Here is a 144,179-nt window from a genome sequence, read left to right on the forward strand (position 1 = left end):
TTCCCTATATCTAAGTGTTCTGTGTCTAGCTTTTACACACATTCACACTCCCACAATGGGAGAGATACTCTACCAGTTCTCAGATTAAAAGAAATGAAGCAGCACGACTGTTGGCTTCTTTTCATCGGTTCCCTGTTAAATCCAGTTAAATTTAAAATCCCTCTCTTTACATACAAGGTCTTGAAAAATCAGCCTCATCTTATCTTGAAGAACTCATATTACCATATCAAAGAGCACTTTACTCTCATACTGCTGACTTACTTGTGGTTCCTAGCATATTTAAGGTAGAATGGGAGCTTTCAGCTTTCAGGCCCTTCCTCTGTGGAACCAGCTCCCAGTTTGGATTTGGGAGAGAGACACCCTCTCTACTTTTAAGATTAAGCTGAAAACTTTCCTTTTTGATAAAGAATAGATTTAGGACTCTGTCAGGTGACCCTGAATCCTCCCTTAGTTACACTGCAATAAGCTTAGGCTGCTGGGGGCTTCACATGTACTGAGCGGTTCTCCTTGTCTCACATGTTTTCACTCATCGTGTGTTAGACCATTTAATTATAAGTTATTACTAACTACTGGATCTCTTCCACAGTGTGTATTTTGTCTAGTCTTCCTCCCCTCAGCCCCAACTGGCCATGGTAGTCTGGTTCTGCTGGTTCTTCCTGTTAAAAGGGAGCTTTTCCTTCCCACTGTCTCCAAGTGCTTGCTCACTGGGTGGATCGTCTGATTGTTCGGGCTGTCTCTGTATAATTGTAGGGTCTTTACCTTACAAAATAAAGCATGCTGAGGCAAATGTTGTTTTGATTTGGCACTATATAAATACCACTGAATTTAATTGAACTGATTTCATTTGGTTTGAATTTAATTAATTTGAATTAGTTTTCCTTTTTATTTTTTCCCCACTGATATTTATGATTAAGCACTTGAATGTATTTTGTAAAACTCAGACTACTATTGGTTGAATAAATATTGTACATATGAACACTCATGGTTATGACATATGCTTTCTGGAAGTTGGTTTCTAATTCAGTGTCATTCTACCTCAATAGAAAAAAAAAGTGAGGGAGAGAGAAGGACTCAGAGATAGAGTGGGGACATAGATAGAGAGGACACACCTACTGGAAGCAGCAGAAACATCATTGTTGTGCTTCAGTAGTTAAAGAAATAGCAGTGCCTTTGTTTTTCAGTGATTTTCTGAACATCAGTAGTTGTACTATTGTATTAAGAGTCTGGTGCTGTTAGATCCCTTGAGGGTGTCAGTTCGTATATAGATAACCACAATACCCAGCAAAGTATTTTGCAAAATGTGCAACATGACACTGATAAACGTGCTGATAAACTACTACAGAAAGTAATTTTCTCTTTGTTAGGTAAGATAACTGTCAGGTTTTGATCAGTGCAGGAACCGTGTCAGACAGAAATCTGTAGAGTGTGTTCAAAATATAAATTTTACAATTTAAGGACATTTTACAAAATGTAGTCATAATATTTCAGAATGTTTATGATTACTCTAAATCCATGAGAAAATCTATGTTTGAGTGTTTTTTGTCAAGTGGGAATTAAGTGGCTATATTTTCACTGACTAATGTTGTGATATATAGTTCAAACTAAGGGAAAGTACTGTTTCCTCATTCTTAACCCTCATAATCTTTTACAAACTGATTTAGGCGGGATGTATCTTGTCTCTTTTTTATTTAGCTGACAAGTGAGAGAGGTGAACAGCTTCTAAATATTACAAAAAAAAAGCAGAATAAAGATTCATGCAGCTGCTTAAAACTGTAACCAGTAAGCAGAGAGACATGATAATGTGTATTTGTGCCTCTTTGAAAACAATAGAGTAAGATCATCTCTATTCACTCACAAGCTGAAGCCACACTTATAACCTAAACATGACTGTGTAAACATCCTGGAGATTTTTATAAAAAGACAAAGGCTTTTTCACATGGAACTGGGGCACACCTGCACACAACTGCAGACACATTCACATGCTCACATGCACCTCTAATATTGTTATATGGCTGTCAGGTTTTCAGTGGCTTGGGTTAATCGGAAAAGCAACTGGAAGGGTGCTATCTACTCACCAAACTGCCACATTTATCGATTCCATTTACACACACACACAAACTGACAACCAGTTTCACCAGAAGAACAGGCGCCCATAACACCCCTTTAACTATTCTATTGGCCCCAAATAGATTTTCCCATTTTACGCTGTAGAGGCAGGGGAAACACTGGAGCAGAACTGAAAGTGATATAAATGTATCAAAAAACAGATGAACAAACATTGTGGGAAGATTTATTACTGGAGATTTTAATAAAAATTGGAGGTGGATGAATTGATTTTGGTTTAAGGGAGGGTGTTATAAAGAACAATTTATCGGGATGGCCCAGGTAAGATGCATTATTTTCCGATTGTTATCTGGCTTTGCTGTTTAAGGGGCTGATTTGTGTTGTGTATTGCATTTTATGGGTAAGAAGGAAAGGGGAACTTTCAATGATTTAGGTGGGATGTATTAATCAAAGGCAGTCGGTGTGAACCATAGATCGCCAAGCAAAAGAGGCACAGGTGACAGCTCATTCTGCAAAAGAATGTTTTGGAGCTGCACATCATCGCTTCTCAATCCCCTTTCTTCACCACACTATTCCCCACCTCCCTCTTCCTTTCGCTCTCCATCTAACTATCTTTCTCACCTCATCATCTAAGCCTTTTCTCTCCCCTTTCTCTCTTGGTATCCTTCCCTATCCATGCCTCTTCTCCACAGTTCGGTGCACACTTGGTTTTAATTTTATGAGGCTGAGAGTAGCTTTTAACCATCCATGCGGCAAATAAACTGGGGATTAGGAGTATTTAGTGTTTTCCTCCTTCTTAAAAGCTTCCTTAGCGCTCAGTGACCTTTGCTGCTGCCTCTGACATGCAAAGAGACAAGCCCATCATCATCAAGTTTATGCATTCAGTCTACTATCACTTGGTAAATGATGTACTGTTTGCCTTTGTACTAGCTGCTTTTGTCTGCTCAGTCTAGTTCATATATACATACACACACACACACACACACACACACACACACACACACACACACACACACACACACACAAATATATTCATTTGTTTCTAGTATTGAGACAAATGGTTCAGGGGGTTGGAAGCTCATCTTGTAACCGGAACGTTGTTGGTTCGATCCCCAGCTCTGTCTGTCCTGGTCGTTGTGTCCTTGGGCAAGACACTTCACCTACCGCCTACTGGTGTTGACCAGGGGGACTGATGGAGCGATATGGCAGCCTCGCTTCTGTCAGTCTGCCCAAGGGCAGCTGTGGCTACAACTGTGGTTTGCCTCCACCAGTGTGTGAATGTGAGAGTGAATGAATTGTAAAACGCTTTGAGGGTCTCAGAAAGCACTATATAAATGCTATATATATATATATATATATATATATATATATATATATATATATATATATATATATATATATATAAAATATAATACACTGGTAAAAAATCTCAGTCTTAAATGTTGAGTAATTACAGACATACCATGTAACAAATTCAGCAAAGAGTCTAAAAATGAACCAAAAAGTAAGTAAGGATTCTGTTTGTTTTTGCAATGTTCTATAGTTTTTCATGTAGAATATAATAAATGAATTTCCCTTATTTTTATATAACATAAAAAAAACATGTTTTAAAGTTCCAGCCCAGCCATGGCAGTCAGCTAGTGAATGTGAAAACAAATCAATCAATGGGCATTATGGCCAAAAGGCCAAAGCTGGTTAAAGTTTCTTGGACACACTCACTAACCACAAATGCAAGTGTGCTGATGCATGTTCTAGGGTGGTCACTAGCTACCATGAACAGCTACATATTCCAAAGTGCCTACTGTGCAAAAGCAGTGAAGTCCACTATGCATTGCTTTATAAGATAAATACACTGAAAGACTTGCAAGGCATGCCTAACAATTAAGACTTAAAACTGTATCAGTCATAAAACACAACCAAGAGTAAAAGGTTGCATCACTTATTTTTATTTGCTTCTTTTCTGCAAGCGATATGTTTCTTTCCCCTTACATGTTTCCTTTCATAGTGTTTCTTGTTCATAAAAAATTATGTACACGAGGTAAGAGTTATTTTAAGTCAGCACAAACAAAACTCCCGAATCAGGCACAGAGGCCCTAAAGGGGCAAAGGTCAAGGTATTTGAGGTGCTAAAAACACTGACCCCTGCTTTTCTCATATATGTCTTTCTTTGCAGTTAGATAAGAGCCAAGCAATTACAAAGTAATGAAAATGTCTGCATGTGTGTAATAATTTAGCAACGGTGTTTATGTGGATGATGTTATCATTGAGAAAGACAACTGGGAGCACCATCTGCAGATGGTGGCTGTGGCTCTGAAATCCCCAAAGGCAGGACTCATGGCCAGCCCCTAAAAAGTGTGTAATTGGGCAGGGGGAGAGTCACTGTCTAGGGAATCTTCTGACCCAAAGGCAGGTGTGCCTCTAGCTAGTCTACTGCCATTACTGCCTTCCAGAAGCCCAGACTTAAAAAATGATGTAAGGTAGTTCACGAGGGTGGATAGCAGGCTACTGGGTGTCTGAGCTACATTCTCAGCCTTTTTTGTGTTGACTGATCTGGCCTGGATAGGTGAGCCCAGCAGGCTTGAACCAGATTACTTTTACGTTTCCATATTAGAGACAAATGAATCATAGCCTTTAATTTCCAGGTCACATGATTTCCCGTAAAAGCTCCCTAATGCTCTAAATGAAGAGGACTGTCATAGGGAAAGGAAGAGTAATTTTCTGGGTTAGTCTGAGCAGAAGGCAAAAGTTGGAGATAGAGAAAAGTGTCATTAATTGTAATTATCATGCTTGCCTGCACTGATGTTGAAGTACCCCTTTACCTATTCACATGGTGGCAGGGTGGTGCCACCACTGCAGCTCTTTCTGACTCATGATGACCTTACAGGTTTTATTGAATCAACCACTCACATTGTTGGTTCTAAGAGAATTATCACGGTCAGCACCGGACTTCTCATTATTATTGTAACTCTTATTAATTCACCAATAACCAGTCTGCTCCAAGCTTTCAGTAAGTATCTTGTCTTTCTTGCATTCCAAACATTTCATATATATTACAATAAAGGTTACTGTGGAAAAAATAGACACAAATACACCCTGCTTTTTAATCTCATCAGAAATTCCACAACAGTGCACCTAGTCAGCATTTTACAGTATAATGTAGAGACAATAACCAAAGCAGTTCCTTTATAGTATAATGTGTATTAGTTTTAAAAAAGAAAGGGAGAAAACTTTTCCAGAGGGGCTGAGCACAAGTTAAGCAAGCAGTCAAAAAGGAACTTTGATAATAGCAACATATGTAGGTACAGATGTTCACACAAGAAGAGATTCAATTAATCATTAAGTCACTCCACATGTCACTGCCTCAGCTAAATAAGGTCCAGTGTATCTGAGCCAGAACCACTATATGTTCCTGTGCGTGTGCATATACAAAAGTGAGTGTGCGTGTCTGTATTCATGTGTGTGTGTGCGTGTCCCTGTTTGTGTGTCGGGGCTGATTGCTCTTGACTTCATTAATCTCTGCAGTGTGGTTATGATTAGCTCTCTGAGGCATGCCAGAGGACATCTGACACACAAGCTCACACACTCACTGTCAGGTCTGGCCACCTCTCCAGCCTGTTTCTCTCACGGTCCAACCAATTAGCTGCAGTAAAGAGAAATAGACTAGCTCCTGTGGTCACTGGGCATACGCACATACACATACTTGAAAAAGGTCTGTGATATTTCAGACAGAAGAGACGAAGTCTCTGTGTGTCATATCTACAGCGAAAAACCAACTCTACAGTTTGGAAATGTGTGCAAAGTTGGAGCGGAACAAGGTGTTGCAATGCCCAGTTGGTTCTAGTAGCTTGAAAAATTAATTGGCTTAGTATATGAGGAACAAGTGATTCTAAGGTCTGCAGTGATCACATGACTTTAATAAAACCCTGAAATTAACACTCATATTTGGTCCTCTTATAAGCCCAGGTACAAAAACTGCTACATTCATTCTCTACATTACTATTATTTTGTGTGTCAAAATCAGCTTGGAGGTTAAAAAAAGATGAATAAGTAGATGCAAGAAGGGAGAACACAAAAACCAACAAAGAAACAGAACGAAGGTTAACGTAAATGAAAAATTTGACAGGAGAAAAGCAGAGAAAGACTGTAATGTTCGACAAATGGAAAAGCCAGTGGCAAAGCTAGTAAGCAATGCCAATCTGATAAAGCAAGCAAAGCAAAGCTAGAACAAGAGAACAAGGGATGAACGCGACAGCAGATGGGTAGGGGCAGATGAAAAGAACAAGTGAAGTGTAAGGACTGAAGTGCCTTAGATTGGCAGATGTCTAAGATGCAACACTACACCCTACCATGATCAGAGTGTAGACTGGATGATTTATTTTCCTTCTCCAATATTGAGTTCATGAAAAAAAAAAAAGATCTACATTCAATTAAACTACTGAGGGTTTTATTTTGAAAGGAGAATGTGATTGTGGGCGTGGATGTGTGGAAGTAAAGGAATGGTCATCAGATGTGGCAATCATGCAACAAAAAAGTCTTACTCATCTTACTCTATTCTTCTGGTCTTTGATTGCCATTCTGTCCATTCTCCTTTCTTCTATTTCTAATGCATACTGAACCTAGACTTGTAGATGTTATGCACAAACATGCAAATAGAAAGTGTTTGATCTGAACCATGGTTTTACTCTTTGGGGACTAAGACGGGCTTTTCTTTATTAGGCTTTTCTTAAAATACAGATTGTGCACAAAACAAAGATATTAAAACTTGCTGGAGCTAAGGGTCACACAGTTTGTAAGGGTACATTGTAAAGTGTTGGAAACTCCTGGAAAAAATCAGGTCGCGGTGGGAGAATACTGGATGTAATAACAAAAACTTTTACTTAATTCGTTTTTTAAATGAAATTAAACTGTATTTAAAATTTTAACTCAGCATTTAGTTGCAAACTGAAAACAATTAAAGTTTTTAAAATATGTGATTTAATTGTATCATTTTTTCTAGTCTGACAACAACACATTTACATTTGTCTTCTGCTGTGTGTGTGTGTGTGTGTGTGTGTGTGTGTGTGTGTGTCAAGAGAGAGAGCAAAATGACATATTGTTGAAAAGAAGAATGAGAGGCGTAATGATGGAACAATAATACCATATGTGTATGGTAGCCTGTGTGTATGTGCTTGTATTCGTGCGCGTGCGTGCATGTGTATGTGTGTGTGTGTGTGTGTGTGTGTGTGTGGTGATGAATCTCTCATTGTGACAGTGGGGCCGGCAGCAGCGAATGTCCTTCTGGGTGGGACATACACTCACACATGAACACGCAGACACACACACATACAGAGATACAGGCATACACAGATGGAAACGACCACACTAATGGATCACCCCTGTCTGCACGCAATCCGCCACAAATAATGATGAACCACCCCTGCATTAAACTATTTTACACAATGCTCAATTCATTACTTTGCGCGCTCTCTCTCTTGCTCTCTTTCTCTCTGCTCTCCCTCTCGCTCTCTCTCCGGGTATAGGTGAGCTAATAACAGTATGATATTTCTCCTTTACCAGCAGAATTGTAGTTTTTATCCATTAGTAGGATATTAGGAATGAGGAAAGGTGGAAGGGAGGGGATGGGATGGAGAGGGAAAAATAGATGACTTTAAAAATGGTTTAAAAGCATTGCCACTATAAAAAGTAACAGCAGCCCCGGGTGGAAAATATGAAGGAACAATTTGCATAGTTTTGCAAAGAAGAACAGGAACAACTTCCCACATTGTAGCATGGCTCAAACTGAAAATGTTTAAACCATGTTTTAAAGTCTGAGCTTGTGTGTGATGAGTAATTCCATTACTTTTTTATGGAACATAATGGGAAAATCACCACTGATGAAAATGATACCAGTGGTTTATTCATCACAAAACTCATCTTGGAAATTATGCGCAGTTTACTTGGATGCTACTAAGTTTACAGTACTTGATATGAAATATGAAATCAAACCCTGAATTTTCTCTTCAAATATGGTGCCATTTGGAATTTTTTTTAGCATTTGTGTTTATTTAAAACCTAAATTAACTACTCTTTAAGTGTTTAATGCAGGTCTAAAAAAATATTTGAAACGTGAGTTAATGTGAATGAATTCAAAATTAATAATAAATTGCTGATTGTAACTTCATTAAAAATCTTTTTCCTTAGTAGAACATAATTTTGATTTTTCTTAAAGTTTTCCAGTATTTAAACTTTCAAGGAATACCTTATAATTCTTTTATTAAAAAAAAAAAAAAAAGCATACCAGTGGGTTAATGATTAGATAACAGCTGATACAAATATCTTTTTGTCTAAAAGATATTTCCCTGCTTCACTTTGCTCAGTGTGGGATAGAAGAGAAGAAAGAGTCATTATGGATTTCAATTAAGTGATCCCTGGGCAGAGAGGGATGCGTCAGAGTGGGGGAATTAATGTGCTGCGGACAGATGTTTAATAATAATGGCCGAACTGGCCCTGCCGAGAAACACACATTCCATCCGCCGCACCCTACTGTGGTGGAAGGAACACACATGCATCGAAAGACACACAGACGGCCTTGCATACACAGACGCTCACGTATAATCAGTCACACACTGACACATACAATAATGATTCATACACATGCACTGTGTGAAGACATGTGCGGCAGTCACATAGCTACAGACACTGGTATCTGTGTGTGTGTGTGTGTGTGTGTGTGTGTGTGTGTGTGTGTGTGTATATCTTTATGACCAGTGCTGGCCACAGTGCATATGGCCCTCATTTAGCAACAATGGGCATGGACAATGACTGGCGGGAAGAGCTTCCTAACTGTGAGAGGTGACTCTAGGCGTGTTAAATGACATGCCCCATATGGAGAGATGGAGAAAGAGATGGAGAGAGTATATACATGGGTAATCCTGGATAAGAACTTATCGCCTCAGTGAGCAAGGGAAATGTTTTGATTGAGAACAGACAGGAGATGAGGAAAGTAGAAAGAAAATGGAAAAGTAGAGACAGAAGACAGAACTGCTCAGAACAATACCTGGAGGATGAAAGTACACCTAAGTTGTTGGAAGGGTGTGTTGTATAGAGGAATGTGGAAAAGATGTTAGGCTGAGTCTGTAAGTGTGTCATTAGAAAGAGTGTAAACAGGATGTCTTTTTATGAAGTGGTCTCACTCTCCTTTTTGTGCTGTTCTCTCACAGATACACTCCTGGTGACACCTAATCAGTGCTGTGGCAGGACGAATAGCCTGCAGCATTTTTACAGTCTTGTCAAAAACAAAGCTTGCCCCCCCCAAAAATCTCTCTTTTCTCTCTCGCTCATTCACTCGCTCTCTTTTTCCTCACATGCGCTGTTCATACCCTCTTGTCACAACAACATTTCTCCAGTAATTACTAGGGTGGTCGCCCTCCTATCGCCCTTCGATGGATGAGCTGAGCCACCATGGGTTCAACCCTCCAGCCATAACTCTACCTAGGACGTCTGCCTACTGCTCTTCACTACTGTGGTGGCCCTCAGACAGCAAATTGGCCTCAGAGAAAGACAGAGAGACTGAAAGGGATTCTCAAACAAGCACACTGCCTAGTTCACAGAGAAACAAGCCGAGGCATGCCAGTACAAAAACACATGTAAGAGCAATGAGACAGACATATACTCATTCACTTTCACTATTTGTGGTTTCCCTGTCTCCAAGGAGTAATCTATAATACAGACAGTCTTTTGCTCTGACCACTGGCCAGACAGATATATTTCCTTGCACAAGTACAGAAATACACACACAGACACACATATACACCCTGCTTAGGTGATCATTTTGACAGGGCAATATGACTGAAGGAGAGTGGAGTGAAGATGGGGGAAAATGTGGAAGGAAGAGTGGGGAGAAATAAACTGATAACTGTATGATGAAGGGTGATAACGTCAGGAGAGGAGGGAAGTAGATGAAGGGATGGATGGAAGAAGTGAGGCAGCTGGCAGATCAATACACAGATCCACAATCTGCATCTATGAAACGGGCGCTTTTTAAAATCTCTTTTAGTTTTTTTTAATGCCTACTATTCTTATTACTTACAAAATGTTTTTGCTTTGGTATAGTAAGTGGGAAGTGGTTTGCAGGACGAAAAAGAACATTTTTTCGTGAAGTTTTTATTTCTATCATGGATTACTTTTGGAATTTATGGTTAAATTATAATGTAAACTTGTTTGCATACAGCGCATGATATTAACCCAATTCGGTTACTGGAATCTGTTTAAACGCTTTACAATAGTCGAAATGAAAGGAAATAGACACGTTAGGAGGAACTTTCCCTTTTCCTGTGAGTTTTGAACGCATCTGCAGCACCCTGGGAAACACCTGTGTTGTCAAGACAACATGTAAACTCTCGCTTGAGTACACCGACATGGCGGAGCTGTTGAAAATAAAACGCGAATTTGAAGAGTTCCAAAAGGAATACTACTATACAAACAGGTATGGATTAATGATTTACATAACTATATATGGATACGTTTAATTGCTTTATGAGTTCTTGTTAGCAGTTTAGCAGTCAGCATTTAGCTAACATCACCCAGAACTAAGGCTAGCGTCATGCGTCTACTGTGTATGCTAATAAGCTTTTGCGGTCCTGTTTTGGCGTTACAATGCAAGTTTTTGGTTCCCTAAGAATGACAGTAATGCTCAGAAGCACCCTATGAGTAAGCCACACAAATGGGGCAAAGTTTAGCTGTGTAACTTGCCAGTAAAAATGTGTTGTTGTTGTTTTTTGTTTGTTTGTTTACGTATGAAGGACTTATTATCGCTTCTCCAAAAGGGTTTAGCTAAAGTCAAAGGAAAGTGGCGTTTAGTCTCCAAATGTTGAAAGATTTTTCAGCCAGTTTTAATAATTGGTGTTATAATGAAGCTTAATATGCACTTTTCAGAAAATTCTTAAGTCAGCTATGATAACAATGTATTCTCTTTACTGTATATCGTGCATGCTGCCATGCGTAGTAAACTCCAATGGCTCGTTTTGAGCCAGGCGAAGAGTGATATATTTTTGTGTTTATGTATTTCAGAGAAGCTGATGAGAACAGAGAGAAGGAGAACCAGGCCGTCACCCAGATCCAGAGCTGGTTCAGAGGCTGCAAGGTGCGGGCTTACCTCAGGTATGGTATATCTCTGTGATCCGATTTGTATCTGTAATCCATAAAAAAAGACTTTTGGTGCTCATGCAAAAACAAAGCAGACATTCATTTTATTTATCAATGTAAGTGTAGTTCCTTTGGAGTTGTAAAACACTCAGACAGGCTGTAAGAGTTCATATCAAGGGAAACCCTGATATTAGCTCACTACCATAATTATCCCACTTCCAGAAGTTTGCAAATGGCCTGGAGGAATAAATGTCGCTTGCACTCTATGCTCTTTTCTCACACAGAGAAATAAATGTCTCTATCTCTGTGCTTGTTCCCATACTGTGACCCTAGCACCATTCTGCAGGGTCAGCAGACAAACTTCCAGACAGTAGGTTAATTCAGATTACTTTAGTTAATTGATCAATGCGTTAAGTGGATAATTAGCAACAGTTTTAGCTGCCTAAGTGCAACTCCGGGGTTGTGCTAGCCCCACTATAAGCATTGATTTTCTGGGCATATAAATGGCCTTTTGGAAATTGATGGCCTCATTGGAGGCAGAGAATCGCAGTGGACTTGCATTTAGAGTATGTTTGAAGATGAATACAAATGTGTACCGCTGACTATAGGAGGTGGAAGGCTCATCGGACATGATCGAAAAGCCTGGGAGAGCACGAATGGTCTATATGTGTGTGCATGTGTGTTTGTGACAGCTTGTATTTATAAGCATAATGTTTCCCTGACCTTTCATTTGAGCCTTTTCACAACCTTAAATTTGTATGCAGAAAATCACTTTCTTTTTATTGTTTTCCCTAAAAAAGAGTTTATGTTAGGAAGTTAAATTAATTGAATAATTAATAAATTAATTCTAGATAAAGGTATTTTTTAGCTTATTCATAACTATGGAAACTTTCCATTTCATGCTTTGTTAGGATTGAGCTTTCTGGGGGAGGGTTGCAGAATTGCTTAATTTCTCAGCTTAAACAACCTTGTTAATGACCAGTGAAATTTGCCTTTTACTTCCCTTACGTGTTTCTGAATAACTTTTTCCAGGGTTTCCTTCAGTTTAACTACTAAAAAAACATCCACCCAATCCTCTCCTCAATTTGATTTTATTACAGCCATCTGCACAAGAAGGCAATCATTATACAGAAGATATGGCGGGGCTTCACAGCAAGGGCACGTGTCAGACAAATGGTGAAGGTAAGCCAGTGCCTGGAACGACTATAGATATATTGATTATGCTATGATAGCACGCATTAGAATTCAATTGCTATATTCCTAAAGTCCCTGCGTCTGACCTTAAGAAATATAATTCACCCATTACACATTAGGAAATTAGCACTTTGGAAAAATGATGCATTATGATAAGGAATTCCATCTATTTCACAATTCTTGGGATGCATATAGAAAAAAGAAAAGAGTTGTGTATCTATGTGTGTATGTGTATGCTTTAGTAAAACAAGGCCCCATTTTCAGCATATTGCCTCCAACTGCTTCTTAATTGAACAGATTGTTGATACCGGATCCAATACCCAGCGCTCTCACGTATAATTTTCCCCTGGATTGAGTTTTGTAAACGTATCACAACAAGCTATTTATCATGCCTGTAAATTGACTGTTTGCTAAAGCATAACTGCCAGCCGCCGTTTGGGAGGCGTTCAAGAAATGGAAGGGTGGTGGTGGCGGGGGGGTGTTGAAATAAACAATGAAGGATGTGTCACAACACACATATGGGCTAAAAAGAAGCTGTTTGGTCTCATTTGGAAACAGACAAGCGCTAATTTGAATCACTCAAAATTGCCACAGTGCACTGTTTTGAAATTAGCCCTGAGAGATTCTACTCTTCACCTCCTTTATCTCTCTCTGTCTTTTTCTCTCTTGCGGACCTTATCGTGTATAATGTGATGTGCACAAAGCCTCTTCTCAAAACATCAAGCTGAATTTACAACCTCCTTTCAAGTCTTTGTCTTCCATCTCCTTCCTCTTTTTCCTCTCTTCCTTGTCGTTATTAAAAAAGACGTGTTGAGATATGAATCCCTTTTATGGCCCACACTCCAGTTTGCTCCTGAAATGTGCTCCCAGTGGTTGCCTGGCATGTTTGGAGTGCGATGGCTCGTTGAGTATGTTGCTGAATATTCTCTGGCCTTTTGTTAGTCTGTTCTGTGGCAGTCCTGTCATTGATTATGAAATCCAGAGGAGAGCGTTTGGCCGTCATACATCTCCATTAGCGCGCTGCTTGACTACCATAGATTTTCTTGGCCCTTGTCTGTGTTAGTGTATTAAGAGAGTACTGTCCTCCCCTTGATAGAAAGTCCCACTAACCACTCTCTCTCTCTCCTTTTTTCTCTCTTTGTCTCTGTCTCTCTTCTGCTCTCTCTCCATCTCTCTGACTTTTTCTCGTTCCTCTTGTCTCTCTTGCTTTCCCACTCTCCTTTTCTGCCCCCTTCCCTCCTCCCTCCACTCTACAGTGGCCCTATCTATGCTGCCTGTGCAATGTATTATGTATAAAGAGCTCTTTATCTTTGACGCCTGCTGTGGACAGATCAGAGGGTTGGGAGACAAGATGTAACACCATCGTTTCCTTTGTGTTCACAGGCGGCATATTTTATCATGAAGATGAATTTCTACGAGGAGATGGCGGTCAGGGTAAATATCACTACACTGTCTTGTTTTAGCAAATGGAGTGTCGTGGTGGGAGCCCCTGTGAGTAGCAGCCCATAAGCATCATATCTCTAAATTTCTTTAATCTTTTGTTGGCCATTTTTCTCCCTTTTTAAGTGCAGCATCATGTTGGTAATCCAGTATAATTTATTATTATTAAAAACCCTATAAAAATGGACAGATTTCTATATCAGAATGACCTATCATATTTATATGTCAAACCACAGCAAATATTTTATATATAACGTTAAAAACTTTTTTTTCACTTTGCTTAAATGCTCAAGGCCCTGAAATACTGTCTTTATCCCTGAACACCTACTACTGTTCAACTCATAAATCATAGCTCTGTGGCTGTGAGTGATGCTTTGGCACTTTTACACAAGGATATTGCCTAGAAATCTTATATTTTAACAATTCCATATAGGCCTTCTCTTTTGGTGAATAGTTTCATGCCTAAACCGTTAAAGGGTTTTATAGACCAACAAAAGAATTTGCCAGTGTTTATTGAAGAGAGAGATTCACTATCCAGCTGGAAAGAGATGTTTATAATATTTTCGTATTGGTGGAAAAGCTGGGGAACTGAGGGCTTTACGTTTTACACATAATAGGAACCCAAACAAATAAAGCTCACCCCCTGCTTTTACAATAAATTTCACATTATAGGAGAGACATAGATTCACAAATAATGTTTGACCCAGCTGTTTAGGTCACAGGGTGAAAGTTCAGAGGTGATGTCGACATGTAGTCCAAAAGAGAAGCTACTGAAATAAGAGACCTATGTTATCTATGAAAATAGCCACAATTTCCTATAGGAGACAATAGGAATTTTAATGGAGAACTGTGTTAAAATGACTGGTGCTTAGAGGTTACCAATGCGAGAAAGTACTGGGTTTAAACCCCAGAAGGGCCAAGTGAGCCTTTTCTGCGCTGAGTGTATCCTCTGTGTCTGTCTGGGGTTTTTCCGGGTGCTCCAGTTTTCTCCCACTGCCCTTGACCAAGGCTTTAGCCTCATATGTGAAATTGGTCCCTTGGTGTTGGACTGTGTACTGCCCACAGCGCCTAAAGAGAAGTCATGGGGCAAATCCAAAGACAAAAATTCTCAAAACAGATTGATTACATGTGACTTTAGACTTTAGAAATAATAAATTAAAGGACAATAAGGGAAATACATGCAGTATCTGGCCTTTTTTATGATGCCACCTGTTGAAACTTTTCTACTATTTACACCAGACATACAGATATAGTACTTAATACCTGCAATATAAATCTTGATCCCACGTCTTCTGACACATACTCTGTACTTTCTCGACTTCAGTGTTTGTGCTGTTTCAATATGACCTGACATTTGTACTTTTTTGCCAAATAAGTATATATTGTATAAATGAAAAAAAAGAAACCCACAAAGCACACCCAACACATACAATCATCTGAGAATCCCCTTGTGACATTTTCTTTAAATCAATTTTAACTCTATTTCTTTTTCTCTCCCCTCCTGATGTCTTTATCTTGGTGTGGTAGCTAACAGAGGATAATGTATTAAGGCCGTAATAGAAACCAGTGTTTACATGCCGCACCTCGTATTTGTATTAGATTCAACAGCATCGATTTCACTAGTCAACAAAGGTCAGCAAGAACTCGGGAGGCGGCAATTACTTTATTTAAAATTATCTATTGACTGGCAGATCAATGCTAATTCTCATTTTGCTCTTTGTTGTTTTTCCCTATCCTTTACTTCTCCTCTTCTTTCTTCTTCCCTCTTCTCATACCGTGATTATTCTTTTACCTGCCATTGTTTTAATCTCCTAATTAGTCTGAAGGACATCCGCCCCTATGCTTTAAAATGGTCAACTGTTGTGTGTGGGTGTGTTCTGGCTAATCTGCAGCCTCCTCAATCAGTGTGGATGATGCCGTTAAATACATGGTTATGTGACAGTTTGACAGTCTGTCTCTCTCGTGCTGGATTGTCCCTCTGAAAGTAGGGTTTGTATAGTTTATTAACAATGGTTTAAAAAGTGTCCTACTTAAATGTTACATTTAAACTTCATAAAAACTTCTGTAATCCCACACAGATCCAGCGGACATGGAGAGGATTCTTTGTGAGGAAGTATATCCATAACTTCTATGCACGAAAAAAGTATATGGAAGGACTTGTCATGAAAAATGAACTAGTCAGGTGAGAAAAAATAGTTTCATTTATGAGACCTTAAGAGACCTGAATTAATTTTTATCTTTTTATTTCGTTTTATTTTCCTGAAACTCACTTGAAGTTGTGTTGCTTTTGTCTTTCTCACATGGCCAGTACATGTGTCAGCATTCTTCTAGATAGATTATAACCGATATAATACAATATCTTCAATTAAAGGAAGCAAATATGGGGTACCTTTTTTGCACAAAGGAATGCAAACTGGAAAGGATAAAAAACTTAGCCTTAATATGTTCTGTTAGAACATGGTGTATCTTTGCCCACTGACTATGGCCTACTATATAGCCTATCAATCAAAATGAATTGATTTGATTAATGTAAAGACAGTTGTCTGAAAGGTGTATTGTGTATGCTTAACCAAAACATATGACTGGAGTAACGCGAAAGGAAAAGTGAGGATATGAAAGAGACTGAGAGACAAAGAGAAGAGAAAGACAGAAGAGAGAGAGAGAAGTCCTCTAAAGCGCTTGAGGCTAAGAGAGAAGTGAACGATGTGAAGAAATTAAAAATTAGCCTCTGATTTGAACCGCAGCTCGTGCATTAATAAAACATCCTGCGCTTCAGGGCTTACTGCTAGAGATACACCATCTTTTATTTTTGACAAAAAAAACCATCACGTTTAGCTAATAGTCACATTTTTAATGTTGCTAATATATTTTACAGGAAAATATCTTTAGGCTTCCTGCTAAAATTAAATGTAAATTTGTTAAAGTGCTCCTTGGATCACCGACTCTCCCCCCCTCACTTCCCCAGCAGCGTTTTACCTTTCCTCCACGCTCTTTGCCCCTTTTAGAAATAGGAGTGACTAGGCTGTTAAAGTCCATCATGGAAGAGTTGCTGCTATAATATAACACAAAAATGAGCACACACAAAGACATGTCAACTATGTTAAGTATTCTGACCAGTCACTGGGATTATTTTGCTTGTAATGTCTTAATGAAATTTAAGACATTACAAAAGTACAAAAAATGATTCATAGTAAAAAGTATTCATAATCAGGCCAAATTTTAACCACACTGTAATAAAGCTACAATAAGGAAACAATCAGACCATTGATCTGAACTGAACCTCACTTCATAGGACTAGATTAGATTAATTCAGAAGTATGCAAGCTATAGCTTTTAGTTTGCAAGGACCTTGCCTAAACAGTATATGCATATACTGTGGCTCCTGTCTCTTTGCACCTTTTGCACAACTTACAACAGTTAACAAAAATCATAGGAATTGAAATTTAGAAACAAGGAGCTATAAGGATAAAGTGACCAGCTATGTGATGCTATTTCATTTTAGGATTCTGGTCTTATGCTTTTGTTATCAGCCGTGGTACATTCACACTCTTACTCATACACACATTTATGCAAAAACACACATACACACATGCACATGCAGCCCCTCCTCCACAGTGGTTTGGGGTACGAGGTCACTTTCACTTCACTTAATCACATGTTTATTTAGTGCTACTGGGGTCACGATCAATTAACGCCGTGCCGGCATTTATTTAAAATATCCTTTCTCTGTTAGCTGCTAAGCCCTCGGATTGCACACTGCCTGATCACTAACCCTGCAAAGGTCTGCTTTTTAATCCATCACCATGCTCCCTGCCTCCGCAAGTGTGTCCATCCGTCTGTCCAACCACTGCATAAATTAATAAATTCAAAGTCAGATGAATGATCTCCATTTATTGAAGGCTGATCAGCTGTGCATGGTAATGATGTAGGAGTATTGCATATTTTCCCTTCACTGTCTTTGTCCTTTTTCATTCTGATTCTCCATTCCAATCTCTTTCTCATGACAGAGCTCCCCAGTTCAAAACCATCTGTATCATTTCATTAGGTACAACTAATCCACGCCACTTACACCATCCTCTTTTATCCACCGCCCTCTCTCCGCCTCCCTTTCTTAATCTCTGCCTCTCGCCTCTCTCTTTCTCAATCTATTTTGTTCGATATCTTTCTCTCTTGCTCTCCTTGCCACAGGTTCACTATGCTTTAGTGTCCATCCTCATTCATCCTTCCTCTCCTTCTGCATAGCCTAATGAAGTCAGGACCCCAGTGCAGTCCCCACTCTGCCACAGTTTTCCTTGATACCCCAACAATTTATCACTTTGTCAGGGAGACACTTAAAGTTCCTGGGCTTTAATAAGGGCATGCTGTGGGACGATGGGGGCAATTAGGAAAGCGGAGCAAGTCCGCTTTGCATATTTACTAAATGTGCTGGTGTCATCGTTGCTGCCACTAGCACGGCCTGTTGACTGCATGAATTATTCCTCTATCTGCAATAAACAGCGGGGTAATTATTACTGCCATAATCAGATAAATAATTCTCCCTGTGATGTTGCAACAACATAGTGAAATCTTTTAACTTATCCTAAAGAGTGCTAAAAAAGGAGGCTCAGAGAGAATTTATGGACTGTCACTAGGCTGAAAAGCACAAGTGTTTTCTTCTCTTCTTTTCTTTTGTGCTGTGCTGTGTCTCTTCGTCTGTCTACTTTTTTCCTGTCTCCCTTCATTCCAGCCTTCTTCATTCCTCCATCTCTTGTGTCCCTCTCAAGGACATTCATGAAAGGAGAGCTGCTATGTCGGAGAGAGTGTGGGTCTGCCCTGCGATCACTCTCCCCTTCTATGCGTCAGTCTTTCTTTTACTGCTCTTCCCTTCTGATCCAGTTTGGATGCAGACAAGTTCTCTCTTCAGTCTGATTGGATTTATATATTCGCTATGTGTGTGTCTGTTGAAGTTTAATGTGGATGCACTGCTACTTGTCTCTTAAGAAAATTACTTTGAGAGTGAACAGTGGACAAAAGTCTGTAATATATTTGAAATTATTTGTTTTTTTCCTCTCAGTTTATTGAATGTGGATTAGCAATATTATCAAAGCTGGGGTTAATTGTTTTCTTAAACACCTTTGGGTGGCATTAGTTTTACTACTTTAGTGAATTAGTTAATCAATCGGTCAGTCACTTAAATGGAAAGGCTATGTTATGAGGGTGTTCAAGGCTCAATACATTGAGCTGGCCACTGTCTAAATTGACTGGCTGACTACCCTCTCATTGCCAGCTATTGAATCATTCAATTGGAGCAATTAAAACAGCCAATCAGGTCAAGCCTCCATTAAATATTTAGAACCTGGCCAATTAGCTGCTCTGGTGCTGGCCTGGATGACCGAAGGTGTGGCCTGCTGTCCCACAATGCCTCACTCTCTGATGTTCCATTACTCCTTGATCCCCTGTTTTGAACCAGAGCTTAAATTATTGAGGAAGAAGTGAGAAATGTGGCTTTATTATATTAGACATTTAAATAAGTTAGAAATCCAGGGTGAAAATGTCAGTAAGGGTTTCAGTCATTTAAAAGTACTTCAGGTATGTTTGATTAACTTGTCCAGCGGTTCAGCAGCCATTAAACATAATCTCTAGCCACAGTGCTTCAGGAATACAACATGACAGGCTTAGCGCATTATATGTGCCTAATGTTAATAATTGTTATTCAGTTTTTATTTTATGTCATATATCTATTTTATTATCACATAATCTAAATGGCAGAATATCATGATTCATGAATCATAAATATATGTATTAATATATTTATATAATTGGTGTTTCAACTCCAATTAAGGAATGAAAGTTGTGACATTATTTATTATTTAATTGCACATCATCGCATTTCAAAATTGTTCATGCATGATTATGTTTAGCCCTTTGTTGCACCTCCAGCAGTGGTACAGTATAGTTTAATGTTACTGGGATTAATGCAGTGATTTTTATCCGGCTCACTGCTAATTGTGTGGCACGAAGAAGAGCGTAGATGCAGCTTTGCACAAACAGCTGGAGAGAGACAGAGAGGCACCAGGGAGTTTATTTAATTTCTTCAATATGAAAAGATGGTTTTATAGGGGACAAATCAAGGTTCACATAGAGAAATTAATGATTTATCCTGTTGTAATTAGGTATCAGCTGTAAAGGTAAAATAATTTAACACTTGCCTGCTTTTTTATCTCCTTATTATAGGTAAAAGTGTTCTTTTTGACTTTTACCTTTTTTTGTGTGTGTAAAATATTTAATATGCATAATACATTACATCACATACTGTTAACATGAACTGTTAACTGATAATAATCAATACATTAGCTCAATTTTTGTTTCTGTTGTTATAAAAATAAATGCACAAAAAATTCCCCATAGTTGGACCTGGCTTGGGATCAGTTTAAGGCCTGAAAATGCCCTGTAATCCTCTGAGGAACTAAGGAGATCGATTGCTGTGACTTTAAAAGTGAAATGTTTTCTCTTTATTGCCTTTTTAAATTTTCATAATGTGACTTTTCTTTAAGAAACTAAAGCAAGAACTTCTCTAAAAAAAAAGACAGTGTAAATGGGAACATATTTGACTTCAAAATCTATGTATGTAATTTCAGCATTCTTATGCCTTTTCAGATATACAAGTTACTCATTTTGCACACTAATGCACTCCTGTACCATCAGTATTGCTGGCCTTTGACTGTATGTTGAAAACAAGCATACAGTCAAAAGCAAGCGTGTCTCTCTGATTTAGCCTGGAGGATGTGCATTTCTTTTTTTAAATAGCTCCAAATTACATTTTTTTACTTGAATTTTTGGATGCTTGAAAGAATAATGTTCAGTGACCACAATTTATGGAAGAGTTACTGACCTCTGTACCGTGTCAGCAAAATTGTCACTATTTTAAAGCAGTGTTGCCTTAGATCCAGAAAACTGAACTGGCCTTGTCCTTCGGACACAGAGGTTACTCTATATATTGCCCAACCGTTTTTCTGAAAGTTTTGGGACCTATGTTTTGTTTTTGTTTTTTTTGTTTTTTGTTTTTTTTTGTTTTTTGCTTTGTTTTGGGGTTTTTTTTGGGGGGGGGGGGTAAGGGAGCAGCTGAAAGTGCCTTTGAGTGGCTCTTTAATGTTTTCTTAAAAATTTAATGTGATAGCTGAGAAAAACTTGGTTTTGTGGTGACCCTTCTCTCATACTTCCTTTACTATGCTGGTTCAGATTGTTCAGATTTTTCCTATAATCTGTCACCTATAACTTTATTTATTTTTAATGTATTATAGTAAATCTATACATATGTGTAGAATTTTAGTTAAAACTAGCAATAATTTTTTTTTCTTTACAAGAAATTAGTTTAGGCTGATAAACCAGACGTAGCACATGTTCCAGAGCTGTTCCAGAGTTAAACATAGTGTTTCTTTCTTTTCAATTTTACTCAGTCAGTCGCACACACATTTATAAACACAGACACACACGCGCGCACACACAGGCGCGAGGGCATGTGCTGCTTGCTGAACAGGGCTAACGAGGGTTGTATGTTGTGGCGGCTGGTTGGGTCGACACAGATCGAGGTGCCTTCAGCCGTTACAAATCTGTTTGGCTTTTGTCCACTACAGAGCAATTAATAACACTGGGGCTGGGGGTAGGGAAGCAAAGGTCACTCATTGAGCACCCCCACCCCCCCAACACACACATATATAGATACATATACACATACAAGCAAAGTGTACATACATTTAGTATAAAAACAGATACACATTTGCATATTTATGATAAATGCACAAACTGCTACATTCTCAGTTAAACTGTTTCAGCCCAGAGACATATGTATGAAAATATGAACATATGAACAAAGGTCCTGATCCCCTGAAACATTACTACAAGCTTTTTAAGGTGCTATTAAGAATTGAGCAAACAGAAATGACGACATATATACAGACATGCACATATCGTGGAGAACACCGTCCCTAAACCAGGACTTTAAATGTTACATTAATAAGTAATATCCCTGTTAGCTAGGTGGACAAATAGAGGCCAAGCAACCTCAATATTTACTCCCCACACACCTACACTATATTAAATTACTGTATTTAATATTACACAAATGCACATATTTAGATTCACTCTTCTTCTTTACACACCCGCAAGCATTTTTCATTTATTTTGTAATTGAGTCTGGTGCTGAAGAATGAATGAGAATGCACAGGCAATGGGAATTTGTTGTGATTTGTTTTTAAATGTCAGTAGCCACAGAATGTGTTAACCTCAGATTACTGACACACTTTGAATACCCTGATTCTTCTATGGAGGATTGTAATTGAAAACAGAAGTTGGGTAAAGGGGGGAAAAAACAGCGGAGAAGAAGTAAGGAAAAAAGGAGGGAAACAGACACGGGATTCTTGATGAGCTATGGTTAAACTCTTATTGGTATTGTGCTCTTGGAATTAAATTGGTTTTACTCCTGCTTTGTGTGTGTGTGTTTATATTATGACGACATGTGTGTATTTAGTAATTGTTTCCAATTCCCCTTTTAAGTTATCACCACTTTGTAACAACATTGCTGTGTGGTTGTGGAATTAAATTGCTGTGTGTATGGGGTTTTAATGCATCCCATTTAGCCAGCTTCGCTTAACAGATGTCATAGACAGACCTGTCCTGGCTGCCATGATGAAATATATCAATCATCCTCCCACTTACAGCCTCTTACGCTCTTATTTTGCCTTTTTTTCTTCTATGCAGTGTCATTCTGTTGTTTTTGCCCCAGAGCTCCTCTGTCTTTCCATGTATGCCTCAGTGTGATTAGGTAGTTTTTTTTCCTTCATCTGAAGGACACTTTAGGGAATTGTCAGCTTTACGACCAACAACTGTTTCCCAAATACATAATAACACATGCACAGATGTACTTGTCTGAAGTTTACACCGTTAACAAGTTATTGATTTATTTGGTGTTAAGATATAGTACTTCGTAAGGTGAATCCTCAGAAAATGTGTAATATAACACATTAATGTAGTATTAAAAAAAACATTAGGCTTACTTGTTAAACCAAGTGGTATAGAGTTAAATGTAATCAAAATACAGAGTAATGTGCATTTAGTCATTGTCATTCACAAAACATACTGTACATGAGTATATAAATATGATGAGTTATTTCTACTATATGAATTATAATGATTGACAACTTAGGAATTGGAGAAATTATGTCTTAACTGTTATATTTAAAAAAAAAAAAATTATGCTATTGTTCACGTGTTATTGTAAGGTGACCTTGAGGGTCTGAAAGGTGCCTATAAATAAAATGTATTATTATTATTATTATTATTATTGTGTAAAATGATTTACATTTATTATACATGTCTAACTAATGCATACCTATTGTAAAGCCTAATGAATCCGAAGTGCAAGAATCTTTGTGTGTCGTTTATGTTCCCTGCAGGAGGGAGCTTGATCAGCTGGAAGATCTCCAGAAAAGGGAGAGAGACTGTCTGGATATGGTGAAAGAGCACACTGCCAAAGTCTATCAAGCTCATCGGTTACATCATCTCCTTAGTACAAAGCAGGTGGGCTTATGGAAACACAAACACATTCAATTTTGCACACATTTTACAACAATGTTATAATGATTAGACTAATATTTAACCAGAGGGAAATGTACATATTAATTTTATGTTAACCAGAGCTACATGAAAATAGCGCAGTTTAATAAAAATACTGTAATGAATAAAAAATTGTTGGACTAGTGACAGTAACACGTATTGACTTTGTAATTCCAAAGTGACCTTAACTGCGGTTATGTATGGATGCAAAGTCACTTCAGATGACACGAGAAACGCATCCCTGTGGATTGACTTCACATTTGTGTAGCACTCACCCATACAGCTATGCACAATTATGTGCATGCTCAGATACATATGCAGGCACACACATGGGCATTGAGCTCAACATTACAAAGAGGTGGATTCCTACAGAAACGGGCTACACAGAGAAATACCACAGACCTTTTCCTTTCTATTAGTCAACAGAAGTGGGCCGTGTGGAGTTCAGTTGCGCATGTGCAAACATAAGTGTGAGTCCTCACGGTTGTTCTGATGTGCTCAGTCTGATGCTTCCCATGGCAAAAGTGTGCACATTTGTAAATGGTAAATGGACTAGTACTTATGTAGTGCTTTTATACTCTATTTGAGCGCTCAGAGCACTTTTTTTTTTTACCGTATGCATCATTCAACTATTCACACACACACATCATGCTTTTCTCTATGCCTAAGCATTTTTAGCGTGGCAGCCACACACTCTTAGTCCAGTGGATGCATTGGAAATAACTCATTGTTTAGTATCATGCCCGAGGATACAGCAACAGACTAGAGAATCTGGGGATCAAACCACCAGTTAGCGGGCGAGCCACAGCTATCCTTGTGTTCATATGTGTGTGGCATCTACGCATCTTTGTGACTCCTCACTGTGATAATAATGAAGACAAAGCACAGTGGTCACTGTTGATTCAGCACTAGCATTCTGCTTGCTCTCTCTCTCTCTCTCTCTCTCTCTCTCTCTCTCTCTCTCTCTCTCTCTCTCTCTCTCTCTCTCTCTCTCTCTCTCTCTCGTGTCTTTACAACTAGCATCATCATTGCCTGTCTTGCTGTCTACTGTCCTCAGACATCCCATGTTCACCGAAGACGCATACATACACAAAATTTTCACACAATTGCATGAAGTTGATGTAAGCTGGAATGAGGTTAATGTTGGGTCTAAACTCAGACCCCGCTGTATCCAAGACTTATTCCCATGAAAGAAAAACAAGGCAACAGTGTTCGATCGATTTCTTGCGCAAGGGAGGCCCCCTCATCTGTGTCCAGCACGACAATGAACCCCGATGATGGCCTCCTCTCGCTGCCTTTTATTGACAAACTTCAAACAATTGTTTACAAAACACCTCCCCCTGCAACCCCCTTTGGTTACAAAGACAAGGCACTGTATGTAAGTGTGTGTGTGTGTGGGTGTTATGTGAGAATGTGTGTGTGTGTGTGTGTGTGTTGATCAAAGGGTCATAAAACCTAAAAGCAGGAACAACATCCTTGGTCATAAAGAGGGTAGTCTTCCCCCACACCCAATGTATGGTTTACCAAAGATAACACAGTGAAACCATACAAAGGGTAGGAAGCTCTACCAAACATCAAACAGATCTTCAAAAGGACGTTCCTGTGATAAAACACTTCAACCTCCCACCCAGAACCTCGAGAATCTGGGGATGGGAGGAAAGAAAGAATTCCTTTCACAGAGTTAAAACAATGGACAAATGGTAAATATAAAAATGACAAAAGTTTAAACTATTTAATCTAACATTTCCCTCCTGTTTTGTTATTTTTATGTTACAAATTATTCCTATGTAGTATATCCTCAGCCATGCACCTCTTGCTTAACATTTTCAGTGCAGGCATCATTCATACACAGGCTTCTGTTACGTCAGTAATTTCAGTCATTTCATATTGTTGTAAGAGTACATAATTAACAAATGTATCAGAAATCATTTTAGTTAGCAATGATCTTATACACGGTAAAATGCATCCTATACATAAGCAAATCAGTATCAATAGTCCAAAAACAGGAGTTAGTACTTTTAAAAGGAGATGCCACCAAGGACCAGACAGTAACCACGCCATCCAGCCTTGTGGTGCATCTGCTCCTGGCGTGCTATTCATCACGTATTTCTGCAATGTGGTTAAATTCTGCAGTGCTTCATAAATGTCTCCTCCACTTGTATATCCATCTGGTATGAACGTACAACATGTTTCTCCTATCAATTTGCATACTCCTCCTTGCGATGCAGTTATCAAGTCCAAAGCCAGTCTGTTTTGCAAAACCATTGTTCGTATGGCCTTTTGCTCCTCTGCTAAGGCTGTTCCAAGGGTCTGGGTCCAATTTATGTGTCTCAGTAGTGCATACCTGTTAATTTCTACATGAGTTCCAACTTTCCCGACCCCGATCCACGGGAACAACCCTTGTAAGAATTTGGCTCCAGGTCCCCAGATTCGAAACTCCCAGGGGACCTCACTTAAATCTGTGAGCTTTGTGCTTGCACTCTGTACGTCTCTCTTTGTCTTTGATCCTGGATGATGTTCTATCCTCTCCATGAAGAAAACATGATCAGATAATTTCACGAGTGCACATAGACCTCCCCATTTTGCTGGTAAAGATGGGTAAGCCTTATGTCCACATAAGAAATACCAATCTGCTAACACCCTCGTACCCTTAGGTGTCGGTGCGATTGTCGAGCATTTGGCCACATCCTGTCTTCCTTCAGTAAGTGTCATTTGGTACGAAGTGTCAAATGCACAGTCTGCTGCTCGTTGAATCTCATCATTTGCACATCTGGCATTCTTCAAACACGCCAGACAGCTAATTCTGTTCAAACGAGGGCAAAAAGAATAGGTGACGTTGCATAGATGCCATGGCAAATCTCCAACTTGGGCTGACCCATTGCCCTTGAAACACATAGGTAACTGGCCTGCTTCCAGTTTATTTAACAGTATGATGTCCGGAAGTGGATCAGGAACTTGGGGCCAAGTCAGCAGATCTGTCTTACCAGAGCAGTTCACCTTCCCAGCTACAGGTGAATCAATCTTCCCATTCAGGTTCAGGGAAATTGAAAAGTTGGCAGTGTTCCAAGTACGTTTTACTCCTGGATGTGTTGCTAAAGCAAGCAAACAAACTGTCTCGCTCTCAGTGATGCTATATGGCCACAGTCCAGAAGAATGTGTAGACAGTGGCATGTGTGCACAAGCATAACAATTGGTCTTGTTGTTTATGTGAGCGGTTGTGTTCATAAACTGCCACCAGTAGTTGGTTGAAAACCCATGCGGGTACTGGGTGTGATTTGCTCTGTCCCAATGCGCTCCTGTCATCCCACTCAGGGTCCACAGGCACAAGAAGGCGAACAGCACATTCCCAGCCATTCTAAGTTGGGTTCAGGATCCGTTGGTTTCTTCACCAGGATTGAGACGAGAGGTCCTAGAGATATACTCCCCCCTTTGTACCGCTGGCCTTTTCACCATCACCCAGAGTCGGCCAGGAAGTGTGTTACCTTCTTGCAGTGCGCTTGATGTATCCAAGTGTTCCTTTCAGCGATCTTCACTGCTGTGGGCGTCGTCAGCAGCACCTGATAAGGACCTTCCCACCGTGGACTGGACCAGCACTTCCTCTTTATGGCCTTTATCAGCACCCAATCTCCAGGCTTCAGGCTCTGTTCCTGCGGAGAAACAGAAACATCTGGCAGATCATTTGCTCTCATGACTTCTTTACTTTTAAACATTTTAAGCATCCAATCTGCTAATGTGTTCTCCTCTTCTGCTTTTCTGTCATCACTACAGAAAACTGGAACTCTAAATGGTCTGCCATATATAATCTCAAAGGGTGTCAGACCATTCTCTGTTGGAGTAATCCTCATGTACACTTTAACTAATTCTACACAGTCTAACCATGTCCTGCCTGTCTCTTCCATTGACTTCCTAAGTCTTAACTTTACTGTTCCATTAGTTCTCTCTACCAACCCTGCACTTTGTGGGTGATATGAACAATGATGTTTTAATGTTATCCCTAGATGTTGTGCCATTAATCCAATCACTTCATTTACAAAATGTGGACCATTATCACTATAAATGGTCTCTGGAATCCCATGTTCTGGGATAATATTCTTACATATTGCTTTGGCAACCGAAATGGCATCTGCTTTTCTAGTTGGTACAATTTCTACCCACTTTGAAAAAGGACACACTATCACTAAACAGTATTTATAGTTGTTACAGTTGGACAGTTCTATAAAGTCCATGTGAATAACTTGAAATGGGTGACTGGGTCTAGGGAATTTCCCTCTCTTAGGTCTCAAATTACCCTGGGAATTGTGCTTGCAACATATCATACACGACCTGCAAAAATTTTTTGAAAAGGTATTAAATCCTAGAGTATAAAAATGTTGCTCTACTGCTGCCATCATCCCCCCTGTGGAGACATGGCAAAGCCCATGACTCAAAATAGCAGCAGTCTTATACAAATTCTTAGGCAGTATTGGTTTATTACACAGATAATAAACACCATCCTGCAAGCTCGCTCCTTTAGTGAGCCACAACTGTTTTTCTGCAGTAGGTGAGTGTGCCTGCATGTCTGCTAATACATCTGGTGTAATAGGCAACGTCTGCTGGTGTTGCACCGCTAAAACATGAACACCATGTTCTCCTAAAGCTGCCTCTTTTGCGATCTTATCTGCGAAAGCATTCCCTAATGCAACTGGATCTTTCCCTCGGGTATGTGCTGCACATTTACAAACGGCAATTCTACTGGGTAACAACACTGCGTCCAGCAGATTTTGCAAGAGTTTGGCGTGTTCTACAGGTTTCCCTGTTGAGGTTGTCATACCTCGTCTTGCCCACTGTGCTGCAAAGAAATGTAATGTAGCGAATGCATACTGACTATCAGTGTATATTGTCACATCTTGTTTCTCTGCAGCTTTACACGCTTCCGTTAAAGCTACTATCTCTGCTGCTTGAGCAGACATAGAACATGTTAGTTGTCCTGCACAAACAACTTTCTCACTATCTACTACAGCAAAACCTGTTTTAGCCTGTCCCTCTGCTGTTTTAAAACTTGAACCATCAACAAACCAAACCTTTCCCTCACTTAGCGGCACATCCGTTAAGTCATCCCTCGGCTTACACTCCTTCTCAACGTGTTCTCTACACTCATGAGGAGTGCCCTCGTCTTCTGTTGGCAAAAGGGTTGACGGATTTAGAATTGTGCACCGCTTTATGGTAATGTGTGGTTGTGATAGTAAGAGTGACATCAAAGACAAATGTCTTGCAGGTGACAGAAATGTCATTTTAGTCTGCAGTAGTAAAACATCCACCTCGTGTGGAACTAACAGTGTCAAAGGGTGAAATAAAACTATTTCCCCAGAACATTGAACAGCCTGAGCTGCTGCACACACTGATCTCACACATGGAGGCAAAGCACAAGCAACTGGATCTAACCTTTTAGAATAGTAAGCTACTGGCTTCATTTTCCCCCCGCTGTCTTGTGCTAACATTGAAGTCATAAAATGTCCTTTGCAGTCAACTGTTTGGACAAATGGCTTTTTATAATCAGGCAATCCTAACACAGTCGCGCTCGTCAACAGTTGTTTCAACGTGCAGAATGCCTGCACTCCCTCTGGAGTCCAAGTTAGACTATCTGACATAGCTAAGGACTCACTGTACATCATGTCTAACAGTGGTTGACTTACTTCAGCAAAATTTGGTACCCATGAACGACAATAATTAGTCAGTCCTAGAAATTGCATCATATGTTTCTTTGTCACTGGCCTAGGAGCTGCTAAAATAGCTGCTTTCCTTTCTGGGTGTATGCTTTTTCCTGCTGAACTAAGCTGGTGACCTAGGAATTTCACCTCTTCCTGTACCCACTGTAACTTTGAAAGCGATGCTTTATTCCCTGTTTTTGCCAAATGTGTCAACAGTGCTATAGACGTAGTTTTACAATTTTGTTCTGAATCAGACGCTATCAAAATATCATCCACATAAACTAGGATCTGTGAATGGGATGGTATCATGAAATCAGACAGACAATTAGTTATTGCTTGCATGAAAAGGGTCGGACTGTCACAAAAACCCTGTGGTAATCTAGTGTAGGTATATTTTTTACCTTGGTATGTAAATCCAAACCAACCTTGTGAATTCTCATGCACTGGTATGGAAAAGAAAGCATTACTCAGATCTACCACTGTGAAATATGTCATCTCTGGTCTTATCTGATTTAACAAGGTATGAGGGTCTGGGACACATGGTGCAATACTTTCTACAGCTTGATTTACAGCCCTCAAGTCTTGAACCATGCGCCACGATTGAGAATCAGCTTTTTTTACTGGAAAAATGGGCGTGTTACATGCTGCATTTGGGGCTTCTACCAGTATCCCTGCTTCAATCATGTCTTCTATCACAGGCTTAATCCCTACTTCTGCATCTGGTTTAAGTGGATACTGTTTCACTCTAGGTCTATATGAGGTTTTAGGCTTTATTACTACTGGGTTTGCTGTTTTCATTAACCCTACATCAGTCTTTCCTTTTGACCACAAAATGTCTGGAATCTGTTTAAGCTCAGGGTGATCATTTAGATCTACCATATGTCATTCTGCTGTTTCATTCTCACTTCCCTTTAAGTGTGTCTGAGGTGTTGCATGTGTCACCCACCCCAGCTTCTTACGGAAGATACTGCTATGCATGTTTGTTTCCCATCCCCCTCCACATGGCTGCCATACATTTGTGTGCTCTCCCTGCTCCACTAAAAATGCTAAATCTTCCCACTCAGCTGTGCTACACTTAGTTAGTGGAACATGTGGCACCTTCCCTTTGAAGAGTTGTCGAGCTGCTCCAGAAATTATCACACTGCATCCTGCCATTTGTTTACCATCAGTATATACAGCTTTTACAGTAATTCTTTGAGGACCCAGTTTCATTACTTTGTCAGTGTAGGCATCATCAGGTCCTGGTGTTGTTTTAAACCTAAGTGTGATGTGCATCTCATCTGGCTCCTGTCTATCATAGCCCTCAGCTAATCTCTCCTCAGCTGTGGTCAACATTTTACAGGTTATCTGATCTGGCCTGGAAGTTGACAGGTCAAGCGTCCAATAGTAATGTACATCGCTACTGCCCTGGTGAACCATTGCTTCTGCAGTTTCTCCTTTTCCTGCAGTTATCATTCCAACAGCCGTGGGAATGATTGAGATTCCAAGTTTTACCATCATGTCTCTACCCAAAAGGTTCACAGGGCATGTTGGACACATCACTACTGAGCCCTGAGCTGTCTCTCCAGTGGATGGATCTCTGATCCATACTGGCTTAGAGATCCTATGTTGATCTAACTGTCCGTTTGCAGATTTTACATAAATGACACCATTTGAGGGGTTTATTCCTGACACATGGTCCCTCAGGACGGTTTTATCTGCTCCTGAGTCACATAAAAACTGTACAGTTTTTCCCTGCACTGTTAATGTGCGAAAGGGTTTCACTTCTTTCCCTGATAAATTCAACAAAACCTCAGTCAAATCTATGGTTTGGGGCACTGATTGTTGTTTGTGGCAGTCTGATGGGGTGTCTAAACATGCATGTGTATTGACAGTGGCAGCGGATACTAGTCATTTATTATATGAGGGGTTACGTGGACCTGGTCGTCTATACTCCTCACGTAGGTCCTCAAGGCAGTCTCTAATGAAATGACCTATTTTCCCACAGTTGTAACACCTTTCATCCCTTCTCCTCCGTTCTCCTCTAGCCCTCCAATTACCTCTATCTCCTCTACCTTTACTTTGTCTAGTCTGCCCCTGAAAAAGTACCTGAGGCTCTTCATCAACATAAAATGTGGCAGCATTCACTGTATTCTGCAATTTTTTCTTTTTACTTTTAATCACATCCTGTGCATGCTTTGCCCAATTCATACATTGAGTAACTCCATCTGTGGTGTGATTTACATTTTGCTTCCTAATAAAATCTGCAATGGATGGATGGAACCCACTCATTAAGGCATGTTTCAGCTGCTGTTGATAGGGGCCTGCTACGTCTGCATCTTCTTCAAGTCCACTATGCCTCTTAAACACTTCCTCCAATCTACCTCTATACTCATGAACGTCTTCTCCTTCCTTCTGTATGCATTGTGAAATTTTTGTGTAGTCTGCAGTTGTTCTAAAAGTATTTCTGAGACGATCATACACTCCATTAATTTGGACAGCGAGACCTGCATCTCCATAGGGCAGGGTGTTATCACCTGGCCCTCTGCCCGTGTACCGTCCTCTGACACGGGTCCAGTTATAAGTGAGACATCTCCTAAAGGTAGTCTCAGTTTCCTGTCCATTTAAACGGTACGAGGAACAAAGCTGTCTATGTCGAGCTATAAACTCATCAACATTAGTCAATGGGTCTCCAAGGCTCTTACAAGCATCAGCACATTCAGACTCGGTCCATGGCCGGTAAACATGAATAGTGCGGCTATTATCTGCATCCACTCCAAAATGTGGGTTTGCAACCTCTACCATAGGGTAAGTGCTCACCTCATGGATTGGATCAGGAGAAAAACTTTCTTCATCTTCACACTCTGGGGCTGAAACACCATGTGTTTTTTTGTGTTGTGTCAGGGATGGATATGTGGTTGTAACATTCGTGTTCACTTTCTTTCCTTTCTGTCTCCTCTCTTGCCTAGTCTGTCTTGGACTCAATGCTGCTCCTAATGCCTCTCCATATTCATCCTTTAATCTGTCCTCCACTTCTGCCTCTGCTCTCTCACGTTCATCTCTGGCTCTTCTTTCTGCTAACATTCTTGCTCTTTCTAATGCTTTTCTACGGTGTTGTTCTAAAGTAGTTGCAGTGGATTGAGCTGTAGTTTCATCCTCTGGTTTCACAACTACTGCTTGCAATATTGCTCTTTTAACATTCTGTGCTTCTCTCCTCCTCTGAGCCTGCTCCAGCCACAACTTAGCAACTGCTAACTGCAATTCCTTCCTCCGCTTCGCTTTCCCTGTTTTACCTGCTACACTTACAGCTATTCTTTCTACCAGCATTTTACACTGAACTTCCACTAATGTCCCTTCAAATCCATATTTCTTACGCCAACAACCTACATACTGCGTGCTGCCTGGTGAAAATTTCTCCATAAATTTTACATCCCCTTCTAAGGCAGACTTACACATTTTATTCCCCATTATGACAATTTTCTCAAGTTTGCGGTAGGCAACGCCTTACTCCAAAACCCAGGCTATGTGTACACAACAGGTCACAGAATTACGTTAACACCACTTTAGGTTTCCTTCTGTGTTGCTGCGTTCACTTTACTGGCACTCATACACACGTACGTTCATTCACACTGTTTATAGGCCTGTAACTTCTGTTGAAAGCTCTCAAACGCCCCAAATGGCGGAGAATTCAACCTTCGGACACTCTCCAACGCCCCAAATGGCGGAGATTCCGGACTCCGAACCTAGGTTCTCTCCACGCCCCCAAACGGCGGAGAACTCTCTACGCCCCAAACGGCGGAGAAGCCTGCGTCTCTCTCACGCGGCTAGCGCGCTCCCGGACTCACGTTTAACGCACAGCCCGTAGCCGCTCTCTATTGTTTTGGGTCACGTGCGCTCTCGTGACCAGCGCTCCCCCGGACTCAAACGTTTCACGCAGAATCACGGTGACGCGTATCTAGGATCCCACATTCATTCACACGGTTATAGAGACGCTCTCTGATTGCTTACCGTTGTGTTGCGTTTCGTTCACAGGAGAGTCCTAGAATCCCGTCAGTCGCCGTCCACGAGGGGAGTTCAGACGCTATTCCACCGGCCTGGTCGCGAATTTAACACTCCAGGGCTTTGTCAGGCGTCCTAACGGCCTGGTTGTCGACAGTCTGCGGCGTGTCCTCTCTCTCCTCAGTGTGCGGCGAAATTCTCGGAATCCGGCTTCGAAGGACCAAAAAATGTTGGGTCTAAACTCAGACCCCGCTGTATCCAAGACTTATTCCCATGAAAGAAAAACAAGGCAACAGTGTTCGATCGATTTCTTGCGCAAGGGAGGCCCCCTCATCTGTGTCCAGCACGACAATGAACCCCGATGATGGCCTCCTCTCGCTGCCTTTTATTGACAAACTTCAAACAATTGTTTACAAAACACCTCCCCCTGCAACCCCCTTTGGTTACAAAGACAAGGCACTGTATGTAAGTGTGTGTGTGTGGGTGTTATGTGAGAATGTGTGTGTGTGTGTGTGTGTGTGTCAAAGGGTCATAAAACCTAAAAGCAGGAACAACATCCTTGGTCATAAAGAGGGTAGTCTTCCCCCACACCCAATGTATGGTTTACCAAAGATAACACAGTGAAACCATACAAAGGGTAGGAAGCTCTACCAAACATCAAACAGATCTTCAAAAGGACGTTCCTGTGATAAAACACTTCAACCTCCCACCCAGAACCTCGAGAATCTGGGGATGGGAGGAAAGAAAGAATTCCTTTCACAGAGTTAAAACAATGGACAAATGGTATATATAAAAATGACAAATGTTTAACTATTTAATCTAACAGTTAAGTTCGCAGTTTTTACACATCAGGCTTGATTCTTAAAATACTTTAACTCGTGGGTATCCACATAATTTGTGTTACGTTTCTGTAACTCTGTTATCGTTATTTTTAAGTACACGCTAGAAAGAATGAAAGTTTATGTGCTCTTCTCCGCCCTCTGTCCATCTTTCTCTATATACTTCCCTCTCTTTCCCTGCATATGGCAGGGGACTCTTTCCCTTCGTAGCTCTGACCTTGTCAGCAGTGAATAGATGGCTCTCCCACACAGTTCATCCTTTCTCACTTCTCAGACCCCAGCCCACACACACACACACACACCAAAATACACAGACTCACATCCAGCTTACCAAAAGGCCCCAAGTCCCTCTGACAGAGACAGAGATGCTGTGTTCCTGGGGTCAACATCATTGCTCTTCCCGTAGCTAGGTTGGTACTTGGTACTTTTTGGGCTTATGTGTTGTGTTTGTGTATTCGTGTGTGTCTTTAGGGGTGGTGAGATTTACTTTTGTTTATGCGTTGTGTGTATCTGTGTATTTTGCTGGCTTTCTGTCACTTCCTATTTGACTTGTGTACTGTCATCCCTAAAGCAGAACATTTCTCCTGTAGTTTCAAGCAATTTCCAAGATACTGATTGGTGTTGATCATATAAACTATTCTTATGACTACTCAGTCCATACTTTTAATTAGTTTACTACTCTATTGGGGTGAGGCATAACATTTACTAATTTAGTTTTTTATCTATAAGTAAGAACCATTTAATATAACTTATTATTGGTTGTAGAAATATATTTGACAACTGCTTCAAGATATTTTTGTTCTCAAGAGGGACCCTATGCATGATTGATTACTGATTTTGATTATTAGTGAAAAGTTGCCCCACTGTCACTTTGAAATTTTAGTCACTGCTTAGCAGCTAGCCTGGGACCTGTTTATCGGTCACCACTGTTTTTAACTGCAACTGGCAGTCTAACAGTGGTACTTCCTTTGCTTTGAATGTCCCCTGCAATCTAGAGGAGGTCTCTAATGAGAAGAATGAGCAAGTACTGCTCTTAACAACTAAAATCCATGATGGTGTAGTTGTCCTGGGATGAGATTCACTAGAGGTGCATGTAATTATATTGCTTCATTATTTTTTTCTCATAGTGTACTTGACAAGTAAAATATTTGCAGAACACAACCTTTTAAATGTTACATTAAAGTGTAAGATTAATCTAAGAAAGCACACGTGTATGCATATATACATGATTACATATATGCGCATGCACATATTCTGCCGTTACATATAGGATCTAAACCTATGGGAAACTATGACGTTGTATAATAACTACTTTCAACTACTCCCTTAGTCACAAGGAGTTTTGATTTGGTAGATTTTCACATTGGATGTCCTTCCTGACACAATCCCCCAAGTTATTTGTATCAACACCACTATTTTTTAAATAGGTACGTATTGTGCTATTATCAAGCTGTACCTACAACCCAGGGTCAAAAAAATTGCAGTGAATAAAGTGGAATTTCTTTATTTTTTCTTATAACGCAATGGATGATATTTAGACCAAAAGTGCTTATGATCTAATAGTGACACATTTGCTATTTTACTAATTTGTTAATATGTTATTTTAGAAAGAGCGAGGTTTGGGAGGATGTAGTTAAAGCTGTATGTGTTTCTCTCTCTCCCTTTCCTTCTTGTTGCAGTCTTTTAGAGTGGAAAGCAGTGTTATTAGCATATAGAACAACTCAAAGCTTTGGTCTGGTAATTAAGACACAGGCAAAAGAATAACTGTGGTTTGAATAATTATCATCAAGGCTGTCTGTGGCAAATCTGTACCCCAGTTCAGAATCGGAGAGGCACAGTTTTAAGTATGTGTACTTGTGTGTGTGTTTAGGATTTTCATCTATCCATTCTTCTATTCTGTATTCATTTAAGATAACACCTTTTTAAAGTGGGGATATTTGGGGGAGGTTAATATGGATTACATGACCATTGATAGGGAAGAAGGCTGATGGAAAATTTTAACACAATTGATGTTTAGTAGCTAACAATTGTTAGTTTAGTCCCTGTCCCAGTAGGTGCCCATTCTGAGATTTGATGTTCCTCTTCATAAACTGAATTCTTTTTTTCTCCAAAATCTAAATTAAGTTATATATATATTTATTTAGTACTGAAGCATCCATGTGGACAGCCAGGTGCTTAAAAATCAGTGCCCCAAAATCATTTTCGCTTTATGTCTATGTCACTCCATAGAGCCTGTTTTTTTTATTTCATATTTTTAGGTCTAGTACATTCTTATTAAATGCTGCTGCATGTCTTTTAACAGGTGCTAGAATGTATGAACATATCACTCCAGTTTTAGGAAATTTACACTGGCTCCCTGTTGATTATCGTATTCATTTTGAGATTCTTTTGCTTACTAGTTTTAAATGGTATGGCGCCCAATTATTTAAGCAAACTCTTCAACATGTGTAACCCCAAAAGAGCACTGAGATCGTCCAGCCAGATGCTCTTAGTACAACCGAGGTCTCGATTGAAGCATAGAGGAGATCGGGCCTACGCAGTCGCAGCACCTAGACTCTGGAATAACTTAGCCACTTCAGAGTCTATTCAGTCTTTCAAATCACATCTTAAAACGCACTGTTTATGTTGGCTTTTAGTTCAGTTTGAGTACCATCAGGCTTGTTTTACGTTTGTTATGGGGGTTTTTTGTTTTCATGTTATACATTGTCATTGCCTCATCTCGTTTATCTGTATTTGTTTTTCTATTGTTTTCTCATGTTCTGAACTAATTGTGAAGCACTTTGGTCAACTAAATTGCTTTTAAATGTGCTATAGAAATAAATTTGATTTGATTTTGATTCATTAATTTAAAAAAATTTAATTACTAGTAAGAAATACATTTTAATCTAATGACTTTAAAATCCTAATTTAATGTTTTCACGCTTTTACCCTCTCTCTCTTTTTTTCTGTTTCCTCAGTGCCCAGGGGTCTTCAACTCTCCATTCAGGCCAGCTCCTCATGAGATGGAGCTGCTGCTGAGGCAGCAGGTCAAGTACCAGGCCCCCACCAGGCTGGCCTCCAGGGGCAAGGCTTGTCTCTTGGGCATCCCAAGCTCAACAAGCTCTAGTTTCCCTGTGACTCTTGGATCCCCATTGATCAAAACCTCTAGAACTTACAGCTCCAGGCCCATACTGCCTCCCATTGCCAACAAGACACAGCAGGTGACGGTGGTCAAAACGTTGCCTATAAAAGACATAAACAAGTAGAAAACAGATAAATACAGTAGTATAAAAGCAGATATACAAGAGATGAGATGTGATGGTGTGAAAAACTGGATTTAAGCATGTTCAAGAGGTGAAACAGACTGTTAGTTTAACAAAGTATCATACTAATTATTAAAGCCTTCAACATCACCTTCCTTCCTCATGGGGGATGGTTCTTGATGAAAGCAGAGATCCTTTAAAACTCCTTTTAAAGAAGAATGACATCATTAGCATGGCAGACAGCTCTCCTGGGGGCTACTGCATAGAGTCGTTTAGTGCCTTTATTTCAATGAGTACTCTGTGGGACTATGTAGTTATGTGTTACTATATTTGTGCACCACAGTGTGTGCGTGTGTGTGTGTGTGTGTGTGTGTGTGTGTGTGTGTGTGTGTGTGTGTGTGTGTGTTTTAAAATTGCATGCACAGCTCTGACTAGTGGACCACAACAACATGATATGTGCTGTGTCAGGTAACGATTTAACTGTACAATTATCCACAATTTTGTTGTCCAGGTACAATGACAATAAAGGGCTCTTCTGTTCTAAATGTAAACTAATACACATTCACATACACATTCCACTTGAATTTGAAGTTTAGATGTATGTATTTGTTTCTGTATATTACAGATATATATGGATAATTTTGTTAAATTCCATGGAAACATGCATTATATTTCCATTAAGCAAATAAGCGACATATATACATTCAACAGAAATTAAAATTTAATTTGATAAATAATAAATTTAATAAATTAGTATTTTTCTGATCTTATATGTTGTGAACACATTTTCTTCTTTTTTTTTTACAGAAATTGTTTTAACAATATATTGCTTTGTCCAAAATGATCAAGAATAAGTGTTCATTTTAAAGAGTAAATTTTCATCAAAGACCTTTGGACATATCATAGAGAGAAAAGAACAGATTTGCCACTGTTTCATATTGAACTATCACATAATTATGACAGTTACCAGTCAAAATGTGTACTATATTAATCCAGTGGCTGATAAAAATAGACGAACCCTGAGTTGCCACTATTTGAATATTTACTTTGGTTGTTCTCAACTGAGAATTTGTCTTGGTTCAGTAAAGGATAATCCAGTTTGTGACTGTATGTGTCATGTGTCTGTGTTTGCATTTGTGTGTATGATGATGATTTGAGTGCTATTGAAGAGCAATATTTTCCACTCTGTGGCTCTTTATGGCAAATTGCTTTCCCTAGTATTAGTTTCTAGTAATGTAAAACATAAGTGAGCAGAAATGAGGCGTACATTTGTCTCCTTTTATTAGCTGCAGTTCATACACTTACATACACATGCAGGCATGTCTCCAGCTGGCCGAAATGGGAATAGGTTTATTAATGGTGTCCTAGGAAAGTCTCTATGGTTGATATGAAGAATAATTGTCTATATTTATACATGTGTGCCTCATAGTGTGTCTTTTTTGTGTGTGTTCAGCTCGTGTCATTAGTGCAGGAAGTCCCCTTTTCTTTTGCACTCACCCCTACATCCCACACCCCCTCCATCTCTGGTGTGATAACTATCTAGTGGTGATGGATAAGGTTGAGGTGCTGGCTGTGGAAGTGGTCAGGCCAGGCCAATGATCCCGTGGTGATAGGAGCAAGGACAGGGTCTCTGTCTCTCTCCTCCTCATTCTCCCTTCTTTTTTTAACACCAAACAACAACTGAAGGTCACCTTAAACATAGCGAAAACATTTAAGTTAATCTGCATTCCCAAAAGTTTAGCCGTTATTCGCACAAGTTCTTAAGTAATGTAGTCTTAGAGCATCCACTTTGAGATTTGACTTCGCTGGACACACGGACAACTCACACACACGCACACACACGCACACACACACACACACACACACACACACACACACACACACACACACATACACACATATATATTCCAACAAGCTTGTTCACCTTTGTTCTTGCACTTAGCCTGAACTCTCTTAGGCAGCTTTCTTGTAATTTCTGTAAGCAGTCTATTTCTCCAGCCTTCTTGGACATAAATCCAGAGCTCTACCTTAGATGTTAGCTGGATGTACTTCTTCAGTAATGTTGAGGTCCGGGCTCTCGGGAAGCCAATCCATGACTGATAGTCTTCCATGGTGTGTTTTTGTTTTTTTGTTGTGGGTTTTTTGTGTTTTCTTTTTTAATCCAGATGTAGTTTTTTGTGCATTGGCAGTGTTTTTGGATCCATTGCCATGATGATCTCTTCTTCTTGTTTGACTCCTCAAATATTTTAAGGACAAACTGCACACCATACTGAGATGTGCCAAGTTTTCAGCTTATTAGCTCCATGGGAATCACTGTGTTATCTTCCGCATGTTCTCTAAATTTAACTAATGAATTGATAATAAGTGACAAAGTGCCTAAAGATACCAATTAAAATAGGTTCTTCGAAAAGTTGTCTGGTTTATCCCTTGAGTTACGCCTTTTTTATGATTGAGTGAATCATAGGTAAATGTAATGTGGCTTAACGAACAAACAAAAAGAGAGCCTGAAGAACTATTGTTCAAGACCATTTGTAAAAAATCATGAGAAAGTCAGTCTCCATGGAAGAAAAATAAAAAGAAATGAGGGGTGGCTCAAGACTTTTTAATTGTGTGTGTGTTTCTTCAGTTTACCTTAACAATTTAACAACATTAACACAGATATTATGTAAGTTGACTTCTTAAATAAACTGAGTTTAAATAAACTCAGCTTATTTAAGAAGCCAGACAATTCATAATTTAGTCTTTTCCGTTGAAATCACTGCTATATTTACAGAAAACCATTCCACACCCCACACCCAACCACTTACCCACTAATCTCAGCCATAGTCTGAGTAACCCTCATCCCTCTGGCCACTTACGCAAAGACTCTATACTCCAAAGTCTTTTGCACAACATTCAAGCACTTTTCAACTTGTCATTGTTACTGTGTGCCTTTGTTTTTATATATATGTTCTTCTTGTTTGTTGGTTATTCCAGTCTTCTTACTATTTATATTTCCTGCACAATTGTTGCACTTTTAACAGGAAGAAAACTCTGGCAGAATCAGGCTCAGGGAGGGGCACCCATATGCTGGAACTAATTGGGGGTGAGGGGAAAAGAAGAGAACAGGGAAAAAGATCCACTATCATATTCATTTAGATTTCAATTAACAAATCACCACAAAAGCCCAAATCATGATTTTAACCCATTGCAGACAGTGTCCTCATTGCTCCAAAACTGTCTTCTTTTTAACTGATACCCCTCCCATCCCCCTCTCTCCAAAATTGAACTAACATGCTTGGTTTTACTTCTCCTGCCACTTGATCTTTTTTATTCTTTCTCTACACTTAGCCTTTCTCCTGTCACAAGAGAAGAGATGCAGAGGACTGACCTCTGTCTTTTTTTAATTCTGCAAAAGAGTGATTTTGCGATCAGTTTTCGACTAATGTACTGTCTATTTTGTCTGTCCTTATTCCAGGGTCTTTACAGAGAAGCAGGAGAGGCTTGGGAGCAGCGCTTGCATTGTCGTGAATTGATGTTATGTCTGCAGACCTCTTACATGCACCTAGAGGAGGCCCAGAATCAGCTACATGAACTCGAGCCAGTGAGACTTAGGTTTGTACAGGAGTTCTCTGTCCGACCTGTCTGGATAATTCTTTTAGATTGGATACAATATATTAGAACATTCATACATTAATCTAACATAATTCAGCTACAGGTATGTCCAAGTCCATTGTTTGGTGCGTTTTAACAGATATTATTTACTGCAAATAGTGTCTGTATTAACTCGATACTAGCAAGAAGCTGTTCTTTGAGTGAGCACTGCTGAAAGAGATAGACACAATTTTTCATTGTGGGGTCTGTACAGAAATGTTACTAAAAAGTTATAATAACATAATAATCCAGTGTAAGCTATATCCTTGCATGTGTCTTGTGTTGGTATTCGCCTCCTCCTTTTGATGCTCTATGTTAAATTGAGTTCAGTTTAAGCTGTATTTTATCAAAATACTGGTGTTACTGAAATATGTGGAGCTCCACTCTAAACATTTGGGATCAAGATTCAGTGAAGCCCTACAGGACAAAAGAACAAAGCTTTGGCACTAAACTCACAGCTTTGTGCTGTCCATCTGTGCCAATTACGCGCTAATTCTGATAAAGTTGCTTGCTGGCATCCCTAATATAGCAAAGCTCCCAGCTGCAACTTTCAGCTATTCTGGTGCAAAATAAGACATGCTTTCATAATTAAATATGCCACTATTTGCAGTAAATTGCTTCCCGCAAACTCTTAGTTTCAAAACTGACACTGCACCATCTCTAGTAAATCCTGACAGTAGTTTTATATCCATGGAGGGTTTTACACCAGTGAATCTAGCCCTATAAAAGTGAAAGACATGCTTAGCAAACAACAGTTTTAATAAAACCAATCTGAAAACCTGTGTGCACTATATTGTATAACTTTGCTGTTTCTTGTTGTCTGACACCCAGAGGAACAGGAAGTACACTTCACCATTTGAGCCACAGCAGCAGTTCATTTCCTCATCCAGCCCATACCGGCAAGAGCTTCAGATGATTAATATACACTGGTTATCAGAGGAGGTATGATGAAAACTAAAAAGACTAAACAAAAAGAAAAAAAATCATTTGTTTGTTTATTTATTTAATTATCCCATGTAGAGGGAATGGTCTGAATGGGCTAAAAGCTGTTGTAAAGGGTTTATATGGTTGAATTAGTTTGATCCTAAGGTATAATTCTTCTTCTAAGAAAGACATGAAAAAACAGAGCAGCACAACCTAAACCTTTCAACTTGTGTTGCACAAATTTGTCAAAAGTGACAGCAATTTAATAAATCGCCACTCTCCATCACACGCATATCTACACCCACCCACACCCATACACACAATTCCCAGCTATGCCCTCCACTGCCCCTTCTCCATGTATACGTAAATGAGGTGTATGCATTGATGTGTATGTGTGGGTATGTTAGTGAGAGAATGTGTGAGCGTGGGCCCTGCGGTCTGGTCCAGGCATTAGGTAATTGACTGTGTCTTTGCTCAAGGCCTTTCATGGATCACCGTCCTTTATTAGCTCACTTCCCAGCACACACACTCGCATACGTGCACATCCACACACACATACACAAAGTTCCCAGCAGCTCCACCCCAGCCCCTTACTCCCCACCAGCAACCAGACCCAATTGCCCGGAAACAAGGAGTGAAACAAGAGAGAGAGAGAGAGAGGAGCAAGGGAAAAAGGAGAGAGCAGCGACAGGGGAATGAACTAACACGGCCCCAGGAAGTGGAGATAAATAAGTATGAGGAGAGAGTGAGTGGGTGAACGGGGTCTCCTCAAACTGACAAGAGAAATTGAGGGAGTACGATCCATATTTCACTGTATCATGTTTGTCAAATACAATTTTAGGAAGGTTGTAGATCTGCATTGGTGGTAGTATTTTGACTTTGCCTATCGCCCTAGCCCCGTTTGGGTGAAAAGTACCTGTCTAGACAAAACAGGAAACAAATGTCCCAAATATGCTGTTGAACTAACGCAGGTTCACAGCAAAGCTGCATGGCAGTTTTAACTGTGTGTTAACGGGCATGCCCACTGATTATCAAATAATATGTCGGTAAGTATAAGTGTGAATTAGAATGAGATTTGGTCATTTAAATGGTGGGATGAGCCAGGATTCATTTATTAAGTTGATTCATTTCTTAGATAAGTATGTGTGTGTGTTTGCTGACACGTTTAGCTATTTTCTATTATTTTATTTTATCTCAAATCAAATATTTGCTAAACGTATTCTCTGTATAGTATAACTTTGCCATGCAGGATGTTGTTGAGGAAGATGATAAAGACAGTAGTTGCCTGTCCTCGGCCCAGTCCTGTCATACTGCTGTCACTCAGAACTCATCAAACCTCACATCTTTCTCTCAGAGATTCTGTGTCTTTGTATCTCTCTACCTCTGTTTACTCTCTCTCTCCTCTCACTCTGTGATAATTAGTGCATTAGTCCTATCATTGGCATCACCGTGAGCTATAGCAGCAGCCAGCGGAGCTTCTTGTCACATCTCACAGGGCCAGTGGAGTGGACAGCTCAACCCTGGTACTCATCATCTTCATACCGTGCCTAGCCAGCCTCCCCCCAGCCACATTATTTAGCTATGTTATCCAGCCATGCTCCTAATTATTTTCAAATCCTAGCCATAGCCCTCTCACCCAGTCTCTGCCACATTACCTAGCCTTGCTTGTAATCATCACCTTAAGCGTTGCTTTAGCTTCTCCACACAGCCTGAAGCCTCATCATTAACATACCCCAGTTTTTTTTTTCTGTTTTCTTTGGCTTGACCATCACAGCTCTTGGCAGTATGTACACAGCATCCTCAGACCAAACCAAGCCCTAGAAATAGCCTGTGACTCCTGGACCTTTATTTACCTTAGCCATCTGGGTCACAATATGAAAGTCTGTCAGTGTACACACACACATATCCACATGCATCCACACAAATTCACAAAAATGCCAGTCCCTGCCTCTTGAAAAGCTGAGTTCCCTGTCTCAGGCCAAAGAGCGCTGTGTAAAGGTTGCCCCTTTTCTTGCCCATATGTCTGCTTACCCTTTTTGCCTATGTTCCTGGTAATCCTGTTATGCCAACACAACAATGATGGTTATTTTACTCGTTAGTTCATGTTATATTATCATTGTTATTATCATTGTTATTTCAGGAGAAATAAAGTGATAAAGAGCAAAATGTAGGTTATTGGTAAGCAACACATTGCCTGTAAGTACTGTAAGATAAAATGCTATAAAAGATTGTGAACCAGTTACATGCTCCAGCAAAGACTAATTTCAAATGCAGATATGGGAAAGCCCTCTGTGTTCATGCTAATTTTGTGGTCGTTATTAGCCATGTCACCAGTGGTTCTGCCTATAACCATAGAAGATAGCTAATTAGGAGGCTACGTGCTAATAAAGTACACTACAGTGAGTGGTCACGTCTGTGTTTATCTGTGCTCCAAGCCTTTCCTTCTCTTTTCATTAGACTGATGTCCATCATAACTTTCAGAGCATCAGGAGAAACTCCCTGATACACACTAAAACACAAGCACTCTTCCCTAGGTCCAGGTCTTTTTAAAATTTTGCTTGTTTGTTTGTTTCTGGTAATTGTTTATTGAAATAATACCAAATATGAGGTCCAGACATAGAGAAAAAATCATTTTCAGAACAGAAGTTAATGCACAGGGATGAAAAGTTAAAGGGCATAAATAAATGAAAACAAATACAAATCAAACTGGACAGGCAGACGAAGAAGGAAATGCATCGACACATAATAGAATATAAATACTAATAAACAACCAGAACAGCAGTGGAGGCAAAAAACCCCAAAAGCATATATAACATCAGTCATAAAAAAATAAACATAAATTATGTATCAATGGCTAAAAGTAATACCAAGATAGTAATAACAAAGTGGAGGCAAGGCTAAAGATTGTGTTAGCTGTAGCAACGGCTTTGGATCAGTGGACCACTATACAATGTCCATCTTTCTTAATTCTGGCCCTTTCAAGTGATCATATATCTGAAAAGAACGTTGGCCAAATTTGGTCTAAACTATTTTTTAATAATAGTTTTCATTGCAGCAGTTGAAGCAGCTAATGTTGCAAATTACTCCTGAAACTAATAATGTATTTAAGCTGAGACTAGTATGAAAATTATAGTTCAAAAAATCATATAGTGTGATTATTTTGCCAGACTCATAACAGTGAACCCAAAAGTCATTATTTAATAATTTATCTTTAAATCTAGGCTCAGGTGTAAACTGAGCCTAGATTTAAAGATAAATTGTTTTCCTAACTTATAGTCAATATGTGTGGTTTTACAGTAAAGGAAGAAAGACAATTTGTAAATAATAATGAAACTGATCAAATGTTTTCTTGAAATTACCATGATATCACGGAAGACCATGGTATTCACAACCTTTTAATTTGAATTTACCAATAATAATGCTGCCATGTGGATATTAAAACGCGAAAAAACTCGTCTAAGGGTGAAAGTCAAAATCAAATGGATTATCAGAACAAATACAGATTGATATACACCAGAATATGTTCTGATTTATCTGTTCTTGTTTCCACAGACTGTATCTAAAAGATAGATGTAGTCTCTGTGTCAACCCTCATTGGTTATCCAAAAGCTGTTATGACACTTTAGGCTTTGCAATCTCATTTTTTTAACCACTGTGCTTGAATAACAAAGATAACCTAGGACACTGTCAGATAACTCCAGCTCTAACTAGCTAGATTGGTTAACAAGATGCATTTATGATTTACTGTGATATTGATTCAAGTGATCTATCTGACTCTGCTGCATTAGGGTCCATGTTACTAACCATTACTACTAACCATTTTACAGCCTGTGTAAAACTCTGAAGCCCTGCCATTTGCTCAACCATAAAGCATTTCCCGCCACACCGCTTCCTACTTGAGACCTCAGGCTTATCAGTTAACCCACCAATTCATTTACATTATGGTGACATTTAGGACTGTATACAGAGTAACAGTGAGGGTCAAGTTCACACAGCATGATGTTAAATGGACAGCATCTGCTAAGTAGCAGATATATTTTGGTAAGATTTGAAAGAATGAATGACTTTAGATATTTTCGTTAAAAGATTCTGGACCAAACTCTACCAGATTGAGTGACTTTGTAGAACTTTCTTTCTATAAAATAATAAGGTTGCCTTAATACACCCAACAAAACACCACAACCACTAACAGATTGGCAGTATTGGTGTGAAAATATAAGTTAACTGCAATATAAAACGCTATGTCATCATAGTTATTCCAAAATCAAGATGGAAGTGTTTTTAAGTCTGAGTAGATGTTTTCTTCTCCATGTGTACATAGGTGTCAGAGAAAGGAGGCAGACAAGCTGGATAGGGGTGTCTGTACTTTAATGGACTGCCTGTCCCTGTAAGGATATGCTCCACTGAACCATGCTGTATATAGTGTAGTATAATCACTGTCGATGTCTTTCTCCTTCCATCACTTTTTCTTTGCTCATCTTTGCTATCTTCTTTATTTGCATATGTTCTCTTTTTCTGACTTCTTCATCTGTACTACCAACCAGTAGCTTTTTCTACACCCCTTTCCCCATTCTTGTAAAAAATATCTGAGTGCATATATATATATATAGAGAGAGAGAAATATAAATGGATTGTGATGAAGCTAAAATGTAGATCAAAGACTGTATATAAAAAATGGACATATTATCCATGGCATTATTCTGTTTATTTATATAGTTTTATTTATATAGTTTCAAATCACAAAAAAGTTGCCTCAAGTTGTTTTATACAGTAAGGTAAAGATTGCAGTTTTAGAAAGAAAACCCCAACAAACAAATGACCCCTTATAAGCAAGCACTTTGCGAATGTGGGAAGGAACAACTCCCTCTTAACCTTCAGCAGAATCAGACTCAGCAAGGGGCAGGCATCAGCTGCAACAGGTCATGTCTTGGTTTTTGAAACAATATAATTTTTGGTGTCACTATTTTAGTTTTAAAAGCCAGAAGTGACCATTGGGTATTTGGGTAGCTTAGGAGCCCACCCAAAAAAGGGTAGACTCCTCAGATATCCATTAACTAAGGAGCAGCGTCCATTGACTGCTTTATTACATAAGATAGATACAGTACCTGTTATTTAGTGCTAAGAAAAAACAAGCAAACCAGGAGCAGACCAACAATTATAAAAAATGAACCTCAGACTTCTTGGATAGACTTGGATGTACACACACCACAAGCAATTGTGGTTTTCACATATTCCAAATGGCACCAACACTACACAGAAAGTAAAGAGGTCCAGTTCCATGACTGAAATTCTAAGAGGTCAATGCTAGACAGTGGCCCACTATAGTCATTTGTTGGCATCCATCAGTCAGTTAACTTTAAGTAAACTCAAATGTAATGGTTAAATTTATAGCAATTATAGATTAGACATGAAGACCCAGGCTATTTTTGGTCTAGAAAAAACAGGCTCTGAACATTCATTCTCTTCAGATGCGTTTTTTTTTTTTTTTTTTAATCTTTTTAAGTCTATTTGGATTGATTGACTGTTGGGGCTACCCTCAAATGTACTGCTGTTTTGGGCACTTTCACAGTGGCTTCATTTTTCTAGGCCAGGAGCTTGTCTTATTGGATGGGCACAGAGAATCCAGCACCCACATTCTGTATCTATCTATTGGAGGTATAAGGTGTGTATGTATCACTGTGTGTGAGTCCTATTTTTTCAGGTTATGTTTGGTTTTTTTGTGTTATGGCTTTTGTAACTTTCTAAGCTGCCTAGTGTATGTATAAAAACCACCCCTTTATCAGTTGTAACTATACAAGATGTGCACACTTGGGTATATGCACATGTATGTGTGTGCTATTAAAGTCTCATATGTTCCTTAGCCAGTGTGGGAATATGTGTTGGGGGTGGTGATGGGACCTGGAAAGAGAAGCAATCACAAACACTTAAACCAGCAAATGGCCTTGATGTCCTGTGCAAAGCAGCCCGTGTTGACTGATGAGCCTGTTAACCCTGGCTGAAACAACTCCAGCACAGGGGATTAGACAGCAATGCTGGTCCCGGCTGTTCGTGGCCCATTTTGCATGGGAATTGTGCATATTTAATCTAAGGTGTGCCGAGGTGCAAAGACAAGCCTCCCTCTTCTCCGTTTCTCATTATAGATGTGTAATAGCACCCCGAGGCTGAGGCCCTTAATTCACCAGCCCCAGCCCAAGTCTTAATCTTACCCTCAGTCTCAGCCCCCACCTTCCCCCAGTGCCTACTTTCAACCCAAATCAAAGTCCTAGTTGCAGCCCTCCTCCTAGGCTTTCTCTCTCCTAGTTCTTTCCTATTCTAAGCCTTAGGGTGCTAGTATACTTGTCAGACGGTCAAACAGTGTCTGTAACCGCCTTCTGACATTGGAATTGACGAAAATTGGCAAAAATCAGATACTTTTCATTTTTGCGAACTTTTGCACTGTGAATGCCTTTGGGAGATAACCAGAATTTCACTGTTTTGTCCCACAGGGCATTTGCAGTGGCTAATAGAAAACTAGGATTACACAAGATTCATTAAACCTTTGTATTATGTGTTGTTAGAATCATGAAATGACCAATAGCAATATGAAGATAAAGAATAATGGAGAAATTGCAGGAAGATTGTCACATTTGAACCATGGTAGCATGGAAAATATGAGGTAACTAAAGACAAAAAGTTATGCTAATTAATTTCCATTCTAGTTGTATTTTTATGGTAAACCTATTTGTATAGAACTAACACCCTCATTATAAACAATATTTTATCACCATGACCAGACACGTCACAACCATAGCCACTCATTCTGGTAACTGCATTTTCATAAGGATTTGCTGCAGTCGTTTTTGTTTATATTGTTTTTTTGTTTTTGTTTTGTTTCTTCTTGATATGTTAGTTTTGAATTCTGCATTTGTTTCCAGATTAATGTGATTGCATGTCAGTGATGAGTTCTCTGAAGCATGTATCTAATTTCATCTATCATGTCATCTCTCTCCCTCTCTCTCTGCTCTCAGCAACCCCCTCTAATCCGGCTCACCCGTTCACACTCTTTGCAAGACTGAATAATTAGTACTTCTCATTTAGTTATTGTCTTATTCTTTACAAAAATATTGTATATATGCCCTGTGTATCACATAACTACCGCATGAGAAGAAAGTATGTGTAGAGTGAGTGTGTGCATGTGTGTGTGTGTGTGTGGGGGGGGTGTTTATTAGTAAGAGGGACCCCATACTGTGGGTGTAATTTCTTGTTTGTGCATTGTTCCAAACATCTTTGGCTACTGCAGAGTAGGGGATAGATATAGAGAGGGATGGAGAGGTTGAATCAGACAAAAAAAAGATTGAGAGAAAAGGAAAGAGAGAAGGGAGCGGGGAAAAACAGGATGATAACAAAAGCGGCTCAGATTTCACAGACGCATATTTCATCAATCATGTGAATAAGTCGTGGTGATTATGCATGGCGGTGGCAGGCCGAGGGGGGCTGATTACCATACACCATAAAGGCTGCTTTCTTATCTCACACACACTGATTAGTTTCTGTCTGCAGATAGCCTCTCACTCTTCGCTCTTTCTCTCTCTCTCTCTCTCTCACACACACACACACACACACACACACACAGATACTCATGTGGTGTGTGTACCTCAAGCATACACACACAGTGTATGCAAGCATGCAGACACAAGGTTACATGCACTTACCCGGTACTGTTGGAATTCCAGATAAATGTAATTTAGCTGGTGGCATTAGGTCATCATTAAGTGCAAAATGAGAAAAGTTCAAAAATCCTGTCTTTGCTGGGTTTTTTTTTTGCTTTTTTTTTTAATTAAGGAGGATCTGGGATAATCTTTTTGATAAATGTGATAAAGCTGTAAAAATGCAGGAACACCTCTTAAAACTGTTGGGCTTCGAAGTAGCTATCTTTGCGTACAGTAAAAATGTATATGCTTTCTTTCTTTTTAACTTTTTTTTACTATTCGTGTTAAATTTTTGACCTATGTGTAAGATATCTTGCACAAGTCCTCAATGCAAAGACCTTGTGTTGTATTTTATGATGTCCCAAAAGAGAAGCATGATTAGTTAAATCAAAATGGTCTTTGCTGTGGTCCTGTTTTGATACTGTAGGTCATTCTTTTCTGGGACTGTGTGTTTGCATGATGCAGAACAAGTGAAAGAAAGCAAGAGTTCAGCAGGATGGGGAGGTGAGGTTAGGGCAAATAAGCCATGTATGAAAGGCCCCGCTTTGTGTCTCAACCACAGAATTAGAAATGACTCTTTTCTTTTGCACTTCTCTCTCCCTCACTGATATATAATGTAAACTCATTTAGTAACCAGGCTGAAGCTGTGTCGTGCTGTCTGAGTGCCTGCATGTGAGAAGTGCGCCTGGGACGCATTAGGGCCTCCTGACAGGGGCCTGGGAGAAATAAGTGAAATTAATGGAGCTCCTTTCATGTCGGACAAGGCCGCGGCACCCCTTTCACGCCGCATACAGTCACAGAAAAGTCAATACTTTTTTATTACTCCTCGCTTGCCCTACATTCCCCACTACAAGTGCTCTGCCCACTAATTGGTTTCAGTTTCCAGAGAAAGAGAGAGAGAAACAGGAGAGAAAGTGTGGGAGAGGACTCCATCCCAAAGAACACTGAAGCAAATAAATCAATCTCATATTTTTCTCTCTGCTGTCTTCTTTCATAGTATAACATCACAGCAGAGAGAAGGAGACATCAGAGTGGAGAGAGGGAGAGGCTAAACGGTTGGTTAGAGCACGCCTGCTCCCCTGGGAACATAATAATATCTGCGAGTCTGTTAATGGAGATGAGTGGTTAAAGTAGTCTGACGCCCTGCCCAGGTCACTCTTGGGGGTTTCTAACCAACAACTCTACCTCTGCTGACTCTTTCCACTGTAACGTGGAGTGAAGCATCCTACCAAAAGACTGATTTCAACTAATCTTTGTGTATATGTGGAGATAGTGATGCAAGCTTATCAGTATATTATCAATATTGCTATTATTATAATTCACATGGTGAATTTCTCAAGCTGTATTGAACTGTCATCTAGTATTTAAAATTAACACATATGTCAGCATGTGTAATTATATAATATTACTGCATGGGATGTTGATCAACTGAGCATTTTAACATTGTTTTTCAAAAAGAATAGTTTTGCAGCAGCAGCAGTTTAAAACATGTTCCAGAGTCACCATCTGAAGCAGTTGGAAATTGTCTATCAAGTTAAATTATATCTATATAACCCAATATAAATGTGTGTGCTTGCAGTTCTAAGTAGGTAATTACTGGATTAGAATGGTTTCACGTGTGTGTACTGACGCATGTATGTGTCCTGTCTGCCGCTATGCCGTTCACTGATGTGCTAAACTTAAGTGGCAGTGGGGTTAGCCTCTTTCAGAAACAGTGGAGCCACAAATTGATGTGACATTTTGAACCCCATCCCACCACAAACACACACTCACAGAGACGCACACGTGCGCGCGCAAACAGACACACCGACACACACACACATACACACACTAATCAGCCTCCAGTTAAAGGGAGGTTCCACCAGTCTCGTTTTCTTTCTGTATCCCAGCTTTCACAGCTCTATAGTATGGGCAAGGGCAGGTTTGGGGGGCTAGAGCATGTGTGTATGTGTGAGTGTGTGTGTATGTGAAGAAGCTGTCACACTGAGCTGGCATCACCATCCAGTTTGCCATCTCTTCCTCAGTTTGACAAGTCCCCGTTTCCCACCCTGTGGCCAACATGCACACACATACGCACTGTCTCTCTGTCTCTGTCTCACTTGTCTGTCACACACACATATGATATGTGAACACACCAGTCATGCACTCACATGTATTGTTTGAATGCTTAGGCTAAATAAATGTATAGGCACACATGTGACACACACACACTCACACACACCTGTCCAAATGCACGGATGACCACATGCTGCATATTATGCAATGAATGAGTTTGACAATGTATGCAGCATGGTCCAGAATGGGTGACAGTAACATATCAAATCACATCATTGTTACTGAAAAGAGCTTTCATTATAAATCTACAGTGGAGTTTGTTTTATATTTGTCTATTTATGTGGCAGCACTACATGACGGTTGTCATGTTCGTGTGTGTGTGTGTTCTTAACAGTTGTCGGCGTCAGATTGCGGAGGGCTTCTGTTTGTTACAAGGACAGGCTTGTCCCTCCCTCCAGGCGTCGGCATTATGATGATTGTCATGGCGATGGAGTGTGAGTGACAGGCGGGATCACATGTGCTAGCCGGGGAGCAGGAAGCCCAAACCGCCCAACTCCCTGACATTAGTTTGTCCTTCATCAAAACTTTACATTCGTTTATAACTACTCACTCTCTGCGTTGCAAAATCTTTCTTGTTTACATCTTTTTTTTTACCATCTGTCTCTTTCATCTGCTGATCTTTTTTCCCCTCTTTTATTTCAATTTCTCTTCCTCTCTCATTTACATTTCATGCTACCTCTACTGATATTTCTTTCCACTTCTTTCTTTCTTGTGTTTACCTCTCAAACATTCTCTTACCGTTTCAGTTCCAGATTTAATATATCTGGACTTGACACAACTTTTTAGATTCTCTTAGCAATGGAAGTTGTATTCTTTCACACCTGCAAACACACACACACATTTCCTGAGCAGGCTGGCTGGAGGTAAATCACCTTCTATGGAGCAGTAAGTTGTATTTGTGTGTGTGCGTGCACAAGCAATTTTTTGTTCAACACATGGTTGTTTGCTTCGGTTGTTTAAGATGTATGCGTTGGTGTAATCTAATACCTGTGTGTGTGTGTGTGTGTGTGTGTGTGTGTGTGTGTGTGTGTGTGTGTGTGTGTGTGTGTGTGTGTGTGTAATTTTTGATGAGAGGACTAGAGCTTTTTGTGCATCACAGCAGAAAAGGAGGTCAGGGTTTGCACAGAGACTCGGGCATTCATCATTAGCCTGCTGCCGCTGCTGGTAATGTTGCCCGTTACAGCCGTGATTAAGAGCCCCGCTTAGTTCCAGTAGTCGGCTCAGATGCACAAACACACACACACACACACACACACACACACACACACACGTGGTACCAACTACTGCTCCGATATGCTGTTTTTTTAATGGGAAAAGTCTTTCAAATCATCACCCGTTTCAGTATGTGTTCATGTGTGCTTGTTGTTTGGGGACTGAGCTGTACATGGTCTCTAACTGCGAGGAGGCTTCAGGGCCTGATGAGAAACCTGTCACAGTCACTCATGAAAAGAGCAGTTCATCGCTCCAAACACACTTTCTCCCTCTCTTACACACACACACACACACACACACACACACACACACACACACACACACACAGAGCAGGAAATTGCACACAGTCTCTTGTGAGTATTGGAATCATAATGGGATACGTACACCTTGCAAAATCCAGGAAATGGGAATAACATTAATAATAATAATAACAACATGAATAAGATGCTATATTTTTAAAACTTTTTTGTGAGAGCAGGTCTTCAAAACTTAACCTCCTAAGACCCGAACTCTTTCATGGCATGCATTTTTAATTTCTCTTTGCTATTTGGGCTGATTGGGACCTGACGAATGTAAAAACAAAGGATTATGTGTTGTTGGGGTTTTTTTAACCTGATTTTTGTTTCTGAGAAGATGAGATCCACATATGAGGATATTCTCTTTAAATTTCGATAGAACAGTGGCAGTATAATGTCCCGTAAGTGGATATCAGGTCTTTACAGGTCTTTAATTTTGTATTTTGGTCTAGACAACCTAAAATGTGATGTCCACATATGTGGACACCAGGCTCTAGGAGGTTAAAATCACTTGTAAAGTTACAATTCATCTGTCAGTTTTAGTTAAAATCAACTTGCTCGATTCTCTTGCATGCCAAAGTAGTCACAATAAAAAAAGGAAAGTCTGAAACAGACCAACAGATTTTAATTTTGAAAAACTCCTCAACCAGGAGTTTCAAGTGGAAAGTCATAGCAGACCGACATACCTAGTTAGCAATCCAAGATGATGGTACTGAACATAAACAGTTGTGAAAGTGTAAAATTTAATCTGTACTGCCACAGCTGTGTATTTTTGACTCATTAAATAAACTATATGAAGAGCACAGATTAGGCTCTATCCATGAATGGTTTCTTTAAGCACGAAAAAAATCTCAGACAAGTTTGAATCTCAGTGACCTCAAACTAAAGGTCAATGGAGGTCAAGTTTTCTGAAAATCTTGTGAATGCGATAACTCGAGAACAAGGTGGCATAGGGGCTTCAATTTAATAGCGCAGGTGCATCTACAAAATACCTTGAATGACTGTCAGTGACCTTGACCTCAAGATCAGAGTAAGTTTAGTGAAAATCCTGTGAATGCAATAACTTCAGCACGAGGCGACATAGGATTTATCAAATGACACCATAAGTGTGTCTTCTAGCAGGCCAAGAGGTAGCTTTTCTCCAGTAAATTAGGTCACTAGGTGGGAATGTGTGATATAAAAGATTCTAATGTAATGACCTATTTTAATGGTATGTGTCCACAGGATCCATGAACTTCATCTTTGAGGCTATTATTGGCTTGTTTGTTGCATCAGCTGCTTTGAGAAACACATTTTTCTGGATTGTTTAGTTTAATCCTACAGGGTTTACATGGCTTCACAACACTTCTTCCTATGGATAAATTCCTATAACATTATTTAAGAGCCTTTACTATCTATTATAGACAGTAGCATAACAATATAACACAAGTTTTATCTTTAAATAAAGTTATTAAGTCAGAAACCGTATTGTCACACGTACGTTGTCCGTATTGATGTGGCACCATTGTCTGTCCCCAACCTGTTTTTCCCTTTCTTTCTGTCTCTCTTCCCCTTTTTCTCTCCTTCATGTTGCTGGCATTCCCTCGGGCCTGTGCTGTAAGGCGTGGAAGAGGAGCAGAGACAGAGCATTTAGTAATAGCTTCTTAATGGGCTTGTCGACAGCCACATTAGAACGCACAGGCAGCGAGCGAGGCCGGGCAACGATATGCCAAGCCAGATGCCATGCCAGCTGTGACACTCCGCTTTCTCACTCACGCTCTCATTTGTAATCACATTTCTCATACGGATGGACGCCATGTGCGTAAAGAACAGCAGACAGGCACATCACTGTCACTTTTCCTTTTCTGTGTTCTTAAAAAGGAAACTTTAACATTTTGAAAAAAGCAGGAGGTCGTAAAAAATAATCAAAATCCAAGGAATGTGCAGTCAGAAGATAAACAAAACAGTATTATTCTATAAACTGGCATGAGCTTATGGTGCAACCTGGTCTAATTTTGACCTAACTGTAGTTCCTTTTTAAACTAAACTTGTGTATATTTGCATTTCTTTACTATCACAATTAGTCTGTCATTGATTGGGAGAGTCTAAGAAATATAAAAGATGTTTTTGGAACAATAATACTGGTACGCTTATTGATTAGGCTCTAATATATGCCATAGTCTTGTGAGAGGTGACACAAATTGTACAAGATGGACTTAATGTCCGTGTCTTAAAAGTAATGTGGAATTGACTACATTTTTTTTCTCTGATGGGTAGAAGGGATCAACTACTGTGGTTGCAAAACACTGAGATAGTAAAGAAGTAGAAAAAAAGCTTCAACTCTGTTGTGACCTCACTCTCCTGAGGGGTTTATGGCTTCAGAAATCTGTCTAGTCTTATTGAATATAGCAGCTCATATTTTAGATTAAGATTCAAGTTAAAAAGAACAGTAATGAAGAGTTTTCTTTACTGTGTCACTGGCAAGTATCTAGCCTATTAAGGTGCATTGTCCATATATTTCTCGGTTTGATCTGCCTCACATCTGATTTGAAAACACCAAAATGACAAAGGTGAAAACAGTCTTCACACATCACAATGGACCTTTACTATATAGGCAATGGATGACATCATGGTTGCTAAGTCCATCTTTTACATGAAATCCAGTCCTAACTACATCCATTATTAAACAGGAACGTTTTAAGTCTAGTCTTACAGTTTTTCTGAATTGCTAAAACACCAAATCCCATTGTAAAAACGAAACCATCAACTATGAAAACTCTTTCATCAAATCAATCTCACAGTTGCCAAAATCTTAAACACTATTCATTTGCAAATCTGAATCACCCATTTACCAAAACTCTAAACACATTCTCAAACACAAAACACATTTACACAAAACACACTGTTTTCATCATTAACACACTACCACTCAAAATTGAAAACACATGTTACAACCTCTTCTTCTGCTTTTTGCTAGATTGAATACAGCTTCATCCACGAAGATGTATTCATGAGACCTAACCATTGAGTCAAGCTCAAAGATTCTCTGTACACAACAAACTAATTTTAGTTCTCTAAAAGAATGAATAGTATGATGTATACATGTGCTATGTATACAAGTATACTTATAACTAAATGGTATTTTGTTTAGAATTGAAGGATAGCCGCATGAGTGTGGGAGAACACGCATGCGCTCACAACACCAGGAGACACTTATTGTGGATATGGTCCATCAGAATAATGCAATTCGACTGCATGAAATACAGCAGTGGATTATAGAAGACAACATACATATTGAATCTAGCAAAAAGGAGGAAAAAAGGTTGCAATGTCATAGGTCAACGTGCTATTAATGAACTGCCTGGCCAGCGTAGTGGAAATGTAACTATCTGTGCTGCCATCAGCAGCTATGGGGTTCTCCACAGTCATGTTACTGTTGGGCCATACAACACCGAACTTCTAGCAACATTCCTGGATGGTCTACGGGATGCTTTGCTTGAGTAGAGAGATCGTGAGAAGGCAGAGCATCCATCCCATGTCATTTAGGACAATGTAAGCTTTCACCATGGTCCAAAAATATGCAACTGGTTTCACAATGAGCAGCATTTTATCAGTGTGTTTCTTCCACCATACTCTTCCTTATGAACCCTATCGAGGAGTTTTTCTCAGCATGGAGATGGAAAGTATAAACCGAAACCCTTACACACAGGCAAATCTACTTCAAGCAATGACTGGGGCATGGTGAGATGGGACTGGAATCTTGCTAGGGCTGGATTTGGCATCTCATTGCATTGCAAGGGAGACCATAACATATAATGTGGATGAAGTCCTGTGGCCTGACCCAGCACAGAGGCTTGATGCTGAGGCAGATTAAATTATCTGAATATGCTGTAAAAATATGTAATTTTTTTTATGTATATGTAACTTTTTTCTTGCAGTTCTTTTTTGTTAAAATGTGAGTACAAGAATAAATGAATGAATAGATGAATATTATTTTCCCGCTATCTCACAGTGTTTTGTATTTATTTCTGTAGTGTGTAATAGTTGCTAAGTTGTGTTTGCACATTGGCTGGTTTTGTGTGGCTTTTGACAGTAGTGGTTGATTTTGAGTAAAGTTAAAGTAGTTTTGGGTCAAATGTTTGGTTTTGCAAGACAAGTTGAAGGTTTTGTGTGTGTAGCTTGATTTTTACAGTTTATCATAATAAATCAAAATGAAGCCAAATCAGTGAAAAACTCAACCGGTAATCATCTGCCACCTTCTGTTGGTTGATTTTCAAATCTAACAGAAATACAAAGATGGAAATGGTGTGATGGAACAATACAAGTTTAGAAACTATGTGGGGGGAAAAGGACTGGGGAACTAAAAGAAAAAAGATTATGATAAAGTGAGGGGAAATGGATAGCAGAAAGAGGGAGGAGTGATTAAATTAATAGATGGATGATGGAATCAATTAATGAATGTTAATGTGCTACAGTGTAACTGGGGATTGCAATGTCATTGCCAAGGGTCTTATAGGTCTCCAGAAGGGGGAGCCATGTGTCAGTGACTCTTGTCTGTGTCAAAGACCTTTATCAGTGCAATAAAGTGTGTGTGTGTGTGTGTGTGTGTGTGTGTGTGTGTGTGTGTGTGTGTGTGAGTGTGTGTGTGCGCGCACGCACACATACACACTGCTAAACACTGAATAGTCAGAAGGTGGCTCTTTGTTTCCTCATCTGATCTGATATCGTTACTACCAAACCAAATTTTCCTGTGTCAGCGATGATCAAGCGAGATGAGGATGCAAAGAGAAAAAGGCATGTACGCGCGTGTGTGAGTCTTTGCTCTCTTGTGCATGTCACACTGTGCATGTGCATGTGTGAGTTTGTATTGGCAGCTGATAGCATTTTAGGAGCTGAAGCCTATATACAGACTGGCGACCCTCTAAACTATCGACAGCTGCCAATTGTCGCTCTAGTGAGTGACAGTTCTCTATTGATGGACGGGATCTGCTGACAGAGAGATGAAGGACGAAACAATAGGAAACAGAGCCCTATTGGTGGAGAGGGCCAGAGGAGACAGTTAAAAAAAAAGAGGGAAAAAAAGGTGTACACTAGCAGGAGCTTTGAAACTTTTTGAAGGTTATGGTAAGAATAGGAAGGAAAAGTTTTGGATCTGGATCAGTTCACCTTTAACTCTATCATGAGACATCACTGCAGTTATACAGTGCATAGTACCCAGACACCAGCAACGCCACTAGTAACCACTAGTTCTCACTAGTTTTCTTTACTTTTAACTTGCTGTATAATTGAATGGAAAGTGGCCATTACTATTACTTACTGTCCTAAATGCCACCACCTCAGATTGGAGCTGAGACACTACATGTAATGTAATGAAATTCATAGAAATGTGAGTGTGAGCCACTAAATCAAGCATGGGCTAAACAACAGGTGAGGTGACTTCACCAGTTTCTGTTAGACATTCCTCTTTTGTCCTAGGTTATTCTTTTTGCTGCTTAACTTTCTGGTGGCTGGCCTTTGATGCGGAAGAAACCCCTGTTTTTTTTTATTTTTCTTCAGAATATTGACAGAGTAGTTTTGAATTTAGCTGTGTCTTCTGTTTGACCTTTGCAGTCCATCTCTAACATACACACAAAAATAGAACAAGCAAAAACATCTTGTATATGGATACAAATACAGTGCACACAGTTGTGTCTATATGTCTTTGTGTCTGTGCGTGTTGCCTCACCTCAGGAAACTTGTGGCTAATTCCATTAGTGGGTGGAGAGAGCATGGAAATGAGGGGAGACAGCTGTTAGTGAAGGGAGGTTGATGGAGTAAGCCTGGGGGGAGTGGGGAGGCGCAGACACACACCCACTCACAAACTCACATGCACAGCACTACACTTCACATACGTATATCTTTTTTTCCTTAAAAATATAAGGAGACCCAACTGAACTTATTTTATGTGTATGCCTTGGAAACATGCCAGATTATTAGTCTTAAAGGCCATGCATTCATGGTTACACAGAGTCATCACACATGCTTTAGGGGGGTTGTGACATATTTGCTTTTATTTTACGTTACAGTATATAATATAGTAGGCAGTATGCAGGAAACTGTAGCAGTAGGAGGGATTATGTCTATATGCATATACAATTTACAACTGTATTTTCTTCAACTCAATATGTGCACTCATGGTTTTACTTTATATTACCCACCCAACACAGTCTGTTACATTAAACTTTTTTAGATATAATGGCTGTAAGTAAAATTGTGTGCATGCACAAAGGTAGAAAAGTGCATATGCTCTGCTTTTGTAAAGATAATAAATTCATGTGTGCTCATGACACCTTTTTAAATAAATGTAATATCTTATTACATTATTTTCTCTTACAGTTTTACCCAGTGGATGAAGACATTACCCAGGGATTCAACTGCACATAAAAAATGCTCTTTGCATCACAAGGTATTATGCTTGTCAATGAAAACGACACCAAAGACAAAACCCAGTTTAATCAATTGCAACTGCGTTCTCCCCTAATTGTTCCCTGACTTTTCCACTATGCACATCGGAGCGTCACTGAAATGTAATCCACCCCAATAAAAATCTTTAGTGGGAAAAAGTAACAGTTTGTAAACTCAGTAAATTTAGAGCAAAGGTCATTAGCACACACAACAAAAAAGATGTGGTTGAGTTAAAAGTACAAAGACCTCCAATGACACCAAAGCAGCTATCTTTACTCATCAGGTCCATTACATGCAGCAGCTATTTATATCAAAAATACAAAGAGGATTGATAGATATAAGCACACAAGCACTTACGTATAGCGAAAGTAAGAAATACAGGCTCTGTAAGTCAGGCTTTTTCCATGTATTTTTGCTTACAACACCAAACTTTACCGGGCTGCCTGAAGTCTGTATTACTCACACATAACATATTCAAAATACATCTTGTACATATGTGAAGTACTCTACGTGTGTTTGTATGTTTGTATGTATTGGCACTTGGGGCTAATGGGTAGGGGGTGGGGGGTAGACTAAGGGTCCAGATGGTTGGAAAGATAGATGTAGAGATAGATAAAGACAAAGAAAGAGGGAACAAAGGAAAGGCAGAAGAACACACTGTTTATCATTCAGGAGACTCTCCCCAATGGTCACTGCTCAGCTAGCACACATACATACACACAGGTATGTGTTGGTCTTAATCCTATTGTGTAGCAGTGACCAGAGTGTGGGAGTCTCATCACCTGTCTCCTCTCCCCCTCTCACATACACACACACAGTGATGGAGTATAATCCTGTCAGTAACTGTGATGGAATTTAGAGAGGATTTAATTTTTATAATTCTACCAGCATACTGTGAATCATGGGAGCAAAAAGTAAAGTCCAGAATATCTGTGTAAGCACATACACATCTCTGTCTTTTGGTGCAATGTGTTTTTTACATCTCAGTCTTTTATTCTGCTGTTCCAGTATATTCATTTTAGGTCTCTTTTAAAAAACATATATATTCACTTCATCCATTAGTTTTCACACAAAAAATGCTAAAATAAAATAAAATATTTATGATTTCTTTACTCTCTTGTGGCAGTTTTACATAATGTAATCAAATTAAAGTGAACACCACCAGTGTGCAGCTGGAAGCGTCTGTAGGGAAATAGCTGCAGATGGGAGCCATGAGGGTTGAAACTACTAAATGGCGCTGAATGCTCATATATATACATTAAACTGTCCTAAACAGGGGCAGCATGTTTAAACTGTACCAGGGTGGTTTCACTGTTTAGTGTGAGATATCGTTGGCTGAATGTGCTTGATTGACGGGAAATTGGAGAGGAGTCTGGGCAGTCTGTCAAATTGTTAATATGATAGGTAATACCCCAAGGACGTGCACATACGCACAAACAAGAAAGTGACTCCCTTTCTATCAGCCTTTCCCTATCAGTCTCTCTAAACACTCCTACATGTACCTGAATTTCTTTACGTCGCTGTCTTTCATTTTCCTTCCCACACACGGACAGCTTTCCAGCTTTTCTCTTCACATATACTCTCCCTGTGACTTAATCTTTCACACACACCTATATATGCACTCTGTTTGGCTATGTGGCATTTTACTGCAGGTTAATAATGAGAGGAGAGGTGTGTGACCCTGTCAGAAGTGTGAGAAACTGACCCAAAGACATCAGACAGAGGCCGAGACCCCCCAACCCTGAGGGCATTAAAGTGTGTGCGTATAATAGTGTGTGTGTATGTGTGTGTGTCCATCCCCGTCTTCTCATAGATGACATATGTGGGGTCATTTACATACTATTACCTTTCTACTGGATATGAGGAATTACACACACTCACACACACAGGAAGGTGGATTGGCCTGGTGTGATGTCCCTGTCAGATGTCAGGCTGCAGATGGGATGAAATAGAGGGGGGTAGGTCACGTCTGTTTCCTTTTTTCTCTCACACGAGCACATACACTCACAGACACACACCTGTCTTGCCCCTAAGGTGCCCAGTTACTAAGAGAGTTGTCAGCAGGTCTGTGGGAAGCCTCAACTGTTTGACATCTGCCAGAAAACTCCCAAAACATGCATGCATGCACATATCCCCCACCACCTCATTTCAGAACAACAGAGCATCTCCCAATGATCAACATTTAGATACAGTCATCACTTACTGGTCCCAGCTGCCACACACACAACACACACACTCCTCAGGAGAAATAAATAAATAAATAGAGTTATGGGCTAGTGGAGAGATTGAACTGCAGACAAGTTGGTGATGAAAAAAAGAAAAGCGAAGCGTATATGTGTGTGTCAATATGTGGATGTGTGTTAATGTTTGTATTTTCTCAGCTTTTCATACTTACACTCAGAGTGATAGAGAGACATGTTTCAATTTGTCCCACTTTCATAGAAGATAATGAAGCTGTCATTCTCAGACAACTTCACTGGATTGGTACAGGACCACAGACTGCTGCTCAGGGAGACACACACACACACACATCTACCTAAGTGTGCAGTGCTGCAAGCGATCCCCCTGGCCCCTGTTAAGCATATGTCAAATATAACCATGTATAGAAAGCGAGATTGTGTGACATATGTACAGCTGGCTGAATGGCAGACACAAATCATAGAGTAACACATACACACGAACACTCAGCTCGTATCTTTAACATGCAAACAGACAGACAGCTCTGATAGCAAATAAAATGAAATCAACCTTGAATAGCAAAATCCTCTGTGAATACTTGTCTCTTCTTTACAAGTCAATTTCATATCCTGTAGCTCAAGACAAACCTAAAGAGATTTGAAATTGATGTAGAAACAGACAGAGGGTGGAGGGGGAAAATGGGTTATAGAGAGAAAGGGAAGAAAAGAGGGAGAGGAGACCTTGGTGAGAGCCAGGATCATAGGTTAAATGGGGGTTGAAAAATTATAACTTACCATTTACAAGTGCAATGTCCATGATGTATTCAGCAGATCTGATGAAACTGTTATTCTTTTAAGAGCGTTTAATACATGATGACTTGTAATGAGTTCAGATTATTTGCTGGGATCATGGAAAGCATTATGCTTCTCCTCTTTTTTCTTTTTTTAATTATGGGTGGTATTGGCTCTCTGAAATGGGCAGGGATTTTACATGCACTTAATCACACAACTAAGAGGTGACAAATGTAAGTCCGAGTCATTTGGGTCAAGTGCCTATACCATTGTATTTTAGATAATCAAGTAGTTCAGTTGCCTAAATCAATCAAAATCATTTTAATAAAAAAACACTAAATCGTGCCTATAAAAATAATTGTAATATTTTTATTTTAATTATTAAAACAGAAGAAACCCAATTTCATGAGTGAAAAATCTTGACCCACTCCAATGCTGTACCTTTCTCCACCTAAAGCTGACTTTGTATTTTATGTTCCTTTCTCATGTGAGTGAAAAGTTTACCACAATAAAGTTCTCACTGTTGTAATGTTGTATTAAGAAACTTTGTGCTAAAATGTTACAACTACTGTTTTTGAGCTAACCGGTTGCTATGACTTAGACACCAAAGAGTTTCCAGTTAATGGTGTCCAGGCCTCAAAGTAACATTCAGACAAGGAATGCAACCTGAATCGTGAGTAGTGCAGTGAGAAAGTCTGCCAAATTCAGACTTGCAACAAAGAGTTTTGCTACAATTTCCTGAGGGATCTGGGGAGAACATTTGGCAGAAACTACCTAAACTGTGATGTGTTGACTCTGGCCTCTTCGCCAAAATAAAGTTCATGTTGACAGATCATCAGATTAACAGACTGGAGGATATCCAGCAAAGAGATTGAATGGGACTTGACAAACAAATCTAAAAAAAAAAAAAACATCTGGAGTGCTAGAAGCAGTGAAGAGGCGAAAAAGAAGATGACCTTGAAGGGTACATTAGCCAGTTTTTGATTCCTGGGACTATATGATCACATCTAATACTCTGGAATTTAGAGATCCACATACATTGCAAGAGATCTATAAAGGCCCTAAAGTTGGTTTTCTAGTCCTTTCTACCTGTCAAGCTCTAAAAACAAGTAATCCATCTTCTTATTTCACAATTTAGCATTATGTTTTAGTCCTTCATTAAGTCTATGCTTTTCCAAACTTATGGCTAAAAAAATGTCTCAATTTCCAAGCAATTATGACCCATCATGGTGTCACTAGTGTTATTTTCCTCTGACTTTAAAGTCCTTCCAGTGCCACCATTTTTACAGTCCAGGTTGCACTTCATCTTGATTTGTGAACTGATCAAATGCATGAAATTATTACAGGGATCCTTTTATGGTTTTAAATAAACCAAAAACATTAACCATCCAAATATTTAATGCACTTAACAATGGAAAACCAAGAAAGAAAGACTAAAAGTGTCTGCGTTGTCAGTGAATGTGAACAAATGAGGGAAGAAGAAAGGAAAAATGAGGACAGCAGTTAACTTTTTTCAATCCGATCATCCTCACACCCACTCATCTCTCTCTATTCAAAGAAAGACATAATTACAGCTTTGAGTCTTTAGCCTCATAATTTACTCGTTCTGTCACATTATTTACAATTCTCTCTTTTTCTCTTGCTCTCTCTCTCCCCCTCTCTCTCTCGGCAGGGGTTCGCCCCTATAATCTAGTCTGTTAGGTCCAATCCATATTCCAAGTTATTATCACTCTCATTTGCTTATTAAGTGCTCCCTTGTTTTCTTCAAATAAAGTTATAATTAGAGATTTGGTGTCTGCAGCTTGAATTACTATCTCCTCTTTATGGAATCTTGGGTGGGATGAGAGAGAATCGTGTTTTATCATACTCATGGAGTTAATGAGGATGTGCACAGCTTGATATTGTGTTTGTATGTGTGTGAGGGTGTGTGCGTGTTTTCTAATTACGTCTCAGTGACAGCTTTCTGGCCTCCAAAGTATCCATATACTGTATACCCTCTGTTGTTTTGTTTTCCCACTGATTTATGTTAATGAAGTCAATCACAGAAGAGGAAATTCACTGCTTTATGTAGTGTTTGAGATTAAATTGCCATCATACTTCAAAGTAGTTGTTTATATTTTATTTGATAAGTATACTGATATATACATAACAGTATTTTGTACCACATAATTGTCTCTGTAGTTGCTTATTTAGCGTAAATTGAAACCAAGAAGACTTCAGTGTCATTATTTGGCTTTTACAGCTTTGAATACTAATCACCAAGGTTTCCTGAGGATGATGCACTGATCCATTCTTACCTTCTCGTGACCCACCCTGTGGGCCCAACCCTGTCTTTGAGAAACAGCAGAGTAGAGTACATTAAGACACGCCCCAGCAACACACTGATTACATATGCTAGCTATGGTAATGAGCTGAGCTGGACAGTGGAAGACTGCTGCTGTTTATGGCAACTCATTATCTGGCCCATTGACCAGAACTGTTCTACACATCATAGAGCCCCGTGTCCTCTACATCTATTCGACCATCATTCTCTTGTCTGGGTGGGGGTGTAATACATTTGTGCTTGCGTGTGTCAGTTGGTGGTTGGTTGAAGGTTTGTGTGTATATGAGAGGTGAGACGTGATTGTTGGATGGGTGGATATATGAAGAGATGAGTGGATGGGTATAAATAGAAATTTGTGTGAGAGAGTGTGTGTATTTTCTTACTGGGTGTTATACATAATGAAAAGTTAGATGAGTCGTCAGCTAATGATCTCATCCACACGTGCAGCGTTACACATCGGTTTCAATACTTTTTTGCTGGGAGTTTCATTTAAGCGTGTGTTTGTGCATGTGTGCATACGATTACATGCCCGAGTCTCTTACTCAAGAGTGTGTCAGTGTGTGTATGTTGCTGTGATCACTAGCCAAAGTAAAGTGTTTGCAGCTGAGAGAGACAGGGGCGCTAAGCTCAAGGGCACATTTGTTTCAAGCTAATGATAGAATGTAAATGGAGCAAATTTCCTCTGCAAGAACAGAAGCTCTCTCGCTCAGACACACAACCACACACACCTTCATACTTTCACACACACGCGAACACAGACACACACTCCTAAAGACACGCTTTTTCAAATGCACACACATAGCGGCATCGTGTTGATGGAGTGCAGAATCTCATTACACATCTAATAGAATAAGTGTAGTGTGCGTATGGGGAGAGGAGAGGAGCAGCCAACCTGATTAGCCTTATCACTTTATTATGCCGCTCTGCACGCAGCACACAGGACAATTGCATTAGAGAGGAGCAGATGAGCTGAAGGCAAGGAGAACTCAGCAAACACAGCCTTAATTGATTCCTCACCAAATTAGCGGGGACAGGTGGGGGGCTCACTGGCTGGGTGGCTGCTTGACTGACTGGATGCTTGGTTGGCTGCTTCACTGAGTGGCTGACTTGTTGACTTGTTTGGCGGTCGATTGACTGAGTTACAACGAGAGGAGTTGACTGACTAACTGAGTTTACCAGTGAATTTTGTTGAGCTGAAGGTGAGGAGAACTTATCAAACTCTTTAATGTTTTAATTGATCCGTCAGTAGATTTTCAGGGACAGTTGAGGTGAGACCCCAAGTGATCCACTGCCTGCCTGACTGAGTGATTGTTAAATGGCTGACTGGGTCACTTGATAGTAACTGTTTAGCAGTAGGTTTATTTGAAAACAATAACAACAACGATAGTCTGGCTTACAGCTACAATTTTTTGGAAGAGCCAATTAGTCTAATCAGTCTATACGTTTATCTTTAGTTTTTTATCAAAAAAACTTGAATTTCATAAAGATAAAAAGTGCAGTTCTGAAGACTCCTGCAAAAACAAACAACTCAGTGTGCTTCATTTGCTTCATAATCACAGGAGCCACTAAAAATCATTGGTTAAAATCATTAATTAAAGCTTTAAAATTAATTGTAGGTGCAAGTGAACCTTGCAGTAATGACAGTCTTTAGTGGCAATAAACACCTCAAAAAAAATTGAGCTTGTTTTTTTCATTGCAGCAAGAAGTCAGATCCCTGCACTTTGTTAATTGTGTGGCATGTGAGGGAGGGTAGGAAGACTGGATCGGTGTAATGGGGTGTAGGTGGAGGGATGAGGGGGAGAAAGAGGGAGAACACAGGACACAAGGGGAAGAGAGTTTGTCTTTGTCTCTGTAGGTCCCCCTGGGGTATTGTGGGATAGTGGAGGTTAATGAATCTGATTGGCTGGTGGGAGTTTTTCTGCTGGTGCTGCGGTTTGCACACTCGCTTCACTTTTTTATTTCGCCAAGTTTGGCTTAGACACAGTGCAGCATGAAGGACAGTGTGGCAAACAAAAAGTGCTAAATTTTACTGAGTCTGTGGAATATGATGAAACTTGTGTTTAACATCGCTGAAGCACAAAATTAAAGATGCTCATATTTACATTTTAAAATGCATGCACACCTGGGTAGTAGTAATCTCAAAGTTACGGCACAGGTAAAAGGCAAAAAACCCCAAAAACAACAATATTTTTGTTTTATTAATGAAATACTGCAGTTTCAAAAAGAAATCACAATGGCATTTTAGTGATAATTTCCCATGTAGAATTCTCTTTCATGATATTTTCATTGTATATTTAATGTAGATTTAAAGTATTGAAACCACTGAACCCATTAAACATAGTAGTACGACAAAACGCTCACATAGCTCATATGAGTGTCTCATTCCTAATAATCACTGTTTCCATCCTGCTGTGATGATACAACTTTTTAATTACACGCAGAAAAACAGAAACTTATTGCCAAATAATGGCAAAAAGAAAAACTGATGATAATTTTGACCAGAAAGTTTTTTTCTTTGCTTGATGAATTAATACTTTATTAGTTATTTAGCTACAACCAAAATATTTCAGAAAGGCGCTTGCTACACAAATCAGAGCTTTGAAAAGATGACCACCTTTCAGCTGTTGCATATAAATGCAGAATTCCATTATTCAAGTACAACTTAATTTATTGTAGAACAATAAGTTCATATTTTGTGTTCAGTATCAGCATGCCATTTCTGGTGAATATCTATAAGAAAAAAAAGCCTGTTGAGTTAAGTAATTGAGCTTTTGATTGTAGTAACTGCAGTGCAGACTCTTAGAGATGTGACTGGCATCTGTTTGAAGTGTTCAGCTCGTTGGAGCTTTAATATGTTGCAGAGTAACTATTAGTCCCAAACTATAAATAGATCGAAGTGTATGTTTGTTTCAAAATGCCCCTAGTTACACTCGATGTGTCTTCACATACATGTGCATACATTCATACACGTCTTTGAGTGTGTGTGTGTGTGTGTTTCCCTCTTAGTGTGGCTGTATGATTGTGTGTGTGTGTATATGAAGTTGTATGTGTGTGCTAATGAGAGTTGGGGGGAGCGGGCTGTCGCAGCAGTGCGTCCTCTGCTCTCCCGGCAGGTCACTAGCGACAGATGTTCTCAGCATATGTGGCGAATTAATTAGCCACTAGTAAACAGAGGGGGCTGCCGCCATGAGCTGCTGGTCTGTGCCGACGCTAAGCCGCAATGGGCCGCCTTTAGTCCAAATTCCTCTTGTCCCATCCTCCTCTGGTAAATAGTTACAGGGAGCATCATTCTTTTTGATCAGTGGACCCATAATGAGTCGGGGCCACGTGTGAGTTTGAGTAGTGCATGTGTGCGCTTGGTGTTTACATGGGAGCGGTGTGTATGTAACTGTGTGCGCATGTGTTTATTCTGTGTGTCGGTGTCAGTAGAGAATGGTTTGTGTCTGCACGCGTGCGTTTGCACGTCAGCACCCCATCATTTGGACATGGCAGTGAGCCTGTTATTGTGATGAGAGAGCCCCTTGATGACCTAATTGGTTGATTGAGGTGCATCTCTGTGTGTTTCTGTTTGTGTGTGTGTGTGCGTGCCAGGGCAGGGCCTCAGCATTCCCAGAGCTGGGAATGTTTTCACAGCTTCAGAACAACTTGGCAGAGGCTGAAAATACTTTGAGAGCTGCTTGGATAAACACACTTAAGGACGCCATGCTGATACACTTGGACTCTGGTTTAACCCTTTGAAGAAAACTAAACTCAGTTAAAGTAGTTTTTATACCACCAAACTGCTCAGGCATATCCAAATCACACTGGCAGATAGGTAGGGCTGTTGGAAATGTGGAAGTTACTGACAGCAGTGGTGTCACATGACTGTATTCATGGGTGAATTTTGGCATGTGTGGGTTCAAATTAAGTAAAGATATAAGCTATTTCAAAATGAAAATTAAAGCTGCTCTGTAAAAATTTTCTCTAAAACTCGTAAGATGTCCGTTATCAACAGTGTTTGTATGAAGGCATGGTTTGTGTGTGTGCATGAGCTTGCGTGTGTGTGGCTGCAGTAATGAAGTTGTTAGTTAAAGTGGCCCCCACCCCATGGGACTGGCTTAAGCTGTGTGTGATTGCTTAGGGATCGGACACACACACACACTTATCATTATCCACACATACACATACACTCAGAGTCATTACTCCATTACGCACATGGACTATTGATTTTCTGCCATCTTTCCATCAGGTGAGAGCTTGCCAGGGAATATGGGAATGAACGCCAGGCTGGGAAAATCAAACTGTCACTCCTCCTTTCCTCTCTTCCTCCCTTCTCTCTTTCATTACAGACAGATGACAGGTCAAAGCTGCTACTATTCACTCTGTTGTTTTTTTCTCCACCCTTCATCACTCAATCTCTGCTTGTTTTCTAACATCAGCATCCGGTAAATCTGTTTCTCTCTAAGTCTTTCTTAATCTCTTTCAGTCTGATCTATTTTTCTTTATGTTGGCTTTCTATCCTGTAACTCCTCCACATTTTAATGTTTATTCTTATGTCTCTTTTTCTTTTTCTGTCTAAGCGTGCCTGCGCCTTCCTCCGTCTTCTCCCTCGAAGTGATGGATTCAGTCCTCTCCTTTCCTTTTCCCTTTCCACCTCTTGTCATCCCTCTTTTCTCAAGTCTCCAACACTCTGCACAATCAATCAGCTGGCCCCTCCTCCCTCAATCTATCCATCCCTAAACCCCTTAGTCCCCTCTGTGGTGGTTCCTCTTTCCACAGATTTATTCACCTTTCTCTCTCTCTCTCCCACTCTCTACGTTCCTATCTACTTCCGCCCTTTCTAATGTGATGCTTCCTGCATATCATTAAACTCTTTTCTTTTCTTTGTCTCCTTCTCTCCTCATCTTTGCCCTTTCTCAGTCTTCCTTTATGTCTCTTTTTCTGATCATGTTAAACATTTATTAGGAACTGTTAACAAGAAGTTCTCTCTAGTCTTCTATACCTATCCTTTCCTTTCCTTTCCACCAGTATGCTCTCCTCTAACTCTCCTCCTCCTACTTAAACTCCTCTTTCCCTATTGGACCCTTTTTCCCTTCGCTTTCAACACCGCATTCTCCATGCTCACCCTTCGTCACTTCTCGACCCTTGCTACCTTCCACTCTCTCCCCATTTCATCGCTTGTATGCTTCCTTTCTTCTTTTCGCTTTATCTCTCCCTTCTTTCACCTCCCATGACTCCTCCCTGCTCACCTCTCCTCCCTGAGAGGAGAATACGGGATCAGTGGATGTAATTCACTGACAAGGGTATCTATATTTAATATTAATGGGCACATAGGACCCTTCACTCTCACACTCACACACACAAATGGACACACATGCTCAGTGCCAAATAAAGAGTGATCAGAGGCTGTGTAAGGTTCTGCGTTGTAGCCCCCAGGATAGACGCCTTGTGGACACACGCAGCACACACACTCCTAATCGCGTAGCACTTGGCGCTGCAGGATGGATGTGGCATCATTAGGCAGAGGAGTGTGGCCGTTCTCAGCAGAAACGGCCACGCTGGCGGTACACATCAATCTCGTGCCGCACGCTCCCTCAGATACTGTCTCTTTCTCTCTCTCTCATTCTCTCTCTCTCTCTCACACACACACACATACACACAAACAGCGAGAGGAAGGAGCAGCGCAGAGCAGTAAGGTTTTTTGTACAAGTACAAACATATACCCACATACACCATGGGCCTACTAATGTATCTGCACTATCTCCCTCGGTCTGTGTTTCCTTCTCTGTCACTCAGTCACACAAACACACACACACACACACACACACACACACACACACACACACACACACACACACACACACACACACACACACACTTTTTCTAATTTATTTACTGTTGAAAAGTGTTGCCAAGGAGAAAGGGACAGAGAAGGAGAAAAATTATGCTCATCCTTTTCATCCTCATTGTTCTTGTCAATGCTTTCTTTTTTCTATCAGTCTCTTCTCTCCTCTTCTCTTCTCTTCTCTTCTCTTCTCTTCTCTTCTCTTCTCTTCTCTTCTCTTCTCTTCTCTCCTCTTCTCTCTTCTCTTCTCTTCTCTTCTCTCCTCTTCTACAGTTTTACTTGCTCAAATCCAACTTCTACAAAGTATGTGTTTATGAAAATGTATGCCATGATTGTTAAATATTCATTCAAAACTATTAGTTACATTTTTATAGATGCACACTAGTCTGATTGATTGTGTCTGTCCATTGCATGTTTTTTTTCTTTCAATTTATATCTTTGACATCACACAAGAGGGAATTAATTTTGTTGTAAGGCAGCCAAAAAAACACAATAAATTTAAAAAAATGTTTTAATAAATTGACTCGGACTTGTTTAGCATTTTTGCAGTCACGAAACTAAAGTGTATTATCAGTTATGGAAAACTCTTCAAATTTCTTTTACAAGGGCACCTCTTCAGCTGGTTCCTGCTCTGTAGCGATCCTTCATCCTGAAAGGCATATAGTACACCCTAGCTATAATTAATTATTCCCTGTTATAACTCAGATTCCCATTTTTTTGTATAACGGCGTAGGTGCCGTCTGTATTCGATCCACGTTTCTTACTTCCTAATAATCTCCATATCTGTTGTTTTTTGGCTGTTGTATGACTACTTAGTGATTTAACAGCAGTGTATTAAAGAGATAAACCGCTCACACTGCTGCTTTAATATGGTGATCGGTAAAGTAAAAAGTTTTATCTTGTGTACAGCTTCAGGTGTTTCTACGTATTTTAGTGTTTTCCTTGTGCTAATGATGTCCATATCAGAGTTGTTGAGAATAACAAGCGTCTACTGCAGATACCATCTGCCTGCGGGCAACACACAGCCTAGTGTGTGTGTGTGTGTGTGTGTGGTTACACAAGTGTGTGTGGTGTCTCCTTGGCTTCCATTGATCTGTGGGTATCGCACTGTATCAAGTAACAGAATGCATTGGGACAGGAGCAATATTTAAATGAAAGTGCGTGTGTGTGTACATGAATAGATGTAAACATCCACTTGTGCTTGTGCGTATGTATGTATGTGTACCGGTGTAGATTTTTTTTTTTTAAAAGAACGGTCATGGTACGAGTGCAGAGCAGAGTTTCTCTCCGCTCCTCCTGTCGACAGATGAATAGACGGCCCTATTGGGAATCAATGGTAAAACTCGAGCCATTGAACAACTGTCCGCCTTTTCAATTGTGTCCTGTTTGAGAAACAATTTGACAATAATGTCAGCTTGAGAAAAAAGACACACGGTCAATATACAGGGAGAGCTGTGTGAAGGACAATTTAGAGAGCGCCATCATCTATATGGGAATGTATGAGTGTGTGTGTTCTTTGTCCTGCTGTATTTTTGGACAGTACTGACAATAGAGCATTGTATACTCTTCACCGATAAACAGCTCTCGGAATCGTTAAAACAAATTTAGTGTGTGCAGGCACAGTCTTGCGCGCACATACACACACACACACACACACACACACATATAAACCCACTAAGACATAGTGCGGTGAAACTACAGGACACCAAAGACAAATATTTCAAAAGCAACATTAATCACACCTTAATGTACAGCTGAAATTCAATTTTTTATGTCAAGTTAAATTGAGGGATGGATTTACTCGGATTGTACAATAATAGTGAAATAATGAAAGTACTAACTGTATATTATTAAATACCTTATGTTTGCGAATGGATGTGGACTGGACCACTCAGTATTTAGTCTCCATTTTAAGAGAAATAACCTCACACATCTTGCTTAGCTAACTTTTTAACTGTTAAATTCTTTACCAGTAATGCTGCTGTTAACATGAACAATACTAAATATTGATAATTATATTGTTGATAGAGCTAAAAAAAAAAAATGCTTTTTTTTAAGTTTCAATATGCATTTTTCACCTATAATTTAAAGTGACAGCACTTGCAAAAAAGGGAGAAAGAAAACACTTGTTTTTGTCAAAGACAACCCACACTAGCTTGCTTTATAATTCACAAAGCTCTGTTTCTGTCTAAGGATGTGTGTGTACAGTGTGTTTGATGTGTGTGTAAAGATCAAATTCACACAGAGTTCTGTGACTGTTAATTAATGCAGTATCGCGCTGTCTTAAGTTGGCCATATTGTTGAAGCGAGTGAGTGTGTTTGTGTACAAGTGTGGTTGATTAAGGCAGGGCTCCCATGGGATCATGCACCAAAACCCCCTCCACACACACACACACACACACACACACCAATCCATCAGTTTGAAAAGTCCCCAAACAGGCAACATATTGCTGGGGACATGGCCAGAGTTATCAGATTTTAGCTGTTTCACAGATCTACAGTACTATTGTCAGGTGCACATAGTGGGCAAACACTGCCTAGTTTAACACATACTGTTATTCCAGGTACATTTCAGCACACACACTGTATACAGAACAGAGGTGAAGGTAGATAGGAGTGTGTGTGCGTGTGTGTGTTTGTTTGTGTGTGTGATCACAGAAATGAAATTTTTTTTGTCAATCTGTACTGTTGCACATATCTACAGTGGTGTTTGATTAAAGAACAAAAAAGATGCTTTATTTTATTTATTTATTTTACTTTGTACATTTGTTTTATATTATATCCTTCGTTTAAGTTTTGGTCCTCACTCTAGTGTGTACAAACATTTGTCTAGCTTTCCTTCTGCTAAATGTCAGTCCTGTTCTTTACACAGTTTTTTCAGGCTTTGAACAAAAATGTAATAATTTCAATCTTGTGGTTCCCTCAGGCATTGTAAGTTTATTTATAGGTCCTCGCACTGTAACCCATCCAGACCTAGACTGGCCGTGTCTGTCTCATTAACCATGAACACAGAAGCCGGGTCTTTGTGCGAGTCTGAGGAGGTGCGGATCAATAGCCATCCTAGAGGTTTGGATACAGAGCAGCAAGGTGAGGGTCAGGGTTAGCCGCCCAGTGTTAGGGGAAAAAGTGGATAAACAGATGAGAAAGCAACCAACAGAGATTGAGATAAATGAATATTAGAAGAGACAACGAGAGAAAAAGAAAAAAAATAATCATAATAAATGTTAAAAAAAAAAGGTGGACTTTGATCGACATAAACTTCCCACATAAACCTACAAATACACATGTGGTCCAGCACCTACGGAGGCTACCAGGTTTTGCTTATTACGTAATTCAATCAAATTTTACAGCACCCCCCAAAAAGTGCTAACATCAGCATCTTCTCTTTTATTTGCATTTTTATTTTTATTTGTCCTTTTTCTGCTACTCTGTTAACTATAATCATACAAATTCTACAACACAAAATCTTTTGACCAAACCTTAAGTCTCAGGAAAGCAGAAGTCCAAGCATTTAGATTTTCCACAAAGCATGATCATGTCAAATAGAGTCCACAGTCACACGCACTCACAAATGTGCACACAGAGTCCTATTGTCATGATAATGGCTTCTGTGTTGTTGGCTTTAGGGTCAGGAGGTCAACATAAGCTTCTTAATGGACTGTGAAATAACCCTAACTGCATTAAGCTGCCAGATCTCACATCTAACACACACATAGATGCACACACACATGCACACACATCCATTCTCATGCATATGTGTATACATGCAGACACACTGCACCCTCACACGCAAACACACACAGAAGCTCAGATGTGATTGGATTGGTCTTTAATTGGCAGGGCGATCACACCTTGAGGATGGATAGAAGATCCTTCAATCAGATGGAGTGATGGAGCGAGGGATAGACAGGAGTGAGGAAGGCAGTAATGGATGGACAGAAAAGCAAATGAGTGAACCTAAAAAGAGGACACTGCTGTGTCAAACAATGCCGCAAAGCTCGTCCTGTGCCTGGACTGTGGCAAAGCGCGCACACACATACACACATATTGTCAGGCTTACATTAAGATAATGTGCCGTCCAAATACTGCTTTGCCTTTTAGAGTGTATTAGAAAGTGGAAGATGTTCAAGTGCGCGCTCAGTTGGTATATAGGGAGTCAATGAGAGGCTGCCGCTGGCTAAGTTTGACCTCAGTCTACTGTCATTCTCCATATGCTTTCCACTAATACAATTATTCCACTGAGAAGGTGTATCTATCTATCTATCTATCTATCTATCTATCTATCTATCTATCTATCTATCTATCTATCTATCTATCTATCTATCTATCTATCTATCTATCTATCTATCTATCTATCTATCTATCTATCTATCTATCTGTTTTTTTCTCTTTTTATTCTAAATAAGTTTCAAGGTTTATAGCCAGGCACAACGTTACATTTCATGTAATACTGACTAGCTTTCAAGACTAAATGAATTTCAGATTTTTCCTTAATATCCTCTCCTCTTCCTTCCTCTCCTTTCCTCTCTGCCTGTGCCAAATGGGTGTCTCCCTGAGTGGGGATCACAGAGGATTTTGGGGGGATTTAGCTCCGTGTCTTAAATCAGTCTTAATTTTTGCTCTCTGCTATTAAAGAGCCGCCATTAAGCTCTTCTCTTCTCGCCTCATTTCCCTCTTCCTCTTGTTTCACTTTTTCAATTTGTGTGAGAGGGGGAGTTCACTCCTCATAAAATTTCACTTTGGCCAGCCTATCATTTGCATCTGAGCCAATAAATAGCAATTAGCATTAACAATTAAACCAGCCAGTGGAACTGCGGGCAGCTCCCTGAGATGGCCTGATGGATGGGAAGGTGGATAGGGAGGAAGAGACAGAGGAAAGGTTTAGTGTGTGTGTGAGTGTGTGTGCGCGCGTGCTTGTATCACTACTTACTACATGAACTCTCGCAGGGCCATCCAGTATATCTTCCACTTTCATTTTCTACCCAAAGCTAATTTATCTACTGTCTCCTTGGCCTAATCATAACACACACATATGCAGTGTGGGCAGAAATGCCAGGCTGGCTCACCATTTGGTACTCGTATACTGCACAAATTTTGCTTGTTAATTATGCTCATTAAATAACAACAGTGTTGGATGTTTCATCTTAGCTCTCTTCTTCACCACTACAGAGATATTGAAATTCTTGGTAGAGATCTATGTATTCTCATGTAATGATTCCACCTTGGCCTGGTAATTTATGTTAGTTTAGAGTGAACTGTGCTATCAACACGTATATCTCAAGAAGGATAAGAAGCTCAATGCTATTTCCACTGATTTTGAAAAAGATTTTGGAAATTTATCATGTTTTAATTTGGTGTCTTGCTTCATCCAACAGGATTACTACTACTAGACAGACAGAAGTTTTTCAGTTTGTCATTGAAGCAACTAGTCCAACTCTGAACTGAATGCTCAGTGAACCAAAGTGATCGGGAAGCAGCGCACAGCAATCTCTGAATGTGTTCGTATTCAAATGTATTGAATTCACCAAAACCAAGATTGGGCTGTACAATAATCATAATTTACTGATGATTTATCACAATCATCAGTTAAAGACTTCAGGATTTAGAAACATGAATATGAGGGGTGCCCAACGTTTTAAAAATGTTCTTCTGTTAGTGCACTGGTTTTGTCTGTAAAGTGCTTATCTCAGTTACATTGAACCAAAGGTGAAGTTTTTTTTGTTTGTTTGTTTGTTTTTTAAAGAAGACCACAGATTTGACTATTTTAGAGTCAAATGCTCAAATGGTAATCAAAATTGTTATTATTATTATTTATTGATTAATCACTTTAGTTCATGACTTTTGTCATTACCACATATGAATGTCAAAGACCATTAGTTTATAATTCTGTGATATATTAAATGCTGTGTTATGCAAATATTGGCTTTATTTATTATTACTTAGCAAAAAAGTTTTTTCTCCTATGTATTTGTGCCGTAGTCTCTTATGTGTCCAAATATAACAAGCATTTATGATTCACTGCTACTGACACCAATGTGCAGCCCGTCTCTGTGTCCCCTACCCCCTGCGTGCACCTCCACTGTGCCGGCGGTGAGAATATTGTTGGTAGCTGGTGACGATCAGTCCATCTCCATACATTAATCACCACCAATAGAAAGCCCTGACACAGCAGCTACAGCAGTACCACTGCCCTGCCTAACAAAGCATAGAGCAAGGACACACAGTGCCAACAGTGGAAAGACAGAAAAGAAGAAGAGAGGAAAAGTGCCGTTGTGCTGGGTGGAGGATACAGAGAGAGGGAGAGAGAGGGAGAGTTAAATGGGAAAATATGGAAATGTAGAAAGAAAACAGTCATACTTTATGTTTCCCGCTCTGTCCTAACCTCTGTCTTCTTCCCTTTCTTTCGCTGCGTCTCGTTTTCTCTTGTTCTCCTGGTTTTTATTGTTATTACCATGGCAGCACCATTAGAGAGCTCTACGTTCTTCTCCACTGGAGCAATAAATGAAGAGGGCCTCACTCCTTTTTCCTCCTCATCCTCTCCTTTCTCATCCCTTCTTCAGGTCCCCCCGCTCACCTACTTTCTCACCTCCCACCACATTCTTCTCCGTTTTTTTTTTTCCTCACCGTTATCCTGCTTTCTCATATCCGGACTTGTACTCACTGTTTATCCTTTTTGTGAATTTTAATGATTTTGGCCTCATTTTTAATCATCCCCTTGTAGTATATAAGTGTTTTCACTCCTTTTCCTGCCATATCTTCTGGTAAACCATCATGATCTATGCATAATGCAAACCTGTTTACCATCCCCCACTTTGCAAATGACACACACATAGCCGATGTGGGCTGTAGTAATACTTGTAATGTTGCAGTCAAGACAAATCACTCTTTGTGATTAAAAGCTACTTTGTTCTCAGTACAGTTGAAACACTTTGGACAATTAATGTGGAGTCCCAGCAGAGCAGATACCAACTAACATCACATTTCTATAATATCATCATCATATGTTCCTGTCATTACAGTAACCAGCTTGAAAATTGGATGTTTCAAAGCGGATTCAAACCACAGCATGCTTGATTTTAATGCAAAGACGACAGCGATAACTATGTTTTTCAGTCTGTAAGTAAAGCATTTCTATTTTGATGTAAACTATACCAAACATGCTATATTACAGAAAAAGATGAAACTACCATTATCCCAGCGTTAAAAGTAGGGCTAGATGCAGGCGGTTGCAGGACCGAGAAAAGTTAAAAGAGAGGGTTACAGACAGAGAGGGATACCATGCTGTGAGATGAAAATGCAATGATGGGCTCCAACACTAAAAGTGCCACAATCAATTCCCAGCCAACAACGCAAAAAGATCCATGAGGAGTGAGCTGCCCTATCAGGTACACCACATGGTATGAGACGAGACAGAGACACAGCATGTAGACGGAGAACAGAAAAGGGAGAAGGACAGAGATGAAAGCTGAGTAAAAGGATATATGGAGTGTCTTGGGTAGGACAAGGTAGGAACACATGTGGGAAGTAAGCAGGGAGCAGATGCCAAGAACGTATGACAGTGAGTGTTAAACAAGAAGAGAGTGAGGGTGGAGGGAGCGGTAGGTGGCTGTAAGGTAAGGTTAGAGAGAGGAGACTATGAGAAGCGTATATTAAAAAAGATAGAAGGACAACGTTCTATTGAGAAGGCACTGCTTTGTATTCATAGTGGTGTATGCTTAATCTGATTCTGACCCTAAAGGATGTGTCACAGATGCTGATATTGTTTTACACAGTGGGAAAAAAACACTGCTAATAATCCTTTTTGAAACATGGTATTACCATGACTCAAAAAATCAATTTAAAGTTTTATTTAGTATGAGCGAGAATAAGTGGCTAAGACAGTGAACTCAGCAGCAGTTTTGTTTACAGAGGTCAAGAAAGAAAACCTTTTTCCCATAAACTGAAAATCTTTTTGCGACCTCAGCTATCGCCATCTGGTGTCCTTGTAATAGAATTTAGGTTTTCAGGCACTTCTGTATTGGTTTTGTTTTTCTGGAAGTCACATCTATATTTTATTTCACATTTTATACAACTTACTGAAGAGTTACAGTGTCCCATCAGGGCTTGTAACGCTTAAGGCTAGTTGAAACACCAAATTAGTTTGACTGCTTCCCCCACCTCCAACCCACTCAAGAATTGTGCTGATAATTTTAGGGATTGTAACACTGTTGCATTGACTATGACATACAAACACAAAAACAATAACTTTTTCTGCGCTTCTGCCTGAAATTATATAGAATGCAACCAAAGAGAATATTAAGGAGTTTGTTTTTTTCATATCTCTGTTAAGATTCCTGTCAGAAATGATTTCTTCTTATGGTTACTGCCACTTTGATTTTTGATTGCTAAATATTAAGAAAATGCACCACTAAAACATTTTTTAAAATAACTCACACTGATATGCCACAGCAACTGTGTAAAACTTTACAAAAGTACAAAGCCTGAAAAGCTGAAAGACCTTGAGTGGTGATGGTAGGCTGGAGAGGTGAGAAAGAAAATAATATGTGGATAATAATGGAAAGTCTACAAAAAAAAGTTTTTAAAATCCCTCCAGTAAAAGTAACAGTTTGGCGAGACTGTGGAAAATGTTCTGTATGTGTTGGCAACTGCCTTATGAAAATGCATTAGCCTTGAAGACAAAATCTAAATAGCAGAAAGCAGTGGGGGCAAGATTAACAAGTCTATACCTGCTCTTGAAGACAACGACAATGTGCTAACATTTTACTGACACATTGGGCAGACAAATGGGAAGGAGGGAGCGAAAGAGTGATGATATCAAGGTCAAGGTCAATAAATAAATAGAAAAAGTCTGGAAGACCTATATTAGTCAGATATACATTTCCAGCCTTGCCACAAACTTCTGCATGTTCTTGACATTGCATCAGAGGTGGCAAGTACAAGTACTTTGCTACTGTACTTAAGTAGAATTTTCAGGTATCTATACTTGAGTATTTATTTTTCTGAAAACTATTTACTTTTACTTCCTACATTTTAGCATATCTCTACTTTATACCTTTTACATTTTAAAACATGCTTGTTGCTTTAGGTTTAGTTATTTCCCTTCACTGCACAACTTCCCAAAAATATCACATTAAAATAATTTTATTAGTGTATCCAGTAACAGCACAGACAGAACAGGAGAGAAAGAAAGGTGGTTATTTTTAGGTATTGCTCAGTGACATTTGATAAACTGAAAGCTTGTTGTATTTTTTAGTAAAGTTTGTATTTATATGTGATGTGTTGGTGAAGTTCTGTTTTTTCATGTTGTGTAAAACAAATTATATTCAAAGGTTGAATGAAAATACTGAGCAGTTAAGTGCAGGTTAAACAGGTTAGTTTGTTGTACTGTTGTGAATTTACAGTAAAGCACTGTGTTGGACTAGTGCAGAGCAGTTGTGGTGTTCATGGTCACTGTTAGGTTACATTAAGGTTTGCAGACAGCAAATTAAATTTAAGGTGATGATACTGGTTATATCCACTCACTGAATCCCACCTTTATGCTAGCTTTATACTGTATAGTATTACCCTTTTCTATGCATGTGTTCTATACAACACATGTTCAACCTGAGTTCATTCTTCGTATTAGAATTTAGATTGAAATAAAGATTTCATTCGTGTGCATTAATAATATTTCATTATGTTAATATGGCACAAGTTTCAGTTTCATTTACAAGCAAATAACTAGAAGATGTGCCCTCCACATAGTTACTTTTTACTTCTATGCTTGGATTAAATTTTAGGCCCTGTACTTTTTCACTTTTTCAACTTTTTCACACTTACATATGTACTTCTGCTTAGGTGAAGAATGTCTGTACTCTTGCCACCTCTGCTTGGCATTCTCTTATGGCTGACAGTGCACTCACTTATCTATCCCTCTACACGTACTCTATCTGTCTGCCTGTCTGTTCATCCATCTGTCTGCTCTCTCTTTCAAACACTTGAACACTTGGTTATTTTGGGTTCGCCATAGGAAGTGCTGCTTCTCACCTGACGTCCCTGAGACATGGATTCATTACTGAGCCCGACGCCAATGGGATGCTCTGTGTGTGCGTGTGTGTGTCTCATGGAACTCATCTCAGAGCAATTAAGTTGTTTGGGAAATTGCTGAGAGTAGTGTAATATACTCCCTCCCTCTAAATTTTCATCTGTTTCCTCCTATTCCTACTGTTCCTGTTTTTTGTTTTTGTTTTTGTTCTGTTTTGTTATCCAAAGTGTAGAATCAATAAAGTACAGCTTCTTTCATGGAGTAGCCAGTTTTGGATACTTAGTTGACATCTTCTGAATTAACTGAGGGGCATTCGCTGTGAAGCAGCTACAGGAATTTTTCCTAAGTACAAAGTAGTCAAGTGTTTGTGTTCATTTTCTTTTTCTGTTGAGTTGCAGCGCATTGAACCCTATCGCCATCCATCCTTTCTTCTCTATTCACAGTTGTGGGGGGTGCTGGAGCCTTTCCTAACGGTCACAGGCAAAAGACAGGTTGTCAGTTCTCAGTTGTCAGTTCTCTCACAGGCTTACTGCAGAGTTCATGCTGACATTCATACCTATGGCCAATTTACATTCCCCAGTAACCTAACACACATGCTTTTGAACTATAGGATGAAGCCAGATTACCCAGAGAGAACACACACAGACACAGGGAAAGACATGAACTCCACAGCATCCCAAATGGCTCAAGCCCAGGACCTTGTTGCTGTGAGGCTAACTACTGTACCAAGTGCGTGCCCTCAAATCTAGACTCATAACCCTGAGGTATGAGTTCCATGGCCACTGTCTTTATTTGAAAATCTGAGAAATTAAGACGGACTTAAATCAGAAAGATGAATTCTGTTCTGAATTGTAGTAGTTTAAAATAGAAAAACACAAATTTATACAAGATGTTTTTTGAGGGACTGCTGCTTTAGCAAATCGTATCACATTTGATCAAGGTAAGCAACACTTCTTGCTTTCTTGCACATGTGGGGAAAGTTGAGCCTGTGACTGCAGTAACTTGTCTTATTAAAGTTCTTTTGCTTTTCTTTCAAATCTTACACGCCTTTTCCCTCCTAACTCTTTCCACTGAATATTTGTGTCTTTCTTCTAGCTCGCCTCTCTGTCTCCATCTCTTGTCCCTCTCTCCTTTTCCTCCTCCCTCTCTCCCTCTCAGTCTCCAGCGTCTCCCAGCAGTGCCCCCAGTGAGAGCAGCTAAAATTAAGTGGTGCCACTTCTCAATGACACTTTAATGATAGCACCGCTGCTCAGCACACAGAGAGATGGGAGAGGTATGAGCATCTGCTAAAGATAGGCCCCTCAGACACAAACACACAGTATACAGCCACACACACACCACAGACACACACAGGCAAAAGCAGACACACTCACACGTCCAAACGAGTGAACCTCCCTTTCTCTCGCCTGCCACAGGGACCATGGGGGACGGGTGGAGTCTAATTAAGAATGTCTGTAGGGAGACGTTTGTGTATACTTGTGTATGTGTATGTGTGTGTCATTCCAGCTTGGCATCACCATCACCTGCCTGGCACTGCCATTATGGCTGGCATCTATAAGAGAGAGTGAGAGAGAGAAAGAGAACTAGAGATAAGGAGGAGACTGGTAACAGAGAGATGCAACACTTTTAACATGAAAGCAAAGAGGAACGGTTGGACATGTGTGAAGTCTTACCAAAGCATGTTCTCGCTATCATTCCTCGGTGGAATTCTTTTGGTAAGCTGATTTAGCTAACATATGACAAAGGTAGGGCCTTGTGTGTGTACGCATGTATGTTTTCCACTGAGCTCCTTCAAGTGCCCTGGTGATGGAGTTCCAACATGTTCTTAATGTTGTCAGCATTAAGCAAGTGGTTAATCAATTAGGCCACTACTACCCTTACAAGATCAATACCCAGACTTTAAACCTGTATCAATAATGTAACAATGACTGTGAAAACACATACCTCTCACTGTATCCGTCATATCTCAACAGTAAAAATTACAGTCTTTACTTTTTTCAGTGTTTTTATTTATCAATTTTCTACTATTTAGAAAACAGGAAAGCAAGAAAAACTATAGTATTAATGTGTGTTTGGGTGTGTGCGCTGAGGTCACTGTCAAGTTAAAAATGCAGCTGTAGGCGAGAGTGCCAAGTGACATTTTAAGAGTCCCTCTCAACCCCGACCCACCCCCAATCACAACCACATACTCGCAGGGGTCTGACTAGACTAGACAGATCATCAGCAGTGTGATTCAGGGCCTCATCTTAACTTGCACACACACACACAGACACTCACATAGACAGACATGTCACTTTTGTGGCAGTTGAGATCAGATGTTCTCTTCTCAGCAGACCTCATGTAGTGAGCTACATCTGCCTCCCCTAACACACACAAACACCAAAAAATACTCGTACCAGGCCAAACTATTTTCATTCCTTTTTTCAAATCATGTCTCTTCCATAACATACAACTGAGTGTTGAGGTATTTGCTACATTGGGTCGGTGGTTTAGAGCACATGCTCCACTTACATTGGAAGTGACTGATCACAAACACTATCAGAGACAGATTTGTGCACCTCTTCTGCACAAATGAAACAAACAGGAAAAAAGGGAAACCAATGGTGGAAAAAAGCTAATCACCTGTTTTTTTGTGTTTTTGTGTCTGTGTTTAGGTTTTTTGTAGTTGGGAATTATGGTAGAATAACATCAGATCACATCACATAAATGTGTAAATAACTCCACACAGATGCTACAGTTTTATCAAAATACAAGAACAAGTGCACAGCACAGTGTATGGCCTTTATCATCCTACATATATTATATATTCTACAAATTTGCACATAGTTTCTCATATATTCTGGTATATTATTATAATTACATTGAACAAAGAGTAAGATTGGAGTTCGGAATATTTATGTGTTCATAATAACATGTTCATAATAAGCTAGAACCGTGTCCCGCTTGCTCATTACGCTAATGCACCAACTTATATTCTTGTGCTTTACACTTGTGCTTTTCTTGCTTTTATAGCTCTGACAATATGTATAGACTCAAAGTAAGCTCTGAAGTTATATATATTTATGTACATATTTATTTACACAGCACCAAATCACAACAACACTCGCCTCAAGGAGCTTAGATAACTATAGTTTACTATTTCTGTGATATCTGTTTACGTGGCATCTGGAAATTGAGTTCCTCAATTCCAGCCCATCAGCACTGGTGTCATATTGAAGCCATCATGTTATATTCCATCAAGGGGAAAAAAGAAACCATTGTCATGAGTGAAAACAAAGGTTGACATGATGCAAAGAAGCAGCCACCTGAAGCTAGGTGTGTGTGTGTGTGTGTGTGTGTGTGTGTGTGTGCGTGCGTGCGTGCGTGCGTGCGTGCGTGCGTGTGTGTGTGTGTTCCATTACACCTTTGCTTCAGGTACATTTTGTGTCTCAAAGGGACAGAGAGAAGCATTAAGGCTGAAGCACATCATACAATAACGGCATGAGACCTTCCCTTTCTGGATACACACCTGCATACACACACACAGTATATTAAAGAAATTATTAATTATACAAGATAAAATAAAATATTGGCAGGTTACTGAAGAGATTTTGATTTTCAGGATAAGAACTTCTCTTTGAAAGACACACACATATACACACCGGCCTTACCATACACACATGTTACGTTATCCTTCTGGAGGTTGACACACAGTAATTACCCCTGACATCTAAAAAAGATATTTAAGGTGCGTTCATTATAGATGCCCCTTTTATACACACAGGTATATATGTGTGCGTCCGTGTATGTGTATATATCCATGTGTGCGTGATTGCTGATAAAATGTGTTGCACTTGATTTTATTTGACAACTTAAAGGGTGTATAAATAAAGTTATTGAAGTAATTTAAGATTTTTTTAATCCGGTATGCTATGTTTTTTAACAGAACTTGCAAGTGAATAGCTCATTATATACAAAAGAATAAATACTTGCAAGGACAGCCTAGAAAGAACAGAAAAAGCATACCATGCAATCCAACCGTAAAGGAAATGTATTTGGACTGTGTGTGGTATGCCAACTTTTCCATTTAGTTTTAGACTCATCTCCACTAAACGGGTTGTAGCTAAGCGTGCATTTTGTGCATTTTACTATCTCATGCAGTATTTCAATTCTTTGTTTGTTGGTTGATGTTAGTGAGCTGTTATTAGGATAGTCACTAATAAAGTGTTCAGGCAAAAGTTAATAATTGCCATGTTATATGCGTTAGTCTGCACACCTGAAGTCACACCAGAAGATTCCAGTTGCTACGTAATATTGATAGATCATTCTACATTACACTGATACGTTAATGAAAATTCTGTAAATTTATGCAAAGCTATATCCTTAACGCTAAACTGATACACAAAGAAACAAATCAGTATTAGTTTAAACAGCTTCAGCGCAAGCCACTAGGTGGCTTTAGATTAAAAGCGGGGATCCATTGGTGGTGTCTCCTGGGACTCATATCTGAGCTTGATCAACTTCCATTAGGTAACTTTGATGAGGGTGTCTGATGTTGAAAAGTTTGAAACATCCTATGGTTACTGGATTACTGAAGTTACACCCCAAAGAGAACATTTAAAAGATATATCTTAAATACAATTATATCTTTAAAAATGCTTGAACTGATATCATACAGAATTCACATAACTGCTTTTTTGCATCTTTAAGGTCTTTTAAAGATCACATTTTGCATATATATTTTAAAAAGAATAATATTAATTGAAGTTTACCAATAATAATAATGACAATGATGGAAAATGTAAGAAAGGTGTTAAATATTGTCTGGTTTTAATAGTCCATAAATTTAAGTGGAATTTACCTGGTATTTCTAATAAAAATATCAATCAAGAAGTGAAAACTAGAAAAAGTTGTAAAAAAAAATGTTGAGTTTTTCTAGAACCTTTGAGTGGGGTAGTGTAATATCAAACTTCCTGCTTAACTGCTACAAAAAAATTCCCTCCTCTCTTTAACTCCCATTTTCTCCATATATGTGTTTGTCTTCTGTTCATTACTCTCAGTCTCACTGGTTTTGCCCGTTGATTTGAGGTGTCCACACTGAGCAGACCTGCGTGTCATGTCTGTGGGAGTCATATGCCATATTACCAGCTCTGCTTGCAGTCATTGTTGCATTTGTCTTCGCAGGCAGCCTGGTAAAGAGAATCAAATCACATTTACCTGTCCTGTCATGTTCTCATCAAAGAGATTGTTGTGACCCTGTTTATGTACAAAATGTGTGTGTGTATATACAACACTTTTGTATGTACAGTATGTGCAAGCGTGTGCTACTGAAACAACTACCACATAATGAAGCCGTATAGAGCAGTGAAACAGGACAGGGACAAATTGCACTGCAGGCCCTTGTTAACGCCACTCTGATAAAGGGGCATTGTTCTGAAAACTATCTAGTGAACTGTTTACAAAGAGTTACAGAAAGTCATTGAGATAAAAATGAGAAGGGTTTTTGTTTGTTTTTTTAGAAAAAACAATAATAATAATGTTATGTTTTAGACTTTACTTGTAAGTACACAAAATATTGATCTCATAAGATAAAACATTATTTTAAAGATAAGGTTAACACATTAACTTTCACATTTTAAGACTAGAAAGATAAACACAATGTACATATTATAGGAGGGCTATAATAAGGAGAGTGATGTTGGACAGATTAATTTACATGGATGAAATGAAGAATAAAAAACCCAGAGTGGATACACAGGGCCAAATCATTTGTCTACAACTTACTTGTGAGGAGACCCCCCCCCCCAAATCCACTATCCACCTTTAGCACACACACACACACACACATAAATCACATGAGTTTTGCTAATGAAGCAAATTATTTTGGTAATCTTCGTTTGAACTAAGACTCGTGGTAAGAAATGCAGGATATTACTGGGCAACCTGGGTGTAGAAAGACTGGGCATATGGCAGAAATGCAGAAAGAGTTATTAAACTGTAACCATCCAATTTATTTCCATTTCTTTTCATAAAGTCTGTTCTTTGTCAGACATTACCTGTGTGTGTGTGTGTGTGTGTGTGTGTGTGTGTGTGTGTGTGTGTGTGTGTGTGTGTGTGTGTGTGTGTGTGTGTGAATGTTATTAGAGACCTGCTGGCAGATTTCCCAACTTTCAAGTTGTCAATCTTCAGACAAAGTCAGTTGATCTGAACTAAAGCTTTGCGTCTTAAAAGAGGTCTGGAACATTTTACGCTTCAAATGATTCCGTTTTTTGACGACTTTTTCTTTGGTTAAGAACATTAGTCAGAACCCGATTTTTTTTTTTACATGGGCGCTTGTCAGAAAGCTGGAAGGTAGGAAGGCAATTCAGACATCTGTGGTACAATCAGTATTAAAAACAAAATAATTATTTTTAAATGTTCTCAGAAGAGACTTAAAAAAAGCAAACCTTAAAAAGTATATCAGTGTAGATTTCCATTTCCTTAAGCTGCTGGTGGAAGTTTATCAACTAAAATTTGCTAATGTTTATAATTTCGATATATATACTGTATGAATTCCTCTTTGGGCATCAATTAAAACTCTGATACTCATCCCCTTTCATCAAAATGCCCTACTTAGAAGCATTTATTTTCCAATGAAAATATTAATTGCATCACCTAATGTGGACTGGGTTCCTAATATGCTATATATAGATCTATGGGTGTGCAAATTATTGCCCTCCCTATCCTTCAGCCGCTTGCCTGGAGCCTCAATGTGCCTCTGCAACCAGTTGCCCCCAGTCACGTTCATGTTTTCCAGATACTCATGAAGGAACATAGAACATAAACCCAGTCCACAGAGGCCCACAAATGGAAACATCTCCACTTCTTGGTTGTCATGAAGACTTTTCCAGAGTGATGACTGTGTGACATCTGTTTCTATGTACTAGCTGCAGCTTTCTCTCAATCAGTGGTCTGTAGCCGGTGAGAAATGACAATCTTAGGGCACTGGTTGAATTTCAGCTCAATGTGTGAGTCTCTGTGTTTTATTTGAATTTATGGTCAAACTCAAAGAGGATTCACTTGACAATAATGTTTGAATTGATTGCAATTCCTTACGTTACTTTAAATTCAGTAACTTTTTCCATTAAAACAAAAAACAAAAGTAGAAAGAAAACAACGGAATTTGAATGAAAACAACGGAATTAGAATGTACAGAACAGAATTTGAATCAAAACAATGGAATTTGAATGAAAACAACAGAATTTGAATGAAAACAACGGAATTAGAATGTACAGAACAGAGTTTGAATGAAAACAACGGAATTAGAATGAACAGAACAGAATTTGAATCAAAACAATGGAATTTGAATGAAAACAACGGAATTGGAATGTACAGAACAGAGTTTGAATCAAAACAACGGAATTAGAATGTACAGAACAGAGTTTGAATGAAAACAATGGAATTTGAATGAAAACAACAGAAGTGGAATGTACAGAACAGAGTTTGAATGAAAACAATGAAATTTGAATGAAAACAACAGAAGTGGAATGTACAGAACAGAGTTTGAATGAAAACAACGGAATTAGAATGTACAGAACAGAGTTTGAATGAAAACAACGGAATTAGAATGTACAGAACAGAGTTTGAATGAAAACAACAGAATTGGAATGTACAGAACACAGTTTGAATGAAAACAAAGGAATTAGAATGAACAGAACAGAGTTTGAATGAAAACAACGGAATTTGAATGAAAACAACAGAATTAGAATGTACAGAACAGAGTTTGAATCAAAACAATGGAATTAGAATGAACAGAACAGAATTTGAATCAAAACAATGGAATTTGAATGAAAACAACGGAATTAGAATGTACAGAACAGAGTTTGAATGAAAACAACGGAATTAGAATGTACAGAACAGAATTTGAATGAAAACAACGGAATTAGAATGTACAGAACAGAGTTTGAATGAAAACAACGGAATTAGAATGTACAGAACAGAATTTGAATCAAAACAATGGAATTTGAATGAAAACAACGGAATTTGAATGAAAACAACGGAATTAGAATGTACAGAACAGAGTTTGAATGAAAACAATGGAATTTGAATGAAAACAACGGAATTAGAATGTACAGAACAGAGTTTGAATGAAAACAACGGAATTAGAATGTAAAGAACAGAATTTGAATGAAAACAATGGAATTTGAATGAACAGAACAGAGTTTGAATCAAAACAATGGAATTTGAATGAAAACAACGGAATTAGAATGTACAGAACAGAGTTTGAATGAAAACAATGGAATTAGAATGTACAGAACAGAGTTTGAATGAAAACAATGGAATTTGAATGAAAACAACAGAATTAGAATGTACAGAACAGAGTTTGAATGAAAACAATGAAATTTGAATGAAAACAACAGAAGTGGAATGTACAGAACAGAGAATGAATGAAAACAACAGAATTGGAATGTACAGAACAGAGTTTGAATCAAAACAACGGAAGAAGAATGTACAGAACAGAGTTTGAATGAAAACAATGGAATATGAATGAAAACAACAGAAGTGGAATGTACAGAACAGAGTTTGAATGAAAACAACGGAATTAGAATGTACAGAACAGAGTTTGAATGAAAACAACGGAATTAGAATGTACAGAACAGAGTTTGAATGAAAACAACGGAATTAGAATGTACAGAACAGAATTTGAATCAAAACAATGGAATTTGAATGAAAACAACGGAATTAGAATGTAGAGAACAGAGTTTGAATGAAAACAACGGAATTAGAATGTAAACAACAGAGTTTGAATGAAAACAACGGAATTAGAATGTACAGAACAGAGTTTGAATAAAAACAACAAAATTAGAATGTACAGAACAGAATTTGAATAAAAACAATGGAATTTGAATGAAAACAACGGAATTAGAATGTAGAGAACAGAGTTTGAATGAAAACAACGGAATTAGAATGTACAGAACAGAATTTGAATGAAAACAATGGAATTTGAATGAAAACAACAGAATTGGAATGTACAGAACAGAGTTTGAATGAAAACAACTGAAGTAGAATGTACAGAACAGAATTTGAATGAAAACAACGGAATTAGAATGTAGAGAACGGAATTTGCATCAAAACAATGGAATTTGAATCAAAACAGTGGAATTTGAATGAAAACAACAGAATTGGAATGTACAGAACAGAGTTTGAATCAAAACAACGGAATTAGAATGTACAGAACAGAGTTTGAATGAAAACAATGGAATTTGAATGAAAACAACAGAATTAGAATGTACAGAACAGAGTTTGAATGAAAACAACGGAATTAGAATGTACAGAACAGAGTTTGAATGAAAACAACGGAATTAGAATGTACAGAACAGAGTTTGAATGAAAACAACGGAATTAGAATGTACAGAACAGAGTTTGAATGAAAACAACGGAATTAGAATGTACAGAACAGAGTTTGAATGAAAACAACGGAATAAGAATGTACAGAACAGAGTTTGAATGAAAACAACAGAATTAGAATGTACAGAACAGAATTTGAATCAAAACAATGGAATTTGAATGAAAACAACGGAATTTGAATGAAAACAACGGAATTAGAATGTAGAGAACAGAGTTTGAATGAAAACCACTCAAGTAGAATGTACAGAACAGAATTTGAATAAAAACAACTGAAGCAGAATGTACAGAACAGAATCTGAATCAAAACAGTGGAATTTGAATGAAAACAACGGAATTAGAATGAAAAAAACGGAATTAGAATGTACAGAACAGAGTTTGAATGAAAACAATGAAATTTGAATGAAAACAACAGAAGTGGAATGTACAGAACAGAGTTTGAATGAAAACAACAGAATTGGAATGTACAGAACAGAGTTTGAATCAAAACAACGGAATTAGAATGTACAGAACAGAGTTTGAATGAAAACAACGGAATTTGAATGAAAACAACGGAATTAGAATGTAGAGAACAGAGTTTGAATGAAAACAACGGAATTAGAATGAAAACAACGGAATTTGAATGAAAACAACGGAATTAGAATGTACAGAACAGAGTTTGAATGAAAACAACGGAATTAGAATGTACAGAACAGAATTTGAATCAAAACAATGGAATTTGAATGAAAACAACGGAATTAGAATGTACAGAACAGAGTTTGAATGAAAACAACGGAATTAGAATGTACAGAACAGAGTTTGAATGAAAACAACGGAATTAGAATGAACAGAACAGAATTTGAATCAAAACAATGGAATTTGAATGAAAACAACGGAATTAGAATGTACAGAACAGAGTTTGAATGAAAACAACGGAATTAGAATGAACAGAACAGAGTTTGAATGAAAACAACGGAATTAGAATGTACAGAACAGAGTTTGAATGAAAACAACGGAATTAGAATGTACAGAACAGAGTTTGAATGAAAACAAAGGAATTAGAATGTACAGAACAGAGTTTGAATGAAAACAACGGAATTAGAATGTACAGAACAGAGTTTGAATGAAAACAATGGAATTAGAATGTACAGAACAGAGTTTGAATGAAAACAATGGAATTTGAATCAAAACAGTGGAATTTGAATGAAAACAACAGAATTGGAATGTACAGAACAGAGTTTGAATCAAAACAACGGAATTAGAATGTACAGAACAGAGTTTGAATGAAAACAATGGAATTTGAATGAAAACAACAGAATTAGAATGTACAGAACAGAGTTTGAATGAAAACAACGGAATTAGAATGTACAGAACAGAGTTTGAATGAAAACAACGGAATTAGAATGTACAGAACAGAGTTTGAATGAAAACAATGGAATTTGAATGAAAACAACAGAATTAGAATGTACAGAACAGAGTTTGAATCAAAACAACGGAATTAGAATGTACAGAACAGAGTTTGAATGAAAACAATGAAATTTGAATGAAAACAACAGAAGTGGAATGTACAGAACAGAGTTTGAATGAAAACAACAGAATTGGAATGTACAGAACAGAGTTTGAATCAAAACAACGGAATTAGAATGTACAGAACAGAGTTTGAATGAAAACAACGGAATTAGAATGTACAGAACAGAATTTGAATGAAAACAAAGGAATTAGAATGTACAGAACAGAGTTTGAATGAAAACAACGGAATTAGAATGTACAGAACAGAGTTTGAATGAAAACAACGGAATTAGAATGTACAGAACAGAGTTTGAATGAAAACAATGGAATTTGAATCAAAACAGTGGAATTTGAATGAAAACAACAGAATTAGAATGTACAGAACAGAGTTTGAATGAAAACAACGGAATTAGAATGTACAGAACAGAATTTGAATGAAAACAACGGAATTAGAATGAAAACAACAGAATTTGAATGAAAACAACGGAATTAGAATGTACAGAACAGAGTTTGAATGAAAACAACGGAATTAGAATGAACAGAACAGAATTTGAATCAAAACAATGGAATTTGAATGAAAACAACGGAATTAGAATGTACAGAACAGAGTTTGAATGAAAACAACGGAATTAGAATGTACAGAACAGAGTTTGAATGAAAACAATGGAATTTGAATGAAAACAACAGAAGTGGAATGTACAGAACAGAGTTTGAATGAAAACAACAGAATTGGAATGTACAGAACAGAGTTTGAATCAAAACAACGGAAGTAGAATGTACAGAACAGAGTTTGAATGAAAACAATGGAATATGAATGAAAACAACAGAAGTGGAATGTACAGAACAGAGTTTGAATGAAAACAACGGAATTAGAATGAACAGAACAGAATTTGAATGAAAACAACGGAATTAGAATGTACAGAACAGAGTTTGAATGAAAACAACGGAATTAGAATGAACAGAACAGAATTTGAATCAAAACAATGGAATTTGAATGAAAACAACGGAATTAGAATGTACAGAACAGAGTTTGAATGAAAACAACGGAATTAGAATGTACAGAACAGAGTTTGAATGAAAACAACGGAATTAGAATGTACAGAACAGAGTTTGAATGAAAACAACGGAATTAGAATGTACAGAACAGAGTTTGAATGAAAACAAAGGAATTAGAATGTACAGAACAGAGTTTGAATGAAAACAACGGAATTAGAATGTACAGAACAGAGTTTGAATGAAAACAACGGAATTAGAATGTACAGAACAGAGTTTGAATGAAAACAATGGAATTTGAATCAAAACAGTGGAATTTGAATGAAAACAACAGAATTGGAATGTACAGAACAGAATTTGAATCAAAACAACGGAATTAAAATGTACAGAACAGAGTTTGAATGAAAACAATGGAATTTGAATGAAAACAACAGAAGTGGAATGTACAGAACAGAGTTTGAATGAAAACAACAGAATTAGAATGTACAGAACAGAGTTTGAATGAAAACAACGGAATTAGAATGTACAGAACAGAGTTTGAATGAAAACAACGGAATTAGAATGTACAGAACAGAATTTGAATCAAAACAATGGAATTTGAATGAAAACAACAGAATTGGAATGTACAGAACAGAGTTTGAATGAAAACAACTGAAGTAGAATGTACAGAACAGAATTTGAATGAAAACAACGGAATTAGAATGTAGAGAACAGAGTTTGAATGAAAACAATGGAATTTGAATCAAAACAGTGGAATTTGAATGAAAACAACAGAATTGGAATGTACAGAACAGAGTTTGAATCAAAACAACGGAATTAAAATGTACAGAACAGAGTTTGAATGAAAACAATGGAATTTGAATGAAAACAACAGAATTAGAATGTACAGAACAGAGTTTGAATGAAAACAACAGAATTAGAATGTACAGAACAGAGTTTGAATGAAAACAACGGAATTAGAATGTACAGAACAGAGTTTGAATGAAAACAACGGAATTAGAATGTACAGAACAGAATTTGAATCAAAACAATGGAATTTGAATGAAAACAACGGAATTAGAATGTACAGAACAGAGTTTGAATGAAAACAACGGAATAAGAATGTACAGAACAGAGTTTGAATGAAAACAACAGAATTAGAATGTACAGAACAGAATTTGAATCAAAACAATGGAATTTGAATGAAAACAACGGAATTAGAATGTACAGAACAGAGTTTGAATAAAAACAACGGAATTAGAATGTACAGAACAGAGTTTGAATGAAAACAATGAAATTTGAATGAAAACAACGGAATTGGAATGTACAGAACAGAGTTTGAATGAAAACAACAGAATTGGAATGTACAGAACAGAGTTTGAATGAAAACAACGGAATTAGAATGAACAGAACAGAGTTTGAATGAAAACAACGGAATTTGAATGAAAACAACAGAATTAGAATGTACAGAACAGAGTTTGAATGAAAACAACGGAATTAGAATGAACAGAACAGAATTTGAATGAAAACAACGGAATTAGAATGTACAGAACAGAGTTTGAATGAAAACAACGGAATTAGAATGTACAGAACAGAATTTGAATGAAAACAACGGAATTAGAATGTACAGAACAGAGTTTGAATGAAAACAACGGAATTAGAATGTACAGAACAGAGTTTGAATGAAAACAACGGAATAAGAATGTACAGAACAGAGTTTGAATGAAAACAACAGAATTAGAATGTACAGAACAGAATTTGAATCAAAACAATGGAATTTGAATGAAAACAACGGAATTTGAATGAAAACAACGGAATTAGAATGTAGAGAACAGAGTTTGAATGAAAACCACTCAAGTAGAATGTACAGAACAGAATTTGAATAAAAACAACTGAAGCAGAATGTACAGAACAGAATTTGAATCAAAACAATGGAATTTGAATGAAAACAACGGAATTTGAATGAAAACAACGGAATTAGAATGTACAGAACAGAGTTTGAATGAAAACAACGGAATTAGAATGTAGAGAACAGAGTTTGAATGAAAACAACGGAATTAGAATGTACATAACAGAGTTTGAATGAAAACAACAGAATTAGAATGTACAGAACAGAGTTTGAATGAAAACAACGGAATTTGAATGAAAACAACAGAATTGGAATGTACAGAACAGAGTTTGAATCAAAACAACGGAATTAGAATGTACAGAACAGAGTTTGAATGAAAACAATGAAATTTGAATGAAAACAACAGAAGTGGAATGTACAGAACAGAGTTTGAATGAAAACAACAGAATTAGAATGTACAGAACAGAGTTTGAATCAAAACAACGGAATTAGAATGTACAGAACAGAGTTTGAATGAAAACAATGGAATTTGAATGAAAACAACGGAATTAGAATGTACAGAACAGAGTTTGAATGAAAACAACGGAATTAGAATGTACAGAACAGAGTTTGAATGAAAACAACGGAATTAGAATGTACAGAACAGAGTTTGAATGAAAACAACGGAATTAGAATGTACAGAACAGAATTTGAATCAAAACAATGGAATTTGAATGAAAACAACAGAATTAGAATGTACAGAACAGAGTTTGAATGAAAACAATGGAATTAGAATGTACAGAACAGAGTTTGAATGAAAACAATGGAAGTTTAAGTGTTTGCCGCTCATATTCCTGGACACGTGGGAGAACATATCCAGGGAGATTTCCTCGGGGGTTTGTTTTTTCCCATTCTGTCTCTCCTGCACCCTGACTAATCAGCACTTGGTATTTAAAGACTCGCTGCCCTCCACCAGATCATTGTCACCATCATGATGTTCCCTGCTTGAAGCCTGTGTGGTCATTCCTAGATCACTAACCTGCATTTCTCAGAGGAGTTTGGAGAGCACTGCTGAAGAGCACTACTGAAGAAAAATAGGCGGCTATTTATCTTGAACCAAGCTTCGGAGTCAGAGTTTCAGCAGAAGTCCTGCAGGACATGTGGCTATCCTGAAGATAAACTATTCCTCCATCCAATAACATAATGAAGCAGTTTGCATAAACTGGCATTAGGTTCAGTCAACAGTAGGTCTATGTGTTTAGGTGAGAAGAGGATATAGAGATGACTGCTAGATGCCAGGCTTTTATCAGTGTGTGACTTTGTTGGTATTACATCTTGACCTTCTCCACATTTGTGTGATGTATAACCAGGTATTACATACGATCTCTGGTCGTCAGGTATTTGTGTGACCTTCACCATTATTAACTATGATTAATCAGTGTGTCATCATAGCAAGCAGAGCTGTGAGTTTATGTGTAATGTACATGGCCCTCTTCATTTGATTTGCATATTCTGTATGTTGTCCCCCATACCCTGATTACTGAACTATCAAAAAGTCAGATTAAAGTGTCACTACCCCAGCGGCTCAACATTTATTATTAAATTATTTATTATTAAACTGAAGATAACTTCCTTATCTATCTTGCGTTTTCTTATATATATTTGAAATATATACATATATAGAGTTACTCGCACCTTTTTTTTTCTTTTCTTTTTTTTTGGCAGGGTTGGGGGTATCCAGGTCTGAACCACCTGACTTTCCACTTTATGGACTGAGTCTTACTAAAAGAAAAATGTAGGTTGACTATACACATGTGGCAAGATTTGTCAGAGGTAGCAAAGGAATAGTTTCAGTACTGTGTGCAGAACTGTACACATATTGTTGAAACAGGGGAGTTTGGTGTGAAACACGCTGTCTGTTCTGAAAGCAGAGCATGGTGCGTGTTTGGGCTTTTGTGTGCGCCGTAGCTGTGCGCTCTACTTTCTGAGAGCACAGGGCGGAGGGAGCGAAGCGGAGCGGGGTGTAATTAGGCCACGATTTGAACTCTCTTAGTTCCTCCCTGAGAGGGGGCACATGGTCGTGCCAACTATTATAAATCGAGCTGGGTTGTATACTGTATGTGTTCACGTGGGTGTAGTAGTGTGTGCCTCAGTAATTTCTGTATGTGTATGCATAAAAGATATAGAAGGAGGAAAAGAGATAGCTTCTGATTGGTTTAAAGTATGTTAAATATAGCTTCAGGAGGGCAACCTAATTTGTCACTGGTTTAATTTGGTTGGCTTTTTAATATACTGTAAATTCAACCCAGAACTGATGTGTGATGTTAAACTACACCCTCACAGCTTTTTAGTCAGTAAAGCCCCAAAATATTAATAATACTGTGTCCATACGAATGTTTCCTCACCCGTCATCCTACCAGTGTGGTACAGATGAGGTATGTGTTTTGTCATATTTCAAAGATGCATTATTATATAAATGCTTTTTGTGATTTTGTCAATCAATTTGTACTTTACGACTTCATTATGTCCTGTTTCAGTTTTTATCAATGCTTTTTAAAAATATGAATGTATTGGCATCCTGGGGACCACCGGCAAAAACTTTAATTTGCATGTGCTCAGTTTTAATATTAAGAAGTATTGAATAACTCTAACTGTATTTGCCATGGATTTTATTTCAAAATATCATATGCATGGAAACATTATGAACAAGCTGAGATGTGTCACATATCATGTATCACGATATATTTTTAACAAGCAATTTCAGGTCTACAGACATTTATGTGCTAATAGGTAATGTAAACTAAATAATACTTCTGGACTTCCTTAAATGTTTGTTTATTTTTGGTTTTTGTGAAGACAAAATACTGTATAATGTTGTTGTTTAACATGTGTAAATGCTCTGTATTTAGTATTCTCAGCCATTCCAGCCATGCATTTACTTTTCTTCTAATATTACCTCCATAACCATGTTACCTGAAGGAGCATGTTACACACCTTCCCTTGTGTTTGCGTCCTCTTTTCTGCTCCACTCTCTCATTTCTCTTTCTCAGGTTGATGTAATTAATGATTGACCTGCACCTATTTAAATGAGGCTCTTTCTCCAGACCAAGAACCTCTTCAGCATCCAGTGATACCTGCTTCTCTGTGGGGATGTGTTTTCTTTCCTTTTTTCCTTTTCCTTTTCCGTTGTTTTTTTTGTTTTTGGTTGTTTGTTTTTTTATTTTTTTTTATTAGTTTAGGTTTAGGAGGGAAGTTTGAATTCCTACGGCCGACTCCGTGGCGGTCTCAGAACCTTTAGTTTATATTGCTTTCTGTTCAAATGAAATAATTCTTATTGGTAAGCTGGAATTCTAGGTGGTAGATGTATGTCACTAAGTCATAAGATGAGATGAAGTCTGGATGGAGATATGGTTATACTATATTTGAGTGCTAACAGGTGACATTTTCACACACATTAGTTAGTGGTTCACTGGTTGTTCATAAAGTTTACATGAATTAATATTTTTTCATGGCACAGTGGTTTGCATGTTCTCCCCGTGTTTGCGTGGGTTCCCTCCGGGTACTCCGGCTTCCTCCCACCGTCCAAAGACATGCAGCTTGTGGAAACTTTTCCAGCCAATGTACATCACATTTTTTCCAAAACACTTCTCCTACTGTGGCTAAATATTACTCTATCAACAGATTTTTCTTTTCTTTTCCATCTTGTAGCATCAGTATAATTCCATGTTATCTTGCCTATAGAAATACTCTGCAGTGGTTGATGTGTTAGTGTTAAGCAGGAGGATTAGTTGATGATCCAGTGACAGGAGGAGTAGAAGTACTTAGAAGTAGCAGAGTAGAAGTAGTGTCCGCATCGACAACAGGCTGAAATGAAAGACTAACATAGAGGATACTAACTATGAGAGAAGGGAAGAAGAAACGTTTTGTCACTCATTCAAGTGATTTATATAAAGTGACTGAAGAAGTGACGAAATGTTTCTCCCACTGAACACGCTACATCCAGATGAACAGAATCAACCTTTTGGGATTACTGAAAAAAATGTTATCCATCATGTGTAATCCTGATCACCACCACTTACTAGGCAGACTACTTGGTTTAACCAACAGAATAAAGCATTAGTATTGTTTCTATGGTTACTTGGAGTATCATATTGTAAAGTGGTCATTTGACAAGATGAAGCTTTTAACCAAGTAAAAGCTGCATTCATTTGGTTTCATAATTAGTTGTTGTGAAAAGAAAATCTGACACCTTTTTTATAAATTATTTTTCAGGCTCCAACTTGATGATAGCCCACTTTGGGGTCACTGATCAATTAAAGTCATTTTGTAACCTCCCCCGAACACACACGCACAAACACACTCAACCCATTAATGTATGGACGGCTAATTAAGACTCAAAAAAGCGAGGGAGTCACTTCTTTTTGATTGATAGCACCCACTGTCTTCCCTTCCTGCTATTTTGCATTTTAATGTTCATTAATAAACTTTTATTGTTTTGTTAATTATAATATCAACCTCCCCTGTTGAGATAATAACTGAACAGAGCAATTTGTTCAGAAGGATTTTCTGCTACATGAAGAAAGACGACAGATGAACTGCTTGGACAAAGAGAAGAAACTAGATGGAAAGACAGAACACCAAAGAGGCAGAAAATAAATAATAGAAAGTGGAGGGTTGTTAGAATTTAAAATGGGCCCCTTTTTCATACTCAAACAATACGATGCATTTCATGATTGGAGTATAATTGAGTTTTTAATAGCAGTTCCTTTTAAAGCAGCAAGTGTCTGATTTAAATCTATAACCTCTTGTTTGCCTTTTTGCAGTAGCTTTGTGTGAGGAACTGCAAAGCAAAAGGCCCACAAACCTTTTGTAAAACAGTTGTGATACAATTTCACAACTTTCTCATTTAACAGTAGTCTTAAAAGGTAATGTTGATTTGAGAGCAACTGTGTATTCAGTATTTTTTACAGTGTGTACATTTGTCCATGGGGGGGGGGGGGGGAATTCAGAGCAAAAGAACCGTTTGCTAAATATTTTCATGCTTAAATACATCTGCTTGTTTAGGTGCGTGAGTGTGTGTGTGCTCATTTAAATCAGAGTGCGCATGTGCACTGTGGGCCTAAAGGTGCTAGGCCAGGGACGTGCATGATGGATCGTGGAGGCCAGTTGATAGCGCCATTACTCACTGACACACACACACATTTAAAACTCGCACACATACAGTGCACACCTGCCTGACACCTGTACCCCGTGGGGGTCTGCCTGCTCCTGAGGCCATTGCCCCAGAGACGAGCAAAGCCCAAAATTATTCTGCATGCCAGCAAATGCATGTAAAGTTTAAAAAGGAAAGAACTTCAAAACTTTGTAGGACATGCCCAAACATTTCCTCTCTTCTCATTTAATAAATAAAGATATGCTGTTATACTGTGATAGTGATGGCATTCGTTGTAAGATCCACTGACTTTATTTCATCTTGACAAAGAAAGTATGCATATTCAGAATATTAGAGCTCACTCATAAGCAATTATTATTTACAAGAAACTGTAAAATTAGCTGACAGTCTCACATGTCTAAAATGTAAGCATCAGCAAATACAAATAACAGCCCTCTACCATAGTGACTGTACTTTCATATATTTGGTACCAGTGCATAGTGGGTGAACATTTCAGACTATGCATTAAATAGACTGTGAAAAATTGTTTCGGCTTTAAGCTTGAATTTCAGTCTTGACATGTTTTTACAGCATTAAAATGTAGTAAAGGATCCTTATAACTTTTTAAACCACTCATGCAGCACACCTCTGAAAAAGCTGCAGAGCTTTAAAGCGTGTGCTGAAGTGTGAAGTGCTGCCGTAAACTTGAATGCGTATCCTATGTATTTAGGTTTAGCAAACTTTACAGTGGTTGAGCAGAGGAAAGATAGTAATTCTCCTGTGTTGACTTACATTATGAGAAGAAAGAAAAGCTCAAAAGAATAAATAACTCTGCAAATTGAGGTTCAGTGGCCAATTAGCATTAAATGGGGCACTTAATTGGCATCGAGAGCGGTGAGAAAACACTCATATCTCACTTCATCTTCATTAGCAAAACTGATGTGATTTGTGTGTGTGTGTGTGTGTGTGTGTGTGTGTGTGTGTGTGTGTGTGTGTGTGTGTGTGTGTGTGTGTGTGTGTGTGTGTGTACACTTCAAAAGGAACAGTAACCAGCCGACAATGATAAAAAAAAAACAATATTACGAGGTCAAATGCATATGACCCAGTGATTTTGAATCACTCTTTTTTTTCAGCATATGACTAACAACAGTAATACAACTACATTGCATTGGTTTGCAATGCTTTTAGTCTTCATGCTGATTTTCCATTGGCTAAAGAAAAATAAGATCAGTAGTTTTAAATTTATGTAGTATGTGCAACTGACCATAAGTTGTGAATAAATTCAGTGTATAACATATGTGACATAAGTGGTTGGATAAGGTATGCGTCAGTTTCACATACTGAATACTCCACCGCAAAAGTAAAATGCAGAATAGACTTTATGTAAAAGTCATTTTTTTCTGATATCAATCATTCCACACTGTGACAAACTACATGTAAAGACAGGCCCAAAGCTTTATGGTGAGTTGTTTAACTCTATATGGAGATTTATTGCTTCCTGTTGTTGTATATATATTGAAGGGGGGGGGGGGGGGGGGGGGTTGTGGTCCATTAGTATTTAGTTACATTACTAATATCACGTGTGCATCTTGGAAAGCCAGTCAGAACTTTTGAGGCAGATAAACACTCTGAAGTGGACAGACAGAAAGGGTACTATTCTGGTACACATACAGGTAGCTAATGTTATATATAAGGACTCACAGGGACTTGCTAGAGCACACAGCATAGCACCTGGGGACACTGCAGCCATATGTTTAAGCTTTGTCTCGTCCTACAAAACTCAGTCTGCCCTTCACGTGATTTGTCAAAGGGCCGTGCACAGTGACAGGTACAGGGTACAGGAGGACCTGAGATACTGAAACACACAAACCAAAGGAGAGAGGTGGATGGAGGGAGAACAGCCAGAAGAGGGAAGGGTGAGTGGTTGAGGAAGGTGAGGAGAAACTAGAGGCTCAAGATGCATGGAGAACAGCATGAGTGTTGGTAGCCAGAAAGACTAAATCTGAGAGCTGAAGTGTTGTAGGGAACAAAACGGGTGTGTCGAGGGGGTGTTTGAAGGAATTTAGGACACAAGTAAGCATATAAGGGGGGGAAAAGGAAAGGAAGGATTGAGAGAAACATGCAGAGTGAACACAGGAGGACCACAGAGAGTTTAGAGATGAGGTGCGGGCGGGGGGGGGGGGGGGGGGGGGGGGGTAGGTTAAGAAGAGGAGTGCCTTAGGGCTCCTTTTCCTTTCATTCTCTCTGCTCCCTCTCTCCCTCCACCCACTCTTCTCTTGTCCTGTCTTTTAGTCCCCCTCTACCTCCCACCAACCCACACCTCAGTCACCCCCACCTCCCCCACTATGTCTCTGTCCTTCTGTGCAGGGGGTTGAGGCGCTGAACAGATTATAGCGTAATTAAGGCGCTAAAGCAGCACATTATCCACCTGGTGGCTTATCCGGGGTGGCTAGCACTAGGGCTAGGCTAATCAGCCTATCTGTGTGTATTTGAAGGTGTGCATGTGTGTTCCTGTTTATGTGCTGTATGTATGTGCAGCCAACACACTTTGCATGTCTGTGAATGTGTATTTGACGTTTATGCATGTGCGTATGTACAGCCAGTAACATCGGGGCCCATCTCACATGATTAAGACCTCTTATAGGGATGTGTTAAAAGCATTAGGTAAGGACAGGAGTGTAATTCGTCATGTGTAAAGGGTAGAAATTGAATCAGGGATTAGGTGCCACATACTCAACTAATGTCTATGTCTTTCTCTCTGCTTCTGTTTTTCTCGTCGTCTCTCTTCATTGATCGTTTTATACTCTCTTATTCTCCATTTCCTTCTAATTTCTGCTTTTCAATCTCTCATATCCACCTCTGTCTCTCAACACTCTGGCGTTGTCTCTGAGGATAAATATAGACAACACATCTCCCCACACACTTTTCTGCTCCCGTCTCTGTCATCTAAGTGGTTAAATTGAAAATAATTGTGCAGACAGACCCCCAGAATGCAATCAAAGACCACGACAATGTACTTGAAAGAGAAGCTGATATTATTAGGTTGAAGAGAGTACTAAGTGTATAGTGAAATACCTCAGAGAGTAATTTTATACCTTCGGACTTTATTAAAGCTAATAGGTTTATATATACCTCCCCGAGGCTGGTCAATTCATTAGTTTTAACCGTTAGGAACTATCATGCAAAAACCAAAGTCAGTGCACTTGGACAGACAGGAAGAGCGAGAAAGAGTGTGTCCCTCCCTTGCCCTATTGTATTCTTGAGACATGTCATTTATGGCATTGTTTATGGGAACATTGAATTTAGAAACATGGAAATCTAAGCAAAACTGGCATTTGTGGTGAAACACGTTATGTGTTTTATTTAAGACAATAATTAAAAGACACTTGATAGAAATAAATGTAACATAAAAATAATGTTGGGCAATTTAAAGAAAAAATAGTATAATGTCTTCTTTATTATTATTTGTAATTTTCTTTTTTCTTTTAAATGTATATATCAGCATTTAAAGTAGTTACGTTGATAGATACTAATAATAATTTCAGTATATTTTCAATATTAACAGTTTAGCATTAAATGTGGTTTTAAAAACGTACGCTTATGAATTGTTTTTGCGAGTTCTGTCACGACTCATTTGACAAACTCCTCATGCAGTGACGAAAATCCAATCAGGAAACTTGAAAGAAAAAACAAGGCTGACTCGCAACGCTGGTGTGTCTTTGGCAAGGACGCTGTCTTTATTTTCATACACTGCTGAGTGGGACATGCGGAACAGTGAAATGGTGAGCACTAAAGAGGCACTAGTGTGTGTGTGTGTGCGTGTGTGTGTGCGTGCGTGCGTGTCCTTATATGTGAGAGACACCTTGAGGGTGTATAAAGGTGATGATGGCTAAGTCAAAGCCTGTCTGAACTATAAAAAAACGATGAAACAAATTACAGCACATTTTTGTTGGCATGTCTAAATCGAATGCTTTATTAATAAATGACATCAACACCTTTGTGACCTTTTCATTGCACTCCAAAAAGCCATCACACTTTGTTGAATATAAAGTGTGTATGTTTAGGGAAAACACTGTTTAGGAAAAATGATTAAAGCTAAATTGATAGCATATGCAGTATACTGGACGCTGAGTGGTTCCCATACATGTCAGTATATAGTTACCCTTTCTCTCTGACCTCCCCTGTGGCTGCAAATAAAAGAAGTAACACTACAAGAGAGATTAAAATGCAAAAGTTCCCCGATTCCTTTAAAAGGTACACGTCTGTTTGGTCAACGCACACAACATCACAAAATTAAATGCTGTTATCCACATCATCAAAGTCTAAGAAATATATTAAAAACAATCTGGATGGTCTAAAGAAAAGCTGGAATATTGTCCCGTGTTTAATCAACAGCTTATGAAAAGCTGCGATAGAAAACAAGAGTTTGACTTTTACCTCTCTCCCTATCTGAAACCTCATCTGGGTTACAGCAACACTATATCTTAGAAAAGTTCAATTAAATAATGATAGAAAGCATCAATACAGAGGGCCTGAGTCACTGTCAAGGACACCTTTTTTATATTCAGAGCAGGAGCCAACATATGTAAACGTGCATCTGCAGTTTCTGTTAAATCACAGCATATGGCCCAAAAATCTTCTGCAATATTTAATCAGTGACTAAATGCTGAAAAGGCAAAATATGTGACATTGATCATTTCCAGGATATTTTATTGAAACCAAATTCTGAAGAATATTTTAAAAGTCAGTTTGATTTAGAGTTAGCATTTAATTTTGTTTTTTCCCTGCGATTTGCACATGGATAGTCAGCCTGACATCTGAGCCTTCAAATCATTTGAAGAAAAATGCAAGGTAAAGCACTACTACTAATAATAGTAGTAATAATAATTGTTTAAACAACAAACCAACAAACAAAATAGAGGATTAAAAAATAAAAAATCTAAAAACTAGGCAAACTTATTTTAAATTTACTTGAATATATTTTTACTATTTTAAATTGATTTATTAAATACTTCTCCAGTTAATAATAATAATATGGATTTGACCTTAAAAAAATCTGCTGTCTGCTTTCTCTTTTTGTCACTTTGTTGTAAATCACCACTTTTCACTTGGCTATACATACACGCTTTTGCGACGCGCAGTGAAGACCGCAGCACTGAATGTGTCTTTTGGTCACATCTGTCTTTCTATTTTTAGACTGGAATCCCTGTCAGATTAATGTCATTCCCAGTAACACCGAATAAACAGATTTTACCCTGAAACGCCTTCATGCAAAAGGTGGATGGAAACAATATGACATATGTGTCACTCAGTGGCTCTTAGATTGAGGCAGGAATTATTCAAGCTCTTATCCACAAGGTGCACGTTATTATAAAGAGGAACTAGCTTAAGATATGTAATTTTTTTGCAGGTGATCTGGAAAAAAAATGCACTTACTGCTCGTGTCTCAACTCGACAAAGAATCAAAACGCTCTATGTCTGTGTTTGTTGCTGCTTAGATTCTGTAATTACAGTGTAATTACTGTGTAACTGTATGTAACAAAATGTGGCAGCTGCTTAACCACTGGGTCAGTTATTCACCTGACCTTGAATAAATGATTCTCTTCACATAGATGTGATGATAATATAACAAATATGCACAGTCTATTCTGTATGTCTTCCTTACTGCGACATATCACTAACCATTTTATTTCACTCTATTTTATTACACTCTGCTCACCGAGAGGAAAAAATCCCATTATGTTGTTGTTTAAATAAAATATTTTTTTCTTATTGTTTGAGAAATAACAACTTCTGCTAGAACGGTAAAACAAAACCCTAATTGTAATTACAATTACATTTACCCTCAATTATAATTTACATGTGTGATGGAATGTATGTTTCTTCTTTTTTTTTCCTGTTATGCTTTTATTTGTAAGCCCGTTTTCTGTCATTTAAGATGTAAACCTGTTCAAGCATTAAATAATCAGCTTTTTTCATTTTCTTAATAGAAGTTTAGGCACGAAACAATAGTTTTCATAACTAATTGAACCCAGAGGAGTTTCCAGTCCAGGTATGCAGGCGATTCTGTGAATTATGTGAGAGGATGCAGTTATCAGAAGGAAATGTCATCCTGGCCCTGTCTCTCTCAGTAATCTAGTGTGCTCTTTTTTGTTTATAACTTCACTTTATGCGTGGTTGTTCTGTAGCTATTCTGGTGCTGAATGTGCTGGATGACTCTGTCTGCGGGCTCAAAGACAAAGAAGGACGGTCATTAGACTATTCTGTAACATCAGGTACTGTACACTTCTCTCTTTCTACTCCCTCCTTCTTCTTCTTTTTATAACACACACACCCAGATACATACACGCTTTCCATCTTTCTTGTTCTATTTTCCCTTTTCTCCAGCTCTCCCTCTCTCTCCCTCACACACACGCGCACACACACTCTTATTCTGCGCTATGGTCCACATTCCACCACAGTTCTGTATCATTTCCTGGTGCAGAGCTCCATCTACAGGTCCAACACTGTACACCTCAGCTGCTGCGCAAGTCTCAGTCACCAGTTTTTTAGAGACAAACATTTTTTTAGACTCAGCAACATGCTCGAGAGGACTATCCGCTGAGAAATGACAGCCAGCATTTATTAATATTTTTAAAATGAATACAATAAAAGGCCATTTTTCTTCAGAGAATTATAGGCAGAGATCCAACCACTATTCATAAATGGGGACTGTGTAGAAAGGGTGGCAAGCTTCCGCTTCCTGGGAGTCAATATAGAGGAGAACCTTTCCTGGAGTGTGAACACCTCCGAGCTGCTGAAAAAGGCCCAACAGAGACTGTACTTCCTGAGAATTCTCAGGAGGAATAACATCACACAGAGACTGCTGGTGTCCTTCTACAGAGCCACCATTGAGAGTGTTCTAACTTACTGCATATGCATCTGGTACACTAGCTGCACAGGGGCTCAGAGGAAAGCACTCCAAGGGATCATTAACACCGCCCAAAAGATCACTGGCTGCCCTCTCCCCACACTGGAAGTTCTACACAACGACCACTGTTTTAAAAAGGCCCAAAACATCATAAAAGACACCTCACATCCTGGCCACTCCCTGTTCGAACTGTTGCCCTCAGGCAGACGGTACAGGGCAATCAGAGCAAGGACTAATAGACTCAAACATAGCTGTTATCCAACTGCAATAACACATCTGAATACTACAAAAAAATGTCCATCACGCCACTCTTGTGTTAATCTATGCACGGTCTGAAGCATGTGTGTGGGAATGTATGTGAATGTTTTACTGTTATATCTTATTAGTATTTTAAGTATTCTATCTATTTTATTTATTGAATTTTATTGTTTTATTTATATTTTGATATTGCTAGGGATGATGCAATGATCGGGGACCATTCTTCATTTCGTTGTTCTCATGACAATGACAATAAAGTTTCTGATTCTGATTCTCTGATTCTGATTCTGATTCTGATACTCAAATAGTCAAATAGTCAGTCAGTCCCAGGTTGGGTTGCTAGGAGAAGAAAATACTGAAAGTGTTTTTTATGAGGTGTTGGTAAAGTAGTGGTACATTAAGTACATGTGAAAGTGATAAAATTGTATTTATTTTAAAGTTGCTCAGCTGTATTATGACAAAAATTCAGATAAAACTTTTTAATTTTTACTAAATGCACTGAAATGTATGTCCATGCAGATCTGTGCCTGCAAATGTGTGCACAGTAGGTGGGTAATGTGTCAGACTAAAGTGCAATTGTTTTGGCTTTTGTCTCCTGTTTTGCAAGCTCTTACAATAGCCTGTTATATTTGCGAAAGTGATGAATGAGTTTGCCCATTCCATTCTTCATTGTGTGTGTGCGTGACTGTGTGTATGTGTGTGTGCGAGAGAGAGAGAGAAAGAGAGAGAAAGCATACATGTGTGTTCCAGCATTTTCAAAGTCATTGTTTCCCTAGAGAGAGGTCAGTGTGCTGGTCAAAGCTTTCTGCTGCCACACTCACCTCCCAACCACTGACCAAAGAGGGAGCGAGGGAGATCTGCTCACTTTTACCTGCAATGTAGGAAAATTGTGACCACTTTTTTTCTCATTGGTGTTCTAAATTCTATTTAGAACTATGATTGGGGGGAAAAAAGATCAGTAATAAATAAAGGTTTAAAAATACAAGGTATTCTTCCACTAGACTGGTCGATAACTAAATAAAAACTAGAAAAGTCAGATCAACTGAAGTTGAGGAATAAATCTGATCCTAAGTTTTAAATGAGGCGTTATGGTCACAATTTCAAGCTTGCTATTATAAATTTAAGAGAAATGTAGTTTGGAATAAAAGAAAATACCACAGGACCTGCCATCTCTACACACACACACACACACACACACACACACACACACACACACACACACACCATTATTAAACAGTCCATTGTGGGGTTTGAGTGTGTCCCCTCTCTCCCTCCTTCGCTCACTGCCCCTAGAACAATTTCAATCTTAATAGCTTTTACTATGTATTTGAAGCACTGGAGACACAGAAAGAAAGGGCAACCCACGCGCACAGAGTGAGGGAGAGAGAGCGAGTCCCCCGCACCCCCTGTGTTGAAAATAGAGCCATCAAAAATGAAGGCCAGCCCAATAGAGCCCACAGACAGACAGACAGACCCCAGGAGCATCTTGTAATTATCCCTATGGACGAGTTGCCTCTAGCTGGGCTCAGCTACCCACCCCAGAACCCTCCCCCCTCCTCTATCATCCGTCCATCCTGCTGCTAACCCCTCCACCGCTAATTTCATCCCAGGGATTAGCCCCTGCTTGCTTGTCTATCTTGTAATATTTCTGGAGGGTGAAATGGTGAAATATCGCCTTCTTCTACTTATAATAGGACTTACTGGGCTGGGGCGGGGCATGCTTATGACTCCCTCCCTCATCCCTCCTCTCTCTACTGCTATTCAGAGATTGGGGGTATAAAAAAAATGAGATAAGGGGAGCGAGAGAAAGAACACCCCAGAAAGTGCTGCTGCTGCAGCACAAGCTCTACCGGGAAGTGACCGCAGAGAAGGAGTGAAGGTGAAAGTGAAGGCAGTGCGCGGCGGCGCGACGCTCTGGTAGTACCTGCAGGGCAATGCAAGCTGTTTTCTTTATGCATAAAGGACAAGGAGGGAGGGAGAGAGGAGGTGAGGGAGTGAGAAGAGACTGACAGAAGTGCCACACACTGCATAGCCACCACCCAGTCTTTTGTCTACATATCGAATGATGATCTGCAATGCATGTCTGTCTCTCCCTGCCTCACTTCTGTCATAGCTAGTTTTAACTGGTCATTCAATATGTTTGTCTGAAATTTGCTAGAGTCTGCAAATACAGCCTGTCCAGAATTCTAACGCTTTGTTAAAGGGCCTTCACCAGGTAGTGAATTAGAAAATCATTACACTTACTGCACTACATTCCAAGAAATGAAAAAAAAAAACCCCAAACATAAATACATATTAAAGAAAAAAATAAAAAGAATGTATTAAATTTTCAAAAAAGGAATTTTAGCATTACTTGTGTACAGATGTGTTCTATTTACATCTCGGTTTCTTACTTGGATTTCATGTATTTGATCTTTTTTGCTTTTTGTTGAGTATGCAGAAATGCCACAGGTACTTGTCACAGGTTTTGTTTTTGTGTGTCTTACTGTGTTGATACACGGAGACACAGGCAGAGAGACAGCAAGCAAACTCCACACAAAAACATGAGAATATGCGCACTTCACATAAGCAGGAGCCAGCTGGCTGGTGAATTTGAACCCAGGACCTTCTTCCTATGAGGCAACAGCGCCAAACACTGCACCGTAATGCAGCCCTTACTGTGGAGGTGTGAGGAAAATGATCAGCAGCCAGTTTCAACTTTGTTTCCCAGGATGGCAAATGTCAAAATATCAAGCATTAGGGAGCATTAAGGAGCTGGTGCATCCTGATTACTGGGATGGATAGCATCTCCACTGATCAGGATGCTATACTGCATCGGCTGACTAGTCGTCAAAAGGTGTAAGTTGTGCTACATACTGATTTTGATTACAAGTCTTCAAAATATAATGCATGGGAATCCCGATATTATTAAAATTGCATTTTGACTCCATTTCTATGTATATTCTTTGTTTACCTATGTGTATCGAAAGTCATGTGAGAGTGTGTCTATATATTTATATCTTTCAACATGCATGCTTGTCTGTCCATCTGTGTGCTTCTGCATGCGTGTTTGTCTGTTCATACACTAAATGACCTATAGCCCTCTGTCTCTCCCACACTCCTCTCCATCACTCCAGCCTCTCATTACAGCTGCAGAACCCCAGCCTGTCACGTAATTAAAGGCAAAGTTATAAATGACCAGCAGGCCAAAAGCCATATTTCACAGGTGGCCGCATATTTATTTATAATTTTTCACCTTTAAATGTGTTTCTTATGCAAATGAGGGCCAGGACACTTTTCAATTAACTTTGGGGGCCAGTCCCTCTAAGTACCACAGAAGCTTGTTATTGAAAATAGAGTATTTTTGTTATCAACCATAAATTATTCCTGCATGTCAAATGAATTGGAAGATGTAATGTAAGGAGCTATATTTGGTTCTTCCAGAGGTGGCTGGTGTGTTTCCCCTCCCTTAAAAACTTGTTTGATGATTGCTTTTCAGGAAAATAATAAATAAATAACTACGATTCTTGAACAGGTGCATTTACTGAATGATGTGTCCCTCCCTTTTTTGTTCTCCTGCCATACTCTCATCCTCTTTCACATGCGCTCTTGGAAGTGGGCGTGCACACAAAGCCACAATTTACCCTGCACCGCAGTTTAACAGTGTTTTATATGAGCTACTGGGAGCAGGTAAGTAGGTATGGTTCTTTTATGGTGACAGACAGTAAGTGTCCCCCTCTGCCTCATTTTCTCCTTAACTGACCCACTGAGGGAAAGCGATGGAGCGACCCTGCTATACTATCCTGAAGAAGACTGAGAGAATGCAAGACTCAACACAGCTGACTTCATACATCCAGAAAAAAGAAGACAAAAAGTTAAGAGAGTAGATGTGACAAAGTGAGGAGAGCACCAAAGAGAGATGGTGACCGGTAACTGGGGAAAGAACATGCTTTTCACCTGCTCCTCCTGTCCCATCAGCTGCCCCTCGCTGTGCGGGACATGTAGGATATGCTTGGAGATATGTGTATGTGCATTCGCAGATGTGTTACCTTTCTTACACTGTGTGTGCATCACGCATTAAGGTGTGTGTGCAGCTGTGCCCTCTCCCTGGTGCGTAAAAAACGTCCATTAATTGAATTCCCCCTAATTTCCCGTCAGCCTTGCCTTGCAGAGCGAGACGCCTGCCTGCCAGCCGCGCAAAGCCACACTTCAGGTATGGTGGATAATGGAGGATGACATTTCTGTCCCACCATGCCTGGGGGCAGCATGTGATACATGGCTTCCTCTATGAAGGTTAAACTCAGCTAACCTGCCTTTGGCGTTTCATTACCCACTTGTTAAATACTCTTTTGGTAATAAAATGATTAAAAATTTTATTGCTTCTCTCAAATGAGGCCTCTTTTCAAAGGGATTTAATGACTTTAGAGATGGATATGAGTGTGTGTGTGTGTGTGTGTGTGTGTTTGTGAGGGTGTAGTCTATGTGTGCATGCAAGCATGTATGTGTGTGTGTGTGTGTATCCAGACAAGTGCATCTCCAGTTAGGCACGACCAGTGTGTAAAAACCTAATGAGAGTGATATGCTTTACAGCGAAACCACCATTATTCTCAACCAAACGACCTGGGCCGTCATTATGTGTAAAGTAGCAATACCTTTTCCCTCTGCTAGGGCACATTCAAATAGACATGTTTTACATACAGCTCAGTCTGTGAAGCGAAGTGAAGTATTTATACTAAAATGAATGGGCCTGACTATTTTTACATCACAAGTTAAGCACCGTGGCTATAGCAACGGGACATAAAATATTATATTCAACCCATTAACAGGAACTACAAGCCTTGCCTAGGCCAATATGGCTCCACAGCGACTTAGCAAATCATCATACCTAGTGTCATTTTGGCTGTAAAATTAGCAGTAAAGGGACTTGAGAAACTGATCTCAAAAATCCAATAAACCAGTTTCTTAAGGTCTGAGTCACAAAGTACAAGTTAGTGGGGAGTCTGTTTTAAGGCCACCCAAAATTTAAAAAGAAAACAAAATCAATTAAATTTGGATGTTTCATTTACTGAGTTAATGTTAAAGCATAATTTGTCGTGTATCTGTCAGACAGTGCTGACAGAAAGTCTAGAGCCTTTTAATGTGACTTCTTCTCTTTTACTATCAATAAAATGTCTCCTTTTTGTCTTATAAAATTATTAATTGCTTCAAGGAAGCCTTTATAGTTTTTCTTAAGGGCTTTCCCAGCTCAGCCTGGTTCCCTGTAGCAGCTTTGGGTCCCAATCATTTTTGTTGGGTTTCATTGTTGTACCGCTGCTGCCCTCACAGGACCTCTACACACACAAACACACAGACACACACTTAATAAATGGCCGGGTCCCCCTCCCTGGGGCCAGAGGAGTCGGTGCTGGCCGGTTCATCTGATATATCATGGCAGCCCACTTCGCTCTGCTCCACTGGACCCTGTCCAACACCTGTTCTCCCATCAGGGGATGTTGTGTTGGCGTGGCATGGTTATGCCACTGTACAGATTGGCACTGCCCAGTTGGGGTAGTAGAACGATGAAGTATGAGAATCCCTGTGACAAAATATAAACTGTAATCAGCAGGGAGGATAACATGGGAAAATTTTTATGTCTTTTACAAATATCTGGATTTTTTTAAGTATCCCTGCACATTATTTTAGCAAATGAATCACACCACTGACTTTCATTTTGAGGTTGGTGTGTAATATGGCATTTATTTCATCTGTTATACCAAATGATAAATTAATATTTCACAAAAGTGATTGAGGTATGATATGATCTAGATTTATTTGTCACATGAAGAATGCATAACGTTTGCATTTGCACCTGAGATATACAAATATTTGTACATTTTTAGATTTGATATTGTTTTTAGAATTATTTACATAAGACCTGCCTCTAAGCTGTTACTGATAGAAATTCTGTGCAAAACTTAGAAACAAAAATGACACCCCAATGCAGCAGCACCCAAAGGACTGATTCAAGCTCCTATCTACAGCATAACACAGCCACAGCTGCATTTGCTGTGACTGTGCTCCCTAAATGGGTTCTATGGGACCAACAAAGCTATCCTTATGAGACAAATAAAAATATTACTTCTGTCACATGAAGTTTTACTTCTTAAGCGCCGAGACTTAATGTGTCATAGGGGAATATGGTGGGGGAATAATGATGAATGAGAAATGAGTATTTGTGCTGCTGTGTAGGTGGGTTTTCTTTTGTTTGGCATGCTCTTTTCCCACATGGACACTACTACCCATGTTGATGAAAGCAAAGAGAGTGGTCACCTGATGCACAGTTTTCTTTTTTTACTCTCAGAACAGAGTTCTTTTTTTTTTTCCTGCACATCATACTCACTTACTTCACTTGTTTAAAGGAAACAAGCAATATTCAACTGCAGGAAATTTAAAATCTGGAGCATTTGTTTCATTCACTGGCTGTACGATGTGGTTTTTATTTTATTATTTATTTTGAGATAAATATGAGTATGTTTAAAAAACACAGTTCCAATCATCTTTGATTAACGTGCATTATTAGCAGTATTCCTGGGTCCTCTCATGCTTCACACTATAAGCTCATTTTTATTCCACTGGAGGGCGACAGAGATCTATCAAATGACTGCTGTGTGAGCCTCAAACGTTAACGTTCAATAGCCGAACTGTAAGAGAAGAAAGTTAGGTGTAAGTAGTACACTTTTGCATTTGCGCTTTTTTTTTTTCAAACTAATAAAGGAACGTTATTTATCGGGGAAGCTTATTTTTTGCAGTGGCTCAGGAGCGATTAAATTACTAATCAGAAGGTAGGTGGTTCGATCCCCAGGCCTCCACATTAAAGTTTTGAGGAGCAAGATGCTGAACGCCTAAAAGGTAGACTTCTTTTAGTGAATTTATCTGAGACACGGTTAAGGGTTTTGCGGAGTGTTTAGTGTAAAATTATATGCGAATGACAGTGAATCTAAAAAATGCAGTAATTTTTTGGAGCCTAATGTCGTTTTTTATTCTAACCTCTAGAACAGGGCTGCCCAATCCCAGTCCTCGAGAGCTACTATCCTGCAGCTTTTAGATGCATCCCTACTCCAACACAGCTGAATCAAATGGTTTGATTACCTCTTCAGCATGCCATCATGTTTGGCAAAGGCCTGATAACAAGCCATTCATTTGATTCGGGTGTGTGGGAAGAAGGATGCATCTAAAAGCTGCAGGACGGTAGCTCTCGAGGACCGGGATTGGGCACCCCTGCTCTAGAACCAGCATACATATTCTTGAGAAAATGTAATTTTGACTATGTCCTAGTGACCAATTGCAGCACCATGTCGTGAAAACTGACGTTAATAATCAAAGTAATGTGATTCATTGAGATGTCAAACGTTGATATTTTTGGTGAATTAAAGAGTCTTGAAGCATCAAATAAATAGCAGTACCTATAATAGATATGCATCTACTTGCTTTTTGTGTTTTCGTTGGCACAGTCATTGGTCCACTAAATTCTTCCTAATACAGGAGAGACGATTTTTCGTGCTCAACTGAATCCATTTTCTCAACCGTTTTATCCTGTTTCATAATTTTCTTTCCCTTGAGGTCTGATTCTCTCAAAAGCGGGTAAAAACTTTGAGGCGAAAGGGGGTTAATTGAGGTAAAAACCATTCAGTCTCTTCCTTGTTCACTTTGCATGGCTGTACCATTGGAGTATTTTCTTTATCACCACGATTCTATTTTTTTTTTAGTGTAAATTTGGGTTGTTTGTTTTTTTTCTTTGAAACTTCAGAGATGATTCATTGGTTGTCGAAATGTTTACAAGGCTGACTAATTATTTAATCGCTAGCTAGGAGAAAGAGAGAACGAGGGGGAAAAAATTCCCATCTAAACATTTTGAACCATTTTCTTTTTTTTCAGGGGAGCTCATTGTGTGACAAATAACTTTTGCAAAAAAAAATCCCCACAGCTTTACTGTTGTCCGCTCCTTATAATAATAATAATAATAATAATAATAATAATAATACAGTAACAGAGCAATGGTATCTTGTTGCTTTTGAAGAAAAAGATACATGAATTAGGGTTTAAAAAAAAAAAAAAGGCAAGCGCTCGCAGTCGGACTGTACCATTGTTGAGGAGAGAGGGGGAGGGGGGACCTTTCCACGCGGAGGATCAGAGGTGATGACACGCGCGATCAGTCCCGCTGTAGTCTCTCGCACCGGAGACATGGTGACACAACACCAGATCAGCTTGCAGGCTTTTCTTGAAGAGTAGTTGCTCGATTTTTCTCGCTGAATCGTAGAGGTAAGTGCGCCCAGTAGCCAGTTCATTTTTTGGTGTAATTTCTGTAGGCATGACACATTATCTTTTTGGGTTTCTTGCTGATGAAAAACATTCTCTGCCAGCTCGGTTGTAGATGATGTTGTAGTGATCACTGCGAGCAGAGTGGGTATGAGCTGTGGCGCTGTGTCTTGACTGTTTGCTTGAAACCCCCGTGGTGTATGTGCCTTTAACCTTTTACGTTTGTATTTATTTAATAGTGAGGGACAGCTGTCTATGTAACATAGGATTTAGGTTGGCAGCGGAAGAACATATATATATATATATATATATATATATATTAGTATATACATTGGGTGAATGTGCAGTAGTAGCAGCAAGCAGGTGAATTCTGTACATTAATATGAATAGACATCTGACTATTTTACAGGATTAGTTATGTTTGCTAGTGCAGATAGTTTGTTAGTTTGTCCCCATCTCCTACTGTACCAACGTAATGAAAAAGTTTCTCATAAGGTTAGTTTGACTAATTAAATAAAGTTTAATTTGGGCTGCAGTTTGTAAGATGAACTAATAATGATGCCTACTTGTTGAGACATTTATACTCCTGTTATGTTACTTTGTTTATTATCTATGTAGATGTGTCAACAGATCATGTGTTGTCTTGAAAATTGCCTATTTTTCTCTTCTATTAGGTCCTTAAACACAGTGGTTACAGCCTGTACATCAATCTTTTTGTGTCATGAAAATTTATTTCATGTTAGGTGTAATGTGTAGCTAAACTCAATTTTTGATACAGAGTAAATAACACAAATAATATTTGGGTAATGAGACCCTTTTTAGTCACGTTGTAAGCCATCCTGCAGCTAAACTGTTTTACATCGTAAGGTGCAGGTTCATACTGATTTTGCATGCATGTAGACAACACAAGTTTCCCTGGAGTCATGCATGATAGAGAGAACAGAAGAAACAAAAACTGCTGAAGGACGCTGAGTGAGATAGCGAAGCAGCAGGCGTAGCAGACACTGAAAATTCAGGGAGTTGGAGCTTTGTAGTCCCTTCCAGCTATTTATTTTTGTGCACAAACTCCAACAGATGTATTGTGTACTGTATGTTGTCAGATGCAATGTTGTGTTTTATTATAAAATTGATGTACATGTAGGCATGCTCAGAAAGAAACATCAGTGAAAAATCGCTGATTTTCAGTGATTGGATATCTTTGTGTTGGCAAAGGCGAGTGGTTGGCTGAGTGGCTTCCCAGTGCAATGTGTGGATGGCTGCTTGAATGGCTGGCTGAAGAGTTGCCTGACCAGTTGGCCAGTTGGCTCCCTTACCATCGATTCAGTGTCAGCTGAGCAAAGTGTGAATGAAAGCATTTACTGTGGGTCAGTGGTCAGTTATGGACCTATCAAAAGGTCCGCTTGTGTGTTTTTGTGTGTGTATTATTGACTTCCCCTTACATATGTGGCAGGCTTTGGCTCAGTGCTCACAGAGCATCTGCAAAGCTGGAGGCTTTTTTTTCTTTTCCATTTCTGCTGTTTGGTGCCGAAAGACATGCTGTACTGACCAGCTGACCGTGCTCGACATTCCTTTGCCTTATCGTCTTATCTCTCTCACACAGTCACATGCACAATTAGCTGAATATATGTATATGACCAACAGTGTTAACAGGATCATTAACAGGAACTGTTATGTAATGGTATCGTATGTGTTTGGCTATGTCTTACTTCTAGGAACACTTTTTTTTTTTCAAATCCATGAGGTAAATAATTAAATATAAAGCTGAGGACATGTTTCAAGGTTAGGTTCCAGTTAGGCAATTAAAAGTTGAATTTAGAGTTAGTCTTCAGAAAGGTAATGTACATTAATATAATGTCCTCTGAAGTCAAAGATTTATGGCTGTATATTTGCGGTGTGTGGAGACTGCAACCCTTCATGTCTGACTGAACATAAAGAAAGAAAAGCTACTGCATGTGTTTGTGTGTGGCTGGTATGTGTGCCTGGCCAACGGAGAAAGAGCCTGGGGTTCTTATCTGACCTCCCCGGGATGACCTTTCACCCCTCAAGACAAGCCTTTTGTGTCAGCTGAGCTAGAGCCTATGAGAGAGCATGCGCGAGTGCCTACATGTGCGTGTGTGTGTGACTGTGCATGTTTGTGCATATGTGTATAAGAAGTATAAGCCACATCAAAGCCTTAGCTAAACATTGTTATCTAAACCCCCCTTTGACCTCACGGTCATGAGACGTCTCTCAATCAAATTCATCCATGCCCTCAAAAGTCAGCATGTGCATGAAAGTTTGCATATATTAGCAAGTAGGGACTCACGAGATGTGTGCTGTGTGTTGTTGTTGTTGTTGTTTTTTTTCATTAAAAAAAGAAAATAAACAAATCGAGCTCATCTTCTTCATTTGTTATTTAAAGGCAGCTACATCCATTTATTTAAAAGTGTTGAAGTTCTCAATATAAATGTACTGGTGGCAAAGTGCAGTGTGTGGATTGCGTGGTGCTCAGAGCTTTGGGAGGATCCTAACTGCAGGTTTGTATGTGTGAGGTGCTGTGTTTGAAGCCAGCAGTGGGAACAGGGTCCAAGAGGTCATAAACCACCACAATAGTGCCTCTCTCCCCAGGGTGAAACAGAGGCAGAAAGAGAAGAAGGGAAGGGTGGTGGGGGGTGGTGGTGACTTGAAAGGATCTCCCACTTCCATGCCAAGGAGAGAGGAAGGTGGGGGAGATGGGAGGAGAAAAGATCAACAAAGCTTCCTTAAAAGTTTTAGTTCAGAGATAATTTCTGTCATCTCGGCTGCATGTCTTCCTTCATGTGTAAGTGATCTCTGTTTTGCTTGGAACATGTAGTAAAAAGAATTAATTTAGGACCTATAACAGTAAGAGTACAGAAGTAATATAATAGAATGTAACTGAATAAATAGCACTAGACTATTTGTCCTTTACCTAGGTATTTTACACTCATACTCGAGTACATTTCAGAAACAGCTTCAAAGATGAGGTTTCCTCATCCCATTAAGAAATGTATTTATTCCTTTTTATATAGAAACTACGATAAACTCCCTTTTGCAACTGTAAACTGCATTGTCACAAAATCGTGACAACAAAATGTTTCTGAGCTAATAAAAAGGGGACTGTTTAGAGATATTTGGTACTCTTTTTACAAACATTCAATGATCTTCTAGCATGTGATGCATTGCTATACTGAAAAGTATGCAGCTTGATCAAAAGTGGCTGAAACAAAAGCATCTACAACAGTAAAATGCATTAATGCTGCAGTAATGTTCCTGCTAATTCTTAGCAAGATTTTGCATTGTGTTGGCACTTTTACTTAAGTAAAGAATCTGCATCATGTCTTCCTCCTTAGTTGTGCAGCTAGAGATTAAAGATGAGGGCATTTTTATTGAACAATACAAGTCCCAGAAGAAGATTACTGTCAGTGCTTTGTATGCTTTGAGAGTGTCCCATAACAATATGTGAAGAAAATCTCTCTTTGAAGTGATAGCACAAGGAACCACTTTTTATTAACAAGTAGCTACAAAACCACACCACACAGCTCAAGGGAAAGCCAATTCTGTTTCCTTAGATTGACAGCATTTGCCTATTTGAAGTTTAGGATTTTGGTTAAGATTCAGTAAAAGGTGGAGTACACCTCTCTGCTTTAATCTGCTTTCCCTTCCATTTCCCTCCCCACAGTCTCTTTCTGTGGTTGTAAAAAGATCAGACTGCGCTTTGGTAGAAGGTGTGATTACTTCCTCTCAGTCCCGACTGTGTTATGACAGGGCTTTTTGTCTTCTGCTCTCTACAAGACGGTGCAAGGCATTAAAAGCCAGCTCTGCTACTTTACATATGAAAGTGTGGAAGCAGAAGGTTGACTGGTAAGGTATGTGTATGGGAAATGTGAGAGAGAGGACGTGTGTCTCTTTCCAACAAGTGTTTCAAGATGAGAAAATAAAACTGAAATCAAGAGAAGACTTGTCCCAGTAATAGATAGATAGATAGATAGATAGATAGATAGATAGATGTTTAGGGAAAAGTTTAACCAGGTTTAACTTTTGTAAAGATATTAAACTCTTTAAAGGTCAGTTAAGTAAATGAATACAGCAGTTTTTATTATAAATGGCAGTTCATGTCAGTTTAAGTTAAAGACGATTTGTTTAAGCTGAAATTACAGAAAACTGAGACCGAAAACTAACATCTGTTACTCATTAATCCATATACCACGATATTTAAAACTGGATGTCATATTTTGGCTTTTAAAGATTTTGTACATGAGCCTCATGGTTTAGAGAACCATAGTGTAAGGTACTTACTCAGCTTTAAGGCTGTAATCTGACATGCAAGCCTTTAAAAAGAAATTAATCTACCCTTCAGGTTTCTGACTATTTGGTTCGTGTACCCAGGTTTGCCAGTCAGTAATGTGCAGCTTGTGTGGGTCTGTGCTTGTAGCAGCTAGTATATGAGCACTCAGAGGTTTGGAGGAGGGGGATTAAGTTGGTGTTTACTGTTCAGCCTTGTTTTTTTCTTGTTTTTTTTTTTTTTCTCCCCCTGTGTTGAATCAGTTTGTTCTCTCTGCAGCACATTTGGTTCTGACAGAAGTCTTTTATGAAAATACTCAGTGTTTTATTACATTTTGTATTATTATGTAATTGACTTTTTTTTAAAAAAAAAAAAAAAGAAAAACAGACTCATCTGTTTTAGAGTAGAGAAGCGAAACGAAGCAGGGAGAGAGCGGAGAGAGAGCGAGAGAGAGATGCACTAGAGCAGAAAGGAGAAAAACAGAGGGAGGGAGTAGCGTCTAGGTCAGGGTGCCCTGACACTGTCAGAGCAGCTGATTTTATATCATGCTGTCTGGACAGATTCCATCCACCAGTAACCACTGTTTAGACGTGTGTGCGCATGTGTGTGTGTGTGTGTGTGTGTGTGTTTCTCCCTGTGCTTCTTTGTGACTAGATGTGTTTCTGATTATTTGTGTGTGTGTGTGTGTGTGTGTGTGTGTGTGTGTGTGCTACTTCAAAATCAATTCTACCTTAAAAGGAGGCCTTTTAACTATTTATGATAAATAAGACTTGAATGTCACCTTTGTAGGCTTTGTGTGTGCTTGAAACATGCACCTGGACCAAAGATTAAAAAAAATATAACATACCGGTAGCTATTTTTTTAAGAAGTCCTGAAATCCTCTTCCTCTGAAATCATCTTCCATAGAAACCACAAACATCACAGAACTTCTATGTGGTCTTTTTCCCATCTTGCAGTTTCTTTTTCTAAAGTAACTAAAAAAAATACCATTAGCATGGACAAATTGTCCTGTACTGTCCATCACAAGATAAGGTCACTTTGTTTTTACAGGACATCAATGGGGAACTCTTATGCAGGCCAGCTGCGGACCACACGTTTTGAGGAGGTCCTCCATAACTCCATTGAGGCTTCACTGAGGTCGGACACGATAATACCCCGACCTGTCTTCTCACAGTTATACCTTGAGACAGAGCAGCCACTGGCACGTGACGGTGGGTTTTATGGATGGTCATGAGAAATGATATTTTGAACAACACAAGGGTTTGATGACTTTCTGATGTTCAGCTGAATCTCAGTTTCTTTAGTTTTTATTTTCCTGTCACGTTTTTTATGCTGAAAATGTAAAGATTTTGGTTGTGCTTCAAACATGCTAAACAGATGAAGATGGCTCAGAGTCTAATAGTCCTCCGATACCCTACCAGATGAAGCCCCCACCTGAGGGATGCTGCACCACTGACGGTTTGTATACATACACATAAACACCATATAAAACCAATAAACATACACTCTCAGGAATACATGTGCAAGATAGTGACTATAAATAGGATTCGGAGCTGGAACAGTGACAAGGAGATGTACCTTTTAGGCGTTACGTCCTCTGTGAATGCGTTGTACATGATGGGTGAAGTAATGGAGAAAAAATCAGGATTTGTACCTACTCTTGAGTTGAGCTGTCTTCTGTGTCTCATTTTGTATTCACTCTTTAATAAAAATAAATACAATAAAAATGTACTACTCATTAATTAATTTTCTTGACCACTTATCCAATTAAGGGATGTGTGTGTGCAGAATCTGTTCCAGCTGTCATCGGATGAAGCGCAGGTTACACCCTGGACTGTCAATCACAAGGCACACTGCCCTTTCATTTACTGAAAAGCACTTTTCTGTCCTGATTTTCCACTCCACAGGCTTTTGTCAAGCAGGCAAGGACCTTCGCTTGTCCTCCCTTGCTTCTGATCCCTTGGATGTACCCCCTGGGTTCATGTTGGTTGGAGTAAAGTCTCCTTCTCTTCCTGAGAACCTGCTGGTCTGCGCTGTGGACCGCCGCTTCCTGCCAGACGAACGGGGTCGTTACGCACTGTTGGGTGAGGGAGAAGACTGAAACAGGAAATTGTTGTTAACAAAAAATCAGCTGAAAGAGGAAAATAAAGAGTGCATTTGTGCCATTCAGTTGTGTGAATGTAGGGATACGCAAAAAATACTTTTTATTTTCTATACTTTTTATTGTAATAATTTTTTTTCATTTTGGTACCCCCAACAGGTTTCTCAGGAAACTGTATGGGCTGTGGAGAGAAAGGTTTCCGCTATTTCACAGAGTTCTCCAATCACATTAACCTGAAGCTCAACACCCAGCCCAAGAAACAGAAGCACTTGAAGTACTATCTGTACCGAAACAGCCAGGGCTTGCTCGTCAGAGGAGCTCCCATCTGTTGGAGGGGAAATGGTAAGAGGTGCACACATGTTAATGTAGTCAGACAGTTAAGTTGACTTCCTGATTGTAGCACAAACACCGATTTATTCAATTGTAGTGACTAAACACTGTAGGTCACAGATGTGCATAAACGTCTTTTTTCAAGAAACATTTGTCTTTGATCAGATTTAGATTCAGCAATTACTGGTGTCCATCTTCTGCATTAAATAGGATTCACATAAAGAAAAACATAAAGCACGGGGCAGAACCTAGATCTGCCTTGAAATATAGTTTACCATTTTCCAGCAGTTTATAGATGAGCCCTATCCCCTCTTAAACATAAGTGCTCAGAATAAAAAGTGGACTGTTAAAAGCATCATGATGCAGTAAAGATAAAAGGTGCTCTCTGCTGTTTTAATTTGTGGTCTTTTGTATTTATTTTTAAACAGGTAGTAGTCCATTGAATAAAATAAATTGCTCTTGATATGTTTTTTTTTTTTTTTTTTTTTACTACTCCGCTCAAATTAAAGACAGGGAATGAAAAACATTGCCACTAAATGATGGTTTCATTGACAGATTAATTAACTTTATGAGAAGGTCTCAAGGTCTGATTTTATTTTGAAAATCCTTCTCTGTATATTTCAGTTAGCATTGTTAGGACAAAAAAAACAAAACACCCAATGCTTGTTTTAGTGTAAACAATGACTAAACTCTCACAGCTAATGCTGTAGCTTAGTCATGTACATATACAGCATTGTGTTTTTTTTATTTTTATTCATTTAACATCCAAAAGCAAATCATATTCAAAATAATTATCCATTGTGTAGAATCTTTGGCTCATGTATTCCCAACCAAGTGAATAAGTAGTAAAGCCATAAGTGCAAGTGAGAGGTCATACTGGAGAGCGTAGACTGTAGACAGAGGCATAATAGTTTACTGATGAACTTTTATGAAGTGAAAGCGCTTGTGTTTTTTCATGATTTGTTAATCCTGAAGTTTAGGAGTAAAATGTGAGACTTATTTTAAAAACAAAAATCGGAGCTCGGGGTATGTATTGCTGCAATATTACCAGTCAAGAAATCTCTTAATGCTCGTTTTCAAAGCACGAAGGAGTGTTGATATTAAGAAGTGTGGAATATATATGTTGTTCTCATGGATGAAGCTCTTTTCCTATTTGCTTATTGTTTAATAATAAACCAAACTAGGTTAAACCCAGTGACGGAAGTTCATGTGTTTGGCTGGTTAAGTAAGTTATCGTCATCGTTCCCCACAAACGTCTCCAGGACCGTCGCGTTTTTACTCGATACTGTTTTTAATCTTTTCTGCTACATGGTTTTCTGATGCGCTTGTAACTCTCACTGACTGCTTATTAGTATGCCTTCCTCCCTGAGCCCAGTTTTAAGAAGGATGCCATTATTATTATGCCGTCTGGATAACTTTGCTGAACTTTCAGACCATGACTGGAACACTTTGTCTTCCCATGAACCTCGCACACCTGCACATTGATGCATACACACATTTAAAGCTAGCCGTTACAGCAGCTTGTTGCTGCGTTTCTGTCTCAGTGGTGATATTTTTTTCCATATCAGATGGCAGGATGAGACAGTTGGGACCCACCCTCTCAGAAGGCCAATCGACACCAGATGAACAGCCGCCAAATCAAGCATTGAGCCAGCCATCAGGTAACAAACAATACAGAGATAAGCTCCAGGAAAGACAAGTTGATTCTTGGGTTCCTTTTTGGTTTTTTGTCATCATTTTTTGTTTGTATTAAAAAAGATTTAATGTCTTATTTAAACACAAGGCTGCTCAGGGTTATTGGCACGTCAAAAATTTGTAAACAGACAATCTGTATTTTGCTTAAATGAGCAAAAGTGAAGAGTGAATGCAATTATTACAGAAATAGTTTCAATGAAAAGTTTCATTCATTACTGTTGATTATTTTGACTCAACTTTGTTCTTTGTCTCTGCTAATGGCAGCTTCACATACGGAGGCACAAACAGCTGACGTCTCCCACACTCTGATAAATGACAACCAGGCTGTTCCCTCCAACACTCAGCCGCCTTTAAATCAGTCAGGGCCTGGAAGACCCTCAGCTACAGGTACACTGTGCACTCCGGTGACTTCTGCAGTTTATTCCAGTTGGTTTAAAGGCTTACAGATGATATTTTGTTTAAAGGGGTTTTGGTTATGCTACAAATCTAATATCTCATAAAGTAGTTGCATACACAGCTTATGTAATGTGTTGCAGAATTTTTTTAATTTGCTGTTTTAACCTGATCTCTTGGCTTCTGTGTGCATGTAAACACAGTGAGTTTTGTGTCTATTGTCACTGACCCCCTCCCAAGGGTCCTCTCACCTCTCAAAGCAGAGCTCCTGCCTCCATTAGTCAAAACACTGTGTGTGAGTGTGTGTGTGTGTGTGTGTGTGTGTGTGTTATAACACCCCTGCTATACAGACGCCAGCCAGCTGCATTGTCTGCAGAGGGATGTCTTTTGTTTTCCCTGCTTTCATTTGCCAGCACTTCAGGCACTAAATTTCTACATCCCCTTTTTCTGTCTGTCTTTCTCCCGCCCTCTGCTTCAGTCTGTCACCTCTATAAACCAAGGTTGTAAAATACCCCGTCTCATCTTCTTTTTCCTGCTTTCTCTCTTATTGAAAAGCTTCCTTCCTGTCAGTGTTGTTTTTTCATGGTCCTTTTAACAAGTGGGCCTTTTATGTGTCCCCCATATTACAGTATTACAACAGAAACTGAAGAGGAAAAGACAGGTTGATGCATGACTAAGATGCAATTCTTTTTCCTTTTCTTTTTTTTGTTGGATTAACCAAAATCACAGATGTTCTGTTGGTTTGTTGACCAAGATTACTCGATGTTTTACAGAAAATCAATCCTAAAACAACCTGAGTTGTAGAAAAAAATCTAATTTAACAAATTAACTGTCAAAACATGCAGGAGAAGTAGAGTTTGCGCATCTGGAAAAAATGAGAAATGGTGCAATTTAAAGATTTAAATCTAATTATATTCCAGTTGAGTGTGTCAAGCTCAATAAGCTTTTTCTTTTTCTTTTTATTCATCTTTCAGGGGTACATGTAAATACTGGGCCTCCCAAAAAGAGGCACAAGGGCTGGTCACCTGAATCGTCTACCAGCAGTCTGCCTGAGAGCACAGCGAAAACGCCACCATCTTCATTGGCCTCATCAACTTTATCAGTGTCCTCTGTCGCCACCAACGGCTCCAGAGCAGGTACAATCAGGAAAAAAAGACTATATTTTACTTCTACTATGACTCTATAAACGTATCAACAAGACAGTTGTGTGTTGTATGATCTTCTTGTGTGTTTTTCTGTCTAAATATTTGTATTTTCCTTCTGTATGCAGAGACTACAGCCCAACAGGGTTCATCACAGTGGATCTCAACACCGCTTTCTCCTCCAGAGGTGCCAGTAATAGTTCCGGATCAGCTGCTGCAAACCTGCAGACTGCAACCTGTCATTTTCAAAGGTTAGAAATTTGAGTGAGAGCTACTCTACCTTACTAAGGCTGGAATTGTGCTCACACTTGGTCAACTGTGGATGCCATGAATGTGTGGTAGTTCCTATATTATTTATTTTAGTCTGCCTGGATAAAATGATATGCTGGTGTCCTTGTAGTGTAGGTACTGCAGTGTCACAATAAACTGGAGGACATGCAGATGTCTGCAAGGAGCTTACCTCTGATGATGCAATCAATGTCACTCAGACCCAAGCAGGTCCTCGCGGACTCATGGATTAGGAATGTGTTGCACTTGAGTAAGAGAACATGCTGTTAGGTTTCACAAGATTATTTGGATTTGTGACAGTCCACATCCAGCTTGTATTTCATCATAATTTTCCATTCAGCTGAACTCAGCTTTTCTTACGGGTGAGTTATTTTTAGTCAAAGGCTAGTTTAGCTTGCCCCTCCTCGTGGATCAGAGCCCAGCCAACACCTGATGGTGTTGGTCAGCCTCCCCTCCACCCTTTTAGCCCCTTTCTGTTTTCTGTAAACTTAACTTTGTGTTTTCACTAAATTTTCCTAACCTATCTGCCCTTCACCACGCCAGCCAACATCTTACCACCTGTTGTTTTTTAAATATTTGGTTCCTTCCGTCACAGTATTTCCATCCAAGTCTTCCAGTCTGCCAAAAAGTAAGACTGAGGTTGTGAGTTAAGTATGATGAATCAACAGCTGGAGCCTTCTTGTGGGTGCTGGAGCAGTAAATTAGTTGAAATAACAGGCGGTGATGCAGGACAACACCAGTATTGACATGCCCGAGGTAGAGGTGAGAGAGTCTGCTATGTAAATAGATAAATTGGTCCAGTTTAGTCTGTGTGAGGCCAAAGAGTACGAGGTGCCTGCCTAAACCAGCTTACAGACTTCACTGTGTTAACTGAAGAAAAATACAAATACATAGGTCACCTATGTCTCTTTTTTCCTTTTTTCTTGCATTCAGTTTTTGCCTTTTCTGCACCAACAACTTTATTCATTTGCATTTGTCTGTTAATGTATTACTTCAGAAAATGCTTACTTTTTTACATACATACAAGCCTTTAAGACATAAAGACTCATAAGACCTTTATTTTACTAATTATAAATTATTACAAAACTGAGGTTATTGTACTCGACCCTAAAAATCTTTCTTCATGCATTCATTACTTCTGTGTAGGGCTATTGTAATTCATGATTATCAGGTTGCTCTAAAAACACCCTGAAACATCTTCAGTTGATCCAGATACCCTCTCTACTTTTAAGATGAGTCTTAAAACTTTCCTTTTTGATAAAACTTATAGTTGTGACCCTGAACCATCCCTTAGTTATGCTGCAATAAGCTTTGGGTACTGGGGGACTTCCCAGCACTTCACTCATCATAAACCCTCTTTGTGTTTATACACCACTACTGTATTAAACCATTCAGAGATTATACTCTGGCTCTGTCTTTTGTCCTGTCTCTGTCTGAGCTCTTCTCTGGACAGCTGCCCCTCCCTGAGACTTTTTCTGCTGGAGTTTACTTCCTGTTAAAAAGGAGTTTTTCCTTCCTGTGATTGCTCATAGGGGGATTTGTTTTTGAAGTTTCTTTCTAATATTGTTGGGTTTTTCACTACAATATCAAGCAACCTGAGACAACTGTTGTGAATTGTATCTAAATAAAACTGAATTACATTTTTTTCCATCCTATTTCCAGCTGAGTTTCATTCTCCCTCATTCCCCGTTATGTCTATATTTTTCTTTATTTTATCTGTGCACTGCTTTTAATGTGTGCAGGTCATGGCCCTCTTCCTCAGCTGACTGGCAATGTAAGTGATGTACTTGTCAGTTCTCTACTTCAGAGCTGTTATCTGAGCTCACAAACACTACCCAGAGTCTACCAGCACTATGGGCCATCACCCATTCAACCACTGTCCACTGAGATGCAGATTCTGCTCACTGTCTATTACCTTGTTCAGCTTGGTAAGTATGCAATCTTTATTTCAGAAACACGCTGTTGTAGTAAACAGTTCATCAAAACTGTGGCTTTTTTACTTGCTAAACTGTTTTAAATGAATAAATGTTAAGTTTTGTTTCTCACCTCTATTTCCAAGGGTCTGACCAGGTGCCTCTGGTTGAGGACTTGGAACAAATATTCATGAGATCCTGGAGGGAGTCCCACCTCAGTGAGATCAGACAGTACCATCAACCTCAAACAACTGGAACCCCAGGGAGGCACTATGGCATAGAGGTCAGATGCTGCAAGAAATAAAATAAAAAATAAAAAAAATTTTATACATCTATATTTGAATTTAGGAGACTTTAAGGTACATATCTACAGGGCTTTTTAAACACTTCATAACACCACAGCTTTCTTTTCAGCTGTTTAGTACAGTGAAGCAAATATTAATAACTTTTTCATGCAAAATATTTGAGAAAAAAGAGAGAAAACATAATGACAATAAATTAACAAAGTTTTCGTCTTACTCTGTCTCCAGATCCCCCCTGTATTGCCTGGGCTCCCCCAGTATCTGTCTTTGCCCTCACAAAGCCCACAACCCTTGACCCCCAGCCAGCTTCCCTGGCTTGCCCAGCTGGCTGCATCATCTTATGGTGAGGGCGTGGTAGTGTTGGGGAAGGATGTAGGATCTTTGACTCAAGGCCTCCACCTAACTTTCAGCAGGTTAATGGAAGGACGGCTTGAAAACACCAACTATGTGGTCATCATTGTCACTGCTCCAGGACAGGAAACACAGTCCTGTGTGGTAGTTACAGGTGGGATCTGTATTTTTAATGTATGCCTTTTATACTGTATGTGAAAAATGTGGTCTTTATCGTCTTTGTGTATTTTATTGTATTGTATTGTATTGTAGGTAAGCACCAGTGTCGTGCCTTGGCAGAGAGTATGTTCTCTCCCAGTCAGGGTCTGAAAGAAATTGCCCATCAGCTCTCCACTGGTGTTGCACAAGAACTCATCCACTACTGCAATTCCCTCGGACAAGGTGTGTCTCTCTATCTGTGACCTGTTGCTCTGTTTTAGTGATTGTTTCCTAACTTGTTGTGCGGCTTTATGTTTTGCAGATGGTGATATAGATTCCCTTCTGGACAATGCCATTCTGGACAGCAGTGAGCCATCTCCTTTATCTAGCTGCCAAGAATCAGCTGAGGAGAGGAGTAATAAAAGTCCCATAGTCACACACAGTCCAAAGGACTCACATGCACACCTTTCAAAAGACAGCCCAAAAGACACAGCTTCAGGTCCCAAAGACACCTGTTCAGGTAAAGCACACATGACTTAGTGGATACAGTAAGTGGATACATCAGAGTCAAGTGACATGGCCTAAAATTTGTTTTTGTATTTGTGTAGAATACTCTGTTGATTGGCGAGAGGTGCGTCCCATCCAGCTGGCAGTGGCTAGAAAGCTGTTGTCCCATGTTTGTGCTATAGCCGACTCCAGCACACAGAACCTGGACCTTGGCTCCTTTGACAGGGTCAGCTTCCTCATCCTTGTACCGCCCTCTGAGGTTACATTTCAGCAGACTATTCTCCACCTCTGGAGTTCTGGTTAGTCACATAAGTCTTTTGCCAGCAATCGTGTTCATGGTTCTTCATTAATCAAAAGAATCTGAATTAATGTGTTTATTCCTATATATATTGTGTTTTCCTCTGTATTTGTCAGGTGTTCTGCAGGAGCTTGGCAGTTTAGACCAGGCATGTGTTTCTCACAGAGAGGCTGAACGTTATGTGGTCAAGATGGACCACAGCGCTCAGGCACGTATTGACAGCCTGATCCGGGAAGCACACAGTAACTCGTACACACTTTACATCCTGGTCCACGACCATGCCCACTGGGATATTAGCAGGTTTGTGTGCAAAGTAAAAAGAAAAATGTAATGATTATTGTTTTCAGTTGTCATTGTTTTAACAGTATCAGAACTGGTACAACAAGAGCAAATCGAGTGTGTTTACTCAGTCTCTTTGGATCTCTTCCCTTTTGTCCCTCTTTAACACTCTCAGTGCAACCTACAGCAGCTCAGATAGTGGTTTGGGTCTTGTGGACCAACTGTTAAACTCCCGACAAGTCAGAGATGCTACAAACATCCTGATTCTGCACGTCACTTCGTTTCCCTTTGCTCTTCAGACACAATGCACCCGCATCAGTCCCTACAACGAGATCCACTGGCCGTCTGCATTTAGTAATGTAAGATTTAATTTTCTATGTGATTGGTACTCTCTTTTAGTGTAACATTTTTAGACTAGCAATGCCTATATGTTCACACAAGTGGCTAAATCTGTTGGCTGTGTGTATACAGGATGTGGACCTGTATCATGAGAGGACACGGTACTTTGGTGTGTCAGAGCTTTTGGAGTCGACTCATTCAGGGAACAGCCTGCCTCTGATGCGTTATGATTCCTCATTTGAAAGCATGGCAGCTACCTTGGAAGAAAGGTTGTGCACTCACATGTGTTAAATCAACATAAACACTGTATGATTAAAAAAGGAGTTTTAAAATGATATCAAGAACACAGCAAGAAGGCTTTATGATCTTTCTGTCTCTGATTTCCAGGTTTCCAAAGCTGCACAGTGCTGTGATCCGGACCACAGTTTTGATCCAGCACTACTGTGTTGCTCTGATGGCTGTGTCTGGAAGGTTCAACCGTTCCCACAATCTCCAAAAACACACTTCAGTGGAGACCATGGAAATTGTACAGTCACTGGTCAATGCTGCACAGCAGTGTCCGGCCCATCATGGTCACATGGTACTAGTGCGAATCCCCTCTTTGGCTCTGGCAGCGTGGGCCCACCAACGGCTGTCCAGAGTGAGGAAGCAGCTGGGTTTGGAGGAGAATTTCGAAATAATACTGGGGAATCCCAAGCAAGCTCTGAGTATTGGACAGTCCTTTACAGATCAGATCAAGGTGGGGTAGTAATTCTTCAGAAATATGTTATATATGATTTCACCTGCAGAGAACTACAAAAGATTCTCAGATACTTTGAAAGCTGCATGTAGTCTGATTTGTCCTTCTGTTTCATGTAGAAATGGTTGAAGATCCAGGATGCTGACTGGGTTCCTTGTACCTACTTGGAGCTGGAAGCCCTCCCTTGCATCCTGATCCTTTCAGGGGCTGAGCCATTAGGAGAGTCACTTCCCAGGTATGCTTACTTGAATTTTATTCATCCCTCCCTGATTTTTCACATGACAGTATTTACCTTTGTTCTAGTGTTAGTGTTACTTTCTGTTTTGGCCTTGACAGATTAAAAAGGTATAACCCCACATTTTCTTGCATCACAGCCAAAAAAGCTGTCATAGTTGTAATTTTGAGTTTAAACAAAGGGGTCGTTCTTTCAACAGGTCCCTAAAGTACTGTGACCTTCGAGTGATAAGCTGCTCATACCTACAGCGTACCACGCTTGAACAAGAGTTGGGACTGGCTGCTTATCTAGTGAAGAAAGAGTCACGACCACCACAAAACCTTGGATCAGGAAGTGACCTGCTCGAAAGCGATGCTGAAAAACTCAGTAGTACTGACAACGAAGAGGAGGAAGGACAAGATAATGGTAAGATTTCACAAAAACTATATTTCATATCTAAAGAGATAGATAAACTCATTTTGTTTGGGAAAATGATAAATGCTTCTTTTTTTTTTTTTTAAAGAAAACATGCTATATATTTTCTTCTTCCTGGTATTTTCAGGGGAGCCCAGCCAGCCACTCCAGGCATGCCCAGATAGTGGAGCTCTGGATCTTAACCCTGCTCAAAGCGCCACCTCTCCAAGTGTTGAGAAGGTGGCCTTGGATGCCCCACAGTCTTCCTCACAGTCACAGACTCATCTTCAGCCACAGTGCTCCTCTCAGTCTTTTCCATGTCCCCAAACTGCACCAGAATCCCAAACGCAACCTTATGCTCCATGTTATTCGCAGTCTCAGCAGATCTCCCAGCTGCAGTCCCAGACTCAAATTCAGCTGTTATCTCAAACAAATTCTCAACCTTACCTTCAAATGCCCCCACAACAACCGTTACTTTCCCAGATGCAAATACGCTCTAAATCAACATCATCGGGCTCGTCCTCTCCGCGAGCCTCCTCGCCTGATCCGAGCTGCTCCTGGGCACGGGGAGCGAGTCGGCCACCTTCTGTGCTCCTGCCTCGTGCCCTCTACAACGTCATCACTGCAAGTGACAGCAGCGGGCTTCCACGATGTACTTCATTCCTGCCACACATGTCTGTTGCATGGGCAAGCAGTTTCAGGTAGGGGACATATACAACAATTTATAACACATATGTGCGTATATTTCCATGTTTTTCATATGAACATTGAGCATATAGAACAGCGATACTGAAAGTGAAAGAGTCTAAAAAATATTCCACAGTAATATTTTGTGAGTCAAAATATATACAACCAATCTTGTATTTTGTGTGCAGGCCTTTACTGAGTAAAATGATGACATGTACAGAGCAGTCACTTTATTATCGTCAGTGGACGGTCCCTCGCTCGTGCCACATGGACAGCAGCAATCGCACAGAAGGCCGAAGTGACAACTTCCACCCTCGCAGGTTGCTGCTCAGTGGCCCCCCACAGGTGAGTTCTGTTTTTATTCGTTTTATTCAAACTCGAGCATATGTTGTACTTTATATTCACATTATTTTATCTTTGTTGTTTACCGACATCAGGTGGGTAAGACAGGAGCATACCTGCACTTCCTGGGCATTCTGTCGCGCATGCTGATCAGACTGATGGAGGTGGATATCTACGATGAAGAAGACATCAACTGCAGTCAGTGCATTTCCTGTAGCTTTCACCAGTTTTTAGATTCTTATGTTACTGTTTTTGCCGCTGCTTGGATCATAAAATCATATCTGTCAGTATTTATTAAGTAATCAGTACAGATTGTACATAAACCTGTTTTCAATGTATTCATTTGTAAATGTTTTGTATCTTCAGATTCCCAGACAGAGGAAGTGCAGTACCATCCAGCCAGTGCTCCCTGGCCCAACCCAGAGATTGCGAGGACGATGCCTTTCGACTACACCATCCACGACTCCAAATATGATGACATCAGCACCATATACTGCCCTGGATATAAACCGAACTCTGAAGGTAAGTAAAGCTGGAAAAAACTTGATCTATTTATCAATATATTAACACAAAGCCAAAACTATATGTGCATAGTATGAATATTACCTGTAGCTGTGCTACCTGTTACTTTTGTATTTTGTTTTTTGGTCCTTATCTGCCTTTGGTTGTTTGTTCTCCAGGAAATCCTGTGCGACAGGAAGATGTGTACCTACGTCGGCGGACAGCTAGGATAAAGTTGTCTAAGTATGCAGCCTACAACACATATCATCACTGCGAACAGTGTCATCAATACCTGGGCTTCAACTCTAGATACCAGGTCAGGACAGTACATGCAAGCAGACAGAGTTAAAAAATCGCACTCAAACTGTCTTTGACATGTGAACATGACAGTTGTCTCTACTCATAATTTAGATGTGCGAGTCAACACTGCATGCTTTCACATTCACTCATCTACTGCTTGGGGAAGAGATCCAGCTCTACTTCATCATCCCAAAGTCTAAAGAGCAATACTTCAGCTTCAGCCAACCCGGAGGCCAACTGGAGAGCATGCGGCTGCCGCTCACTTCTGACTGGGTGTGTTCTTGATCATTTAACTTGATCATTGAAAATAAATGTTCCCCTTTCTGTTCACCTCACATCAAGAAAAAGGTGGTAATTATAATAGAGAAGTAGAATTTAGAAGAAGAAGTTTTGTGTGTCAAGATTTAAAAGGAATTCTTTGCCTTATCTGCTTCCATGAACATTTTCATCCGCTGTTTTTGTTGACTATTTCTGTGAACAGATTTGTGGGGTTTGCCACAGTGCAACACCCAGGTGGTTCCACTAGGTGGTGCAATTAGCTTAGCAATTGCTAAAATTGTCCCACCAGCCCAGCAGTTCTTATTTGTTTTCACAAAATTATGCAAACAAAAGATTCGGGTTTGAGAAAGTATTGTTTGAAATTACAAGATTTGTTTCTTGCATCAGTCAGAAATGCTCTGATCTGTGACTATTTCCTGGACTTTAAATAGAGTTTAAATTCAACATAATCTATATATTTTTTTAATAAAATCCTGGGGTATCCTGAGGACGCTGTTAGTATAGCCTGCATGCATTATTTTAATTTATTTTTCCACATAGTAATACAGAATTTTATTAATGAAATTCACGTTAAAAATAACAATTTTCTTTTTATTAGCATTATTTTTATTTTATTTATTTTCCCCCTTCTTTCCCAGAGCCCAGACTGCATCAAGAGTCCAATCTTCACCCCAACCACCGGCCGTCACGAGCACGGTCTGTTTAACCTGTACCACGCCATGGATGGAGCCTCTCATCTGCATATCCTGGTGGTCAAAGAATATGAGATGGCCGTCTACAAAAAGTACTGGCCCAACCACATCATGCTGGTGCTGCCCACTGTCTTCAATGGTGCTGGAATAGGTATTTTACTCATGTTAGTAATAAGTAAACTGTTATCCATAGTCTTCCATAATCTGGAGGGTCGACAGTTAGTTTACCCCCAATAAATGGGAGGATTTTATCCTGGATGATGAAGCCCATGCTGTGTAAAATCTATGATGCAGATCAATCAACTGTGGGGACTTCTTATGGAATAAGGCTGTAGTCAAAAGTGTCTTCTTCATCACCATTTTGGTGGACTTATTCTTATATAGCTGCTTTCTACTCAGCTTGAGCACTTAAAGCACTTTATGCGACTTGCCTCATTCACCCATTGACACAGCTTCACACAAGCCCTTTTTTCTAGGCCCAAGTGCTCTTAATCTATAGCATTCATACGGATGCATGGCGAGCAACTTGGGGTTGCTATCTTACCCAAGAATACCTTAGCATGCAGACTGGAGCAGCCAGGGATTGAACCACCAAGCCTCCAAGTATTCTCAGCGACAGTCAACCCAAGTTTTAAAGTTTTTTTTAACCAACTCGCAGGTGCTGCTCACTTCCTGATTAAAGAGCTTTCCTATCACAACTTGGAGCTGGAACGCAGCCGACGTTTGGAGGGAGGGGGTCCAGCAGGTGATGTCTGGCCTTTCATCATCCTGGCTGATGACTCCTGTGTTATGTGGAACACAGTAGACCTAGAAGCACGCAAGTACATAGTGACAGATTATTTACAACATAATTCATTGTATGAGTTAAAGGACTTGTTGTTTGTTGTTTTATTTTCTGGTTTGATTTAACACAACCAGTGTTTGATTTCTGTTTTACTTAGTGGCCCACTAGAGCACGCTGTGTCACTGAAACAGGTGCTACAGCACATGGAGGCCTGTCCAGACCTATCTTACTATGGTCTATGTGGCATCAGGAAGTGGAGCAGCCGTGCGCTGACAGGTCAGTGGTGACCATAGCAGTAGAGATGCACCGACTGTAATATTTTCTTTTTTCTGATTTTTTTTCCTATGACCAGCTGATACTGATTTTTGGCAATTTCTTTTTTTTTTTTTCTAAGCGCTATAACTGATATTATATACATGCAAAAATCAATTTTTCTTCATTGAAAAATATTCTTTTCATAATAAATAATTAAACTTTATAATATCTGCCAATTTGCAGTACATTACAGGTTCTTGGTCTCTCTTAAACAACTGAAAATAAAGTAAAAAGAGAAGAAGGGGTAAAGGTCAATGGGTGCACCCAACTTTACTTGATGTATTTTACCTCACCAAAAGCAGGTGTAGCAGATTGTTTATAAGAAAACAAATCACAGTTGCTTCCATTATTTCCCCGCATTTTTCTAACTTAATCCTGCAAACAAACTTACTGATCAGAGATTATTTTTTTCACATAAAAAAGCAACTATTTAAAATAAGTTGTTTGTGCCTTCAAATAATATTTATGGTAACTTTTTTCCCTTTGTATTAAACCAGGTAATGTACTGCGGGAACCCTTCTCTCGAGGTCATCTCCATGACTTCTTCCTCCTCAATGTTGACCGGAGTCAGAATGTCCAGTATGACCAGAACCGCTTCACCTGTCATGACGTCGATTTCACTCTGAGGCTGCACAGTGCCGGGCTGCTTGTCTGCAGGTTCAACAACTTCAGTGTCATGAAGAAGCAGATCGCCATTGGAGGATACAGAACATTTATTATCAAGACAAAGGTATCGTCCACAGTCAGCAAAATCAAAACATAAACTAGCAATCATAAACTGGGCAACAGATAGTCATTGATATTTTTTTCCTTGTCATTCTGCAATTACATAAAAAAAAACGTATTACTTTCACAAGCTATTGTTAATAAGCAAAGAATTTTGTCTCCAGATGACAGATGTTCCCACCTCTGTGAGCCCCTCACAGTACATCTGTGCCCCAGACAGTAAGCACCTTTTCTTGGCTACACCAGCTCAGCTCCTTCTGGAAAAATATCTCCAGCACAACAGCCATAAACTGTTTCCACTCAGCACCAAGAACTACACGCACCCTGTACTGTCTGTGGACTGCTACCTTAACCTGGGACCTGAGGTATACAGACACACACACTCCACATCTACACATACATGTAGACATGGTTTTAAAAAGAAATTACACAAATAAGAAATTCTAATATCATAATATCATAATATCTAATATTATATTTCAACATACACTTCATAAAGACTCTAATCTTCTTGCTTCCTGTAGGTGACTGTGTGTTTTGTGAGTTCCAGACCTCATTCTGTGAACATCAGTACAGCAGGGTTGCTGTTCAGCGGCCTCCTCCTTTGTTTTGCAGACTCCTTTGTGACTCCCGGGTTCCTCAAGAAGTTCACCTTCCTTAAAGGTGCAGCAGCAGACCAAATGTAGACAATAAGCATGTCTGTTACAGGTGACTCATTTAAGAAGAAGTCAAAGCAGTGTGCAGTGTAGAATTTGGAGCGGATTGATATCATTCTGAATATCAGACCAGCAATCTTCTTCACTTCTACTTAAGTAAACAAATACCAGTAAAGCTAGAACAGTTATAATTTACATTAAGTCCCACAAAATAAGAGCAAATTAGTCAGTAGTTATCACTTTATATTGATCAAAGAAAAAAAGGGAATAAAGATCAGGAAAGTACTTCAAAAAGGTGAAGCCATGCTCTCGTTGTTGTAATTATTTCTTGCTCTGTGTCACTGTTGTTAAAGAGTGTCGCTCTCCCTCCTGTCTGCTTGCTTTAGGTGCAACTCTGTGTGTCATCAGCGCAGATCGTAGCTCGCTGAGGGAGACGGTGGGCAGGTTGGAGCTGGAAGAAGAGTGGAGGTTTAGGCTCAGTGATGAGTTCCAGACTGCCAATGCCAAAGAGGACCGGCCGCTCTTCTTCCTGACTGGAAAACACATATAACTGAAGCAGATGTGCACTTTTGGCTTGTCGTAGACAGGACTGAAATTACTAATTGTCAAACAGAACAAAAACAGGAAAGGGATTTTTTTTTTTTGTTCTGTTTTTTTTTTTTTTTTTTAAGCTTTATGTGCTGCTCCATGAAATAGGTTAATGTTTGTGTTTTGGAAATACATTTATGTTCTCAGCGAGATATACTGATTGTCTGAGATGTCTGGGGACTGTACGTGCACAGGAAAGAGGCATTTTTATCCTTGAAACAAAGTTGCTAGGCTCCGTAACTCACAGTGCTACTTTTGATTTTTGTGATATCTGTTTGCAGATTCAGTTGTTTAGAATTACTCAGTGTTTAGATTTCTTTGCAGGTGCAGGCAACACGGAGAGCTTTAAGGAACGTGGAGGCAATCATTTGTGTGACATGGTAGCTGGCTTCTGTCGATATTTTTGTAGGGTTATTTTTGTAGATGCTTGTTTTGCATGTATGTTCTTACATGTCAAATATTTTCAATTATATTTCATCAGATTGTTATCATGTAAAAAATAAATTTGTTTCAGTGTGTGCAAGAATAAGAATTCTGAGCTGTTTATATCAGATGCAGGGCATTTTTTGTGCTCCAGAAGGCTGTGTGATTATTTTGTTTGTACGTGTATAAGAAACATTAATTGACTGTATTTTGTATGTACAATTTTGTATGCTTTTAACTGTATAAATGTACAGACATTTTAAATAACTTGTGTTTGTTTAAATGTAAAACCTGAGACATCATAAAGGCTCACTCTATACAAAAAGCAAACTTTAATAGCTACATTATATGTCTATTACTGGTCCAGTGCATACTTTAAGTACAAAGATTTTATAGCCTATCTAGGTAACATTTCAGTCCTATATAATTTTGCTGTCATGTGGTGTCAGATCAGCACCTGAAGCAGCAGGATAGTACAGCAGCAGTGGATGCTCTCAGATTTCCTCCCAAGTACTCCATTCCCAGAAAACGCTTGTTGATAAATTTAGTCCAAAACACTTGCTGCCCAAGCATTAGCAGCTCAGTCAAAACAACAGTACACATTACAGTCTAAGGACTCATCCAGATACACTAAGAACTGCTTTTTCACTGTCATGAAGATAGTTTTTTCATACCAGAAGACAAAGTTTTCATAAAATATAGCTTTAAATAAATCAGTAACTACTACACAGCTTTTTGACATATCGACCATCTAAAAGGACTGAACTGCTTCTTTGTTGATTTTTTTTTTTGTCTGTTACATGTAAGGAATATTTCCTGATTTCCTGCCAGATTTCTGGAGACTCCTTGAAGAACATTTCATTAAGAAGCAGCCATTTATGACATGGAAGAGGAAGACTTCACCAGCCACAGTGAGGATGAAAGCCCCAATGGCAGCTGGTCCTGGGTAACAGAACTAAATATATACTGCACGGATGCATGAGGCAGGCAGAATAACATAAGTTCAGGCTTGTACTATAAACTTAATTGGCATTAAATCAATAAAATAAAAAGGAACCCAAAACACTACAACCAGTGAGGAAATAGGTCTGGAGTGTCCACATATGGGACAGAAATTGCTAATATAATCAAATGTAAAGACAGAAAGATTTCAGAGGGACTATAGAAAATTGCTAAAAGAGGAGCACTGTGTGCAGATGGAGGAAGTGTAGGATGTGTATACTTTACACAGCATTTTCTGCATGTCTGCTGGTTTTGTAGTTAGAGTTGATGAACTCTTATCTGTGTGTGCAGTCAAATCACATGTTGGATTAACAGCTGATATCTCCACACATTACCTCAAGCCCACATGTGTTATAAAGGTATATAACACATCAGTCAGTGATGCTGTTCCACAGCAGTGCTTTGACCCCACATTTTTCTTTTGCACCTTTAACATCTTCCTGAACTTAATCTATAGTTAGTTGTTATTGGTATTGATTGTTATTGATTGCCCAGAAACTCTCTACGGTGGTTTGCAAGGGAAGGGCAAGATTCATTCAAATATAGACGCAGTTTGGAATATAGAATTTCAAAAGCAATCAGTGTTTCATGCACATGCTGCTCCAACATGCTGTACGTTAGTGTTGTTTATACAGGATTGGCAGCAGTGGCTTTAACCATTCACGTCTGGCCTTGGAATCCACTCTAATCAGATTTCTCTAAAGCCCTGTAGCACGCACTGCAGTACTGCAGTGGGGACAGACTCAGCAGGTCTGTAGTGTGTGGCCCAGGCAGCTTTACCATTGGCTCAACCAGGCCAACCCCCCCAAACACCACCCCCATCTCCGTGGTGATGAAAAGATTGCATTGTGGCCCAAAGGGGGAGTGCCTGTGAGAGATCAGGCAACCCCTGCCTCAGGAAACGACCCACCTCCCTCCAGTCGTTTGCAAGCACTCTCACGTGTCTGATATGTAGTAACACTGCAAGGCAATCACTGGAGCAATCGAAAGCTTACCGGCCAGCAACCACCCACCCCCACACGCACACACATGCACTGTAAACACACTGAGATGAAACACTTAGCATGTACATACATGCACAGTCACATATAGTTTGAGGCTGAACAAGGCAAATATTAACCTGCACACATATGCACGAAAACCACATGGCCACAGTCTAATTAATGAAATTCCTGAGATTACACTAAAACCTGCCTCAGCTTTCACTTTTATTCCCTTCACACATAAAAATGCAAATGTGTATCTTTCACACAAGATATTATGGTACTTATTTTTATTGCAAATCATTATTATTATACATTTAACCTTGTTGAGCACCTGACCCACTGATGACCTCACACACTGCAGTAAATAAACCATCACATCTCTACACTTATTTCTTTCTGTCATATATTCACACACAGCAGTAACAAGTATTAGCATTCTCCAGATTCGCTGTTGTCTGCTCCGTATTCTTCCAGTCTCTTTCTCTCCTCTCCTTCTCCCACTCTAGTTGGCTATGTTTTCCTGCATGTTGAATGCTCCAGTTCTTAGAAAACCCAACACGTGTTTCCTTTCTCCCCCCTGCCTGGCGCAATGTATGTGTGTGTGACACCATGATAAAGTGCTCCACAGCAAGGCGGTGCAAAGTATATTTGTAATGACAGCAGAATTTGATCCACAGTCATGAACGGTATCACATGGGATTGCAGTTTCATGCGGACCGCATATACACATAAACACACACAGAGGTCTAGAACAAGCAGGCGTGGGGGCAGTTGGATGGGAGTTGGGCTGGTTCTTAGAAACACTGAGTAACAAGAAAAAGCCATGAGACCCAGTTCGGGGAGACTTTATGTCGAAACTTTTTTGTTTGTTTTTCTAAAATGAGAACTCTGAGTACAGACTCAACTCAGGGCGCCATATATAAATGTAACTTTATCAGATTATGGATTATAGTTAGGAACATCTGACAGAGGACTATAGATATGGGAGTTATCAGTTTTCTCATCAAGTCAAGTCAAGAAAGTGAATAAGAGCATTTCGCCAAAATGATGAAATAGAAAAAATACAACATTACAAGCATTCATTCACAATTTAAAATCTGCTGCTTTATATTGTTGGAATAAAGGATTATATTACCCTCCTCGTAGGATATGATTTTGCTTAAGGTTGCAGTTGTTGAACTGTATACATCTATAAAGTATATACACCAGTCGAGCATAACATTATGACCACTGACAGGTAAAGCAAATAACACTGATTATCTCATCATCATCATTAATGCTGGTTCTGATAGAAATGTGTCAGATTACACAGTGCAACACAGTTTGTGATGTATGGTGCCTTGTATATCTTTTCTGAATGTTTTTTGAATAGTTTTGCATTTGGCTAGGGCCAGTGTAACTATTGCTAGCATGAGGTGATACCTGGACCCTACAGAGTTTGCATAGGTAGTCCCACTCCTCTAGGATGGTGCACCAATATGTGCCATTGCCAGAAGGTTTGCTGTGCCTCCAAACATAGTCAAGAGAATGGAGGAAAATCCAGGAGGCAGGCAGTAAGGTCAGTTGTGTAGGGCTGTAGAAGATACCCATCAACAGGACCAGTATTTGCACCTTTGTGCAAGGAGGAACAAGATGAACACCACCAGAGCTACAAAATGACCACTGGTGTGAATGTCTCTGACCAAACAATCAGAAACAGACTTAATGTGAGTGGCCTGAGGGCCCAACTTTCTCCAGTGGGCCCTGTGCTCACTGCCAGGACCATGAGGCCTGACTGGCGTTTGCCATAGAATACTAGAAATGGCAGGTCCACCACTGGCACCTTGTGCTTTTCACAGATAAGAGCAGGTTCGTCCTGAACACATATGACAAACGTCTGGAGGGTCTGGAGAAGATGTAGAGAATATCATGCTGCATGCAAAATCCCTCAGCATGACCAGGATGGCATACCCATGGAGAGACACACAGATCTCTACAGGCTAGGCAACAGCACCCTGACAAGCGTTAGGTATTAGGATGAAATCCTTGGACCCATTGTCAGACTGTACAGTGGTAAAGTGGCTCCTCTTGGATGTACAAAGGATGTGCGGTAAGAACACTAAAGTCCTCTGCTTTCCTAACGATATGGTCAACAACCTGAAGGAGAGAATTCTTCAAATTGCAGATGAATATCCAACTGTGACAAACATTGTTCTGCATACAGGGTCAAACGATGTGTCCAAACAACAGTCGGAGGTTCTGAAACAGGACTTTACTGGATTATTAAATACTGTAAACTCTCTGAATGCAGCTGTATTCATCAGTGGACCTGTACCGCCGGTCAGAGGAGGAGACAAGAGATTCAGCAGGTTGTTTGCACTGAATAAATGGCTTATATCAGCATGTGCTGACCACTCAGTGCACTTTATCGACAACTTTAATATTTTTTGGGAACGCAGGCATCTGTTCAAAGCAAATGGATTTAATTTTAATAAGTCAGGGGTGAAACTGTTCACCTCCAACTTGTTTTATTTCATACGTCATCCATCCGTGCTTGGTGCCAAGGCTGAGATAAACGAGGAGTTATCTCATAAAGAGGAACAAACAGAACTCCAAGAACAGACAAAGCCCAGCAGAAACCTTGAAGAGGAGCTCCATTTGCCCCCACCCGGGAAGAGCCTCAGAAAGGAGAGACATCCATGGCATCTGAGGAAGAGCCTCAGAAAGGAGAGACATCTAAGGCAAGAAGAGGGGTCCCTATTTGCCTCCAACTCTCTCAACAACACCAACGACCAGGACAAGGGACCACGACCTTCCCCAGTCCCCCAAACCCCTGACAGGCCATCACCCTCCTCCCCCTCCCTTTCTCCCTCCTCCCCACACCTGAAATTCACTGAGGTGATGATGGAGCGGGTCAATGCTGGGCTCAGATCTACCCCCCGTCCCAATCCCTTTTTGTCCCCCATAAACCCCCCACCAGAGCGGCCAAAGGTTCGCCATCGAGCCCCACCCTCAACAGAGCAATCGAAGTCACATTGCCCAGCCTCGCCCCCCTTAGTTCCTCTTCATGCCCTGTCTCCGCAGTCTGATGCGTGATGTGTGAAGGGTCCGGGCTGTGAGGATTATGGCAGTGATGACTTTTCCCAGGAGAAGCTGGGACCCTGTTTACTAGAAGGTTTTAAAATCTCTGTACTTTTAGGTGACAGGAGACATGTGGCCTGGTCAAAACACAGAGAGCTGCACTCTAAAAGATCTTTAAACATAGTAAACATACCTTGTGTGCCACAGACTGCTCCCAAACACGAGGGGACAAGTAATACCTCTAAAACACTTAAGTTGGCTTTATTAAACATTAGATCTCTAGCTGGGAAAACATTTTTAATTAATGATTTAATCACTGAGCACAGCCTTGATTTTATGTTTTTAACTGAAACTTGGTTGGACCAAAGTAACAGTGGAGCTGTTCTCATCGAGACGACCCCTCCTAACTACAGTTTTATCAGTGAGGTCAGGGCGAGCAGGAGAGGAGGAGGGGTTGCTGTCTTATTTAATGAATCATTTCAATGTAAGCAGCTATCTCCTGGAAGTTTTCAGTCTTTTGAATATGTGGCTTTACAGCTGAAGGCCCCATCCAAAGTTGTGTTTCTTAATGTTTACAGGCCTCCCAAATACTGCACAGACTTTTTTAATGACCTCAGTGAACTGCTGTCTGTGATCTGTGTTGATTTTGACTGTGTAATTATTGTTGGGGATTTTAACATTCATGTGGACAACCCTCAGGACAAAGGGACTAAAGACCTGAGTAACACTCTGGGCAACTTTGGGCTGACTCAGCATGTAACAGAGGCCACACATAATAGAGGACACACTCTTGACCTACTGATCTCCAAAGGCCTGAGCATTTCAAAGGTTACTGTGTCTGATGTGGGCCTGTCTGATCATTACTGTGTTTTCTTTGAAAGTAAAATCTCAGCCCACATAAATATATCAACAACAGTGATCACAAAACGGTGTATAACTGAAGACAGTAGTGAGATCTTTAACCAGGTCTTCCCATTAACACCTGACCTGCCCAGAGGGTCAGTCAATGAGCTCGTCAATAGCTTCAATGCTAACATGTTAAATGTAATGGATACTATTGCTCCCATTAAGGTGAAGGTTATCTCTGAAAGGAAAAAGTCTCCATGGAGAAACTCCACACTGGTGAAAAATGAAAAAAGAGAGTGTAGGAAAGCTGAGCGCAGATGGAGAAAAACAAACCTCCAGGTTCATTATGACATTTATAAAGAGAAACTTCACAATTATAATTTACAACTGAGGAATGCAAGGAGGTCCTACTTCTCTGACATCATCACTAAAAACAGCCATAATGCTCGGGTCTTATTTTCTACAGTTGACAGGCTATCAAACCCTCCTGTGTCAGTGGCAGCTGAACTTCATTCGACCATGGCCTGCAATGACTTTGCCAAATTCTTCACTGAAAAAATCCAGAAAATTAGACAAGCAATTGGTACATCAACAGCAGATCCAGGATATGTACTGTGTCCACCAAAAAACTGTTTAAACACCATGAAACAGTTTCAACCTATTAACAGCAAAGACCTGGAGGACATCTTAGGTCAACTGAACTCCTCCTCCTGCTGTTTAGATGTCCTGCCAACAAGTTTTTTCAAAAAGGTCTCAAAGACTTTAGAGTCAGACCTGTTACAGATCGTCAACTTTTCTTTATTATCAGGTGTGTTTCCAGAATCACTAAAAACTGCTGTAATCAAACCTATACTGAAAAAGGACAATCTTGACAAGACACAAATGAACAACTACAGGCCGATCTCAAATCTCCCGTTTTTAAGTAAGATCATTGAAAAAGCAGTTTCTCAACAGCTCAGTTACTTCTTAAAACAGAATAATTGCTACGATGCCTTCCAGTCAGGTTTTAGACAGAACCACAGCACTGAAACTGCTCTGACCAAAGTGTTTAATGACATATGTCTGAATACAGACAGTGGAAAAATGTCAGTCCTAGTTTTACTGGATCTCAGTGCAGCATTTGATACAGTTGACCACAACATATTACTCAAACGACTGGAGAACTGGGCAGGTCTTTCAGGAACTGTACTAAACTGGTTCAAAACATACTTAGAAAACAGGAAATACTTTGTATCAATAGGTAACTTCACATCTGAGCAGACAAGTATCACATGTGGAGTTCCCCAAGGTTCCATCTTGGGACCCCTTCTGTTTAACATCTACATGCTCCCACTGGCACAGATTATAAACAACAACAAAATAAACTATCACAGCTATGCAGATGACACACAAATATATATCACAATGTCACCAGGAGACCGAGGCCCTGTACAG

At 39.3% G+C, this 144,179-nt stretch overlaps 2 protein-coding genes across 10 annotated transcripts; both read left to right on the forward strand.

Annotated features, from left to right (window-relative positions):
- The first annotated feature begins 10,408 nt into the window (after positions 1-10,408).
- Positions 10,409-76,031, forward strand: spata17 (spermatogenesis associated 17). 3 transcript variants are annotated; one of them, XR_003272660.1, is made up of 11 exons: positions 10,409-10,527; positions 11,112-11,201; positions 12,287-12,368; positions 13,764-13,814; positions 15,899-16,002; positions 23,252-23,375; positions 36,873-37,115; positions 40,615-40,751; positions 41,622-41,732; positions 59,380-59,449; positions 75,940-76,031. XR_003272660.1 is itself a non-coding variant. In XM_026171526.1 (10 exons), the coding sequence occupies exons 1-9, from the start codon at positions 10,460-10,462 to the stop codon at positions 41,704-41,706; spliced, it is 984 nt and encodes a 327-aa protein (XP_026027311.1). In that variant the 5' UTR covers positions 10,409-10,459; the 3' UTR covers positions 41,707-41,732; positions 59,380-59,833. The 3 variants fall into 3 exon arrangements, 1 of the variants encoding a protein (XP_026027311.1); XR_003272659.1 differs by lacking the exon at positions 75,940-76,031 and adding an exon at positions 61,101-61,188; XM_026171526.1 differs by lacking the exon at positions 75,940-76,031 and having other exon boundaries at positions 59,380-59,833.
- A 37,149-nt stretch (positions 76,032-113,180) lies between these two features.
- greb1 (growth regulating estrogen receptor binding 1) lies at positions 113,181-136,466 on the forward strand. Of its 7 annotated transcripts, none has more exons than XM_026171562.1 (34): positions 113,181-113,240; positions 120,166-120,326; positions 120,493-120,573; positions 121,023-121,199; positions 121,376-121,558; positions 123,115-123,207; positions 123,506-123,628; positions 124,609-124,770; positions 124,905-125,027; positions 126,807-126,992; positions 127,124-127,260; positions 127,508-127,784; positions 127,883-128,011; positions 128,091-128,288; positions 128,377-128,574; positions 128,690-128,873; positions 129,028-129,211; positions 129,324-129,460; positions 129,579-129,930; positions 130,050-130,165; positions 130,365-130,570; positions 130,707-131,259; positions 131,434-131,590; positions 131,683-131,785; positions 131,954-132,109; positions 132,268-132,404; positions 132,500-132,661; positions 133,306-133,510; positions 134,018-134,180; positions 134,301-134,419; positions 134,956-135,188; positions 135,349-135,549; positions 135,709-135,847; positions 136,227-136,466. In XM_026171562.1, exons 2-34 carry the CDS (start codon positions 120,173-120,175, stop codon positions 136,388-136,390), a joined length of 5,892 nt encoding a protein of 1,963 aa, XP_026027347.1. In that variant the 5' UTR covers positions 113,181-113,240; positions 120,166-120,172; the 3' UTR covers positions 136,391-136,466. The 7 variants fall into 7 exon arrangements, with proteins under 7 accessions (XP_026027347.1, XP_026027356.1, XP_026027371.1 ...); XM_026171571.1 differs by lacking the exon at positions 113,181-113,240 and adding an exon at positions 113,292-113,359; XM_026171586.1 differs by lacking the exon at positions 113,181-113,240 and adding an exon at positions 113,404-113,426.
- The last annotated feature ends 7,713 nt before the right edge of the window (positions 136,467-144,179 follow it).

Source organism: Astatotilapia calliptera, chromosome 1 (assembly GCF_900246225.1).
Source record: "Astatotilapia calliptera chromosome 1, fAstCal1.2, whole genome shotgun sequence".
NCBI lineage: Eukaryota > Metazoa > Chordata > Actinopteri > Cichliformes > Cichlidae > Astatotilapia > Astatotilapia calliptera.

What these genes read in the sequence shown, in the direction of transcription:
- spata17 (XM_026171526.1), top strand. Translation starts at nt 10,460, where the DNA reads ATGGCGGAGCTGTTGAAAATAAAACGCGAATTTGAAGAGTTCCAAAAG. An exon ending in GTGTCAGACAAATGGTGAAG is followed by an intron (nt 12,369 to 13,763) that starts GTAAGCCAGTGC and finishes TTGTGTTCACAG; the next exon opens with GCGGCATATTTTATCATGAA. An exon ending in TTGCCAACAAGACACAGCAG is followed by an intron (nt 37,116 to 40,614) that starts GTGACGGTGGTC and finishes TCCTTATTCCAG; the next exon opens with GGTCTTTACAGAGAAGCAGG.
- greb1 (XM_026171562.1), top strand. Translation starts at nt 120,173, where the DNA reads ATGGGGAACTCTTATGCAGGCCAGCTGCGGACCACACGTTTTGAGGAG. An exon ending in CTGCAATTCCCTCGGACAAG is followed by an intron (nt 128,012 to 128,090) that starts GTGTGTCTCTCT and finishes TATGTTTTGCAG; the next exon opens with ATGGTGATATAGATTCCCTT. An exon ending in GGAGGAAGGACAAGATAATG is followed by an intron (nt 130,571 to 130,706) that starts GTAAGATTTCAC and finishes TGGTATTTTCAG; the next exon opens with GGGAGCCCAGCCAGCCACTC.